Source organism: Gopherus flavomarginatus, chromosome 3 (assembly GCF_025201925.1).
Source record: "Gopherus flavomarginatus isolate rGopFla2 chromosome 3, rGopFla2.mat.asm, whole genome shotgun sequence".
In the NCBI taxonomy this organism is placed as follows: domain Eukaryota; kingdom Metazoa; phylum Chordata; order Testudines; family Testudinidae; genus Gopherus; species Gopherus flavomarginatus.
In genome coordinates, this window is record NC_066619.1 from 26,558,560 (window position 1) to 26,702,738 (window position 144,179).

The 144,179-nt window shown below is 40.7% G+C and overlaps 1 protein-coding gene across 1 annotated transcript; it reads left to right on the top strand.

The window, feature by feature from the left end:
• Positions 1-21,486: 21,486 nt before the first annotated feature.
• Positions 21,487-103,677, top strand: SLC1A3 (solute carrier family 1 member 3). The gene is made up of 10 exons (XM_050943795.1): positions 21,487-21,654; positions 23,400-23,679; positions 47,764-47,901; positions 83,664-83,868; positions 85,692-85,734; positions 93,684-93,979; positions 96,691-96,924; positions 97,334-97,528; positions 98,660-98,794; positions 101,015-103,677. The coding sequence occupies exons 2-10, from the start codon at positions 23,499-23,501 to the stop codon at positions 101,217-101,219; spliced, it is 1,632 nt and encodes a 543-aa protein (XP_050799752.1). The 5' UTR covers positions 21,487-21,654; positions 23,400-23,498; the 3' UTR covers positions 101,220-103,677.
• Positions 103,678-144,179: the final 40,502 nt, after the last annotated feature.

A 144,179-nucleotide genomic window follows, 5' to 3' on the forward strand; every position in this document is an offset into this window, starting at 1 on the left:
CTTAAAAACATGTTGCTGTTAGGGCACATTTTCACTGGCAACAGTAAAGTGCTGCCACAGCAGTGCTTTAACTTGGCTTTTGAAGTCATGGTACAGTGCTGAGAGAGAGAGCTCTCCCAGCGCTCTAAAAAAACCCCCCTCCCCAAGGGGCATAGCTCCCAGCACTGGTGCACTGTCTATACTGGCACATTACAGCACTGAAACTTCCAGTGCTCATGGGGCTGTTTTTTCACACCCTGAGTGAGAAAGTTGCAGCGCTGTAAAGTGCCAGTTTAGACAAGCCCTTGGTGTTTGTGTCTTTTGCTAGTTGCTCTTCAGATTCTTGTTTGGTCTGACTAATTATACTTTTACACTTGACTTGCCAGAGTTTGTGCTCCTTTTTATTTTCCTCAGTAGGATCTGACTTCCAATTTTTATAAGATGCCTTTTTGCCTCTAGACGCCTCTTTTACTCTGCTGTTTAGCCATGATGACCTTTTGTAGGGAAGGGAGCCTTTTATTCTTTTAACTTGCGATATACAATTTAATCTGAGCTTCTATTATGGTGTTTTTTAAAAGATACCATACAGCCTGAAGACATTTCACTCTTGTGACTGTTCCTTTTAACTTCTGTTTAACTAGCTTCCTCATTTTTGTGTAGTTCCCCTTTTTGACGTTAAATTCTACTGTGGTAGGCTTCTTTGGTATTTTCACCGAGACAAGGATGCTAAACATAATTACGTTATGGTCACTATCACCAAGCGGTTCAGCTATGTTCACCTCTTGAACCAGATCCTGTGCTCCACTTAAGACTAAATCAGAAATTGCCTTTCCTCTCGTGAGTTCCAGGATTAGCTGCTCCAAGAAGCAATCATTAATTGTGTCTAGAAAGTTTATGTCTGAATCCCATCCTGAGGTGCAAAGTACTCAGTCAATATGGGATAGCTGAAATCCTCCATTATTATTATTATTGTGTTTTCTATTTTTATAGTCTCTCTAATATCCCCGAGAATTTCACAATCCTCAGCAGGTGGCCAGAAGTATATTTCTACTGCTAGGGGTGGCTTTAGGCCGATTTGCCCGATTCCCCTGAATCGGGCCCCGCACTGGCACCTTTTTAATTTTTACTCACCCAGCAGCGCTCCAGGGGTCTTCGGCGGCATTTCGGTGGTAGGCCCTTCACTTGCTCCAGGCATTTGGGTGGCGGGTCCTTGAGTGCTGCGGAAGACCCAGAGTGAGTGAAGGACCCGCTGCTGAAGTACCGCTGAAGACCCGGAGCACCGCCGGGTGAGTACGAATCAGGCCCCGCACTTGTTAAAGCCAGCCCAGTCTACTGCTATACTCATTATTCAAGCATGGAATTTCTATTCATAGAGGTTACCTAGTATAGTTTTTTTTTTACTATATTTGACTCTATGCTTTCTTTCACATATAGTGCCATTTCCCCACCAGCATGACCTACTCTGTCATTCCTATATATTTTGCATCCTGTAGTTACAATGGAACATTCCACCAAGTGTCTGTGATGCCTATTATATCAATATCCTCATTTAATACCAGGCACTCAAGTTCATCCATCTTAGTATTTAGACTTCTAGCATTTGTATATAAGCACTTATAAAATTTGTCACTTTTTAGTTGTCTGCCTTCATGTGATATACTTGAATGGGACTCTTTTTCATTTGACTGTTTCTCTTCAATTCCTACCTGTACTTTATCAACTTCCATACTGTCCTCTTTACTAGAATATAGAGAATCCCTGTTTATAGATCCTCCCCATGGGATGTCCCTGTCAGCTTTCCTCCAGCCCTATGTCTAAAAACTCCTCTATAACCTTTTTAATTTTACATTCCGCCAACCTGTTTCTATTTTGGTTTAGGTGCAACCCATCCTTCCTGTATATGCTTCTCCTTTCCCAAAAGATTCTTCAATTCCTAATAAACCTAAAATCCTCCTCCCTACATGATCATCTCACCCACACATTGAGACCCTGCAGTGCTGCCTAACTGGCCCTGCATATGGAACTGGAAGTGTTTCAGAGAATGCTACCATGGAGGTTCTGGACCTTAATCTCTTACCTAGCAGCCTAAATTTGGCCTCCAGGACCTCTCTCCAACATTTCCGTATGTCACAAATACCTACAAGTACCATGACCACTGGCTACTCCCCAGTACTGCACACAGAATTATAGAAGATTAGAGTTGGCAGAGACCGCAGGAGGTCATCTAGTCCAACCCCCTGCTCAAAGCAGGACCAACCCCAACTAAATCATCCCAGCCAGGGCTTTGACAAGCTGGACCTTAAAAACCTCTAAGGATGGAGATGCCACCACCTCCCTAGGTAATCCATTCCAGTGCTTCATCACTCTCCTAGTGAAATAGTGTTTCCTAATATTCAACTAGACCTCCCCCACTGCAACTTGAGACCATTGCTTCTTGTTCTGTCATCTGCCACCACTGAGAACATCCTAGCTCCATCCCCTTTGGAACACCCAGTTCAGGTAGTGGAAGGCTGCTATCAAATCCCCCTCACTCTTCTCTTCTTCATACTAAATAACTCCATTTCCCTCAGCCTCTTCTCGTAAGGCATGTGCCCCAGTCTTCTAATCATTTTTGTTGCCTTCTGTTGGACTCTCTCCAATTTGTCCACATCCTTTCTGTAGTGGGGGGACCAAAACTGGATGCAATACTCCAGGTGTGGCCTGATCAGTGCTGAATAGAGGGGAATAATCACTTCCCTCTATCTGCTGGCAATGCTCCTACTAATATAGCCCAAAATGCTGTTGGCCTTCTTGACAAGAAGGGCACACTGCTGACTCGTATCCAGCTTCTTGTCCACTGTAATCCACAGGTTTTTTTCTGCAAAACTGCTGCTTAGCCAGTCAGTCCCCAGCCTGTAGCGGTGCATGGCATTCTTCCTTCCTAAGTGCAGACTCTGCACTTGTCCTTGTTGAACCTCATCAGATTTCTTTTTGCCCAATCCTCCAATCTGTCTAGGTCACTCTGGACCCTTCCCTACCCTCCAGCATATCTACCTCTCCCCACAGCTTAGTGTCATCTGCAAACTTGCTGAGGGTGCAATTCATCCCATCATCCAGATCAATAATAAAGATGTTGAACAAAATTGGCCCCAGGACCAACCCCTGGGGCACTCCACTTGATACCGGCTGCCAACTAGACATCAAGCCATTGATCACTATCCATTGAGCCCGACAATCTAGCCAGCTTTCTATCCACCTCATGGTCCATTCATCCAATCCATATTTCTTTAACTTGCTGGCAAGAATACTGTGGGAGACAGAGTCAAAAGCTTTGCTAAAGTCAAGATATATCATATCCACCACTTCCCCTTTCCACAGAGCCAGTTATCTCATCATAGAAAGCAATCAGGTTAGTTAGGTATAACTTGCTCTTGGTAAATCCATGCTGACTGTTCCTGATCACCTTCATCTCCTCCAAGTGCTTCAAAATGGATTCCTTGAGGACCTGCTCCATGATTTTTCCGGGGACTGAAGGGAGGCTGACCGGTCTGTAGTTCCCTAGGTTCTCGTTCTTCCCTTTTTAAAATATGGATGCTATATTTGCCTTTTTCCAGTCATCCGGGACCTCCCCCAATCACCACAAATTTTCAAAGATAATGGCCAATGACTCTGGAATCACATCAGCCAACTCCCTCAGTACCCTTGGATGCATTAGATCTGGACCCATGGACTTGTGCATGTCCAACTTTTCTAAATAGTAAGTCACCTTGTCCACACAAACAAAACTCTCTTCCAAACCCTCAGAATTTCTTATCTTGACAACTGTAACCTCATCTTTTCTGGCCTTTACTACAACCACCTTGTTCTCCTCAAGTCTATTCAGAATGCTATGTTTAAAATTATCATCTTGGCTTCTCATTCTGATCACGTCAACCTCAAAAGTCCCTACATTAGCACCCCATCACCTTCCAATCAAATACAAGATTCTTGTCTATGTCTTTAAGGTCCTTCATAACCTAGTTGATCTAGTAGTCTATCGTGATGTTGACCTTACCTTTGCTTTGCCAGCAGTCCCTGTTTTTCTTGCCTATCTATCGGTTTCTCCCTTAAGCACCTCCCTGCTTTGTCCCATGCTAAGTATTCTTGAAATGAATGTACAACAGAGGTTCTCAAACTTGGGGTCATGACCCCTCAAGGCATTGCAAAGTTATTAGATGGGGGTCATGAGCCTCTACCGCCAAACTCCACTTCATCTCCAGCATTTATAATAGTGTTAAATATGAAAAAAAAGTGTTTTTAATTTATAAGGGGAGGCTTGCTATGTGAAAGAGGTCACCAATACAAAAATTTGAGAACCATTGAATTGTACAATGACCTCATATAGTAAAAGCAATACATAAATGATACATAATGATACATAAACTTAACACAGTAAGATCTCCCAAAGATATTGCAGGAAATTGCCATATCTGTCACACGATATCCCGCAATGGTGTGCACAGACTGGTGTATACTGCTCAGGCAATGAGATGGCAGACAATGCAATTTGCACATTCAAATTTGAAGTTTTGTACATGTAAGAAAAATGCAGAGATCATGCTGAGCTCCCTTTGAGTATCTGACTCATAAATACATAGTTCTGTGCAGAATTACCACACCACCATGCAAATATAACTGGTATTTTCTAGACTGCTCATCACCCTAGGCTCAGACAGAACTAGCATGGAGACTGAATTACTTCTCACCCATGGAGAGAGTATTCCTCTCTGGTCAAGGGGTCCTTTCTTTTACGCTCTACACCAGTGTCTAGAAATTCCAGACTAAGGCAGGGAGAAGAGGAGGGCTGGAGCAGTACTGGGCTAGAGAGGCCCTGTTGCTCAGGCAGTGCTGAGCATGCTTCTGACAGAAGACCATGGTAAAGGGAGCTTCAGCAGCCCCAGAGGGAGAAAAAGGCCATTTCCTGGAGGAGAATTTCTCTGCAGCAAGAGAGGAGGATGCTTCTACTGAGGGGATCTGACTGTGAGTCTCCCCCCAACCCCCCACAAATGGATACCCTCCAACAGGGAGGGAAAGCCATGGGCAAGGGTTTGACAAGGCTGCAGGTGTCATCCCTAGACTATGGGCTTTGGAAGCAGACTCTCAGGTCATGTCTACACTTACAAGCTTACTGTGGCACAGCTGTACTGATACAGCTGTGCCGCTGTAAGAGCACTTATGTAGCTGCATTATTCCCACAGAAAAGAGCATTCCTGGCGACATAATAAAACCAGCTCAATGAGCAGTGGTAGCTGTGTCTGCAGGAGAGCATCTCCTATTGACATAGTGCTGTGCACATGAGCACTTACGCTGGCAAACCTTGTAGCTCAGGGATGAGTTTTTTCACACCCCAAATGACAAAAGTTTTGCCAACATGAGTGCTAGTGTAGACATGGCCTAAGTCTGCTGTGACCATGCCCTAAGCTGAGATGCAGTGGTAGTAGGAAGTGGCCATGGGGAAGGTGAGCAAGTGGCCTGGCCAAATTTTGGCCAATGCACACTGCTTCAGTTTCAGGGCCATGGACTGGAACCTGGTGGAGAGGGAGAGCCCAGGCCCCTCTACCCACCCTGGGGCTATGCCTCTGGCCCCAAGGAAGGGTTACAATCAAAGAGGCCAATGTAGCTAAGGCCTCATCCAGCGGGCAGGGACACCTTGAACTAACAGAGAGGCCAGAGTTGGAGGCCCAGGACAATAAGTCTGCTGAGCATCCAAAGTACTCTGCTACAGACTGATAGGACTGGAGTCAGAGGCCCAGACAGTAGGACTGCTGACCGGCTAAATCACCTTGTGACAAACTGATAGAGAGACTGGAGTCAGAGGCCCAAATCACTAGGCCTGCTGACTGAACAAACCATCCCACAACACCCATTCTCACCAGGGTCTGGATATAAAGTTGAAAATTCTACTCTTGCCGAGCTATGGCCGTGGAGTTCTTACTACTCTATTCCTGCTGCCGCTTGTATCTTTTAGCTGCAACCAGCAAGAGATGTGACTGACTCCCTCTGCCACACAGATCAGTGGAAAAGCAGCCATTGGTTATGCTTGTGTGTGAAGCACATAGTGCAGAATAATGGGAATAGTGGAGGTAGGTGGAAATCCCCTGGGATGATCAAACATGCCTGCAGTATATTGAAACTGAAACAATTTCCCATTTTCAGTAAACTAGCAAGGGACACAAGGTCTGTCCCTCAAAGCAGGGACATCCCATCAGCCTACAAACAGAGTATAAAAAAATCATCATTTTAATTGATTTGTTAAACTCAAATGACCTCAAGAGCAAACAGCCAGATATCTTGCAAAACAAAAATTTAAAGGCTGATATAAGGCCAAAAAAGTGAATTCATTTAAAATGCCAATTTGTGCAAGTCTTTCACATAACTCTACAAAATGCCTGTATTTCTTCCAGTTGTGTCTACCACCTACCGTTAACTTCAAAATAGTGATGTATTGGGTGTCTTACTTAGCTGCTCTGTGAATGGCCCCATTCAGCATTGCTCCTGACTCATTCCACATGCAGGCAGAGCTCCCACTAAAGACAATGGGAGTTCAACACTCCTGACCCACTCTTTACTCAGGCAGAACTCCCGTTGTCTTCACTGGGAGCTTTACTTGCATAAGGAGTGAGTCAGAAGTGCTGAATAGGGGCCTGAGTCAGCTGTGTCTTGATTTCCATTTCCTGATGATGATTCATTTAGCTTCTAAAATCACTATAGAAACCCTTTTTTGTACCATTAACTTGCACTTTCAATTCATTCCATGATCTTGAAACACATCTTCTGGGACAGGGCTTTATACTGGGTGTGTAATGTGATTAAGGCATGATCCCACAAGGGGGCTGCATGCTTCCTGAGAAGTGTTGGGTGCTCTCAGCTCCCAGTAACTTCAGTGCAAGCTGAGACCACTCAACACATTGCAGGCTCAGGTCCCTAATAAATTATCACAGACAGAACTCCAACAATTCCAAAACTCATGGTAGGAGAATCAAATGAGAGCTGTATACCATGAATTTATTAATATCGTCAGCATTGTTCTTGTGGCCTTCAAACAGCTTTAAACAAGATTCCAGGGGCTTCGTATCACTATGAGCTATTAAAGTTGTATGTAAAATTGTAATTAAAAACTGAAAAATAACTATTTATAATAACACATTTAGAAAAATTAAATATAAAATATTATCTGTACAGTTATTTAAACTAGCTTCAGTCATGATGACATCTGTGCAGGCCCCTTGATAGCAATTCCGGGCCCAGGGCAGAACAGTCAATGGGCCCCCTTGAAAGGGATGGCTGAGGTTCACGACACTACTTTTTTATCCTATTGATAACACATTAGAACCCAATATACGTAAGTTGTGGCTTTACTTGATGCAGTTCACATTTTTTTCCAGTTACAGCATCAGTATTAAACAAATCATGAGCCTACATATAAAATGTAGAATTTGTTATTTTGAATTGAATTAAATAAAAACATTATAGAATGAAATTGGAGAGAGTCTAGCGCAGGGCAATGAAAATGATTAGGGGCTGGGGCACATGACTTGGGAGGAGAGGCTGAGGGAACTGGGCTTATTTAGTGTGCAGAAGAAAAGAATGAGGTGGGGTTTGACAGCAGCCTTCAACTACCTGGTATGAAATTATTTCTTTATAGGATATGAAGGATCGCATACAGTACATATGCTATGGAAGAGGAAGTTGAAATAAAATATTCAATACAAATGTTCATTGCTAGGAAAATATTGGACTTTATCTGATCTTCAGAGGAAAAGTCATTTGTATGCATGTGCGGAATGTGGGGCTTTGGTCTCTGTCCAAAGATACAATCTTATTGATAGTGACATATTGAACTGCCTGAAAACATCATAGCCAAAGATGCCTTCCTGAATATTGCGAGATATTTTTTTAAGATACAAATATGTGAAGTGACAATGGCATTCACTGAATTTATGTGTGCGGTGCTGCGCCTGCATTGGCTGGTGCCCAGCGAGCTGGCGGCTGCACTGCTGGGCATGCTCTTCTGGCATAGTCAGGGCTTCCACATGCCTGCCCGGCTGCCTTCGCCACCGCCGGTACCACCCTGCATGCACGTAGGAGCCCTGCAACCCACCCAGGCAATTTAAAAGGGGTAACGTTACCACTCCTCATGCGTCTAGGAGCCCTGCAGCCCACTGGGGCAATATAAAAGAGCTCTGGGAAATTGCCCCCTTTTCTGCCCATGTCAGCGGGCCCGCATCTGTGTACAGAATGAAGGTAGACTATGGCTCAGTTTCTGTTAAAATATTAGTCTATTATTTTCCTTTCCCGATTCTTTTGCTGATTCATATACATGGGGCCTGATCTTTTCCTACCCTGAAGCCTATGTAGTCATTTGGACTAGTGTAAAGTGTAAAATGCTTATACTCTAATATGGTAGTGTTTTACACCCACTCTGCATTGGCGTATAGTGACTACACAAGGTATAGAGCAATGCTGAATTGGGCCCATAATCCTGAATAAGATTAGTGGATATTCTACATGTAAATGGAGTTACATTTGTACTTGCACATATGCTGTGCACTACAGAACAAACCACCAAATAACTATGAACCGTTCAATTTTATTTTAGTTTACATGTATCAATAGAAATATACGGCCACATTTATTGTGGCATAGTACTATTAAATGGAATTCAATTCCAGTGAAAGGCACCAAAAGCCTTCAGTTGCTTTAACCTAAATCAGTGCACCATTATGGTATAGGGTAAAACTCTGTGGCTATGGGCTGTTTTATTGAAAAGTGGAAGGGAAATAGCCCTTTGTTTGTGGTTGTTTATTGCCCAGCATGTGGCGTCTGTAGTCAGGAGTCAATTCCATGACTGCTTAGTTGAGGATGGGCATGAAGGAGACTTTATGGGGTGACCGTGTACTGTACAGGCCATGCTTAATTAGTATGGGAGCTATAGAACCAGGGGGAACTATAGAATCTGTGTCCAGAAGCATCAGTAAAGCCTACCACTTTATAGTCATTACAAATTCCATTGATTTCAATTAGAGCTGGATCAAGGCCTTTGATATTAGTTGGACATTAAATACTCTCCAATCTCTTATCAGATTATAACTACTTTTTTCCTGTGGTACACCAAAAACAAAAAAAAAGAGGTTGGAAAATTGTATCTAGCTTCAGACAACAGAAAAGAAGTATGAATTGATGGATCAGGCCTGTCTGTCCCCTTGGCAGATTGAGCAGAGAGTGGCTGTCTGGGTTTGGTGATTAAACTTCATCACAGAAATCATCTGGAAGCTGAAAGAGTTACATTTGTGGTGATGGAGACCATATAACTGGACTGAACCCAAAATGAATATAAAATATTCTCTAGTAGAAGCAACGAAGAGGGGTTTTTTTCCCTCTGCACAGGTGAAATTTACTGAACCATTTCCCTCTGAACTGATACTTGATGTAAGTAACAGTTTCTACCACTGCACTTTTCAGAAGCATGGAGTAGGTTCCAACCTTCAAATTTTCCCTTTTAGTGTGGCTACAAAGCTTACAATAATTCAGACTTGCTGTCTGAAGACCTTTTCAGTTTCCTCTTGATTTTTTTTTTTTAATTACTAACCTGTTTTCCCAGAAGAGGTCTGCTACTTTGGTCTTCCAAGCAGTGTTCGAACAATTCACTGTTCTATTCAGTTTCTATCTGAGTGCTCCAGATAAGAGCTCTGGAGAAGGGAACATATTCACTTCCCGCAGTAGGGTATTGGAACATTATAATAACCTCTCCCACAGTTCCAAAATCTCAGAGCTATTCACTTCATACAGGCATCTTTAACACAGTACAATAAAGGGGACATTCAAAATCTCCATGCATTACTTCCCACTGAGAACGCAGAGCTCAGGATGCACAGCAGTCTTCAAAAAGCAAGAACAATTCTATTATAATCTTCTGTTTTTTATAGCACACTTCTGTCCAAACTCAGCAGGACAGCTGTGCAAATAAAAATGTTTTCAAGACATTTTATGTTTGTTTGATTCTCTTGACACAGACATGCTCCCTGTACATAAACACAAATGTGTGTGAAAATTCATGTATAGTGTACACACAAAACAAGCTGTTGACTTCAATATAGCTATGCTGGTTCATCCCAGCTGATGGTTCAGACCATATTCTCCATAAACTTTATTATGTATTACAGTATTTGGAGTGTAGAAAATTGATCAACTATAATTGTTAACTTTGTAAGTTTCTCTTTTATTTTTATATCCTTTCATATAAGAATATTTTCTACCATTTGACAGTTATAATACATGATAAATTTATTCTAAAATAAAAACTAAAGTTGCAGTTTGTGGCACCACGGTGTCTTTTTTTCTTTAACAGGAGATTACGTACCCTTTATATTACTAAACAATTTTTTGTCAGTAAAACCATCTATAGAGAGAGTTAACTACACATTGTCCTTTATAGAATATGCTTGAAGAAAAATATCCAATTGCTTGATTGATTGAATTAACCAGTTCAGATAAAAAAAGAGTAACCTGAACTTGATCTGAATATTTCATCATGATGGAAAATGTTAACTATTTCCCTCCCAAACATGCTTCTACAATTCCTTCTTTCAAGTGGCACCAGAAATAAAAGAAGTGAAATTAGAAAGGTTTATTTCTGCAGTCTTTTTACGTCAGCTACTGCAAGGAAGTTTTTCAGAGAAGATGCTTCTGATTATATCTGCAGCTCAGTTTTTAGAACGAAGAGGTTCTGATGGTTCAGAAGAGTATCTAAACCTCGGAACTTTGTTCACCCATCACTAATTATTACACATACCTGAAATTTGGGGTCAAATTCTCTGAATTACACTAGTGTTACCTTGTTGACATCACTCTGCCTGAATGTTCCATCTGCTGCCTTGCAACTTCCCTTTGTGCACAAATATGATAATAAGTAAAATCATCTTGAAATGAATGTACAGTGACCTCCTATAATAAACACGAGATTGCAGTCTTCCTGAAAAATCGGTACTTTGTTCTCAAAGCTGTCCTTCCCCTGGCACAATACTCATTACAGTGGCACACATGGATTCCTTTTGACTGAAAAGTGAAATATAGACTTTCAGATCTTACATAAAACTTGGTGGTTCCAGCTCAAATGAGGTTCAAATAACTTTTTGTTCTAGTGATCTAAGCTTTGGTTTTAAATAAATGTGAAATCTCAAAGCAAATTGAGAAGAAACTACAGAATTTTGAATGGCTTAGAGTTTAAGCCCTGCACAAGTGGGAAGAGAGGAGGCGCATGTGAAACTTGGATTTAGGTTCATCCAAAACATGAAAGTGGGCCAAGCTGGTTAGCCCAATAGCTCTACTAAGCTAGTTTTTTGGTGTCCTTTCCAAAAATGCAAAAGTATTTTAGATTAGTGAATCAGTTTTATGATTCCCAAACTGTTTTAAATAATTACAGCTGTGAAAAGAAACACTGTTTTTTGATTAAAATATATCATTAGAGCAGTGTTATTTGAAATTCTATACCCAAGTTGCAAACTTTCCATAATGAGCATGAGTTTGAAAGTTGTGTAACCTTCTCCATGTCAGGAAGTTGGTAATTGAAAAGGCGAGTGGTGATATGCCTGACGAGACAGCACCAAAGAGCTGATTCCAAACTCCAGAAGAGGATGGCTGCCTTTTGACAAGAAGGACTCATACTCTGGGGTGAGTTACTTTTCATTATTATTTATTATTATTTTATTAATTTATTTAATCATAGACAGAGAACAGAGGATGCCAGGGAAAGAGGAAGGAAAAGGGACAGAGACATGGAGACATAGAGGGAGAAGGGAAAAATGAAGGAACAAAAACCAGAAGGACACAGGCACAGGTGTTAGAACTAGAGATACAGGGGGTGCTGCTGCACCCCCTGGTTTGAAGTGGTTTCCATCATATACAGGGTTTACAGTTTGGTACAATGGCTCTCAGCACCCCCACTAGACAAATTGTTCCAGCATCTCTGGACAAAGGATACATCCAGAAGGAGTACAAAATAAGGTATGACTGGGAGTCAGGGGGTCAAGGAGCAAGAATAAGCAAAGATCAGTGGAGAACAGGTTAAAAAGCCTGAAATCTTCTACTGAAGTCAGTGGTAAAACTCTCCGTTGCATTTCAATGAGAGTGAAGTTTGTCCCCCTCCAAATGGAGCTAAGAGAAAATAATGGGGGAACAAAGAGGTGGAGATGGAACTATAGTCAATGGGTGCACTTGGGAGAAGGCGATCACTGTACCAGGCTGACAGGAGAGAGTGAGGAATTGTGGCTCCACTGAAGAAGAAAGCGTAGGAGGAAGTGTGAGAGACCTACTTGCGAAAGAGAAAGCAACAGAAGTGAGAGAGGTAGCAGGAAGGATGGAATGGGTAAAAGGGTGAAAGAGCAGATCAGTGAGTGCACATATGAGTGACTGGACAACTGTGTGGGAGAGAGGGTGAGTGAAATACAGAACAGATGTAAGTGAGGGAAAATGAGCAAGTGGAAAAATGAAAGCAATACAGTGGGCATTTAGCTAAGGGAATAGGGTGGCTAACTTAGGAGAGGGAAGGGGTTTTCCACATTGAAAATCTGATCACAGTACACAAATAGGGGAGGAGCAGCATATGGCAATATGATCCCCGCCACATATTTTGGGTATCAGACACCATGCAATGTACTAAGGATCTTTTTGAAGTTTATAAATATTTAATATGGCTTTTTTTTCAGCTTTACAGAATGATCAGACCAAAACTTTATTATTTATTTTTCAAGCCATGTGTGACAAGGCAGTTACCTACCGAAACTGTGAGACTTGGACTTGGATATGCTTTAGAAAAAAAATCACCCTTGCTGCTCACCAAGCAGATTATGCACATTTCTGACAGATTTAACTAGTAGTACAATTTAAGACCTATGTGGGAAATGAGAACAAAAAAGTCAGACAAACATCCAGGCCTTGATCCTGTAAGTTTTTGCTCTGTGCAAACTTGTATACAACTTCAGAGCAACTATGATAAGGGTTGTATGTCAGCACAAGAGCATATGGAAACCATTTATGGATTATAGGGCAGAAATAACATCTAATTAGTACATAAAGTAAATAAAAAACAATTTGATCTCTGCTGCTCTATGCGCTTCACACAGAAGCATAACCAATGGCTGCTTCTCTGCTGATCTGTGTGAGAGAATCAGTCACATCTGTTGCTGGCTGTAGTAAATTTTTGGGTAGGACCCAGTACTGTTCAGGGTTTGATTTTCATTTCTTGGTAGGTTATTGTCTGCTCTGGAGTAAAATTATTGTCTGGTCTAGAGTGGTTTTATTCATTTCTACAATTGTGTTTATAACATATCAATAATGCCTTGTTTAGTAGTGAATGAATTTAAATAATATACAATGTTGCTGTCACAGTTGTTGATATGGTTGCCCTCTAAGCAAAATTTTAATTATACAAACACTTTGAAGATCTGTAATTTTTCTAAAATACCGTTTATCTGTTCCATGAATACTCACGTCACCTCTGACACTTGACATGAGTACTGAAAGAAAGAACCTAGTGCCACCCAACTGAGCAAGCTGAAACCACATTTCACATAAGTGACATGTCAGCTTTCCACTGTAAAGAGTGGGCCACTGTGCTATGTAGCTCTTCTACCAGCCTAATTTTCATATAGGGTCTGAAGGCTGCCCTCTGACCATCTTTTGAGATGGAGAAAGGGTAGTGGGCAGTAAAGGCCTGACCCAATGCCCTTTTAAGTCAATGAAAAGACTCCCACTGTCTTCCATGGGCATTGGATCAGGCCCCAGCAGAGGAGAGGCTTTCGGAGGGAAAAAAAGGATGACTACCACATAGCATGAATGGCAGATGCCAAGGATACTCTGAAGCACAATGGCATTTTGAGTTCTCTCCTGTGTTATATGAAACAGAGACCAACTAGCAGAACATAATGACTTGAAATCATCTCAGTCATTATGGATTGATTATATACACAGACAGTAACACAAAATACTTTTTGCCATTCAGTTTTCTAAACTTGAAACTGCATTTTCCCCTTGCTAAAAAATTTGCATATTTCCTCAGAGCTTGTTTCTTTCTCACAATAAACAATGCATAGCCCTCCTGCCAAAAAAGTCCAAATGCTAAACAGTTGCTATAATAGTCGTTATTATAACAGCACTTTGAGCTGTGTGTCTTAAATTATAATTATTTTTTCAAAAGATTTCTATGTGGTCTTGATTGCTATAATTATGATTCTATAACAGTAAACATGTATGAAAAAATTCACATTAACATAATGCTCCACATAAATGAGTTTCCTTAATTGAGCTTCATTTAAATGAGTGGTGTTCTTTGTATTTGTATTTTATTTGCTAATATAAAAACTACCCAGAATTCATTTAGTTTAGACAAAGTCATTTAATTATAGGTAAAATGCAGATGCATAAATGAGAGTGTGTGCACAATATAGGCTTCATACAGAGATGCTGTTGGAATGAGTCCATTTTAGAAATAATAATTTCCTTTAATCATGCCTCTTGTTTGTCTGTCCTGCTTTCATGGGGGCAGGATGTCTAGAAAACAGAGGGGAAGAGCAAGGGAGAAGGAGCCAGAGTGACCATGATCATTGTATGGGCCAGAATATGCCCGGTGATATTTCCATTCGTGAAAGAGAAGTCATCCACTATCTCCACAGCATCATATGCCTCCTGTCTCTTTGTATCCCATGGGTGGAGGGATATTCAAGGTGGGAGGGTGAGCAGCAGGATCCAGGAAATGCACATTGTCCCCTACTAATCCTGTGAGGAATCTGCAGAGAAGTTAGCACATCACCAAGCAGGTATTCTCACCCACAGTAAAGGGGGTGAGAAGCCTTGTGCCTTTGCACAGAGGTCTGCTATGAGGTAGCAAAGGAATACATGCACTGCGCTATGCTGGCTCCACCAGTAGCACTGGTGTCCCTGGAAGGGGCAGGAGTGGAACTATGGCTCTGTTGCCTTGCCATCTTGGCCAGCACTGACCTGGAAGGGTACAGCAGGCACTGCAGTGTGTATTTCCCAGGCATAATTTTTCCTGGGGACTCTCAATAGTTCAGTTAATTCACAAACTGGTTAAGGTTAGGATTGATTGGAGAGAAGCTTAAGAAAACAAGTGAGGGAAAACAGAATGGGGATTAAGTGACATAACAGGGAGGAGATTGCAGGATTCTGGCTTCAGTGCAGTCCCTCCCACCCCCTCTTTCCATAATTAGTCTTGAAGCTGCTTAGGAACCCCATTAAGAGGCAGAATGTTGCCAGAAGCTGTGGTGGAGACACTGCAAGGCAGCTTGGAACCAAAATCTTCAACAGCCATTGTGGAGTCCTCCAGTAGATCCCTAATATGTGGAGGCCAAACCCCCAGCTTGTTCTATGGGGCAAACTACCTCATTGTACATTGTGTATACACACACACACACACACACACACACACACTCCCTTGATGTAATGCTTTGGGAGGGGGGGAAGCCACAACTGTATTCTCTACCTGCGTAAATCCATTACGTTTTCCTCCCACATATCCTAGGAAGTGGTGATCTGTCTCCTTATATTTAAAGGAAACAAACAGTCAGAAATCTCAGTATAAAGTTACAACTTATATTCATGGCAAAAAACTTGTACATGTACTCTAATTAAAATGAAATGTGTTTTAGAGAAAAGAAGTAAAAACAAAATCAGAGGATTTGTACGCTGGCTACAGTCAGCAGAAACACAGTAATGCAGGGGAACGGCCACCACTGTAATTCGAAAATAAATACAAATTTATAGATTCATAGACTCTAGGACTGGAAGGGACCTCGAGAGTTCATCGAGTCCAGTCCCCTGCCCTCATGGCAGGACCAAATACTGTCTAGACCATCCCTGATAGACATTTATCTAACCTACTCTTAAATATCTCCAGAGATGGAGATTCCACAACTTCCCTAGGCAATCTATTCCAGTGTTTAACTACCCTGACAGCTGGGAACTTAGAAACAAATCACTGAAAATATGAGTCCTGCAGATCAGATAGCAACTGTTTTGCCGAATATCAGAGAAGATGTGCTTCCAAAAATCACACTTCGGGTGGCTCAGTAGGATTTTATAATAATCTTTTATACTCCATCATCAATAGAGTGGCCCCTTGGCATTCTCTTCCACAACTTCCCCATCATAAATCACATTGGCTTATCGACTATTTGCAACAGATGAAGTGAAAAGAAATGGCTGAAGTTGCCAGTAGATGAGGTTTCACATTGATGACCAATTATGAAATGAAGATCTTTTGCCATGGCTTAGCAAAGAAGAGGTTCTTTGCCTCCTCAAAGCATCTGCAAAATCTTGAGCACCAGAGTTATTCCATGTGCTTGATAAACTGCTGAATCCGTGCTTTCTCTCACAGGGAGCTGATAAGAATACCTTCTATTGGAAGGAAACTTCCTTTTATTTTACAAATAAAATTGTTCAGATCAGAACTGAATGAGGGCCCCATCCCCTCATTTCACACTGGCTCATAGTGCAGACTATAGCACCACAGGAACATGCTGCAGTATCTTAAAGCAGTGGTTCTCAAACTAGGGTCGCCGCTTGTTCAGGGAAAGCCCCTGGTGGGCCAAGCCGGTTTGTTTACCTGCCGTGACTGCAGGTTCGACCGATTGTGGCTCCCACTGGTCGCAGTTCGCTGCTCCAGGCCAATGGGGGCTGCAGGAAGGGCGGCCAGCATATCCCTCAGCCTGCGCTGCTTCCTGCATCCCTCGTGGCCTGGAGCGGCAAACCGCGGCCAGTGAGAGCCGCGATCGGCCGAACCTGCGGACATGGCAGATAAACAAACCGGCCCAGTCCACCAGGGGCTGTCTCTGAACAAGCAGCAGCCCTAGTTTGAGAATTACTGTCTTAAAAGAGCCTTACATTGACAAACAGGGCACAATCTAGCCCAGGGGTGGCCAACCTGTGGCTCGGGAGCCACAAGCGGCTCTTCAGAAGTTAATATGCAGCTTCTTGTATAAGCAACGACTCGGGCTGGAGCTACAGGCGCCAACTTTCCAATATGCCGGGGGCTGCTCACTGCTCAACCTCTGGCTCTGCCACAGGCCCTGCCCCTACTCCACCCTCTCCGGCCCCCTCCCCTGAGCCTGCAGTGCCCTCACTCCTCCACCCTCCCCCTCCAGAGCCTCCTGCACACCACAGCTGATTGGGAGGTGGGAGAGGGAGCGGGAGGCACTGATAGAAGGGGCAGACTGCTGGTGGGTGAGAGGCGCTGAGAGCATGGTGCGGGAGCTGATGATGGGCTGCTGACATATTACTGTGGCTCTTTGGCAATGTACATTGGTAAATTCTGGCTCCTTCTCAGGCTCAGGTTGGCCACCCCTAATCAAGCCCTTCATGATGATTTGAATGGAAGGGGAAATGCTGGATTTCAAACACATTCATACATTTGGTGAAAGGAGAGGCAGTTTGATAATGTAATTTTGCATTGGTGTTGATAAACATCCATTAAAATGCTACAACTACTAATTTGTTATTTATAACTGTACAGTATTGAGGAAAATATTGGATTTCCCTTTACCACATACAGCTAAGTAATAAGCACAGGACAGGGTTTGAAACCACTCCTGCAAGGAATGACAATGGCCACACATTCCTGTAAAAACGTGTACCTGGCAAGAGCCACAGACAGATGCAGGCATGTCTACTGCATGTCAGAATTGGAGCTCTAAAATAACCTGACATGCAATTGCCATTAAAAAGAGTCAGCATTTGCCAATACTTACCGCATAGCAGTATCTGAGCTATAGGGGAGATAGCTGCAATAACTGTGTGGTGAAAAGCTGGCAAATATCAGCCTTTTATGGCTTCCTCTCTATCTAGAAAATTAAAACAATTCTTATGTGAAACAAGACTGGCACTTGTCCATAACTCAACTTTCCCTGAAATCATGTGTGTTCAATTATAAGACACGGGATAGTTTAGGTAAACTTCATATAGTTTTATCTCTATGTACTTACACCTTGTTAGGGGACAACTTACATTTTCAAATATGATCATACTGAACCTCCTATCTAGGAAAGAAAGCCCAGAATGGTTCTACAGTAAGCTTAGCCTGTTTTTTTTTTTTCCTGTATGAATTTAAATTGTATTCCTTGTTTCATTCTTTCCTTGGCAATATTTAGAAAAGCAGCACTGAAGCATTTGTTTAGAAAAAGAATCAGTTATTACAAAGAATTAGGTGATCTTTGCTAATATATTCTTAGAGGTATGCAGAGCACATATGAATAAATGGAGTAAAGGGTCATCTTCATGTCCCACTGGCTTTAATAAGAATTTTGTCATTGGCCACCAGACCAAAATTTGGCCTTTAATCACCAGTACTGTACATTTTTCACATCTGGTCAACCAAAAATCAGATACATTAGAATCCACTGTGATAAGCAGAGATGGGTGAACTGGTTTGTAATAAAAGAAAAAAAAAAAGCAGCTCTAAATTTTCCAACCAAACCAAACCTTGACAAAAATCCTACCTTTTACATTAATTCAGCTAGACTGGAAGCAAAACTGCCAAAATATCACAAGAGAAACTATTTTCACAGCATGGGAGGGACCATGATTTAGTGGATAGGGGATGAGACTGGAAAATTAGAGGCCTTCGTCTGTCTCCTAGTTCTGCCATTTACTCACTATGTCACCTTGGGCAGGTTATGTAAACTCTCTGCACCTCAGTTTCTCTACCGGTACGGTAGGGCATAATGATACTTACACATTTCTAAAGTTGTCTGAGGCCTATGGATGAGTGCTAAGTGCATTCTGTCCCACTGGATCAAAGACAGGACATATCAAAAACCATATAGGAGAACAAGTTCTCATGAGATTTCCATACAATTTTTCTGATATAAGATAATTTGAGTAAGGCTTTAATAGGCCACTCATGAGTGTGTCTAAACCTCCAGAACTTTTGAGATTCACCCAGCATTAGCATACAGTGATCATTTGCTTAGAGGTAAGAAAGGTTAAAATGCATATTTCAGCTGGGATCAATGCACTCATCTGTGTTACACATATGATTATTGTTATTATCAATTGTCATCATCCAAAAAATGGTCATATTGAATTTTACTATATATTACTTAATTTCCACCTCTTACATTTTCTACAGCTGGATTGGCTTGGTTGCTGTTTAATAGTTTGATGCATCTACAGAGAGATATAACAAAACTTCACATTTATATTGACTCTCTCATAACATTGCTTCACAAAGGCACTCAGATACTGATGGATGCCAGTAAAACCCTACATAACCAAAGCAATAAGTATTATCTTTGTTTTAGAGCTACAGAAATTGAGGCATAAAGAAGTTAATATAATTTGGAAAAGATCATACAGTGAGTTAGTGGCATAGATTACCTGTCTCTTAATTCACATTCCCCTAATCTAGCCACAAGGCACACTGCTTTCTCTTTCTTATATTCTCTTTGTTGATTAACTTCAGTCTAACATTATCATGTTTTAAGTACCTTTCCCCAGAAACAATAAAAACCTCTAGCACTACTGGAACCATATGCTGAATTTAAAATACTAAACTTTGAGACAACTCAATGTTCATTTTCTCATTAGGTTTTAATTCATTTCCTTTCACAAGCAAATACTACACATTCTCACAATATCTACAAGTAGTTAAATGAAGAAATACTTGCAAATCACTTGATTTGGTACCTGATCCTCTCTCACTGAACTCAATGGGAGCTTTACCATTGATTTCAATGAGGACAGGATCAAATCCTTATTTGGGAAGTTCCACAGAAAGCTTGCCAGCCTCCAAGGGAAAAATCAAACAAGCAGATCACTAAGGCCCACAAGTCAGCTAAAAGGTCAAATCTCAGTTTCAGGCTACATGGCAAAAGCATTTGAAAACTGCATCATAAAAAATACCATTCTGTTGATTGATGGGATAAATAGGAACCCTTAGGCAGGAATTTAAAGTATAGCAAGTACTGTTAAAGAAAATAAATTGCTATTACATTTGCAACATTACAGTCTATAATCACTTGCTCATTTTATTAAAATAGTATATAAGGTAATTTTTAATTGAATAAATTATATATGCATTCATCCAATTCATAGGCAGTTCAAAATGAGTTCAATTTTGATGTTTGTTTTCTTTACTCAGCGTTAAATATCCAAGTACCAGATTCTTCAGTCTTTACTCAGAATTTGGACCTAAATTAACTACAAACGTTGTTCTTTAATCCAATATTCTTTGTGTCTAAAGGCAACATTGTTAAGCAGAGTAGATAGTAATTATCCATTGACTCTATCTGGTTTTTAAAGAGATCTTTTTAGATAGTCCTCATTTTATTTAGAATACAGCTGAAACCAGGCACAGTACATATGGTGAATATTGACTTACTCCCTAAATAAGAAAGCAGAAACATTGGGGTGATTTTTGGCAAATAATTCTAATACTATCAAATTTATTCTCAAAGTTTATCCTATTATGACTAGTTTGTATGATGATTGTGACATTTAATATTTTTTCTTTTTACAGAAACCTTATTAACTGAAAGTCCTGTCCTCTGAAGTAGTAATAATAATATTAGCACCTAATACATAGTATACTTAACATTTTTCATTTGTAATTCTCAATAGGGAGTCACCACTCAGGAATCTGATGAAAGATATGCTAAAAAGTAAGCCCCCAGTATTTAAACAACATGATTTATCACCCAGCACCTGTCAGTTACTCAACCAGCATTTAAAATCAAAATTCATATTCTGAAAAAGTAAAAGATGCTGCTTTTTATTTATTGCAAAATATTCTTCCAATGGTGCAAGCTTTTAAATGCAAAAAGGCCACTTATTTTTTAGGAAAAACTGGCTGTTTTCCTTTATTAGTCACACTGTGCTGTTGAGACAATCTTTTTTGAACTGGGTTGACTCTAAAAGAGTTTAAATTACTGAACTACAGGCAAGTTTCATCTTGCTTTTTGAGTAACAAGAAAATTACAAAGAACTAGATCTGATCATAATTTGATCGATTCTTGATAGCTTTACATTTCTCAGGAGTAACTGGAACACTGTTTCCCACCTTACAGAAAGATGCTTCCTTAAATAACTGTCATTAAGGATTAGAAAACACTTTGGAACCACCAATCAAAACACTTATAATAGAATAACATCCTCAGATATGTCACCATTTTTTTGAAAAAGTAGTGGAATAATGTTATATAATTATGTTTAATTTTTACAGACTCCTGGTTTGGAATCTCTAATCACAAAGACTTCCAGCCTTCTGTGTTGTGTGTCATTCTTCAATTCTTCCTGAGTCCTGATTTTGCATTTCTAATGAAGCTGAACTGACAAAGCGTGAAAGTGGTCTAAAGGGAAAAAACAAAGAAAGCAACCCTGTTTTTACTGTGCCAAGACTAATCAATATTCCAGAAGCTCAGCCTTTTATTCCTCCTTCAGTTGTGTTTATTTTTTTTCCAGAGTTGGATTAATAGTCTCCTCCCCTTTTCTTAAGTTGCAGTGATAGTAAGTTGTTGTATCCAGAGCACATGCATATTGTCAGTCTTCTACTTCTCTTGCTCACTGAATTTTTCCATCTCTATTGTACCTACTGGGAAATTTACCTTGTTGCTTGGCTTTTGTGCTGGGAACATTGCAGAATTTGAAAAGGTGAGCTTGTTTTCTTTATTGGTGTTTTTCGTTTTTCATTCTCTTCTTTTGTAAAATACTTTTCTAGGTCATTTGATATGATGATGCTTTGAGGTGTATACTGAATGTTCTTTCTTGATTTTAATCTTACTTAAAAAGAGCAGATTGGGGTGATATTGTGTTAACTGGTCTTGGAGGGAGAAGGGGGCTGGGTGAATTTATAAGCTTGTTACAAAATACTGCAAACTAATTTTCTGAAGAAAAATCTTTCAAACACACAGCAGTCATGCCTCCACGATCAAAAATACCATACACAATACATTTAGTTCAGCCTAAGAACTTATCCCCCCTCCCCGCTCTGCAGCCAATTAAAAAAAGACTAATTAAATATTATAGCTTTTCCCAATTTAAAATAGACATTTGTTAAACAAAAGGAGAGAGGGGAAGACAGGAAAGGGGGAATCGGACGTGTGTGTGTATATAGACAATCTTGTTAAAAAACCATATTACAATGTGTTAAAATGCAAGGAGAACAGTATATTAACATATTAGTTTTAAACATATATTAACTCCAAGAGCAAGACCAAATCCCATCAAAAACATTTTCTTACCTTTTTAAACAACATGATTAGCCCCTTCAAATATCCTTCTTCCAAAACCTGAACTTTCTAAATGCTTTCTGCAAAGCTAATTAGGCAATAGATGTAGGAAGGCAGAAAGATATAAATTACCTATATAATTGAGAATGGATTTCAGTGGTGCAGCCAGCTATATCCATTCATGAATTTGTGACTCTACTAGAGAAATACTAGAATAGATAGCAGGCATAAATGTGTTATCCAACATTATGGAAAAGCAGATTCTCACTTTGCAAAATAGTTTTGTGCAGATTTAATTACAGAATAAATTAATTTTAAGCAGTCAAAAAAATTACAGCATGTTTGAAAGGAAAAGTAGATTATCTTGCAAACATGTCCCAACTATTTTAAAGAAAACTTTAAAAAAAAATCTTAAAGGCAAATCTGTAGTGTGATTTTTATCAGATCATATCAATGCAAAGCATTATCTGTAGTGTGAACTTGTAACAAACATGAAGAAACAGGCTAACTGGGTTACATCTTCTGATGTTTTACAGATGTGTTCAGAGTAGCTTACACACTTCAAAGAGGAATGTTACTATCAAAGACATACCTCCTGAGTAGTAAGTAAAGAGAAACTATTCCTGCTGTGTTTTGCAATATAACAGAAGAGAAATCAATGCAGGACAAAGCATTAAAATTATCTAGAAACATCTGAAATACATAATATTCTGAATGCTATGATTTAAAAAGATATTTATCAGAAGTTTCATTGAAAGGTGGGATAGGCAGATTCTGTGCAGATAAATATGTGCCTGCTAAATACATGAAAATGAGGCTTGATCAATAGTTATAGATATACAGCAGCTGATTCTCCTGTGACATCCATTTTATAGTATTGTAACTCCATTGACTGCAGTGAAGTTACTCCTCATTTATACCAATGTGAAAGAAGAATCAGGCCCATTCCCTGCAGATGCAGAAATACAGATCTGAACAAAATCTGTACTTTCAAATCAGGGTTCCACCACCGGTTCACTTATTTACCACATACTGCAATCAACTAATTAATCTAAATAATCCAAGTCTGCTTGTTATATGATGAGTATTTGCCTGCATGTGTAGATATGACTAATCATTCCTCTGAAGTTTAACTTATTGTGACATTTGACATATCTTGTCTTCTAGCTTCCTCCTGCACTTCCCAAGGAAGAAGGTCTTCTGTCTTTCTGGAGAGATTTTAACAGCAGTAAATTATAAAAGAAGAAATCACATTTCAAAATATAGATGACTAAAAGTAACGGAGAAGATCCAAGATCTGGAAGTAGGATGGAGCGCTTTCAGCAAGGAGTACGGAAACGTACACTCCTGGCAAAAAAGAAGATGCAGAGCATAACTAAGGATGATGTTAAAGGTTACCTAGTGAGGAATGCCTTTGTGCTCCTCACCGTCACTGCTGTCATTGTTGGTGAGTAATTTGATCAATAGGGAGATTCTGTTTCTCCATTGCATTTGACAGCCTTAGAAAATGTCATTTGGCCTCAGCAATTAGCATTCTGAAAGAGATCCCAAATTCATCTCCACTGATAATAACTTGCTGGCTTGGAGCATTTTTGGCTATGAAAGTGCATGTTGAAGTTTTGGAAAAAGTATAATTTTAGTTATTCTAGTATTCAAAGCGGTGAATCATTTTGGTAAAGGACATTAATTCAGCTGTTTTATTAATTCCTCTGTTTAAGAATCAACCCTACTATAACAGAACAAAAGGACTGAATAATCAAACAAAATCTGTTTCTGCCAAAAAGCAGTTGCAATACAATGCCTCAGAATGTCACTTTCCACTAACCCATGCAATTAACATGTTGAAATGAGAGACAGAAGTCCCCAATATTAATTATAGGGTCATTTGCTTCTCAGACAAGCCAAATATCAGAGATCAGAACCCAGAGTCTAAACCTTTTGTGCTTTCCCTTGACGAATATAAAATAAAACACAAACCTAAATCCAAGGTCATGCTTTCTCAATTACTCTTATTCTTACACTTGCATCTTTCAGATACAATCTGAGAGGCAATAAGAGTTCTACCTGCTCAAGGACCGCAGGATGGTGACTAATCAGACATTGTTTCTATACATGGTGGAAATTCAGTAGATCAAATAGCATGCTCAAACTTTTCAGCTTCCATTAATTTAAATCGGAGAGGGTCTGGCCCGCGAAATGAGCACTGCTGGATTTAGAATGTGCCAAAATTTAAAAATCTTTTAAAATATTTTTAGCTACATAAAAGATTGATTTGATGGAAAGACTTTTATCTGAAGACAATGAATTTTCACCAAAAAGTGTTCTATACAGAAATATTTTATTATTCATAATTGTTATTTTTCTTAACTAGAATTTCGCTATCTAAACAATATCATTTTGCACTGAATAAAACAATTCCTTCTTTTGTGGAGCAAGTAGATTTTGGTTCTGTAATAAAAAAAAATTGTGATCAGATTAATTTCAAGCCTAAACATATTAATCCACTCACCCACATGCCAAATTTTAGAGTTTACAAATGAGGCCAAATCCTGCTTGGGTGAGCAGTCCCATTAATACCTTTAGAGACTGCTGTAATGATGCTTCCTTATGTAGATTTGATTGTTTCATTTCCTAAGCTTCCTTAGGAATCAGACATCATTGTTGCTGTTACTGTTTCTCATATCTGTAGGATTATTTGTAAGAATTTCCATTTTATTGGTGGTCTTTTGCTGACAGAAAATGCAGTCTGGGGGCCAAATACAGTACCTACTTTATACCCCTAACAGAAATAGCACCTTTTCACTTTTTATCAAGAGTAATTGGTTAACAGTGTTTTGATTCCTAAGTAAGAATTTGCCACAGTCAACAAAAAAATTAAATAATATCAGTAACATAAAACAAAGTATTTTAACTGGTTGTCCACTGAGGAAGGTGCATTATAGGATCTGAAGTTAAAAATATGATCTAATTCAAAAGCAATCTAATTCTTAGACTAATCTGCTCACAGCAAGGTATATCACTAAGTCTACAATGAGGCACTAGCAATTCTTCCAGCACTGGTCTAGCACTGGTGTAGTTCCCCCAGCACTAGCAATGGTGGGAACACTCATATAGGCTCTCATGTTCACAAGTGCATCCACCATTGCTAGCACTAGTGGAGCAGCAGTGATGCTAGAACTGTTGAAAATTTCCACTGTAGCAAAGGCCATTGTGACAAATTCTGACTACTCATACAGTGGTATATCTGGAGTACCTCTCACTCCAGCAGCTTCAGAAGCATTACTTTAGATATACTAGTGCAGTGGAGAGCAGAATTTGCCTATGTTTGTAAAATGATGTGTAAACTTACATTATATGCACAAATAAAGGGGAGGCATATCTATGGCTCTCAACAAAAGAGCAACTTCTTATAAATAAGTAGACCTCCTGTTACTGGTATGCTGAGGTAGAAATATATATTAATAGGGAACTGGATGGCTTAAGAGTATGAACACCTCTAAATTGTCACTCTGCATCAGGTTGGTAACGACTAAATTTTGTTACCATCTCTCAGTTGTTTGGGAATCTACATAAAACCAGATGGTGGGCATGGTGTAGTTCCTAGTGGACAGTAGTCCACATCACAAAACTAATCACCGTTAGCATGAATTGGCAACCTTGTTGGCTATCACAGTAAAAGGACCAGAGTTTGAATGAACATGAAAACTGAACTGTGTTTTTGTGCCATGGCAGGGTTGAAACATCACCAAGCGGTAGCAGGCAGAGCACATTTGAGGAAGCTTTCATTGCTGACAGCCCAGGCTCTAACAATTAGATAAATAAACCAAGGGCTTTAGTTTCCAGGGCTGTCAGTACAGCAACTTTAAAAAGGACTGAATTCACTAATTGTAAAATCAAATGTTACGTACCAACACTTTCCTGCTGGCCGTTTTGTCAAGGTGGGAAAACAGGTTTAATATGGCGCTTCCCACTTCATTTGTTAAGCAGGACTGAATCTGGTAGAGATTAAATTTGTAGGATCATAGGTCTTAGCCCACAATTACAGGACCATAGTTTCAAATGGGTATCTGAGTTCATGTAACAATTGTTATGAATGCATAGATACATATTTGCTCATAGAAAATGGATATACATTTATCTGATTTGTGCACATATATTTTGTTGACTTAACTGACATTACCTAGCACTCACCTATAAGCAAGAGCATAGTGAACAGGGAAATAGCATCGTGATCCTCACGAGATAAGGGAAAGTGTATCTATTACCTCTAACTTCAGGTGCTACTGCAATGAAAATTGAAGAGAATGAACAGAACTGATGAAAAAGGATGGGTGTATACATGCTATTGCAAAGCATGAAAGATGAAAGAAGGCACTGCAAAGTGCCAGTTATCTTTGAGGGGAAAGCACAGAATCAATTGCTAGGGTACAGATAAAAGGCTTCCTTGGCTGCTGCAATAAAAACAATTAAAGTAAAAAAATTAAGCTATTGATATGGAGATGTCAGAAGTTTCTCCAGAGCTAAAGCTGAGACTAACTTCTATAATATTCCTGGTTTTGGTACCTTTTCTGAAACCTTCAAGAAAGTTCCTTTTGGTGTCAAATTTTGCATCTATGGTCTGTGGCTCATTATTACTATTATTATAGTTTTATAAAATTGGAGCTGATTTCAAACAAGCTATCTTTGAGAAATATGATGTAGAAAAAAATAGGTCATTCTAAAGTTTTGAAAACTTCTGTAAGTTCTTTTGTCTGCAAAATGAGTTGTCTAGAAACTTTAAATGAGCTTTTCAGTGATCTTGGCAAGTTCTAGGGTACAGGACCTATTCTGAGCTGGAGAAAGGCATATTTGGGGAGTTGTTCACTAGTGAATTAAGTATAACAAAATGACCAGTAGCACTTCTAAGGTGTGCTGCAGGTCCTGATGACTTTTGGAAAGTTTGCAGGAGGTCTTACAGACTTTGAAATGTTCACCAAAAACTTTGGCATAATCTCAATGGCTGTTCCATTCCCCCATGCTTCCCTTCTTGTATAGTCTCTCCTGATTCCTGCTGCCCACCACCCAGTTTCCAAAACTCCCACAGGAGTCCAGATTTTTTCCAGAAGAACTCTGAAACTCCACAGGAACTCCAGTGGAGTTTGGTGGCTACCCAAGGGAAAAGCTCAAGTCACTTAGAGTTTATGAGTAGAACTCTTGTGAAGCTAGTCACAGAGAAGCACTACTAAAACTGAGAGGTCCAGTGGTGCTAAAGGAGAATGGGGAGTATATAAGATAAGCAATAGTTCCTGCATATTTTGTGAGGTGATCACGACCCTACTGAACTCTCTAGCTAAAATCTTTTCACAGTGATCAGTCTAACTAATCTAGCTGTGCACTGGGACACTCCATGGGGGAAAGGGAAGGAATGCCTTCCCCAGTCCATAGAGTTAAAGCGGTGCTGCTTTGTTACTGCTAATTGAGCCTAATGGCTGGAATAGGTGAAGGATCAGAGCATGTGCACAGCAGAAGATCCTCCTGCCTCATGCCACAAAAGCGTAGAACTCTGAGCCACACAGGTGATGTGCATGGTGTACCCACATTTTACCTCCCTGGTGTGGTGAAACTGCTCCTATGCTGCTGCTCAAGGGCCCTCTGTAGCTTGAGAAGAGAGGTATAATTTTCCCCATTTAAGATGCACATGATCTCAATATACACTTTGTAAGTGCACATGGCCACAGTGCCTGAGGTAGGGAGCTTAAAATTCAGATGGGATCAAGACGTCAGGCTACTAAGGTGTGGTTTTAGGTGAGCAAGCATGAGCACATCACACAGGGCACTGAGGGTTCACCTGGCAGCGAGCAAAAGGGACAGAGACACATAAGAACCTGTACAGTTCACAAGCTCCTCACTGACTCCTCTCATTGAATAATTCCAAACTTTTCAAAAATGCCTCAAGCGTATTCCCAGACAAACACTGAAATTGGAGTTAAGATTGAAAAAAAATCACTATGGGGAAAAAAATGTAAAAGATCACTTTAATTTTCTTACAACAGAACAAAACCTGAAAGTTCAAATGTACCAAGTTTTCTTTATCAGTTACTTCTTACAATGCTACCATACTTTTGATTTTACAGTTATTACACACTCATAGTTTGAAACTAAACAGCATCCAAAAATTCAAATGACTATTATTTTATTTAAAGCCACATACAGTACAGAGAAATCACATACTTGGTCAATGTGGGAATCGAAATGTACAGATCAACCAAGGTAGAAGTTCTTTTAGATAAATAACTATATGTACAAACTTCCTGTGCTCCAAACTCTGGAACTATCATAGGGTAGAATAGTGCTAAAAAATAACATTTTGGAGCAGTCATAAAATCTGTGTGCAGAAAGTACACATTTACTGCACTCTATATACAAATTGTACTAATATCATAACTTTTTCTAAATAGATGTCAGAGACCTTCTAAAAACTCATTCTGAGCTGCTTAAAGCTGATTTAAGACTACTTCTTACAGACTAGATTTGAAGGCTATGTTGCATGGAATGTGAGAAGTTGGCATGAGCATAGCATTAAAGATGTTTGTATGGCTTTAACTGTGATTTCAATTCTCTATGTAAAAAGATAACAGGACAGGGCAAAGGCTCTATGAAAAAAATATGTTACAATAGATAGAATGGGTGACCTGAACTTTGTCTGAAGGTCATTTTATGGGCTGTATATTTGCATGACACCCAGCATATGTCTAAAGGGGATAAAAAACACTATTTTAGCTGTAGGTATTGTAAAAACTATTGTTAAGGTTGCCTGACCCTTTCTAATCTATGATTCAGTTGCTTACAAATTTCTGAAACTTTCATCTTTCAGGCCGAAATTTTCACTATCCTTTCCTTAACATAATATAATCTTTTAGATTCCAGGTTAATATTTAAACCGTATTTCAGGGTAATTCCAAAGACAGCAAGATCTGGCAGATTAAGTAACATTTTATGTGTCACTATTATGTTTATAGATGAGTTGTGAGGAAAAGTATTTTGGAAAGTAAATAAAGGGCTCCTGGTTTTAAGGATTTTAGTATGAATCAAGAAAATTGTTAGATTTCTGTGACTATCTGGTATATCCTTGGCTACATACGGTAGGCTGAGTGACAGCCAGTGATAGCTAACTAAGAGTAAAAAGACATCCAAAATAATTGCATTTTGAGGAATTTTTTGAAAGAGGTGATTTGGGGAAAGGAAGAGGTGATAGTTGTAAGCAGAAGAAGAGACAAAGGGAATTGGAGGTAGTTCAAACAATTAATATTAAACCTTCATGTATAGAATAAGTAGGTGTGTTTTCTATGCATTTTCTTGTTTGTTTTTTTTTACAAATCTGGAGATTGGCCTTTGGGATGGGTTCTAGGTCATAAATAGAAATCAGTCAGATGGTCTTATACTTATTCTTACTAGATATTGGCATGGCTTCCACATTTCTTTGCAAATTAGCAGAACTGACACAATGTTTGTTCAAGAAAGGTGTAAGATTGAATAAGAGGTGTGTTGTGCACCCTGGCTGATCTGCCTTAGGTGAAACACTGTATACAGAGAAGGTTACATGTGTCTACTTATAGCCCTAACTGCGTCTAGTTCATTATAGCCATTCCTCAATTTCATGAGGACCAACTTTACAAATGAAACAAAAAATGCCACACACCTGTCTGGGTATCAATCTATCAAGACTCTACTTAATCAGATATTATTGGAAGTACCGAAAAGGCAACTCACAGATGACACTGTCTAGTGCACAGATTTTGGTGTTTCTTACAATTATTTTCACCTAGCCTTTTTTTTGCCATTAGTGTAGTCTTTAGGGTGAGTGAGTTGTAGCCCTTTCTGAAAAATGTTTAACAGACCAGGAGATTTATTTGTAGATGCCATATCTGCAGGTGATGTGAATATACATTCATTAATCCTGTATGCAACAGGATTACAGGATCATGCTTCATGGACCACCCTTCCTAGAGGTGTGATCCTTCAAGAGGTTGAGCACCAAAGAGAATGTTGGGAAGATACAGATGAGAGACGCTGAGGCTGAAGAGTTAACAGAAGTTCTGTAACAAATCAATACATTAAACAGACTGTTCCCTCAGTAATACTGGACAGTATTCATCCAAGAATTTTTAAGAAATTTAAGAATGAAGTGGCTTAGCAAATATATGCAATTTATTAAAAATCAGCTAGTATACCAGAGAGCTAGAGGATTGCAAGTGTTGTACAGGAACCTACCTATCTTTTAATAAGTTGCTAGAGGTGATCTTGTGAATTACAGATCAGAAAGTCTTACTTCAATACCAGGAGATATGATTGCAATGATCATTAAAAATTATAAAAACACTTAAATAAGCATGATATAATTAGGGACAAACCAGCCTGCCTGACTTTTGTGATGGGAAATCCTTGCTCTAACCTACTCAGATTATTTGTGTGTGTCAAGAAATGCTGGATAAAAGAGATCTTGGAAATATAATTGAACTGGATTTTCAAAATTCCTTTGACAATGTGCCTCACAAGAGTCTATGTTGCACGAAATGAAACATCTTTACCCCCTAGTGTTTACAGGCATAAGATACTTTTGGCACAAGCAGAGTTTGATTCAACAAACATTTGTTTAACACTATGACAGACACCTCAATTACACAATTAGACTACTCAAGTACTAGATTTCATACATTAATGGGTGGTCATTGCAGGAATCAGGAGTTATGATAGGTCTCTACAGAGATCGTGTATTCTGGATGTTAAAGTGCTATGCACATTGCAAGAGCAAACAGTTTCAGGAACTAATGAAAATAATGAGCATATTATTTATAAATGGGATTGTGACATGGTACCTATGACTCCCTCCCAATAGAGTTAGAGGGAATGAATGATAGGAGTTAGAATAGGATATGAAACTTTATGACATATGAGGTCTGATATGAAGCTAAAGCAATATTGGAACTCCTAGCAATTATCTTTGAAATAACTGAGCATTGGAGAAGGGCAAACATAGTACTGATCTTTAAAAAGTGGAACAAAGAGGACCTAGGGACTGGTAATCTAACTTTGATATCTAGAAAGATACTGGCATAAATTATTAAACAATCATTTTATAGGCACCTAGATGATAATAAGGTTATATGTAATAGCCAACATGGATTTGTCAAGGACCAATCTAAATTTCCTTCTTTAACAGAGTTACTGGCCTCATGAATTGAGGGAAGCTGTAAACATGATATATCTTGATTTTAGTAAGGCTTTTGACACAGTCCCTCTTGACATTCTCATAAGAAAAATAGGGAAATGTGGTTTAAATTACTATAAAGTGGGTGAAAAACTGGTTCACAGACCATATTCAAAAAGTAGTTACCAGTTGTCAAACTGGGAGAATGTATCTAGTGGGATCCCACACAGGTCTCTCCTAGTTCCAGTACCATACAATGATATAATACTTTTATTAAATATTTGAACCTGAGGTGAAGTTTGTTCTTATAAAATTTGCAGATACGAGATTAGTAGCACTTTGGAAGACAGGAATAGAATTCAAAATAATCTTGACAAATTGGAAATTTGTCTGAAATCAACAAGATTACATTCAGTAAAGACAAGTGCAAAGTACTACACTTAGGAAGGAAAAAATCAAATCCACAACTACAAAGTGAGGCATAATTGGCTAAGTGGTAATACTACTGAAAAGGATCCAGATATTAGAGTGGATCACAAATTGAATGAGAGTCAACAATGTGATACAGTTGTAAAAAAGGCAAATACAATTCTGGGGTTTGTTGAGAAGCGTCATATGAAAGACATGGTAGATAAGTGTCTCACTCTATTTGGAAGTAGTGAGGCCCTCGGCTGGAGTACCTAATCCAGTTCTGGGTACCACACTTTAAGATGCAGAGAAACTAGAGAGAATCCAGATGAGAACAATCAAAATTATAAAAGGTTTAGAAAACCTGACCTATGAGGAAAGATTGAAAAAGCTGGTCATGTTTAGTCTTGAGACATGGGAACCTGATAACAGTCTTCCAATATATTATAAAGAGGACAGTAATCAGTTGTTCTCCGTGTCCACTGAAGACAAGACAAGAAATAATGGGCTTGATCTGCAGTAAGGGAGATTTAGGTTAGGTATTAGGAAAAAAATTCTAACTATAAGGGTAGTTAAACTCCAGAATAGGCGTTCAAGAGCGATTATAAAATCCACATCACTGGAGGCCTTTAAGAACAGGTTGGGCAAACACCTGTCAGGGATGGTCTAGGTTTACTTGGTCCATCTGAGTGACAGGTGCTAGATTTGGTGACTTCTCAAGGTTTCTTCTGGCTATGATTTTATGAAAGTGGGCACTTTCCACAAAGTATCATGCACAACTGTACATCCAAGAAGTCAAAACTAAGATGTACTGATTAGGTAAAACAGATATAAGACAGAACCAAAAAAAGTGTATCTTTTGTGGAAAGGACTCCTACCTGTAGTTATGGATACATTGTAAATGTGTGAACACAAACTGATGTGGGATATTTTAACACAAATACAAGACACTGTAAAATCTTACATAAGACTATCTCTGAAATTAGATTGTTAACTCTTTAGGGAAAGGACAAAGTATGTTCCTGGGTGTTCATACAATGCCTGGCTCTATGAGACCTGGATCCTAACTTTGGCCTTTGGATGCCTCACCAATATAAAGGAAAGATTATAATGGATGTAGATATTTTGAAACTGTTGTACAGTAAATGGGAAAGAATCATAAGCTGTTAGAGAATATGTCAACTTCCAATCCAGGGAGAACTGGAAAAGAGAGAAATGTAAAGTTAATAAAGAAACTTTGTAAACTGACCAGTATATTAAAATCAGTATTCCATTCTGCTTAAGAGAGAATAACTTATCTGTTGGAAGCCATTATTTTAGGGACCAAAAATATGAGCACTTCTCAAGAGGATGCAGCAGGAGTGATATCCAGACAGAAAAGTATGTCAAGATAATTATAGTTATTATTATAATTTTTACAAAGTGGCTAACAGCACCTTAATTGTACATGAACCTTTGTAACACATATAATGGGATATAATCCATGAGCCAGATTCTGATCTTACTTACACCAGTAGTGATCTGGTGTGATTCCAGTGACTTCAGTAGAATTATTTAGGATTTACATCAGTGTAACTGACATTAAAAACTGTCCCTCTACTTCAAAACAGATTTTAAAAATAGGACAGTATTATTCTGCACTTCTAAATAACTTCCATCTGAGGATCTCAATGCATATTAATGAACTATGTTTCATAGCAGCCCTGAGAGTTCTGACAGAATTATTCAGTTCATCAAAATCGAAACATCCTGTGCAGATTGTTCTATTTCAACAAAGTTCCAATGGAACTCTGCCTGCCAGGCAACTTGTGAAACATGTCTGGTTTCCTGCCAGCTTGCTTCTCAGTCTCAGGGCTTCCAGGGTCCACAGCCTTGGGGTAGCCAGCCAGAAAACCTGCTCCAGAATTGGAGTCCCAGGATCCATGGCTCAGAAGAAGCCAGACAAGTGAACTGCCCCTGAGTCCGGGACCCCAGGTCTTCTAGGGTCTGTAGTTCTGAGGAAGCCAGCCAGGTGGACTGCCCTGGAGACACAGACTCCAGGACTTTCCTTTACAAAGAGATTTTCAAATTTTTTGGTTTTCATTCCTAATTGGAACAAAATCAAATTTCAAAATATGAAATCCCCTGTGACATGGAGACAGGTTTCAGAGTGGTAGCTGTGTTAATCTGTATCAGCAAAAACAACGAGGAATACTTGTGGCACCTTAGAGACTATCATTTATTTAGGCATAAACTTTCATGGGCTAAAACCCACTTCATCAGATGCATGAAGTAGAAAATACAGTAGGAAGAGATAGATAGATAGATAGATATACACACACAGACACACACACATAGTACATGAAAAAATGGGGATTACCACTGCAAAAGTGATTTTTCCTCCTGCTAATAATAACCCATTTTAATTGAATTGTCTTGTTAGAATTGGTAAGGCAACCCCCATCTGTTCATGTTATACATGAATATATATATACACACACACACACACACACACACACACCTCTTCCTACTGTATTTTCCACTCCATACAACTGATGAAGTGGGTTTTAGCCCACAAAAGCTTATGTCCAAATAAATTTGTTAGTCTCTAAGGTGCCACAAGTACTCCTCGTTGTTTTTTCTGTGAAATGGAATTACCTTTCTCCACACAAGTGTACTGGCTAGGTACAGTAGTTACAGCATTATTATCCCTATTTTGCATATGAGGAAACTGAGATACAAAGAAGTCATGTGACTCACAAGAAATCTGTGACAGTCCCAGGAATGGAAGCCACATCTGATGATTCCCAATCCTATGCTTTAGCCACATGACCCTCTTTCCTTGTAGTTCAAGTAAAGGAGAAATCATTGGTGAGAAACCAATGTAAGAAGGATTCATGGAAGAAGAGAGTTTTAAAGAGAAACTTGAAGACTGACAGAGAAAGCATTAGAAGCAAGAGAGTATATAAGTTCCAGGTATATAAGGTACCATAAAAGTAGTACTAGAGCCAAACAGTAAGGAGAGTGAGGTGGATGAGAGATCTGAGAGTAAACCATAATGTACAGCACAACTCAGTAAATAAGGAACATCTGAAGGTAGCGAAGGGTTGACAGTGATTGTTTTTAAAATGTTTATAGTTGCAGCTTGCAAGTAATTAGCCTTATCATGGCACTTGCAAGATCACCCAATACAAATAGAATTGGCCAAAACATGAGTTCAAGTTCACAGGAAATTTTGCTATTTTAAAATTTCATTAAAACCAAAATTCCAAAAATATTTTGTTTTAGAAACATCCAGACATGGTGTTTCTGAAACTAAATTTGCTCCCGAGGACCCTGACAGCCACTGAGTGAAATTGATGTCCTTGATAGTTTCACACAGCAGCTGCCTGGAGCTCCCAGGGTCTGTGGCTCTAGGGAAGCCTTGACATGTGGGCTGCCCTGGACTAAAGACACTAGGGCTTCCAGACTCCCAGGCCAGCTGGCAGCCTGAATCATCAGTAAGCCTGAGAGTCTTAGGCAGTCCATATGGCAGGGCTGCCTCAGAGCCACAGATCCAGGAATAGAAAGAATGAAATTTTGATAATTTGAGATCATCCATTTGATATTAGGGAAGATTTCAAATATATGTATATGTTATAAGAAAGCATCCAGGTGATTCTGGGAGCACAGAAATGCAGGAGGTCAAACAGTGTTAAGAGTAGAAGTGTTGGGAGGGGGTGTTTTTTTTGTTTTTGTTTTGGTTTATTTACTGTGGAAAGAGTCTCTGATCAAATCAGGAATTAAAGGTCATATCTGTGATAGCTGATGTCCCACCAGATAGTTTCATTTTTTGGAACCTGAACCTCTAATGATTTTTATGCCCTCATCATGGAGGAATCTGCAGAAGATGAGACATGCTCTTGATCTCAGATGAGACATGCTCACATGTAGTGGTTAGTAAAGGGGAAAGGAACAAGAAAGGGAAGTAAGGATGTCATACAAATGAGTAACCAAGCAATCCCACAGCAATAAACACTAAATGCCCACAAACTAAGTAAAAATAACAAAAATGCCCGCATAGTCTCCCCATAGGCCATGGTTGGTGGAGTTGGAGATCAATGAGAACTAAAACTGGTGGTTAGGTTGACCAGATGTCCCGATTTTATAGGGACAGTCCTGATTTTGGGGTCTTTTTCTTATATAGGCTCCTATTACCCCCAACCCCCTGTCCTGATTTTTCACACTTGCTGTCTGATCACCCTACTGGTGGTGTCCCAGCTCTTTCTTCTGGAAGAGAGGTCCTTGGTGGCCACAAGCCTTGGCCATCCCTGGTTTCTAGTTCAGGGGAAACAGCAGGCTTGGGTGGCAGGCAGTCCTTACAGGCACAGTGGAGTGAGAAGATTCAGTCTCTTCCCTGTGGAGCTGTAGGCTTTGGGTCAGTCTCAGGTCCCCTGGCTGAAAGAGACAAAACAGCATCTTACTTTCCACTGCACTGAGTAACCCTTGAGTTGCTTCCCCTCCAACTGCTGTAACTTGTCACTTTGCAGCCAGTTCTATCTGCACAAACTGTTCCTGCTTGTGCTCAGCTCACAGGTGGGGCAGTCCTAGCCATGTGCAGGCTATCTGGGGCCTGCAGTTGGGTGCCTGGCTTGTCCATAGAGTGGCTAGTTTGGCCCCAAGCTGTTTCTGTCTCTCAAGCAGAGGGGGAAGCAAGCAGTCCCTGTTTCAATTCCCCCAGTTTCTGCTCTGTAAGAAGTGCTGGGAGCCACTTCTATCAAGCCCCCAACTGGTAAGGGACTTCACCCAGAGAAATTAGGAGGATTATACTACCAAGAAAAATATATTGGGTGATATTCTGTGCTGCATCTTTAAAAGAAAACTCACAGATCTTTTAGCCTAAGAGAACGGGAATTAAAGTGGCTTTAAACTATCTTAACACTCTCCCAGTTCTGGGTCTGACATAAACCCCAACATAACTTAGTCCTTGGGGCTTGTGTGAATTACTGCAGTATGTCCCTGGCTGCCTATAGGCATCAATGCAGTCCAGAAACACTATGTGCTACAGCCCTACCCCAACAATCCCTGGCATGCCTCATACTCCAGAGCTTCCAGAAGACAGCTTGTAGAAGGAAGACAGCATCCTCCTGAACCAAGAGAATTCTCCCCTGGCTAGAAAAAGGACTTTTAGAACCTGTTTAGGTTATTTCAACTCTTTCACCTAAAATGAAGGGGCTGAAAATGGGGTTAGAATCTCCCCCACTGAGCACACATTGTTAAGGAAAATCAAAGAGCATAATAAAGCAGTAAAAATGGATGATTTCATACCCACATATAAAGTGGTCATATGTCACAGTGGAACAAGAGAATCAATTTCTCGACAATTTAAATGATTGCATGATGGAACAGTTAGTTCTCATGCACACAAGAGCAAGACTACACTCAACTGAATCCTAAGTAAAACTAGAGTTGCTTTAAGAAGTAAGAAGAGTAAGATTTGGTTTAAGACTAGAGACTTTAAGACTAAAACTAGAGTTGGTTTAAGTAGTAACTACTACTTTAAGAAGTAACTACTGAGCAGTACTGACAAGAATATGATCAAGTTCATCTGGAGGTGAGCATCTAGTCAAGAAGACCCTAATGTAAAGAGTATATTAAAATCCATAGGTTCGTCATGGCATTTACTTAAGTATATCATAATGGAGTCACAGAAAGTATGCTTACCCCTAAATAACAAAGGAAACAAGAAGGCAAGAAAAATATTAATGGGATTAAATGGCAAAGTACAGGAGGTCATTTTAGATGAAAAAATCAAACCCATATGAAGCCAATAGAAAGAAACATAAACTAGGGCAGATAACACATAAGATGGAAATAAAAAGGGTAAATTAATCAAAGTCTTAATATGCAGTGTTGTTGTAGCCATGTTGGTCCCGAGAACAAGGTGAATAAGGTAATATCTTTTATCGGACAAACTTCTGTTGGTGAGAGACACAAGCTTTTGAGCTTACACAGAGCTCTTCTTCAGGTCTAGGAAAGGTACTCAGAGAGAGTCACAACTAAATACAAGATGGAATAGATTCTTTAGCATAAATAGTTAATGCAAGGAACCATTCAAGTTGAAGTAGCCCATTAACACTTCTCCAGTCACAAGGAAGAAAAGTAGGGGGAAGCTAGGGGGAGGATTTAAGTGGGTCATAGGTTGTTTTAATAAGTCATAAATCTGTTCAGATCAGGATTTTTAGTATCTACTAAAGTTATGAATTTAAGCTCCCAGACTCATCTTTTGAAGGGGTTGCACAGGTTTCCTTTGAGGATAAGGACTGAGAGGAGTTCATTTGAGAGTATCGCAATCATCTTGTTTTACACACCTAGTTGTTACTGGGCTATTTAGTGGACAGGATGAGCTATACCACATGTGGTGATAGGCATGTGTAGGACCCATGGATCTTGAAAGGTGTGTTGTAGGGGGTGTTGGCTATCATAGCAGCAGAAATAGATCTACAAATTTTACATTCATTGTTTTGGCAGTGTCTGGTTCCATTTTGAGCTGATGTGTTCTGGTCTGTGGCTAACTAGCTTCTGATGATGAGCTTAGCAAGGTTGGGGGAGGTGGTATTTGGCATATTGTGGAACCATCCTAGTACCATGGCTGTTCCCATGGTTTGTTGTTGAATGTAAAATTTGTATGGGTAAAGATGAAATGGATGAGTTTGTCAATGTGTTTGGGGCAGAGGTCTGAAGGTTGTCCATTATCTTGTAAATATTTGAGGCAGGCAGCAATGCCATCACAGTGAGGCATGTTGATGACATCCATGGTGAGGTGACATCCATGGTGGCAAGGATGGTGTTCTGAGGGAGGCTGTTAATGTTGGAGTTTCTGGAGGAAATCAGTTGTGTCCTGGAGGAAGCTGGGCCTTTGTGCAGAGAGTGGTTTGTGTATGGTTTTAAGGACTCCTGATATTCCTTCAGTAAGAGTACTGTGGCCAGATGTGATGGGTCTGCCTGGGTCCTCTTGTCTGTGTATCTTGGGAAGCTGTAGTGGGGCGGACTGCTCCACTCCCTGGGAGGATAGGCTGTGGCAGGCCAGGGAGCCTGCGCAGCCCGGGAGCCAATCAGAAAAGGGCTTATGGGGAGCCAATCAGGGCCCAGATTGGAGGGAACCAATCAGGGCCAGGCTCACCCATATATAAAGGCTGCCCAGAGCAGGAGTGGTCAGTCTGTCCCTGGCCTTTGAGAGGGGAAGGTCAGTTTCCAAGGGGGGAGACTGGCACCGCGGACAGTGCAGTGCTGGGCAGGCTCAGGGAGGCTAGAAGGCTCTAGCCCATAGCCACCAGGCTGCAGGCCCTGAGAGGAAGAGCCTAGCTGGTGCAAGGGACCGTAGGGGAAGTGGCCCAGGGAAACAGACAGAGGAGGGGAAGAAAGAGGACAGCGAGGCTGATGCCAGAGGGTCCCTGGGCCGGGACCCAGAGTAGAGGGCGGGCCTGGGTCCCCCCCTTCCTCCTTGCAGTACATCCAGCCATTGGCCGTAGGGAGCGGCCATTATAGGCCATACCAGATCCCTGCCAAGAGGGATTAGACGGTAGGGCGTGTGGTGCACATGATGGCTGGAATGGAGGACTGCTGATGATCGATCCCCGGAAGGGGGTGCAGATGGACTAGGGAGCACTGCCAGAGGGCAGTGGCCTCGAAGAGGACGCCAACGAGCAGGGAGCAACGTTGGTCCAGAAATGTCAATTGAGGGCAGAAAAATGGACGGGACACCACCAGGAGGGGGCGCTCCACTGGAATCGAGCTAATTCCCAGAGTTACCAGCAGGAGGCGCCAGGTGGTGAGTCCCAACCCGTTTACAGAAGCATATAGGAGGTCCTTAGGATGGGTTCATAGGGAATGAGGTTGTAGAGCTTTCCTGAACATTGCATGGAAAGTAAAGTTAAGTGGGTGCATTGACCTGAAAGATGCCCACACATATGACATTGTGTATCACATTGAATCCTACACCAAGAATGTATGTAATGGGTTGTGTCAATAGGTAAAAAGCAACCTATGTCCATTTTTCTACAGCACCACAGCTGGAATTCATTAATTGCTTTGCAAAGGTTGAAATGGATGGGGAAGAAGTGTCAATAGCTGATGCAGAAGCTAAGTACAGAAAAGTATGTGCTTTGACTAGCACTGAAGACAAACAAATGCTTACAAGAAAGGCTCTTAGAGCATTTATTGAAGATGAACTGTGGGATATTGATGTTCTTTTTAGCAATCCTATCTGCAGAATTGAATCACAATGCATATCCTTAAAAGCTACAAAAGATGTGGCTCTATCAAAAGTGGAAGAAAGCACCAATGTCAACAGTAATATGAAGACTGTTTGCAGCTGCTAAATTTTTGTGGAAAAGCTTTTTGTCCTGCAGTATGTGGGAGTTTCAGGGATCCAAAGCCGATGCCAAACCTGAAAAATAATACCATATGACATGTACTACTTCTTTAAGTGGTGCATTAGTGATTGCAGTGACGTCAGCACCAATGAGAAGGAAAATAAGCAAGTGGAGAAGAAGGCTGCCATTTTATCAGAAAGCCTTATATACACACGTATATAAGTGCTTCAATGCAAGGCAGGTTTCCAATACATACATAACTGCGGAGCATATGTGTAGTTTACCATGACAAGTCGCTATTGGTTTAACAAGGGGGAGGGCGGGAAGAGAGAGAGATCAGTGTTACATATGCACAGCATTGGCTTCTCCATAGATTGTAACAAAGTATTCTACCAGGAGATTTCAATTGCAAACAAAGTTCTTTGCTGCATGGAACTGAATAAAGGGTTGTCCATTCCCCCAGACCTCATCAAGGGTAAGTTGATATTTTGTGCTGTCGATAACTTAGACTTCCTTGAAGATACAGCTGATGGCAATGGTACTCTTTATGCTACTGTTATGGTCAGGAGTATTTTAATGGGAATCAGTCTCAACCTCAAGTGCTATCTGGACCAACAAAGAACCATTCCTTGAAGGAGCTTCCTGACTTAATGACTCACTATCCTACCAAGGTCCAAAACATCTGAAGCCAAGAAGTCCAGTTTTCAATGAAGCAGCAGTTAAATTGACTGTAATAGAGTTTTCTATATTTGCTATCTTTGACCTCACTTGGTTATTGTGCAAAACTGGGATGCACTCCGGAGGTTAAAAATAATTGAGTATGGCTTCAGCTGAAGAGACAGAAAACATATCCTCAAATGATCTAGACACCTAGGACATACCATACCAAACCATTTCAGGAGAAAGATACATTCCAACTTGGTCAGCCTTTAATTCAGCACTCTACAAGGTACCAGAGCAAATGACCTGTGTACATCCTGCCAATCATACCTGCTAGTCCCACTGATCGCTCAGTTCACTCAGCAAAATTGCCACCAACAAGGGATGCATTTATATCTGCTTCAAGGGGGCAAGTTATCAAGCAATGGAATGGCTCCAGGATTATCGAGTTCACCCAAAACTATCCTCCCCTATCAAGCATGGATGGGTCTTGGAAGATGGAACAATGACACCAGTTATGTGTGAAATACCACGTGCTTCTGAATCAATCCTACAGCTAATCAAATCCAAATCCTCTCCATGCAGCAAACGTTTACCTTGTATGGACCTGTGTGAGTGTAGTACAGACAAGGATTAGTGTGACAATGTGTCTAGCAGTGATGCACTAGACAGAGATGACACTGATGATGATGTTCATGAATAAATGTTTTCAGTCCTACTTGTCAAGGCTTACTTCTCCGGGATTACCAAAGATCTTTTTTTTTCTTTAAGTAAGCAATGTTAAAGTACAATTTAAAAAAGTTGATTTTTAAATATTTTCTCAAATATATATCTACATAATTGTTTTAGGTTTGTCATGTTTGGTACTACTGTGTTCATACGAGAAAGGGCTTTCAAATGATACCGAATTCAACCCATTTCCAATTACTGTATTATCAAAATTTCTATGAACTGGAGGACCTGGAGCTGGGAGCCAGAGGTGCAGGGTAGGGGGAGGCAGCAAGTCCTCCCTGCCATGCCCTAGACAGTGACACCATTGAAATTATGATTCTGTAGATGCTTACAAATCAAATGACATCTCCCTTACCCTTCTGTTAATACTTGCCCATAGAATGAGATTTTACTACACTATACTCCCAGACTACGAACATGACAGGACAGGGACAAACTAGCATGGCTTTAGTAAAGGAAAATCAACTAGAAAACCTCACACATGCTAAAAGAGAGGAAATAGCACATATAATTCATCTGAACTTTCAAAAGCCTTTGAGTAGGAATAATTGGTCAGTTTTCAGTAAAGTAACAGATTAAACAGCAGGGTGCTGCAACATCTTGTACTGGGACTGGTGTTGTTTACTATACTTTTTAATTCTCTGGAAAAGGGAGTGAACTACAATATATCAGATAGACAGACCTAGAGAAAACTGTGAGGATTTCAAAAAGACTTAACAAAATCTTGGTGAATGGACAATATGGTGGCATATGAAATTTAGCTGCTGACAAATGCAAAGTAATTGAAAAGAATAATGTGAACTACTCATTGCTAATTCTAAATTCAGTGTAAGCCCCAAGGGAAAAGGTCTAGCGGTGAATGTGGACAGCTAACGTGAAATCTTTGCTCAGGTCACAGAAATATGTACAGAAAGGGTCTATAAAAATTATTTAGAGGCATGGAGATTTTCAAACACTAGTGTACAGTTCAGAGAGGAAATGAGTAAGAAGGACAGGGTAGAGATATAATGAATGGTGTAGGGAAAATAATCAAAGCTTCTAGTGGTGTTGAGATAGTAAACCAAGTGCTCCTTACAAAAGAACAAGGGAATATTCAATAAAAATGAAAGACATGTTAAAATTATTAATAGAAACACTTTTTATGAAATACATAATCTGCCTATAGAGCTTACTGCTACAAGATATCATTAGATCCATGAGGTTAGTGGGATTCAAAAAATTACACTTTTATATGGATTATGGGAACATCCACAGTCATATAAAAGATATAAACTCTCAAGCTTCAGGGCATAAGCCAACCACTAACTTTTCAGAGTGAGAAAGAAGCTTATTGCATTCCATATATGTCTCTAATTGAGAACTTGCACCATCCTCAGAAGAAACTGTTTCTGGTCATTGTGAGGAACCAAGTACTGGACAAGTGCTCAGATCTGACCTGGCAGGTTCCATTGCTACCTATGTAAATCAGTGGCATCCAGTTATTCATTATGTCTTATTGAAAACAGAACATTATTCCCAGTATTGGTGCAGGACTGGTGCTGAATCAGCATTAATAGCTTGGTGCAGGACTGGTGCTGAATCAGCATTAATAGCTTGGTGCATTATTTTTACCTAGTGGAAGAGTAAGAACTTCTATCTCAGTTAGGTGACAGGTTTTGATGTCTTCTGTTTGCACTAGTAAAGAAAATTTGGATCTTGTACCTTGTAATGGAAGCACGGTCTAGTAATTTTCTTGTGGAATACATGTTGATGTTTTCAGTTTGAAACAGCTGTGTCTGGCTTTTGATCATGTCAACAATACAAATAATTTATTTTTATATATTTGTTCTGAAAAGTTCTGCAAATAAAGTTTATTTAAGAAATATGCACTGTAAATAAATCTGCAGTCCTTTATGTCCATAACTGCATGCTTCTGAAATAGAGAAACAGGTTAGGAATTCACGATTAGTTTTAAAAACTGGAAACTCAATGGTTTTACAAAACAGAGTTCCTGTTACTGTTCATTTCAAAATTGTTTGTCTTTTTATCTTTGAGAATTTCTGTTCTAGTTTCAATATTTCAGTTATTTCAGGGGAAGAAATCTGTTGAAGCTACAAGACTTAATGAAAGATCCAGCCACAAAGTTCAGATATCAAGGTGATGAGCTCAGGAAAAAAAATCATCATTAGAGAGGAGATTAGATTTAAATTTCCCTAGAATTCAGAAGTGATTGGTTCTTTGTTAGAGTCCACCGCTAATTTTCTAACTGTGACCAGATGGTTCTATTGATGTAGAAACTAAATCCTATTTGAAGGTGTGTGGCCTGCCATCCATCCCATCTATACAACACAATGAGCCAGGTCCTGGAACAGTTTTCTACCATTTCAAGACCAAGCCCACATTGTAGTATAGACGGGATTAAGAAGTTCTTTATGTGCTCGATAAGGGGATTTTTATGTTCATTTTAAAATTCATTTTACAAAATGAAGCATATTTTATCTTTCAAAATAAACTGCTGGTGCTTAGATTCCTCTTGTAGAATCTCAAAAGACACCTTTTGTTATGCCCACATAGAAAAATACATCATTTATATTCACTATTACTCAAAAAGAATAAGAATCATCTTCATAAATAAATTATTCTCAAAAATTAGTTGAAATGTATTAATTTTGGTCTCCCTTCTTGCAGAAAGTTTAGTTATAGCATACTAAATTACTTTCCACCTGGTGTTTATACCTTTCCAATAATTATAGACAATTATCATGTTTCCTAGCCATTAGAGAAACAGGTATATTTTCTAAGATATGAATAGGGAGAAATGGGCACTCTAAATTTGTTACATCTTCTTGGTGCGAAAGTGTCTAGAACTGAATGCAATATTCCAGTTTTAGTTTCACCAGAGTCATGCTTCTCCCTGTCCTATAATATCATGGCTCAGTATAAATAATCCCAAAGCACATTTGCCTTTTTTTTATGCCATATCTATTATAAGATCACATCTAACTTATTTACCCATTTTCATCCCTATGCTACTGCCAGCCTTATTAATTTCTTCTTTCTATGAATAATAATTCTAATAATAATGGTTTGGACCATTTTGTCCATTGTGTTTAAATATGCTGAATCTCATTTGAATATAATCACTAAAAAATCTGCAATAAAATATTCCCAAGGCTGGGTCTAGGATTTTGGAAGCCCCACGTTCTTCATGGCAGATTTCCTCTCTTTCCTCCTCTCCCAACTATGTTTTCACCTTGTGTCTCCTTTCTTCAAATTTACCCTTCCTCATGTGTCCCAGGGGAAATTGGGGCACAACATCAAAATTCCCTCCATCCCCACATTCTAGTCAAATAAAGGAAGAAGTTCTAGCAGCTGGGTGTTTTCTCACAGTTGGCCAACAGAGATCACACTGTCCTCTGCACTTTTAGGACTGTCTATTGTGAGTTCGTTAGTAAAATGTCAATCGATGCATGAAAGACAACAAAAGACTCCACCATTGGGACTGTCCCACAAGCTGGGAGTTTTCCAGGAATTCAGTTGCATCTGTGATGGGTACATCCTAAAACCAGTCTTTGATTATTTCCAATCTCAGTTCTTTCTGTTTACAAGAATAACTGTACAATTCAACCAAGGCTCTGGTTTTGTTACAGTACCACAGTTATCTTTTAAAATTCCACTCACTGACTTTAACAAACAGTATTGATTTTTGTCTTGAAGAAACCAAAAGATTGTTATAAAATGGTTCTCCACTACAGTGCAGAAGTAGTGCACTATTTTACCATTCAGAAAGTTGGGCTTCTGATATCATAGATTGCTTGCGCTTTACTTGTAGAGAGGAAAAACCTGTGCAACAGGTTGTGGGAACATTTAACGTGAGGCTTTGTTTCAGTACAATGTTCAGACTGAATCAGAAACCTGAAACTCTTACTGAAAAAGGCCAGCTCCAGCATTCAGCTTCTTCAAGCCTGATCTTGCAGGGTACTAGCAACTGCTAAGAGATGTTAAGCACCCTGTTTCACAGCAACATTAGATCAGGCCCTGCTTCCTGATTTATTTTGATAGATAACCTTATCGCTGTACTTTATCTGTAAAGGTCCACTACATCAATAAGCTGATTTGTCTCATTGTTTAAGACTTTTAAAAGCTAGCACTACAGACTGAATTGAAACAAGTTAAGAAAGTTTGCCATATCTTCTTCAGACTCATTAGTCACTTAAAAAAATTGTAAATATGTTCTATAGCAAGGATATAAAATGTGGTATTTAAATATTTAAAATCTCTACTAAAGTTGTGTTAAATATCTTTTTTATTTTTCATAAATTTTAAGGTCAGATGGGATTATTATGATCATCCTGGCCTGACTTACACAGCACAGTCCATAAAATTTCACCTAGTGACTCCTGCACTGGAGGGAATTATTCTTTTAAATCCTTTCCTGCACTGCTAATAACATTATCTGACCATAATTAATCCTCAAAACACCTCTTTGAGGCAGGTACATTATGTATCATTATACCAGTTTTACAAGAGGGAAAACTGAGATCCAGCGAGGTTAAATGACTTGCCCCAACCATACATGATGTCATTTGCAAAGCAAAGATTAAGCTCAGCCCTCTAGATCATTCTCTGCATCTCAGAAGTTCTGATTCCTTCCACTATAGAATGCTAGACAACCACTGTAATATGACATACAGTGGTTTACTGAACAGCATATTGAATAAACCAGAAAAATCTGCAGAAATTCTTGGCATCTCAAGTTTCAGAAGCTGCAGTAACTTGCTTTCACATTCAGATAATATTCATAGAACTATCCACTGAATCAGACACATAGTGGGGCCCCAATTCTCCACTATGTGCAAAAAAGACCTGACTGGACCAGAAAATGTAGCCCTTATAACACAGTATAAGGTCTGGATCCTGACATACTCACAGACCCTTATTGATTTCAGTGGGGCAACAGGATGCATCCATCTGAAGATAATTACAGGATCAGAGCCTAAGTAAGAAGCCTGTCTATTCTACTTGCTTATTATTCAGCATAGTGCTTATTAAGTGCAGAAATGAAGTGTCCATATACGTTACTCCAATGGATTCTTTATGCACAAGAATTGTGTTTCCCATACAAAGAAAAGAACCATAGACAACAGATGCCTCTCTATACTAGGGTGAGGGACACAGAATCTAAAGGGGAGGACACATAACAGCCCCATGTATCTCCTCTGTACAGTGACACTGCCCGCCACCCTGAGCCCAGCCCAGGCCGCCGTGTTCTCCCCGCCCCACATTACTTGCGGGAGAGAGGGCTCTGTCCTTCTCTCCCTGCACTTCCCCCGGCACATTTGGCCACTCTCCCTGGCAACTGGGCAGGGAGCAGGATATGGAGCTGCTTCTGCCTGAGAGAACATGGCTGGGAGGCAGCGGGGAACCACCTCCCGGCTGGGCCTTGCTGTCAGGGGACAGGGGCGAAGCAAGCTGGAGCCACCCGTCCCCCCCATGCCCTGGCATGCTTGTCCCTTGTCCCTGGCAGATGAGCCTGGGTAGGGAGCAGGCTGCCGCTGCCTCCCAGCCAGACTCTCTCAGGCAGAAGCAGCTCCATCCCACCCCACACGCAGCTGCCAGGGAGTGTGGCCAAACGTGCCAGGGAGGGAGGCACAGAGAGAGAACGACTGAGACCTCTTCCTCTCCACCTCCAGCAGGCCAATCTGAGGGAGCGCTTGACCCGCACATGCCCCCCTACACATTGCCTCTGAAGAGAACAATCACAATCATACTGAAGTAGAATTTAAGGACAGCTCCATCCACAGAGCAATGTGCTGGCTCTATAACTTGCTTTGTGACCTGGTAACTCACAGATTCCTTCTCTCCCCAGGCTGTATGACCAGTGCATTACTGGTTTTTATTTGAAATTGTGTATTTTAATATTATAAAAGGACCTGGAGCATTAACTGGGCACCTAATGATTGAAAAATCTTTTCTATAAATCCAATAAATAAATAAAATTATAGTGCAAACAATAAACCACCTTCTTATACTCTTACTCATGTTCAGAAGCAATTTCCATTGACCTCAATGGGACTACTCAATGTGAGTAAGGATATGAGAATCTGGTCCATAAAAACACTGTATGTTCCACTGAGACACCTAATGGCAACTACTGCACACACATTTATGGTCATATTATGTTACTAGTGCTTAAGCTAGAAAAGTAAGTCATGCTTTTTGTTTCCTTCAGGCACAATCCTTGGATTTTCTCTCCGACAATACAAAATGAGCTACCGGGAAGTCAAGTACTTTTCCTTTCCAGGAGAACTACTGATGAGAATGTTGCAGATGTTGGTCCTACCACTCATCGTATCCAGTTTAGTTACAGGTACAAAAGCCTAATCAACTTTTTAAAAAGTTTTCTCTCCTCTCCATGAATGTTAAAGATAAAAGAATGTGCACTCCATAATCTAGACAGACATGGCATTGCAAAGCTATACAACAAATTATACTAACCTACATCATGAGGCATTGCTCACAAAAAAGTAGATCCACACTCAAAAAACAGCCAAATGATCCAAAAAACTGGATTTTTCAAATGCCAAAGTCATTGTAACTACACAAAACAACATATCTACTATAAAGTTGCAGTTGACTGTACTCTTCTTCCTTGCCCTTACATCCTACCCAGAAACTGTCTTCCACAATGTCCTACTGCCATCAAGGGTAAGAGAATAGTCTGTATTCCACTGTTGTGCCAAGACTCACTGGAGATTTAAATTACTCTGTGCTGAGCTTGGGCAGGTACCTCTGCCACTCCTCTGTCACATACTTGTCTACTTCCAGTCTGTTCAGTGGCAGGATGGAGGCCAGGAAAATATGTATCTGTTGTGCAAGAGACTTCAACCTCCATTCCACCACTTGTGGAACTTCTCCCTCATTTCTGGTTTCCCTTTTCCACCCAATAGGCTCTTCTAAGCCTCAAGATCTCATTATTGACTAATACCAGGAGCAAGTTAAGCTAGTGATGATGAAGTTGCGGATGAGGAGGAGAATAATAAAAATAAATAACGTGCTGTCCTTTTCTAGTGACTTTCTTACAAGGATGAACATTAATTAATTAAGGCTCACAACACACCTGTGTGGTAGGGAAGTATTGTTATCCCTATTTAATAGATCGAGAAACTGGGGAATAGAGAGGTTTAAGTTTTCCAAATTTACACCACAACTCAGTTGCACAGCTAGGAATAGAACCCAGAACATATGACTCCATTTTATAAGCTAAGCACTAGGCCACACTAGCTTTATTGGTATAAGATCCATACACAGAGTGACCATATTTCCCTATGCTAAATACGGGACATCTGGTAAAATTACTCATATTCAAGCGAGTTCAATGGCAATGCAGTACAAATGTTCAAATTAACATCAAGTTGATTGAGACCTTGTTAAAAAGAAATACTGCACAGATGGATTCTTTTTATTTATCTTCTTATCTTTAAGATTCACACGGGGAGAGGTAACAAACACACACTCCCATACATCTCTCTCACACAGGGTAGGTAACTGACCAACTTGATCCTCCCTACCCTGCCCTGTGCTCCCTGCCCTGTGCTCTCTAGTGGTTCTTAAACTTTTTACCATGAGGACCAACTTTTCTGAAAGCAAATGAGCACAGACTCCACCTTCACAAGTGCTAGAGAATTATGGGCACTTTTTGCTATGGAGCAAAGGCGGAGTGGTCCCCCTTCCTGACTTTGCATAGCTCCTCACCAGCTGGCACAGTGATGTCTCCCCCCCAGACCCGTGAGAGCTGCTGTGGGACAGGCTGGACCAGAGGCCAAATCTCCATGATGTCAGCATCACCCCACTGTCCCCATTAGCCGGACAGGAAACAGCAGCGGTGGCCTGGCCTGGAGTTGAGCAGAGGGACCCAGGCCCCAATCCCTGCCATGGAACGGCCATCAATGAGACGCCCTCCAGGATGGGAATATTTTGCTAACTCCCTACAATAAGCCACAGCTTGAGCAAGGAGGTAGAGGTAGGGACGTGGACACAACTTTGCCCTCCTTTTATTTTTCTGAAATAATGCCCAGGAGACAATATTCATATATATCAGCTATTAATGAAAAATTAGATTACTAAAGTATGTACTGTTAGGATAGTATTTATTTTGACAAACTTTAGTGAGGTAGAGGAGTTTGTTTCTATGTACGTAGCTTATACAGATGTGGAAAGTCTGACCCAAAGTGAAACAAGAAACTGAGCTGTACATCTCCCTAGGGAACAGAACTGTTTCCTTTGACTCCCTTTCCTCCCAACCTGCCCTCCATCCTTCCGCTGCCCCTCAAACTCTGGTCCTTTCACCTCCCTGTCGCCTCCTCCCATCTCCTTCTCCCCATCAGCACCAAGCTTGTTGTGCACCAGCATGGGAAGGCACTGAAAGCAGAAGAGGAGAGTCAATCTCCCTCTGCCCTCAGTGTTAACATCACTGCCATTCCCAGTGACTTGGATGAATCACTGCAGGGATAAAAACCCTGCTCAGTCCCTGTGTCCCTACATCCCTGCTGGGTGCATGAGCGTGACTCTAGTTGGAGCTGGAACAGCAGGGCAAGACATTTGCAAATCACTACATGGGATTTCTTCCAATGTCTTATTTTCAAATGTGTAAATAAAAAAATAAAAACGATAGACTGATAGAGCCTGCTCTGCTCAACATCCATGGCCTCAGTAGAGGCTTTTGTGAAACAACAGTCTTTAAATGGGTCCTCAGCCCAGGGTCTTCTGAAAAAACCTTACATCACCTGATATGAGCAACTCTTAGTTTTATAGATCTTCATGGCTGATATTTTTTCTGTTACACTCCTCTGAGCTTTGTACTTTTTTTTTAGTCTTCTCCTTTTCATGAGAGGCATTAATATTACCATATTTAAAGGTTTTGGCTAAAACTGACAAGCTATCCACCCATCTAAAGTACTTATATGGTCACTATCACTATAGGAGCTGAGTGCCTCAATATATTTATCCTCACAGCCCTCCTGTGAGGTAGGGCTAATCCATGCTCTACACTTTGAATATAAATGAAATATGTAATAAATAATATAATTATAATTAATTTAATATAAAAACTCCACTGTACCTCAACCTGGCTCAGGAGAAGAGCAGAATACAGACCACAAGGGAAAGATTTTATTCTCCAAGGAAGTGCTTATATCTAGACTTGGCACAATTAATTTTTTATAATTTCATTGGATAATATCAATGTTTATTTTTACACATTTTTTTCAATTTTTATCAATTTAAACCAGTGGTTCTCAACCTATTTACCATTGTGGGCCACATAGGCAGCTCTCTATGTGTTATGCAGGCTGCATCCACACAATATATATACTACCTGTATGGCTCTGAGAATGTCAAATAGGCTGCAGCTGTGTGCTGACTGGGCCGCATGCAGTCCCTGGATTGAGAACCACTGATTTAAACTTTCGCAGTGATACTACTTGGTGCTCTATTGTTACAAATAACTATAAACATAGATATTTGGTGCAACATTATCTAAACAGATAGTTCTGCAAATTGTTGGCATAGAGGTTTTATAAACATATACGCATGGGGGTTTGGTGCCAAGTTATACTCAGGTAAGTATGCAGTAAGTATTTAATTTATAAATGACAGATTATCATCTTTCTAGGTATAGTATGATGTAATTTTTAATTAAATTCAGATTGTGTATTATAAGTAACTCACTAGCTAAAAGCCTAATGCTTTTCAAACCAGTCTTGGTACCACATAATCGAAGCTGTTATTGTTAATATTTTGAATCTATACCTTTGTTCTTTGTAGATTTGGGAGGGTCTCACAAAACATAATGTGGGTTTCTGCAAGCTTTTATCTCTGTGTGACCAAAATATTTGGATGTGTGGACAATCCCAGAAGGTGTATGTGGTGACCTATTTGCCCATATACACTCTAGAATACATTGGGGCTGTTTAATTTTGTTGAGGATTACTTAGGTGTGGAAGAAGTTACAAGAGTGTAAAACTAAGTCATAATTATGCAATAGTTGCTGGCTATTACACAGGTAATAGATGAATTCAGAAAGTGAAGGGTTCTAATCATCTGTCAATACATAATTCTGAAAGTTAATCATGTACATTCATGGGAGAATAAACTTCAAAGGTTGAAGACAACATATTGGGTGCACATTCACATCCTGAGACTGTTTTGGTCTTTTTCCAAAAGAAACAATTCAGAGCCTTCTGTTCTTTGGCTATTATAATATTTAATAGAAATGAGCATATATGGATTTATTAGAAGCAATTTTATTGACCATATACTTTGCAAGGTTCATTAGTCTTGCATTACTTTTTGAGGATTATGTACCAACATTTGAAACATTACATCAGGATCACCATGCAATTAAAATGCAAACATTGACATATCAAGCTTTAAACTTTGCCCTACAAGATTTGTCTGAGTATTTCAAAGAAAGAGACAATTATTCAATGTGCAATGGTGTCATAGTGAGGTATGGTTTCACTGTAGTCATTTGCCCTTAATGAGCCATGTACAGTTTCTTATAATTACATATAAAGGCTCTGCTAACAAGCATTTCCAAATTGTAGATTGTGATGGTCAGAACAGTCTCCTTCCATTCCTCACCCTCCCAAGACACTTTAAGTGTATCTTGACCTCTCTTCTATTTGCCCCACAAAATCACAGCATGAGGAAAGAACTAGACAAAATGAACATGTACAAACTTTGTTTTTCCTTTCTTCAACTGTGAAAGAACAGCCAACAAGAAGCAATCAAGACAAACCAGGTTACGACTCTTTGGCTGTTTGGTAACTTCAAGGCAAGATCACAAACAGTATTTTGGGAACTGGTCCTCTGCTACCATTGGCTTCCAAGCATCTTCTTCATAGATTTCCCTTTCCTCTCATGTTGAAGTATCCTATCCTGGACACACGGGTGGCAATGAGTGGGCCTAGTAAGGTAACCAGATGTTCCGATTTTATAGAGACAATCCTAATATTCAGGGCTTTGTCTTATATAGGCACCTATTATCCCCAATTCCCTGTCCCAATTTTTCACACTTGCTATCTGGTCACCCTAGTGTCCAGATACCAGGAGACATGCAATAGCAATATGACTATCTAAAGAAGGAATGACACTTGTAGATTTAAACAGCATGCCTAACTCTTCACAATCTTTCACTAACACTTAGTATTATTTATTGTTTATGTTATAGCAGAGCTTAGGGGCTCCAACCAAAACCTGGGCCTCATCGTGCTAGGCATTGCACAAGCAAGTACTGAAGGCCAGTCCTGCCCCAAAAGAACTTACCATCTAAGTACATAAGACAAACAAATGCGGAGTGGTAACAGACGTACAGAGAGGTGAAGAGACTGCCTGACATTACACAGCAGGTCAATGGCAAAACTGAAAATAGAACCAAATCTCCTGATTCCCAGTCCCACTGCCCTCTCCACAAGATCAAAATGTCTCTCCAAATGCTGTTGAATTCTCTTAACCCAAAGATACTTATGTAACAATGCAGTGTAGAAGATTGGGTATGGAAAGGTTACACAAGCATACGTAAATCATCTTGATTGCTGTTAGCAGTACCCAAATTCCAAAACAAATTGACTACCTGAACAAATGTGATGAGCAAACAGGTAGAATGCTCTCAAATGGTTTGGCACATAAGTTTTTATGTTCATATTATTCAAGTAAAGAAAAGGAAGCATTCACATTTCACTCTGTACAGTAGACAACAATTCATATATCAGTATGTGGTGTGGTTTTGGTTTTGCAGTTTATTGTTATAATTTCATGATGCTCAGGAGCTCTCATTTTGCATTACTCAAATTATCTAAAGTTGATGGGCTATTTTCTGTGTCGTGTAAAGAAACAAAACTCCATGGACATCAATGGAGTTATACCTATTTATGACAGAGAATTTGTCCTGGTGTATCTTAGTACTAGGTCTGCTGCATCTCTGTCCAAATTGGTTTCTTTTATTAATTCCTTTTGTCTAAAGACATTATTCTAGAAAGGAGCCATTAGACAATCACGCATCATATGTAATAATTTAGTTTTGATAACATTACCTTTGGCATCAGGCAGTAAATATGCCTATAAAGTGTAACTGGATTAAACTCCACTCCAGTAGGTCCTATGGATGATACCTGTCCTGGGCACTATCAGCAGCACCCTGATCACTGACATTGCCTAAAGAAAGCTGCAGGCCCAGCTGGAGGCAATTATGCACTTTCTGTTGGGGGATTGTGAGCACCTGGATGGCAATCACCTAACTGGCAGAATATAAGTGGAAGAAACAGGAAGCAAGAGGCAGCTCAGAAGGAGGCTCAGAGGGTCAGCCTGGACTGAGGGCTATAGGGAAGCCTACCCTTGCTGTAAGCCTGCTGAGGGGACCTGCGCGAAGGCAGGAGATCCAGGCACCATGGACAAGATACTGCACTGGCTAGTGGAACAATAAAAGGAGATGCAGCAGACCCAGCAGGCGGAGAGGCAAGCACTTCTGAGTTAGCAGGCAGAGCAGCTGTGAATGTTGCAAGAATTCATCAAGGAGCAGCTGAGGTACAGCAACTGCTCCTGCAGGGGACTGGAGACTGAATGGTGATTATGGCCCCAATGCCTTTTTATTAACCTTTGAGTGGGTAGCTACTAGCACCAGAGTGGACAAGGGTATATGTGCACTTTGGCTAGCCTCTCATTTGGCCAGTGAGGCTCAGGAAGCCTATGTGGCCCTGAGCGACTACCAGGCCAAAGACTATGATACACTGAAGGCTGCTATTTTGAACAGGATTGGCCTGTCAGCTGAGAAATACCACCAAAAATTCAGGACAGCCAGATGGAACAGCAGGATGTGTCCCAGGGCCTTTGTGCAGAAATTGTCAGCGGGGGCCACTTGGTGGTTGCAGCTGGATAGACAGGACACTGAGGCCCTAATTGACTCCATTATTTTGGAGCAGCTTATACAGAGCCTCCTTGAGATGACAAGGGTTTGGGTTCAGGCATCAGCCAGAATCATTAGAGGCAGAGGTGACATTAACAGAAGAGATTATGGAAGTGGATTTTGCACAAAAAGGGCTGTGTACCCCAATGACCAAAGGTGGGGAAAGGAAGGCGGAAGAATCTCATACAGCGAAGCACAAGAAGGGAATGCGGGGAGCAAGCAATGGTACCTCAGATGTCCGCGCAGTAGTCTGCTACCAGTGTGGGGGCGAAGGACACAAAGAGTGACTGTCCCTACATGGACTGTAGGTTCTGAGAGTGGACAGGTGTAAAAATGGGACTTGGGATAAGAACAATTTCTATCAAAGTAGGCAGAAGAACGACAAGGGGTGGTGTTGATTCAGCGGCAGCATGTTCCCTTGTATGGAGTGCCCTGGTAAGACAGCAGTGGCACAGGTGGGGGCAATGGTAATGATCTATTGTATACATGGGGAAAAGAGTATTTATCCCATGGCCTTTATCCCCTTGGAAGTGGCAGGGAAGTTTAGATGGTAATGAGTAGGGATAGTAACACTAGGAACTGATTGGACCCCATTCCTTTTATGTAGAAAGTGGGAGAAGGGACCCCAGCTGGTGGGTCAGCATGAAAAGTTCGTGAGTGTACACCCTCCAGGAGTCCTCCAGGTCCAGTGTGTGATAACCCTAGACATAAGAAAACAGGCTCAGAAAGAGGTGATACACTGGAGGACTTGGGGGGGGGGGGGGGGATGAGAAAAATGTGAGGACAGTGAAGCCAAGGTGACAAAGCAGTGACATCTAGAGGTCAAAGAGGGAGGCTCAGCTGACCTTCCCCCTGCCCCCAAAGAACAAGCTGAATTGAGGGGGGTTGGGTTCCTGACAAGGAAGCCTTGGTGGGCCAACCTACCCTGGCATTCCCAAACCAAGGGAAAGATAAGGCAGGGGAAGAGAGGGATCCCAAAATGATGGCCCTAGAGGAACAGTCCATGTGGATAGATATAAACCCAGAGCCAAGTAAACTGGAGCAAAGATTTGGGGGATGTAACTGGTGTGATGACCTATGGGCTGAGGCAGAGCTGTAGGGATAATCTCCATTGTCAAAGTGTACTTCTTGTGGATGGAAGGCGGAGACCCTCACCGGTAGTCCATGAAGGGCTATCCTCAAAGGACACTGACACTCTGAGTAGAATCCCAACCCCAAAAAGAGGGAAATGCATGCAGTGAAGAAGACCTCTTTCAGAGGCAAGAAAAGGCCTCAGTGAAAGAAGGGGAGGTATGTAACAGGGCACTATCAGCAGCACCTTGACACTGACATTGCTGAAGTCTGAAGAAGGCTGCAGACCCAGCTGGAATTAATTATAGGCTTTCTGTTGGGGGATTGAAAGCACTTGGGTAGCAATCACTGAGCTAACAAGGTAATTGAGAGAATATAAATGGATGAAACAGGAAGCAAGGGGTAGCTCAGAAGGAGGCTCAGAGAATGAGCAAGGGCTGAGGCGTGAGGTCTGCAGAGAAGCCTACCCTTGCTGTAAATCTGCATTGTACCACGTTACTGTGTAAGAAAAAAAACCTCAGTGTGTGTTTGTAACTGTGAAACTACCTGAACTGGTTAGGAAGTGTGGTTCACCAGGTAGTGATGGAGGTGCCCTGTGACAGTCCTCTAGTAATTTTTTAATAATTCTGACAGTCATAAATATCCTTTTCTAACACATGGACATGAGTATTAGTAGACAACATAAAAGAACAAATTCCCCCCTCCCTAAGTGGTAACATCCTTGCTAGAGGAGGCAGAAAACTCCAGGATGTTCACCTTGTGAAGTTTTCTAGGAATCATTCCATCAAACAAGGAAGGCAACGAATCTTCCCTCTACCCCAAATCTGTGGAGACAGGAGCTATGCTGCATGAATTTCTACCCTTTTATAGAGCTCTGATGGTTCTCTCTCTACCTGGCAACAAGTCTCCTTGGAGAAATCATGCTAACATTTGCTAAGGGCCCCTGCGTCTACTTAGTCTCAGCAAAAACAGTTAATAATGCTTTAAAACAGATTTTAACTCCCTCCTTGATTTCCATATATAAATCCACAGATTGAACAGAAAATAGTGCCTGCTGCAAAACTCCATAAACATTCAGTTCCAGGAGCATCAGTGGAATGGCATCCACAGAGTTTCAGGGAGGGAGATCAAGGGCCATGCAGCCAACATTCCTCCTCTTACATGAAGGAATAAAGTTCCTTCCATGCATCTTTGTGGAGGAGACCATTGGCTCTGTATACTGCATGTGCAACAGTTCGGGTACTGAGAGCAGAGATGGAATTTAAAAGTATTGGAGCACCAGCCTGTCCTGGCCTTCTATGTCTCAGGTTAAGAGAAGCTAACATTCCTGCTCCAGTTCATATAGTACATATACGAAAAGTGAGAAACACCTGGGCAATATTTTGCCCTATACAGTAGGTCATAAGAGTGATATATGTTTCACAGAGTTCTCACATTTCTTTTGTAGGCTCTAAAAAAGCTCTAATATCTAAGTACAGAGTCAACTGAGAAATAAAATACCTGGGAGAGAAATCCAATTGTTTACTTATCAGAATATTATAAGAGCTGTTTATTTTGTCTATTTTGCTTCAGCATGTGGAATGTTTGCAAGTTCTACTGAAATGAATTATCTCTTTGAAACTAATATGGTTTTATGATCTACATGCTGGTCCCATCTAGGAAGAGGAAGGACAAAAATCGCATCATTTAGAGCCTTCTGGAATGTCATAGGTTTTAGAATTTAAAATATTGGGTCAGATTCTGACCCCAGTGAAAACTCCTTGTACTGTGCTGCTCATGTAAAAAGTTGGCTTGATCAGCCAGCTGAGAATTTCCTGGGTGTAGGAATTCCTGAGCTGTGTAGAATCTCCCCCAATATGTACCCCTATCAATATCCAGTTGGAAAGTATTCTGGACATCTGAATCTTGGTGCTAATCTATACACTTAAGATTATTCAAATAATTTGATTTCTTGCATTTGGAATCAGAGAATACAAAACATAATTTTCTCTCCTACAAAGCCCTTCAAAACTCAACCTCTGCCTACATCTCTACTCTCATTCATCAGCAACCCCAGCTGCCAAACTGCTGCCTCAGAAGTCCCAATTACAGTCATTCCACTAGTGAATCCTGTCTCACTCCTCACTGTTTCGTCGTTTCACTCCTAACTTTGGTATTTTAGCATGCCATCCCTGGTGCTCTTCCAGTCTTCTTTAACATCCTTCCACAAAGCCCCTTAATGCTAATCTTGTGACCCACTATTGCTAAGAAGGGAGTGAGAGCAGAAAAAAATCCCTTTATGAGTCAAATTCTGATTTTAATTAATGCCTTTACCAGATCTACTCCAGATTTACAGTGGTGTCTTAGGGCCTGAAACTCATAGGCTTTCTGCAGGGTTTTTAACCCAGCTCTAAGAGCAGGATCTGACCCTACAACTAACCCTTCCTTTGGGTGTCCCAATATGTTTTGTGTTTTCTGCCTACTTTATAAAGTAAGCTTAATCAGCCCACTGACACCACAAGTAATCAATGACATAAGGTCTGAGACTATAGCAGACACCCAAGCCTACAGTCTATTCAGCCACACTAGATCTCCCCCAATACAACACTAGATGTCAGTTTCCACAAAAATTGTCCAATTTAGGGGAGATTCATTTTTTAAACACATTGTAAATTAATATAATTGTTTTAAAATGTGTTAAGAAAACAAACATAGGATATTTATACTTTTAACTTCCACCTACCCCACCGCTGCAATATCAGTATATTCCCAAGTATTCCACAGTTGTAGAAACCAAGTTGTCAGGCAGCTTCTGTTTTGTGCTCTTGTATATTTTAGGGGCATATACATTTCTGTATGTGCACAAGCATTTACTCATGCAGTTTGCATAACTGGACAATTGTACTACTTGATCTGACTAGCCAAATGCTCATTTGTGCACAAAGAGAAATGCCTGCATTTGCACAAAATTGAAGCCAAGTAAAAGTCTGGCAATACAAATCTTTTTGTTTGTAAAGGACCCACTCCCAATCTATATTTAAATGGGACTATTTGTGGGACTAAGAACAACCCATGTGAAGTAAGCTTGCTAGGACTGGGTCCATGCTCTGTAGCAATTTCTTTGCAAACTGGCACTTCTACAGCAGCTTTGAGTTGACAATCAGCAGCTGAGATCTACCAAGAAGACTTCTTACACTCAGCTGCTAGACTGCCTGCTGGGTATAAGCAACCCTTTGGACCTCATTTCCATGGAAACAGAAGTCAGAAGGATGAAACTCCATGGGCAAAATTACATGAGAACACGAGGTTTGCAATACCTGTTCAGATCAATAGTTGCATCAAGTCTGGTAATCTGTCTTCAGCAGAGACAGGCAAAACCCCCAAAATCCTACAATGCACCTCTTGACTTGTGCAGTACTGTGCATGGTGTTGGGGTGCTGAACTTTAATGATGATGTAATGAAAATCCCAAGATGACCCTAATTTGTCACAAGTGTTTCACTCAGAGTGGTGCTTGACAATGGTAGAAAATGGCAAGATAAAAGCTTTGGGGAATTAAAAAAGGAATCCAAAAAGCACTAGTACTGAAATATTTGGAAATTAACAAACGGCCCAAGATCTCAGTCAAAGCAAGCTGGCATGAGTGGGGGTGCTGTCCCATCACTCAGTGGCCATATACTTCCAAAGCACTGACTTTAAATACAAACAGAATTATAGGCAGATTGAAAGAAATACTGGAAATTTATTTGCTTATGGGCAGTTTCTTGAATATGTTTAAGTGGCAAAATTGACGAAGGTAGAAAAAGTATATACCACTGAAAGCCATATTACAGAAATCATTGTGTCCTAGTGATGAGCGGAGAAGAAAGGAAGGAGAAAAGGAGATGATCGGGTCAGCGACACCTGAACTTCTTCAAAAAAAAAAAAAAAAAAAAAAAAGAAGGGATGAGATTTGATGGAATTTGAAATGTACTCTAGGGGCAGCAGCATTTGGGATTTGAATGGGATTTGAAAGACTTCCAAAATGGGCAGGGAGGAGTAGGATAGGGCATAACTTTAGCTATGGCTAGAATTATGTGTAAGAATTCTACTGAGGAACATAAAACCCCAGAATGATGGAGGGATTTGACAATATTTTGCCAGAATTTCTGAAACATCTTGGCATCAACGCCCATCAATGGTTATGCAAATTCCTGACACGGGTTGTTAATGCAGGTAGCCTGCCAAGCCTAGGCCGTGTGTGACTCCATTTGGGGAGGCTGCGTGTTCCTGAGCATGGCCCCACCCATGCTCTGCCTCCTCCCTCCAAAGCTGCACCCATGCTCCATCCCCAGCCCTGTTTGGCCCCTTCCCCTGAGGCCCCTTGGCCCACTGCTCATGCCTCTTCACCCCCTCCATCTTTGCCCCCTCCTCTAAGCTCCTGCCTGCCTGCCAGTCAGCGGCTGCTCACCATTCACATGCGCCTCTTCACCCGCTCCTACAAGGCCCCCATGTGGGTGGAGTGGGGACGGAAAGATGCAAAGAGGGCAGGGTCTCAGTGGATACAGGGGCGGCTCCAGGACCCAGCACACCAAGCACGTGCTTGGGGTGGCAAGCCACTGGGGGTGCTCTGCTGGTCGCCGCGAGGGCACTAGGCAGGCTGCCTTCGTCAGCTTCCCTGTGGAGGGTCCGCTGGTCCCGCGGCTTCCCAGGACCTCCTGCAGGCGTGCCTGCAGAGGGTCCACTGGTCCTGTGGCTTCCCAGGACCAGTGGACCCTCCGCAGGCAAGCCGCTGAAGGCAGCCTGCCTGCTGTGCTTGGGGCGGCAAAATGCCTAGAGCCTCCCCTGAGTGGAAAGAGGACAAGTGGGAACAGGGCCTCAGGGCAGAGCCCAGGCAATACTGCAGCCAGAGCTCCCTTTCACCAGCAGTGCATTCCAAAGGTGGTGGGCCAGCTGTTTGGGGAGCCTCTCCTGGCCTCTTATACCCACTGCCCATGCTTCCAAGCCTCTGGAAGATGTCAAAAGTGAGCGCTCTTCTAAAACTCGACGAGTCCCCACACAATGCGGTAAGCTACCTATCACTATCTGTCATCTTTAAAGTCCTTATATCTCCAGAGGTGGGGACAATTCTCAGTGTCAATCAAGCTGGCTTCCAGAAGGGTCCAAGCCCTCACTACATATATAGTAAATGGATTTCAACAGAACTTGAAGACAGGAGCTGTTTTCTTGGATCTGACAGAGGCCTATGATATAGTATGACACACTGGTCTTCTGGTAAAAGTGTCAAGAGCTCTCCCAGCATACATGATGGACATAGTTGAACTTCTACTTATGACAGGCATTTTCATGTATATATGGGTGCTAGAACAAGTGCATGGAGAACACAATCCAATTCCTTACCCCAAGGCTCTGTGCTTGTGCCCATCTGTTCAATCTGTACACAAATGACCTGCCACTGACTCAGTCATGCAAGTTTATCTATGCAGATGACACCTGCTACAATATTCAGTGGCACTCTTTCACCAAATTGGAGAACATCTTGAATGCCAACCTGACCAAGGTGGCAACCTACTATAGCAGTTGGCACCTTCAACCAAGTGGGACCAAGACAGTTTCAGGCATCGTCCACCTCCACAATACAAGCATGAGTTAGACATCTTCCTCAACAGAAAATAACTGAAACATAAGGCAAAACCGGTCTACCTTGGTGTCACATTTGCTCTTTGACTTTCCACTATCATCTAAAAAAGACTGTTACCAAAGTCAGGACCAGGAATAATCTAATCAGCAAATTAGCCAGTTCAACATGGGGTGCAAGCACATAGACACTTCACACAGCAGCTCTAGCACTGTGCTATTCCTCAGTGGAAGACTGTGCCCCTGTGTGGCATCATTCACCTTACACTAAATTGGTAGATGTTGAATTGAACTCGATCATGCATGTTATTGAAGGCACCCACGCGCCACTCCTATCCCATGGCTACCAATTCTGAGTGACAAAGCTCCTCCACACATTCATCACAGAGTGTCTACAGTCAGAGTGGTAGAAAAGTTATGTGCCAATCCAGGTCTCTCACTGTACATGGACATTTTCAGTCACCCCCGAGCATGACTTACATTAAGGTGTCCATTGTGGTCTCAACTGCCAAACATGAATCTGTCAGCAGCAACCCTATGGCATGATGAGTGGTCAGCTAAAGACCTTTGGAATGTTTCCTTGCCACTGATCCAACCATTTGACCACCAGGATTCGACCTGCCACGTCACCTTTGGACTCTGCTGAACAGGTTCCGAACTGGCCAAGGAATATGCACAGCTAACCTCTATGTATATGGTCCATGCAACAACCCACTTTGTCAATGCAGGTTCCATTAGTCAATGTTGCATGTTGTCAACAAGTGTCAAGATGTTATGGTGGCCTTAGGGCCCTTCATTCTGCTGATGAAGGTGCTATCAGGTGACTTGGCAAGCATTGCAAATGCTAGAAGAAAAAGAATGCCAGTTTTGCACCACCATTACCCCATTTACATCAGTAGAGTTATTCTTCAGCTAAATGGTTGTGACTGAGTACAGGAAGAGGCTCAGTATGTTTCTTATTCTGCTTGATCTCAAGCAGAGTGAAAGAAGCCCAAACAAATGTGGATTTGACAAGAGCTGCATGTGGTACATGAAAAAGCCACATACATGAGCCTCTAGGAGGATCACTGGTTAAATAAATACTTAAAGAGTCACCAAACTAAATGCTAATTATCTGGAAAAAAAATGTTCCGGTGATTTTTTTTTTTTTTGGGACACTTGAATTCAGCAACAGTAAAGATGATTTCAAAGGTCTGTTCTCATTGATATATGAAACAGGGTGTGTGATTATAGTGTACTATATATGTTTGTTTGTTTTAAATTTTATGGACTATCCCAGGCCATGATCCTGAAAACACTTAGGGTATGTCTGGATGGGTGGCAGTGATCGATTCAGCAGGGATCGACTTATCGCGTCTAGTCTAGACACAATAAATCGATCCCCGAGTGCTCTCCCGTCAACTCCTGTGCTCCAGCTCAGTGAGAGGCACAGGCAGAGTCGACAGGAGCGGCAGGAGTTGACTCACTGTAGTGAAGACGGTAAATAGATCTAAGTACGTTGACTTCAGCTACATTATTCACATAGCTGAAATTGCATAATTTGGATCGATTTCCCCCCCCCCCCAGTGTAAATTAGGCCTTACAGGCATGTTAAATTGAAGCATGTGAGTAAACATTTGCAGGTTCAGGGCCCTATTTTATAGTAATCCCGCAGACAACTGTGGTCACACTTAATCAGTACTCAGATTTCTGCAGAGTGGGAGGTAATAGTTGGTTATCCAATATCACCACTTTTCACTGGTGGTAGTTTAAAAAAAGGCTGTGAAGCCATCACGTTGGGCACCAATACTTATCTTTCCCCTATCGAAACACCACAATAAATAAAGCAAAATTCAATAATTACATTAAGGCCATTTCACCCACCCACTCCTGGTGTACATGCAAATATTTTGATAGTATCAGGGATACTCCAATGAAAAGAGACTCTTTTCAGAGCTAGAATAAAGTAGGTTTTGGTCAAAAGTTCACTTAATGAATGGCCATTTTATTAACAAAATGTTCTTACTCCAGTAGTCTACTTTATTTCATATTCACAACTGCAGTGAGTTTAACCCTTAAATTACTCAAAATGTCTGATTTGGAGAAGTCTAAACTGACTAAATGTAGCCCATGTCTGCCCCTTTGCACTATTCAAGTGATACAAAGGGGGGTGGATTTGGGGAGAGAATCAGGCCCTCAAAATCAAGATAGGATATATAAATATTGCTTTTTAATGTTCAACAGCTTGAAATATGTGAAATGCATTATCCTCTGCATAACTTCAGAATCTAATAATATATTCTTAAAATATCTTCTTTCATCTATTTTCCTCAAAAATCACCAACTTTTTGGGAGGACCTCAGACCTCCTAGAACTTCTGATCCTTTACCCTGGCCTTAACTGGGTCCTGCACGCATGGCAACTGTGTACCACATGAACTGTGTAAGCCAAAACATATTTTTCAGCCCTATTTAGCAACATCAGGACCTGGAAAGGAGCTGAATAATACCATTAAAAAGCACTGAATGCTACTGTCATGCATTCTGGTGGAAGTCTCATTTCTTTCCATTGCTCCTACAAGCATGTGCAGAAAGATAAAGCAAAAATTTAGGTCTTTGATCATGTAAGGCTTTGACTGCATTAGTGACCTGAAGTTCAAGGGTCACTAGAACAATCAATAGGGGAAAAATGAAAACAAAAGCCCATTCACAGAAATGTCAAGTGTGCACTTTTGTCATGAGTTCTGCTAACAGTACAAACATTACTGAGTTACAAAATAACTGAAATACAAGTGCTGTTAGAAAAGTAATGAGTTAATTGCAGCTAAAACAATGTGACACCTTAGTCTTACTGTGGCACATTGTCAGAAGATCCTAGCCACTGAAATAAGAAACAATTTTCTTCTAAATCCCATTTGATCATTATCAGTTGAAAATACCTTGGGGTTGTATTTGTAATTTACTTATGTGAGCTGGCGGGGGAAGGGAAAAAGAAAAAATGAGTTAGGTGCAGGACCTCTTGGTTATTTACTACCAAGAACAGCCACTCAGGGAACTGAACTAGTGTTTAGTTATCCGACTGTCTTTGGTAATAAACGTTAAAGTACATAAGTCTTCTCTGTAGTACATTTTTCTTCAAATTTCACACCATTTTACTGAGTACTAGGGCAACTTGAAGCTTAGAGTTTTATAACTTGACACATGGACTTTAACCAATGCACCAGGCAAATGAAGTAAAAGAAAAGCTGGAACCCTTAAAGATAGGGTGCTGGAACATTCTTACCATGACAATTGGATTATCTGAGGACCTCCAACAAATCATGATGCATGTAAAACTGCGTGATCAATGATGAGCTGAAATGACTCAATGTGGATATCGCATCCCTCCAAGAAATGTGGCTAGTATCAATTGGATCTCTCAGGGGAAAAGACTACACATTTTTCTGACAGGAGAAAATTGCTGAAAAAACACAAGATCACGGAGTCAGATTTGCCATCAAGAACTCACTTCTGGGGATGACTTAGCCACCTACAAATGGATCAGAGAGAATTTTGGCACTATGCTTGTTTACATCTGAGGGCCCAGTCAACCTTGTGACTGTGTATCCCCCAACACTCTCCTCGTCTTCTGACATCAAGGACCAGTTTTACAACCAGTTGAATACCACCATCAGCATGATTCCGAAACATAAATATGTTTTCCTGCTAGGGGACTTCAATGCAAGGGTGGGAGCTGATCATGAAGCATGGACTAACCGTCTTGGTCAACATGGAACTGGTAAGATTAATGTAATCAGACTGCTAGAATTTCTTATGACCTCTGTGTAACAAACTCATTCTTCCAGACAAAGCCACAACACAAAGTGTCTTGGAAATATCCCAGATCTGGCCACTGGCATCAACTGGATCTTATCATCACGAGGCATAACAACCTTAACAGCATCCTCATTATCCACAGTTATCAAAATGCCGATTGCAACAAAGACCACTCTCTGGTATGCAGCAAGGTTAGACTTAAACCAAAGAAAATACACAAATCTAAAGCAAAAGGATGTCCTCATATTAATATCAGTAACACAGCAGACCAAGAAAAGTCACAGCAGTATAAGAACATGCTACAACAAGCCCTTGATTCCAGTGATTGTGCCACAAGTGCTTAGCAGAAATGGGAGCAACAAAAAAAACACAATCTAAGATGCAGCTCTTGGGAACAAGGAAAACATTACTAATGATTGGTTTGATGCATATTCGAGTGAGATGACACCAGTTATAGAGGCCAAACACACTGCCCAGACCAACTCCAAGAGATACCCAAATGAAAAAACCTTACAACCATTGAGAATGGCAAGAACCAAGGTACAACAAACAGCTTGATGTTGCACAAATGACTATTGGGTGCACTTATGCAAAAGCATCCAAGTAGCAACCGATACAGGCAACATCAGAAACATATATGCTGGGATCAAGAAAACCTTGGGTCCACTTCAAAGAAGACAGCCCCATTGCAATCAACAACAGGGGAAACAATGACTGCACCAAGCAGATGGATCACTGGGTAGAACACTACTGTGAGCTTTACTCTCGTGAAAATATCGTTACAGATGCAGACATCAACACCATCGAAAGCCTGCCTGTTATGAACCAACTTGATGATGAACCAACAGTCAAGGAGCTTAGCCTTACCATAGATGGTCTCTCCAATGGAAAGAACCCCAAGAAAAGACTGCATACCATCAGAGGTCATAAAATGCAGAAAACTTATCCTACTGCAGCACCTTCATGAGTTGTTCTACCTGTGCTAGAAAGAAGATGAAGTGCCACAAGAAATGGGAGACACTCTATTAAAAAAAAAAGTGATAGGAGCAATTGTAACAACTATCATGGCATTTCCCTTCTTAGTATCATGGGAAAAGCCTTTGCCCAAGTCATGCTGAACAGACTTCAGGCCCCTGCAGACAGAATCTATCCTAAATCACAGCACAGAAAGATTTGAAAGTGAGAATGGGAAGAAGAAACAAAGGGAATAACAGGATATAAGGAGTGGGCAGAGTACAGGAGGTAACATGGGGAGAAGCAGCATAAGAGAGTTGAGATGTACTCAGATGCTGAGCTGTGCATAGACTTAATAAGGATAAGGAATTTGTATAGAATTTAGAAAAAAATCACAGAAAGTCAGTGCAGAGACTTGAAGTGGGCAGGATGACATGCTCAGAGCAGCACGAAAGGAACTTTATTCTGATTGCTGAATGCTGAAGAGTAGAAAGTTAGCCAGGTCAGAGAGTTATAAATGTCCAAGAGAGAGAGAACCAGGTTGTAAACCAGGGTTTCAGAAGAAGGCCTGATGAGGAAGAGGTGGATTTTTAAAGTTAGAGAGGGAGAGGCAACAAGACTTCGTGAAAGCCTAGGGCTGAGGACAGAATGAAAGAGGAGACTAATATATTCCTAAGAATTTACATAACATAACATGAGGTCAAGTTAACAAAACCCAAGGAATGGTATAGCATACGTTCATATATTAACAAATCCTCTACTGATGAGAAAATATAATTACACCATTAAAAATCTTTATATTATATTTGATTCCTCACTGAGTAGCAATTATTAGAATCCTCAAGGCTGTTGGATTTAATAAAGACATTTGCACAAGAAAACATGGGTTAGTAATTCACTACACAATAATTAAACACATCCTTGGGAGAAAATGTAATTGGAGCACACTTCTTTTTTCAGGTCATCTTAATATTGTTAAATTACAGAAGAAAGATGACATCTCAGAGCTTTATTAGTTGTGTCAAGAATTAAACTCTGGAAGAAGAAATCCTATGGTCAAATTGTAATCACAGTTACATCAACACATATTAGATCATTTGTGGATTTATGCCTGATTTACAGCAGGATAAGTGACATCAGAATCTGATCCTATATAGAAGATCCAGAATTACTTAGCTTCTGGGTGAAGTGTCTACTTTTTGGATGCTAAAATTGTCCTTTGTGTAACTCAGAACCAATTTCATGATTATTAATTAGCTTAAAAGACAAAAATGGCTCTGCATTTGATGATATACAGAACCTTCCTGCTCGACTTGTTCAAATCCTGATTAAGTCACTTATGACTGAGCTAAAGATCCAATCTATGGCTGTTCCGTGAACTATGTAAAATGAGTTTTAGTGGTGTCAATCCAGTTCCCAGTGGACAAGCACCTTCACCAAGGAAACTATCACTACAACTGGAAGATTCAGCAAAGAAGACTAAGACTGACTTGACCAAGAGACTGAACTACCTTCTCAACCCTAAAGTGGTCCCTCAGGTCAGAGCTGAGGCAAATTAGGATAGAGTATAGGAAATCTTGTACGCCTGTACACCATATATTTTTTCTTTAGAAAGAGAATCTCAGTTTCCTTTCAACCAGCACCTTTCTGAGAAGCATTGAATTTGTTTCATTTTTAAAGTAATTTAACATAAATATATGCTAATATATGTATCACAAAATAAAGATCTAAAAGCAAATATACTTTTATACTATAAACATACAGTAAGTACTATTAAAATAGGAATACGTTAAACTCACAATTGTATTCAAAATGTATGTCACATTTTGTGATTTTATCATGATTTATCCAGTCAGATAACATATGCACTGTCTATTCCTAGAATATCATGCTTCATATGTACAGACTGTATTGTTGTATCATAAGTGTTTAATTTTCCTTGCAACGTAAGTTTTTTCTTCATACTTTCAGGTTCAGCTGTTGAAACTTAAATTCAATGGGACTACATGCATGTTTAAAGTTAAGCTCATGCATATGTCTTCGAAGGACAGGGCCTTAATTTGTCAGAATCCAGATCAAAGTCTTAATAGATTAAATCCAATACCTGGAACTGCATTTAGAAGCCAGTGGAGCCTGTGGAACACAGGTGAAATATTTTTAACACAGCTGGGAAAGCAAGTTGCCTACTTCTTCTTGAACAGTAGTATCTTTCCAGAATATCAATGCATTATTTTTGGAAATGATTTACAGAATAAATGGAAGGCAATATTTTTCATTTGGTTATTTTTCATACTTTAGATCCTGGCATATTTATTTTTGTCTTATAACTACAAACTTTGTGGGTTTCAGATTATATTAATGTGCTTTGCCTCGCCAGTTACTACTATGAACTTACTTCTAATTAAACTGAAGTAATTTACCATGTTACATCATGCTTATTTAACATTAGTAGAGCCAACCAAACCATCAACCGGCAATCATTTTTCTTAAGGAAATGTTCTCTGGTTGATTTTTTGCCACTGTTCTAGTGAATGGGAAGCTTTAAACCTAAACAGAAAAATCACATTTCTAGGAGAACATGCTAGTCTTGTCTTTAATGCTTTTTAGAACTGCACTACGCAGGTAGCAGCAGTGTTTTGTTAACAACAAACATTTTGAGCAGCTATTTTCTGTGTTCCTGGGTTTCTAATTCTTGGCATTGGGACAGTCAGTCCTTTGTACTCTGCTATTACAATGAAGTAACCAAAGAAAAAAAGAGTCTTGGTCTGAGATTGTCAGCTGTTACTAATCACTGCTTCATGGCTTGCTGTGAATCCCCGCTTGCTTCTCCCTCCTGCTCTGCTTAGCACACATAAAGAAGATAAATTACTCCCTAGTTTCCCTTCAAAAACCATATTGTTTAGCACATTCCAATACTGTGAGGAAAGGATGGAATAATGCGAAGAGTTAAATGGGTATCTAAACAGCCCCACAGCAGGGCCCTGCTCTGGCAGATGTGGATTTCAGGAAATTTACTTTGGCATTTGGTTATCCAAAAGTTTCCTGTTACCTTGCAGCACTTCAAAGTAAATCATTTATGGTCTGCAGAACACTACACTATATTCCTGCAACAGTTGCACTGCAATTTCCTGCAGTAACAGGAACATCAGTAACATACAATGAGATGCAGCATTAGAGAGTACTGTATATACAGTATACCTTTCATTTAACTGTGAAGTACAGTACTCTAGTTTCAGATTAATTACTTAGTAATACCTGTCATATCTTGGAGACTTTTATTTAACTTTCCCCTGCCTTCATTAATAGACTCTGTCCTGATGAACTTATAACAAAGGACTTCAAAAAATAGCTCCTTATTTATTTTATGTAAGGCATGCACAACTCATGCAGGGAAAATAGAAAGAATAATTAAGAAGCTGCAATATTCAAACTGAAACCATTTTCAAGCAAATCACACACTACTGTCATTGTAAATTACTATATTACATGACAAATTGGTGGTTTTATTGAATTGGCACCAAACATGGTTTTATAAGATTTACAGTCTAAAAGGAAAGCAACAACAATAAAAGATACTTTATACCACACCAAAGTTAAATGCTATAAAAGTATCAAAATGTAAAAAGCAGCATAAAACCACTTGAGATTTTTATTAGTGCCTACAGTGTCCATTCAGTCACTGAGGTCTCAATATTTTAAGAGGCTACCACAAAAGTGTCCCTTCCCATGATAAAATTCTGTGTAACCAGGAGTGCAAGTGTTTGCAGACAGGAGAGATGGAGGACTGGGAAATCTATTCAGATGTTTATCCATTTAAACATTTTCTCATAGCAATAACCAAGGAGGGATGGATGAAACACCACTTGGCAAACCAGCCTATATTAGGCATACTTGCTACTGTAGCAGTACTTTTACTTTCTGACAAAAAATACTGAACCTCTTGATAGCAAAGCAAATGTTCTTCCTACTTGTGTCATGTGAAATGGTGTGTGTACATGCGTGCATACGCTTTGCAGAAATATCCAGAGGTATCCATTGCTGGCAAAAATATCTGGCATTTAGTGCAATCTGGTGCATTTAAAACGAATTATTCAAAAGTACTTTGTGGCAGAGCTCCAACCTTGTCCCTGTGGGTCCCACGCTTCTAGGCGGTTTATGCTAGCCTCAGTGGCTCACTGCGACCCTCCACTTCTCTCTCTAGGGCCAGGGTTACAGTCTACTGAGTCCTTTTCATCAAAAGCCAGCAAGGAGGGTGGTGAGAAAACTCCCACAGTCTCTGTTGTCCCTAGGGCTTATTTCAGAACAGTTTAGCCTCCTGTCCTGATAGGGGCCTGTCTTCCCTTCCCAGGCGGTGTTTCTGTAGTGGCAGGCTGTTGGTGGAACTCGGGCCTGCCCTCTACTCCGGGTTCCGGCCCAGGGACTCTAATGGTAGCGGCTGTTGGCAGCCAACCATTCACTGCCAGAGTTGCTACATTTCCCTGGGCCACTTCCCCACAGCTCTCCTGCATCTCCCTTCTTCACCGTTACCTTAGGGCTCCCTTACCAATGGTGTCTTTATTAACCAGCCCTTCAGCTGCACTTCCTCTCCTCTGCCTGACTGGAGTGAGCCTTTTTATAGTATCAAAAGAGCCTTAATTAGAGTCAGGTGTTCACATTACTCTAATGGACTCACCTGACTCTTTGCAGGTTAATTGAAGTCAGGTGTTCTCATTAGTCTGGAGCAGCCCCTGCTCTGGTCACTCAGGGAACAGAAAACTGCTAATCCAGTGGCCAGTATATCTGCCTTCTACTACTTTGTTGTACCCAACTGGCCTGGGTCTATCACAACTTGTACAATCATCAGGGATTAGTCATCTCTGGGAGGGATGAGTTAGCAGCCTCCGGAGAGGGGGTCACTCCATCATATGCAGGGTATCATCCCTATGATCCCTTTAGTTTGGTGGTGGAAGGTTAACAAAGGTCTCAGAGAGTCACTTAGACCATCTTAGAGCACATCACTCTACTCGGCTGCTCATCTGGGCTTTTCCATGCCTTGTCAATTCCCATGGTTTTCTTATGGTCTTTTCTTTCTTTGTCTCATACAACGAGACTTCTTCTTACATGTAGTGGGGTTTTCACTGGCAACCCTGCACACAGTTATTAGATGAGAAGCTGAATTAGTCACAACCATGTAAGTGTGGATTGAACTTACTTACATTACTTTAATACTATTTTTTCGTGAGGTTTTTTTCTTGTCCAGTGTTTGCATAAAGCTGGCAAAAACCTATTAAAATGTGTAATCTGATTATTAAACTTCTAGCTACATAAAAATAATGGGAATTGAATTCAAGGGTCCTGTCTTCATCTCTCATCATGAAATAGATCCACACAGCAAAACATCACACAATGCTGCATTTTAGACACATCTTTTATGTGAAATTCAGGTTGTCATCAACTGTATTAATTTTCGCATTGCTGAGTTAACGTGAAGCTACAGTGTTAAGTATCTGCAAATGTTAACAACATTGTACTTCTTTGCTATTGCATTATCTCCTTCTATGTTGATTAATTTTTTTTTTAAGTCTAGAGTTTAGTTGTGTCTAACTCTGTATTAATTTAGGGCCTGATCCTGCAAGGTGCTCAGCACCCTCCACTCCCATTGGCATCAGAGGCAGTGGAGGGTGGTCAGTATCTCCTAGGAGACACTCAGTGCCCCTGAGGATCAGGATTTCTGAGCTCAAGCATGTTGACTACAGTCAGACAAAAATTCCCACTGGTTTCAGCTAACTAATGACTTTTCTTTAGAACTTTTCCAGACAGATACTTGCTCTGATCATGTTATTCATTCCACATATCCTCATCATCACCCACAGTGGGAATCATTCTTATAGTCTGAAGATGTCAGTTTACTCATCCTGAAGTGCTCAAAAGGATGTGGGGGGTAGAGAGTGGTCTACATGTAACATTTAAGCTGACATAGCTACGGCATTTAGGAGTGTGAAAAATCCACACCCCTCGGTGCTCTACGTATGACAAACTAACCCCTAGTGTAGAGGCAATTAAGTCAACATGAGAAATGTTTCTGTCAACCTACCTTCCGCCACTCAAGAGGTTGTGTTCCTACAACAACAGAAAAACCAGATGACACTGACAATATCCTGTAATAACCTGAACAAACCATACAGAATTCAGATAACCTTTACTGAACTAAATTAAATCTTATTGAATTAGGGTTAATACTTTTGGAGTATATTTCATTAAACATCGAGGAGTCCAGCAGCACCTTAAAGACTAACAGATTTATTTGGGCATAAGCTTTCATGGGTAAAAAAACCCACTTCTTCAGATACGTGGAGTGAAAATTACAGACACAGGCATAAATATACTGGCACATGAAGAGAAGGGAGTTACCTTACAAGTGGAGAACTAGTGTTGACAGGGCCAGTTCAGTCAGGGTGGATGTGGTTCACTCCCAATAATTGATGAGGAGGTGTCAATACCAGGAGAGGGAAAATTGCTGTTGTAGTGAACCAGGCACTCCTAGTCCCTATTCAAACCCAAATTAATGGTGTTAAGTTTGCAAATTAATTGTAGCTCTGCAGTTTCTCTTTGGAGTCTGTTTTTGAAGTGTTTTTGTTGCAGGATGGCTACTTCTAAATCTGTTATTGAATGTCCAAGGAGATTGACGTGTTCTCCTACTGACTTTTAAATGTTACCATTCCTGATGATAAACATGTAGTTGTGTGTGTTATTGTGGGATTGTATGTATGCACCTTCTGTAAGAGACTGACTAATGCAATGTCTGGAAGGTATTAGGAATTTCAAAGGACTTTGGAACAGTATCTGTGGATTTCCTAGGAAGTACCTGGGGAATGCAAATGACCCATTTTGAATCCACCCTTTGAAGCTAAGCTCTGGGAAGGAAAATGTGTTTTCTAATGACCTGCTCCTGACAACTTTAAATAACCACAACCCCCCCCCAAACTGTATAAAGGGAAAACTAAACCTATTATGAGGGTGCTGTGATGAACTTGTAACCACAAGGAATCATCTGGGGTGGGGATTTGAAGGACTGCTTCTCCCAGAATCCGTCTTAGAATTGAGGTGTGAGGGAGAATTTCTCTGGTAAGTGCATTAGCATGTGAATTTCTCTGGTAAGTGCATTAGCATGTGTGTAGGTTCTTTCATTCCTTTTGGTATGTTTTCTCTGTTAATGTTTAGTATCTTTTCTCTTTTTACCTCAAGACTACAGTAGGCTTGCTCAAAAAGACCTGTGTGGTAACTATAATTGTGGGCAGTCACACTCTTACCCATTTCTGAAGAGGAAGCAAGCAGGTGCCCTTCAGCAACCTATCTGTGCTGTGAATAACATAGTGAAGGCAGAGAATTGTGCAGCCTGGAAATAACCCAGTCACAAGGGAGAGAGATACATGTCTCCATTCTGGGGAGCTGGAAGCCTGTGAGTGGGTGCCCTTGCTAGCACTGAGGGGAAATATAGGAGCAGTTGCCTTGAAGTGTGAAAAACCCCTTCTGTCACTGTCTACTATGTCTACATTAGGAGGTTAAGCTGGCATAGCTATGGTGCTACAGCTTTGCTGATACAGTCCCTGCACAGTAGACGAAGCCTAAGACTGTTTCTTTAGGGAGTGAAAGACAACATTAAAAAAAAACCTACTAAATTAAGACCACATTCTTAAATCAACAGTTGGCATTACCACTGTTCTACCATGAGACACTTCACCTAGCAACTACAGCTTCATAATGAAGAGTCTGTAAAAGGATAAATAGGAAAATAATTAGCAAAAATTCTGTTTTCTATGTCATGTTTTGAAAAACTGAGACTGAAACCTTCAGGGGAAGTGTATGTAAAAAAAGTATTTTGGAAAGAACTTGTTGCCAATTTTGTTGCCAAAATGTGGAGCTAGCATTAATTTAAAATCACTTTCTATTTATCCACCATATTAAATATTCATGAAAACATAAACCACTTTGCTCTATAACCACTCATCAGTTGGATATTAGTTTATAATTTAAAAAATTAAACACAGATCCTGTCAAGTGCTTTATAATTATACTTTAAAACTATGTTATTACAACAGCTTTGTTTTTTTAAAGCAGCAAAAAGTTTTAAAGAGTTTGAGGCAAAATCTTTGCTGAGTTCTGTCTCAGATAATATTTATTTATTGTAGAAGAGCAAAGTAGTAAGTCTCCTATTTTCACCAATAGGTACTGTTAGAGAGAGGTAGAAAAACGCTGAAAGTGTGATTTAACAGGTGAAATCAGGAGCTGAAGATTACCCCAAATTAAAGAAGAAAAGTAATGATATCAAGGGCACAATGCTGCTTTCACTAACATCATATGGCAAACCTCAAGTAGGGAAGCTACCTACATAAGAACATAAGACTGGTCATCCTGGACCAGATCAATGGTCCATCTAGCCCAGTATCCTGTATTCTGACAGTGGTCAATGCCAGATGCGTCACAGGGAATGAACAGAACAGGACAGTTATCAAGTAATCTATCCCCTATTGTCCAAATACAACATGAGGCAGTCAGAGGCCTAGGGACACCCAGAACATGGGCTTGCATCTCTGACCATCTTGGCTGAGAGCCATTGATGGACCTATCCTAAATGAACTTATCTAATTCTTTTTTTTAATCCAGTTATAGTTTTGGTCTTCATAATATCCCTGTGTGATGGGGCAATGACTCACCAGTGCAGCGCCTCCTGCTGGTCATCCAGGGAATTAGCTCTTCCAGCCCAGAGCACCCTCTGTGGGCTGGTGTCTTGCCTGCCGCTGGCCCCGTGTCCTTCCCAGATCCTGGTGCCCTTTGCCCAGGGGTCTTGCCCACCGCAATACTCCCTCACTCTGGGTCTCCCCTCCCAGGGGAACCTCCAACCCCCTATCCTTACCTTGCCTCAGTGGCTACTGCCAGTCTCCATTTAGCCCCTGCTCAATGGGACAGACAGCAGTCTGTAAACCACTCATCATTGGCAAGGGGGCCTGGACCAGCTGCCTCTGCTTATTCCTGGGCTGCCCCTCTGCAGCCTTCATATCCTTTTGTGGGCCCTTAACTCAGCCTGCAGCCTGGGGCTTTGCTAGGCTGGAGCTCCCCAGCTCCCTCTACCCTGCCCCAGCACTGTTCCACCGTAGGTACCCTCCTCAGCTTCCTAGACAGCCAGGTCCTTCTCTCTCTAGAAGCTAGAGTCTCTAGCTCTCAGCCCTCTTATAGGGCCAACTGTGGTCTGATTGGGGTGTGGCCCCACCTGTGGCTGCTTCCCCCAATCAGCCGAGCTTTTCCCCTGCCACAGACCTCTCCCACAGAGGTTTTAAGCCCTTCAGGACCAGAGCAGGGTGACCATCCTGCTACACCCCAGCAATGAGTTCCACAGGTTGACCATGCGTTGTGTGAAAAAGTACTTCCTTTTATTTGTTTTAAACCTGATGCCTATTAATTTCATCAGATGACCTCTGATTCTTGTATTACGTGAAAGGGTAAATAACACTTCCTTGTTCACTTTCTATACACCATTCATGATTTTATAGACCTCTACCATATCCCCCTTACTCGTCTCTTTTCCAAGTTTAATAGTCCCCATCTTTTTAACCTCTCCTCATATGGAAGCTGTTGCATAATCTCAATCATTTTTGTTTCCCTTCTCTGTACCTTTTCCATTTCTAATATATATTTTAAGATAGGGTGACCAGAATTGCATGACATATTCCGGTGCAGGCAAATCAAGAATTTATATAGTGGCATTACGATATTTTCAGTCTTACAATCTTTCCCTTTCCTAAGAGTTCTTAACTTTCTGATAGCTTTTTGACTGCTGCTGCACATTGACCGGATGTTTTCAGAGAACTATCCACAATGACTCCAAGATCTCTTTCTTAAGAGGTAACAGCTAATTTAGACCTCATCATTTTGTACATATAGTTGGGATTATGTTTTCAAATGTGCATTACTTTGCATTTATCAACACTGAATTTTATCTGCCATTTTGTTGCCTAGTCACCTAGTTTTGTGAGATCCCCAACTCTCTGTAGTCTGCTTTGGAGCTTACTATTTTGAGTAATTTAGTATCATCTGCAAACTTTACCCCTTTTTCCCAGATCGTTTATGAATATGTTGAAGAGCACTTGTTCCAATACAGATCCCTGGGGGACACCACTATTTATCTCTCTCCATTCTGAAATCTGACCATTTATTCCTACCCTTTGTTTCCTGTCTTTTAACCAATTACTAATCCACAAAGGGACCTCCCCTCTTATCCCATGACTGCTTATTTTGCTTAAGAGCCTTTGGACTGCTTTGAGCCTTAAGAAGGATCTTATCAAAGGCTTTCTGCAAATCTAGATACACTACATCTACAAGATCATCCTTCTCCATATGCTTGTTAACTACCTCAAAAAATTCTTATGGATTGGCAGGGCATGATTTCCCTTTACAAAAGTTGTGTTGACTCTTTCAACAAATCATTTGCATCTATGTGTCTAATAATTCTGTTCTTTAGTATAGTTTTAACCAATTTACCTGGCACTGAAGTTAGGCTTATTAGCCGTAATTGATAGGCTTGCCTCTGCAGTCTTTTTATGTAAAATCGGTGTCACATTAGCTGTCCTCCAGTCATCTGGTACAGAAACTGATTTAAGTGATAGGTTATATACTACACTTACTAGTTCTGCAATTTCATATCTGAGTTCCTCAAAACGTCCTCTACTGACACCTCAATCTGGGATTGTTCCTCAAGTTTGTCATCTAAGAAGAATGGGTCAAGTGTGGCTATCTCCCTCACATCCTCTGCAGTGAAGACCAAACTAAACATTAATTTAACTTCTCTGTAATATCTTCTTTCAGTGCTCCTTGAGCACCTCAGTCATCCTTTGTTTGAAAGGCTTCCTAATTCTCAAGTACTTAAAAAAAAATCTGTTCGTTTTTGAGTCTTTTGCTAGTTGCTCTTCAAATTCTTTTTTGACCTGCCTAATTATACCATTACATTTGACTCGCCTCAGCGTATGCTCCTTTCCCCTCCTCAGTAGGATCTGACTTCCAATTTTTAAAGGATGATTTTTTTCTGTCTAACCACTTCTTTTACTCTGTTTAACAGAGGTGGGGGGGGGGGTTGGCCCTCTTCTATTGTTTTAAATTTGGGGTGTACATTTAATTTGATCCTCTATTATGGTATTTTTTTAAAGTTTCCATGCAGCTTGCAGGCATTTCATTCTTGTGGCTGTTCCTATTAATTTCCATTTAACTAGCTTTCCCTTTTTTGTGTAGTTCATCTTTCTGAAGTTAAATGCTGCTGTGGTGGGTTTCTTTGGTATTTTCCCACCCAAAAGAATGCTAATTTAATTACATTATGGTCGCTATTACTGATATTCATCTCTTGGACCAGATCCCTTGGTTCACTTAGGACTAAATCAAGAATTCCCTGTCCCCCTGTGCATTCCAGGACTAGATGCTCCAAAAAGCAATCATTATTGGTGTCTAGAAACTTTATTTCTGCATCCATGTATCCAGTCAATATGGAGATAGTTGAAATCCACCATTATTATTGAGTTTTCTATAACAGAGTTCAAAAAAGAACTAGATAAATTCATGGAGGATAGGTCCATCAATGGCTATTAGCCAGGATGGGCAGGGATGGTGTCCCTAGTTCCTAATAAACCTAAGAAGCCTCCTCTCTACACCACTATCTCATCCACACATTGAGACCCTGCAGTTCTGCTTGTCTAATTGGCTCTGTGCATGGAACTGGAAGCATTTGAGAGACTGCTACCATAGAGGTCCTGGACCTTAATCTCTTATCTAGCAGCATGAATTTGGCCTCCAGAACCTCTCTCCTACCTTCACCTATGTTATCTACATATACTATGACCACCTCCTTCCCAGCACTGCACATAAGTCTGTCAAGATTTCTCAAGAGATCTGCAACCTTTGCACATGGCAGACAATTCACCATGCGGATCTCCCAGTCATCACAAATCCAGCTATCTATATTTTTAATAGTCAAATCCTCCATTACTATTACCTGTTGCTTCCTAATAACTGGGTTCCCTCCCCTGGTGAAGTATCCTCAGTGTGAGACGATACCACGACATCATCTGAAAGGAGGGTCTCAACTATGGGATTATTTCCCTCCACTCCAGTTTGATGTTTTCCTTGCCCGAGATTTCATCCTCCTCAGCGGCACAGAGGCTGGGGTAGGACTGCTCTACTGTGTCCCAGAAAGTCTCATCTGTGTATCTCTCTGTCTCCTTAGCTTCTCCGGTTCAGCCACTCTGTTCTCAAGAGCCCATATTCGGTCTCTGAGGGCCTGTTCTCCTTGCACCAAATACAACACATATGCCATCTGCTCACAAGGCAGGTAATCGTACAAGCTGCATTCAGCGCAATAAACCAAATAACCCTCACTCTGCTGCTGGACTTCTGCCTGCATTATTTTTAACTCCTGCAGGTTTTTGGGCGGGGGGGCTGGGGGCAGGCTTCAAGGCAGTGTTTATTGGACTAAGTTTAGAGACTCTTAGGTGTATCTGGCTCTCTCGCTCCCTCTCTAAACTACCTCATAAAACTTCTGTTTGCTGCTCCCCATCCCTAGCTGGTCACTTAGGAACTGGCTTTTAAACCCCTGTTTTCCCTAAGTTAGCCCCCACCCCCGGTTAATAGTTCCTAAAGAGATTAGGGATCAAAGCATTGTTAAGAAGCTCTTAGCTTTGGCTAGCAGGTCGCTAGGCTCAGCACACAGTCCCCCAAACAGACCACACTATATACTACAGTCAAGCAGCAAGAACACAAATAGACAACAAACTCCCTCCCCTACACCCCCAAGGGTCATCTAGTTGCTCCTCCTTCACCTGGAAAACTCCCTCACAATACCCCGCTGTTTGTTGATCCTGGTCTCTAGCAGCTGATCAGCAATGTGCCATTAGCTGTGTAATCTTTTCCGTTCAGCTGTTTTAGTAAATTCTGCTCATGTATGTAGAAAAGCTAAAAGGTCAAGGGCAGAAATATATCCTTGAGGGACTATGATGTACTGGCATATTAAAAGTAGATGTGGGCTTGAACCAGATTTGAAAAGTTCACTACTCCTTTGGGGTGTTTAAAACCCATCATTTGATCAGGATGCCCATTTTTCAGCTTGACCCCAACTCTAATCAAAGGGAAGCGCATTCCAAAGTTGCAGGACTGGATGGAGAAGGCTTGCCTCTTAAGATTATAGCCTGGAGCAGTCAGCAGCTCCAAAGCCACTGACTTTAAGTGCTATGATGAAAATGTCTATGTATTATATTCCTGGTGTTAGTGAGGAGCACAAAAAAAATCACATATTTTATCATCAGTCTCTGGTTAGTTCTTTACCTTATCACAACACAAAACTACAAATTAGCTTACACCCATCTCAGAACAACTTTACTGAGCCCTGTTTGGAATCATTAAGAAAATAAAATATAATAATAATAATTAATAATCCAACTGGGTTCAAGAAAATCACCATATCACAGCCCTTGGCTAATTTGTATGGCTATGCTCTGGTTGGGAAGGAATAAAATAGTGGCTGGTAGTCAATCATTTTTGGTAAGATGCAGTCTGTAATTACTGTATGCCCATAATTAACTACAACTCTTTGCACTCTCTCTCAATTACCATACTTGTTGCTACCTTTCCTAGTTCTCAAAACATTTTGTTCAATTTCCTCTCTAGCACCTTTGTTAGAGAGCGATTTACTGATTTGCCCTTTGTCCCAAACACTTTGGAGAACTGCTTGTTATGTCTTTATTTCAGCCACAGTATGAATGATTCACACTCATTTCAGGAGAAGAGGGGCAGAGACTATGTGAAGAGGGGGGCGGAATTTGGGTGTGTTTTGAATCTTAGAAACCTCTTTTCCCCCAAACATGATTCCCATTCAGCCTGTGTGTGTGTGGATACAAAAATTACAGGCACTCTGCTCACAGTTGCCTTGACAACAGCAAGGCAGTCTTGTTTATGGTGACCAGTGGGCCTGCAAGTTTCCCAGGCCCATGGGGAAGGGGAGGGCATATGAAGAAGAAGAAGATGGAGCAGAGATGAATGAGATGGCAGAGTAGTTGAGAGCCAGCAGCCATGTGGGAGAGCAAGCTGCAAGCAGGATTAAAGGGGTACATACATCTCCACAGAACAATGGGAGCTTTTGCTGGCTTTCTATGGAAGAAAAAAATGTGTACACAATGGCCTGTGACACATAAAAGCCTCGGAGCTAACTTTATTGCTTCTCCATTAAGGACTTTGCCAGAGACCCATTCAGCCCCAAGAAGCCTCATCAACCCTTAAAAATAATTACGAAAATAAAACCTTTCATTCCTTCTTGTTTTAAAAAATCTGGATTTTTTTGGATTATTTTTTTAGTGTTGACACGATGAAAGCTGTTGAAAGCTTTGGGCTCAATCCTGCATAGTGCCAACAGCTTCTCGTGAAGCACTAAGTGCCCTTTGCTCCCAATGACTTCAGCAGGAGGTGAGGATACTCAGTACCTCCCAGGAGCAGTCTCTGTGAGGTGGAAACTTGCCTCCTCATATAGCTATACATGATCTTTTGTTAATATTTGGCTCTCAACACGCCATCTTGAATATTTATTTTAGCACTCTTAATCGTCAAGAAAAAGAGCAGAGCAGTCAGCCCCTCCTTCCCTCAAACTAGAAAATCCTTTGTCTGAAGAAGAAGAGCAGGAATAAGACCAGAGCAACTGATCGCAGAATAGGAAGCCAAGTTGGAAAGCAGCTTAGTAAGAAAAGAGTATGACTCCTGGTACCTACTCAGGGTCTCATCCAAAACCCACTGAAGCCAGTGGAAAAAAACTCCCATTGACTTCACTGGGTTCTGGATCAGCCCCTTAGGGTATGTTTATACTAATAAAAGACCCAGGGCTGACCTAGGTCAGCTGACTCAGGTTCACAGGACTTGGACTAAAGGGCTACAAAATTGCAATGTAGACATTCAGGCTTGAGTTGGAACCCAGGATCTGAGTACCTGCAAGGGGAACATTCCAGAACTCAGGCTCCAGCCCAAGCCCAAATGTCTACACTGCAATTTTATAGCCCGGCAGCCCAAATGCCATGAGCCAGAGTCAGCTGACGTGATCAAGCTACAGCTGAGCCACAGGTCTCTTATTGTACAGTGCAGACGTACTATAAGACAACAAATTCAGCTCATCACACTAGCCCCATGCCAGTCCAACAATGAAATAGGATTATAGGGTCTGATTCTGCAAAAGTGCTGATCACCTCCAGAGAGGTGTTGAGCAGCCCAATTCCCACAGACTTTGGGAGCTGTGGCCATTCCATCCGTGGCTATCTGGCCAGTGGTACAAGGAGATGGTAAAACCTAAAAAAGCATCAAGAGGCCAAACCAACAAAATCTCCGGAAGTTGAGAGCACTCAGCATTAGCCCCCAAATCACCTGGCAAGAGCAGGACAGTGTCTCCTGACAGAGGACATAACAGAGATTATACCTGATCTTAGTTAAAATGCAGAGGAAAAAATGCACAGCATATTGCTACTTGTTTAGCAATATAGTACAAGGGGAATAAGAACATATGTTCATTTAAACTCAAAATTCATAAGCAAAGTTTTGAACAAATTGACTTGAAAAGTGAATATAAATTTAGTCTTGATTTTGTTAATCTCACATGTTCTTTCTATCTTTGTTAATTATACATTTTTTATCATGCTGAAGGACTAAAAATAATATAATCCTAACAAATCCCATCTGGTATAAAAATTGAACATGTTCATTAGGGAACCAGAAAGGGCCAACAATTACTAAGTTTGTGTTTAGACGTATTAGTAAAGTAGGGTGAATATTTGAGTTCTTTTGTGAAACTTTGAAAAAAAAAGATAAACAGGTTTTTATGATTTACTTCCTGTTTAAAAAATACTACTACTTTGCTCTCATTAGTATATAACATTCAAGGATCACAAACATGGAATTAGATTTCACAACATCACAGTGAGCTACCGTATGCAAGTATTATTATCTCATTTTGCAGATGAATGATCTGAGGCACAGAGGAGTTACAGGCCATATATTCCAAAGGTCGGATTCCCATTTGACAATACAATTTGTGCCTGTAAAATTTTGCCCTTGCATTAGAAGTAGATGTTTAAAACAGGCAGTTAAAGATGTCAGTATAGCAATCTCCTTCTGCATCATTTTGTGGGTGCAATTTTTACACAAAAACAGAGTGCAAATGAAAGATTAGGCCTAAGTGGCATGATCACATTCACACCAGAAGTCTGTGGCACAGCCAGGAATGGAACCCAGCTGTCTCTTTTGAGCTTAGTTACATCAGTGTACATCTAGGGTAACATCCTTGTAACTCCAAACAGTGCATATTTACAGCAATTACCATGTATAATAAATTTTACAAAAACAAATCAGTTTAACTAGGCCATGGTTCTTGTTTTAGGTTTGCATATTATTTATGTTCACTTTATATTCATGACAGTCCTTTTTTATATGCTGCATGTTTTACCTATGAGATAGATTCTCAAAATGGGTGCCTTTCACTGTACTTCATAAATTCAAAGACAGCTATAAATGAAAAGACAATGCTCAGATACTATGGTGATTGGTATCAATGTAAGAACCTAGCAAGACAGACAGATAGAAACAGGAGATACCCTAGGTTAGACAGTGCCCAACACTATGTGAGTCCACACAGAGAAGATGGAGAGAGTATAGGGATCCTTTCCCATCCCTTGCATCATTCCACAGGTGGTAGGTACAATTTCAGTGGGAGCATTATTACTTATTTTAAATAGCTGTGTTAGCATCCCAAATGCATGCTGGGAAGGTGTTTCACCCCTTAAAGTGGTAACAAGAGGAACACTAACCGTATCTGTTTAAATAGTGATGGATCAACCACCCCAACTGTGCATTTCCTAGGATCCTTGGGAAATTCTTACTTAGGGAGCCAGAGTTCCTCTTGGGTCTCCCACTACGGAAAGGCTCCTCCACTTGAAAACCACAATCTGACCCTGTTTGTGCAACCTAGTGAAAAAATGATTAAGTAGATGCCACATTGGGTACCCTGATATCCACATTAAATCAGAATTGCACTAAGATCAGCCAAGTGTTAGGATTAATGTCTCAAACTTTAGGATGTCTACAAAAGATTCCAAATGTTTAATTTGTACAATCTCAAGGATTTTCTGAATTCAACTAATGTCACTTAATCTAGTTGAAACTCCCATGGCTTGGGCCAGAGGTAAACCCAGGTCATTGTATTAAACTTTTAAGAAAGGCACTCCATGCACATACACTTCTATAAACACATCAGGTAGTCAATATTGTCTGAAGGTACTCTGTGATTTCTTCCCTGACATTCCAGATTAAATGCAGCAGATTTCTATGAAGCATTTTTGGATTATGCTTAATCTGTCAACTAAAACTCAATGTATTATCTCTGTGGTACAAAGGAATTGCCACATTGGAGCAAACCAATGGTCACTCTAGTTCCGTATCCTGATTCCAACAGTTGCTAACACCAGATAATTCAGAGGAGAGTTAAGCCCTCCTGACAGACAATTATGTAATAACAAGCATGGGGGGCAGGGATGCAACAATAGCAGCACTACCTGTGAAGAGGAACAGAGTAGTTTTACTAGGCCAGTATAACTTGGGTTATTTTAAATGTACTTATCAGAACTCCTCTCACAAAGCCATACTTAGGTTGCTGAGTTTACAGTCTTTACTCACAGTTTTATGAGGTGAATGTCCTTGTGCTTAAATTTATTAGGAACGGCTGCCCTGGATAGTAAAGCATCAGGAAAAATGGGAATACGAGCAATAGTCTACTACATGAGTACTACGATCATTGCTGTAATTATTGGTATAATCGTTGTGGTCATCATCCACCCTGGGAAAGGTACAAAGGAAAATATGCACAGAGAAGGCAAAATTATGAAAGTGACAGCAGCAGATGCCTTTCTTGATTTAATCAGGTATGGCTATTATACTGTACATCTTCTGTAACAATGGCAACAGCGGCAATATTTAGATGTACATCACAAGGAAAATTAACATAGAAAATCTGGGACAGTGACTAGCTAAACTAGCCAAACTTCACTTGAAGCTGGTGATGCCAACAGTGTCATTACAATATACAGAACTAGCACAGTAAGTACTTTCAAATAAGCAGCTGAACAAAATGGCAAGGAAAGAAACTGCTTTTAAAATTCAAAGCAATGTTGTGTTCAGAAACCTGCTTTACTGCCTCCACATGTTCCTCTCCTCCTTCCAATACTACAACATCTAACACCAAGTTCCTCTCCTCTCCTTTACCCCCTACTCCAAAAAGAATCTCATTCCACCTGAATCCATTCATTTAGTCATTCATCTTATTTTACATGGCAGCCCCTGCTTTGGGGCCATATGGTTACCTTTGCTCAATTTGCATGGAGAAGAGAGAGAAACCAGGGAAAAGTAGATAAGCAGCATGGAGCAGAAGCAATGTAGCCTGTTCCTCCAAGCTAAAAGAAACTCTGCAGTGCCATTTCTATCCAACTGATGTTCCACAGGGGTATGCCAGGAAGTGGGGAAACAGATAATGAATGTGAACCCAATGGCTTTACCACCAAGAAATTCAGAAGAAGTTCAGGCTTTGTTAACTCCAGCGGAGGGGGTCATAGAGCACAGACATGGAGGGACGCCTCCAAGAGCCATGCTGCCAGGAAGGTGGTCTCCAGATTGGAGTAAGAAGAGGCTTTCACTCAAGATAATTTTTCAAGATAAGCTAGGTGCAGACTGGCATTTATTCCTTGTAGAATTTCAGCATTGCAGAAAAAACACTTGTAATACATATAAAATATTACTCTAAAAATACTTTATGCTATGTCAAATGTACTTTAAACATTAGAAAGAGAGCTGGATGAACAGATTTTTTCAATCTGATGGCAATTTCCAAAAAAAATTAAAAAATTGTTTTCGATCAAATGAAAAATATTTTTTTCAAAATTTTAGGCAAACTGATCAATCAAAAAACTTTTGCTTCAGGTCAAACAAAATGAAACATTTTTGTTCAATTTTGAGCATTAATGTTTTTTAATTTAAAAAAAGGAAAATAAAAGGAACCCTCAAAACAAAAAGTCATTTCAAATCAAAAAATTGAAACACTTTGATTTGAAAATGTCAAAACAAAATGTTTTGATATTTTGGGGAAAAAAAATTTTTAATTGAAACAATTTGGCAAAATTGACGTGAGTGTGTGAAATGTTTAAGTGTCACTGAATCTGCATCATTTGCTGAAAAAAATATTTTGGTTGAAGAATTTCATCCAGCTCTAATTAGGAAAACTTACTGACTATTCCCTTTTAGTAATCACAGTAAGATACACTAGATTGTGTGACTGTCAAAATGTCAGCAGTTTTCATTTGAAAAGAAGTGGTGCTGCATTATATATTGAGCAAAGTTAATCTGTATCCAGATCATTTTAATAAATACCTATACCAAAAAAAAGTCAGTACAGACCTTCTAATCATGTTCATTTGGCAAACCAACCAACATTCTGTTTCATGGCCATGCCTGTTATATAGGATAAGAAACACAGTTCTTTACTCGCTGGCCCAAACCATCCCACTTAAATTTTGTCCTGAAAAGATAATAAAGTCATACTATAAGTGAGGTCCTATTCACTGTAACATATATGCATGTATTTTTTCATCTTAGTGATCCTTTAGTAATCAGTTTATCCCCATCAGCTGAGCTACTGGTTAATATGTTGCTAGAATGTGATTAATATTTCTGACATTTTATCTCTTTTTCACAGAAACATGTTCCCTCCAAACTTGGTGGAAGCCTGTTTTAAACAGGTAAAACTGTGCTGTTATTTCTAACTGAAACTCCAATATGGTATCTTTCATATAGTAAATTAAAGACTGAAATGTTATTAATGTTTTTTAAGGAATGGCCAATGATTTTGCTTGCCCTTACAGCAATCATGGACCTTACATGTACTGTTATTTTTCAGCTAAAGAAAATGAACTAAAATGGATGTTTTCATTCATTCATTCATTTGTACAGTGGTAATTGCTATGAGAACTTGGGAAAACCCACTTAGGCCAGCAAGTTCAAAAATTAAAACTTCTCCAGATTGCCTGATTCATGAGCCTAAGGCAAGCTTAATGAAAATCAATGGAGAATTTTCTTTTCAAAGACAATATTGGGCTCAGGGGGACGAGGAGATGGTGAATAATCAATGTACTATTGGTACAAAGGCTGGAAAACATCTAGGAATATCACATGGGAAATCTGCAAAGAACATAAGTTGGAAGTAGAGAATCCAACTCTGCACACGTCAAAGGCAAGGCGTAGAGATCAAATTAATATAAAGCATTGCTTGCATTTCTCACTTACTGCCTCATGATAAGGCAGGAATGCCTCTTAACTGTTATTTATCATGTTCCTCCACCTGTATTCTAGCCTAACCAACATTCCCGTTAAAAGGGAAAAACAAAAGACAATAATGAGATTTTTAAATTGCTCTAAAAAATTTTGGAGAGCAATATATGAATATAGTGAGCCTTCTAACTATATGTATGTTAGTATGAATATAGTTATTTCTTTCTGATACTATAGTTTCTCATCTTTAACTGATGCTATACACCATTAATTAGTGTCTGTATCAGAAACTTTGCCTGGGGTCATAACTGTATCTTGAGGCTTCTCTATGCCTTACAGTATCTTTAAAATGTCTCACCTTCATGTGCTCAGTACTGAGGGGGTCTAGTCTTTTAAATAGTCTTAGTAACACTCCAAGCTACCATGGAAAAAAGTTCTGAACAAACACCTGAATGAGGCCAGTTTAAATGACTGATAGTAGCGAACAGCAAAGTAGTTCATACTAGTTGTTTTCAACCCAGTATATGCAAGGAGATTTTACCTTAGTAAGAGAGTTAAATTTTTATTTAAATGTGCAATTTTCACTCTATACAATGCAAGAACTGTTATGCAAATAAAAATGTTCTGTAGGTTTTGTTGACAAACATACTGTGCTCCTCAATTTACCTTACAGTACTGAAGAATTGCCAGAAGTAGCTGAAAAAATAGGAGATATTTAAGGACAATTCTTTCTTGCTGGTCCCTTTCATCATTAAACTGTGCTTTCTGAGAAAGCATTTCTTTAAATCTGTCCATTTCAGCATTATTAATGTTTAAATCATACCTTGAACTTAGAATTAAGTAAGATAAATAAAATACAATGGGATTTTTAAAAACTAGAAATTATTTTATCATCAGATCTGTAATATAAAATATTAATCCATTTCACAGCAGAAGTCATTATGGGCCAGATTTACAAAGGTATTTAGACATCAAAATACCCTGGCCCTGTAGCCTTCTTTTCAAAAACTTACTTTAAGGTTTTCAGTGTGTTTCTCAGAAGACTTGTGAAGAAGATATTATTTAACTGGCATAGTCTGGTTCACTAACATCCTAAGTATTAGCATAAAAACTGAAAATTCTGACACGCATATTTCATAATCCTTTGTTCCCAAGAGATTACAATGATGTGTGGCTGCAGAAAGATGGAAATCACAATTGCCATCAGCTCTATATCCAAATTGCCATCAAATCTGCATCAAAATCAAGCAGTTCTGATAATCTTTTGAAAAACAAGATTATGTGGTGAGTTCTGCGGTGGCATGGTTCTTTGCTCTGTTGTCTCCTTCAAAAACGAATGTATTTGCTTGAAGAGATTGGCGGAATATGCACTTAAGCCTTTTCTTTCTTTATCCTGCTAGCCCACACAGGAAATAAGGTAGTGAAATATATTGAGGTTTTATTCTCCTGCCCTTACATACAAGTATAATGATTCTGTTTGAATCATTGGGGTTTGAATCTGTGACCTTCAGCACTGGAAACATGACCCTTTACCTTTGAATTAAAAGAGTAGCTCTATTAAGCAGCGGCTAGAGCAGACCAGTTATTTCCAAATTTTGTACTCCATCCTCCCATGTGCTACAGCCCATGCTCATATATATCAGCTATAATGGTATGCTACAGTACTGTGGTTTATGACATTATATTGTCCTTACCATGAGTCGTTTCCTTGAGGCAGACACTTGTTTTCCATTTGCATGACTGAGGAAAGCAGGAGAAAGGGGAGCGGAATGCAGGAGCCAGCGGAGTTGGGGGAGCAGGAGTAACTGTGGGTAGTAAGGTAGTGGAAGGAGTCAGGGCAGACTGGGGGCAGGAGGGAGACCCTGGGATAGCCTGGAGCGGGTTACTGGGGGAGGGGAGAGAGCCTGGAAGCCTGGGGATTGTTCAGGCAGGATCTTGGAGAAGTCTTCCCCATTCTGCCCTTGCTTCCGCTTCCCTTTCAGTCCTTTGACACCCCCACCTCCAGTTCTGTCCCCCTCCATTCTCTATCAGCAAAACCCTGAGGCAACAAGCTGGTCCCTCCTCTCCCTGACCCTCCCTGTCTCTGCTGGCAAGTAGGAGGAATCTCCACAAGGGCTGCACCAGCAAAGAGGAGCACTGAGAGTGGTGGAGCAGACAGTCTCTCCACACTCAACAACAGCAGCCGCTGGTGAGAAGGGGGAGTCACTACAAGGTAAAAAGGCCCTGCTCAGTCCCCACTGCATGCGAGGGACATTTGTCAGAGCTAGGAAAACCCGGCCAATAAATTCCCAGCAAAAAAGTAGCACAACGTTGTTAGGCCCCCACAACTGGGGTCTAGCCCCATAGTCTGAGGGAGCCTATAGTGGACTTTTATTTGGACCAGGCACTAGAGAGGGACAAAGACCCACACTGCCACGGTGTGTCAAGCTGGAAAGAAAGGTGCTGACTCATAGATTTTGCCAGGAAAGTTGAAGTGCTTCTGCCCCAATAAATCAGTTTTACCACCTCTAGTCCCCTGTTTTTCCTCAGGCCATCACTACCAATGTCCCATTCTAATCTAGGCAGTACACTTCCCTAGATGTTTGGGAATTGCCTGGGAATTTTTGTGTTACTCTCTTCTCCCACTATGGAAGAACACATATACTACTACCTCCCTGTCTCCCTCAGATCTCTTCCAGTGCATCAGTAACAGGTTCGGATCACTGCTAGCCTAAGAGCCTTAAACTAGATTGTGTGAGTCTTTACACCAGTTATCAGAGGGGTAGCCGTGTTAGTCTGGATCTGTAAAAGCAGCAAAGAATCCTGTGGCACCTTATAGACTAACAGACGTTTTGGAGCATGAGCTTTCGTGGGTGAATACCCACTTCCTCAGATGTTGTGTCCATCCATGTGATAAGTGTCAAAGTCTTCACTCCACTGTACATTGACAATTGTTTTTGTGGTTTCTATTAGCAGTGGATGAAACTAAATGATTCAGTGCCAGTAAGTATCCAGATAACTCTGGTGCCTATCTGACGCTTAGATAAATTTATTCAAACACTTCTCTCTTCATAATCCCCATATTCTCTCTCACTCATGACATTCTAATAGATCCCTGGCACAGTCTTCTATCTCCGACCCTGATCCCTTCATTTCTTTGCCTCCCCTAAATTTGAAGAGCCTATGGTATGACCCAGAAGAATTAGCAACCTGTCTAGTAACCTGCAAATGCTATTCAGTTCTAATTCTTCATTTTCTGAGGCTATGTCACAGGGGCGAGAGAGCTCAGGATGAACTGGACAGCCCTGGGGAAGGAAAGGCAGCACAAGAGCCTGTGGGATGGTCAGCATTTTGGCGGTTTTCACTTGAAAATAAGTGGAATCTGAAGCCTATTGAAGTATCACAAAATGGAATTTGTGGCACCTAATGTTGGAAATTAAGAAGGTCTGACATAAGAGAATGGCAAGGTTCATCCTGCTAACTGTATTTTTTTCTGAACCTGTTCATCCATTCACTATTATTCTTTCCTGCAAGTCCCTGCACAATCGAACAGAAGTGTTAAGCATACAAGAAGACACATTAAGTATATCAACATAATGCTAGCTATTGCCTGCACTTATAATAGCTGGTTGAGATATATTGCAGCTACTGTTAAGATGCCTGATTCATTAATGCTTCCATAAATAATTTAGTATGATTAAAATCTGCATCACACTTTTGCATGAAATTAAGAGAAATGCTGAATCACAAATCTGAGGTACCATTTTTCTTATGATCCTCATTTTTGCTCTTATGGTGTATTTCACATTGGCAGTGGCAGGTGGGAGGTTTGAGCTGGTATAATGATCAACATTAAAATATATTTCACCAAAAGTTACACCACAGTATCTGAGTCACCAAATTTACATTATATTCTAATTGCATTGTCTCACATATCATGGTGTTATCTCTGTTGGTAAATACTGAATTTTAATAGTAACCATTTGATGTCACTATGCAAATTAATTACTGAAGCGTTCAACTACACTAGTATGAGGTTGCTAATTTAAATGTCATACAGTAAATTAAAATCAAATTGCTTTCAATGGTTTGTATCACCAAATATAGTGATAATTCATTTTAGTATGTAAGACAATCAATACTGTTTGTTTTCATACTAGAATAATTTAATTAAAATTCATCTTGAAATATATTATTGATTACTGAAATAACACCACAGCTTACAAAAGTCCAGTAATGCCATTCTTTTAATTTCTATAATTTTATCAAGGAAAAAAAGTCTCTGCCTTGAAACGAAGGGGCCATATCCTCAGCTGGTATAAATCAGCATAGCTCCATTGACTTGTGAGGATCTCTGGCCTGTCATGTACTGGTAACTTGGACATGGTGTATTACTGCCAAAAATATAACAACCTAGTTTTCCTGATCCCCCAGTCCTGCACAGCCTTTCTTAACTCTCATGAGTAGTCCCACTGAAGAAATAGTCAAAAGAATACAGACTTGCAGTGTCAGGAAGTAAGATATTAAAATGTCACTTTGATCTAACTGAACTCTACTAAAGTTCAGTTTAACCCCGTAATTCATAGAAATATCCTCACCTAGCCCCCATATATAGATGTGCCTTTTCCTTCACATAAGGGCCCACACAGAGAACCTAGCTCTCCTCCCACTGAGATGCTGTAGCTGCCTACTTAAAAGTGACCGTCTTCTGGTTCCCATCTTGGACTGATAAGGGCCGGGATTTATTAGCAGTTCAGGCACTGCATCTCAAACTGTGATTCAGTATATAAACCCCACACTGGAACTAAAGGGGTTAAGGAGCAACTCAGAGCCTAGGTGACCTTACCCAGCCCCACCTGCAAAGCATGGGCCAGCTGAAGGTGGAGCAGAAGGGACCTATTAGGGCAGGGAGAAAGAGATATCTTGAGAGCTCCTGAAGAAGGGAGCTGCAGAAGCCTTTTCTCTGAGGGAAAGAGCCTGCCTACTGAGCCTAGAGGGGCTGAAGGTTCAATTATTCTCTTCTTCTTTCACTACTTTGAGGCAAACTGTAAGACTTTAGTGAGAGAGTGGGTGGTAGGAAGTGGTCTGGGGAGACAGCTTTAAGGCAGTTCTGGTGTTGGACATTGGTGCCTCTTACAAGACCCTGGGCTACAGACTAGTGGAGTGGAGGTCCTGGGTTCCCTTACTAATCCCACTTGTTAAGAAGGGCATGAAAATTCTCACTTCCAAACTGTCCTTTGGGGAAGGAAACAGAGGGTGAAGACCTTTAGAATCCTGCAGCGGGGATTGGACACCCACAGGGATCAATAGACAGACTAAAGGTTCCCCACCACCACCCCAATCCTGAGGGTGGGGAACGCCATATCTTCCTTAAGGGGCTGTCACCCTGCAGATAGATAAAACTGATGGGTGACTTGACTGGAGGATCGGAACAGTAGCCAAGGGGAAATATTGGAGGTGGGGCAAGCAGAGGCCTAGCCCTCAAACCACTAGGTGATGCCACCAACTAACACTGTCCATCACAGAGACTTCAAAGCAGTTGCTCCTGGAAATGTTTCTGCTATTGTTACTCCTTCATAAATTGCAGCAAGACTTGTTCAACAGCAGCCTGGAGTTGATGTTGTTGACTCAGCAATTCAATCATCAATTTCAAGACCTCCTACATTTACTCCCTTTGTGAAGAAGCTGTTTCATCTTGCCCGGTAAGCAGGTGGAGTTCCCACCCTGCTCCTAACACAATACACTCACTGGCTGCAGGCCAAACTTAACCCCTTCTTGGGATTTCCTTTATTGCAACCTAAAAAGCAAAAACAAAATATAAACCTCAGCCTATATTTTCTCCTGAGACTAACTAGAATTCTTCCCTGCACTAATACTGTGCCCTAGGCCCTAGTTTTCTATGCCTTGGAATGACACCCGTTATCAACTCAGACCCTTTAATATCCTGGTTTGGCATTAAAAGGATGCCATAATCTGTCAACAGGGTGAGTCAGCAGAAAAGCTCTACATCTGTGCAGAGTTCTATTGCCTGACATCAGGATCAATGAGCAGAAAAGTTCTGAATCTCTCTGTAAGGTCCTTGAACTTGATACTCTATTTCATGCCCTTAAAGATAATATTAACTAATAAATGATCAAATGTTTCCCTATATTGAAATGGAATTTGAGAAATGATACTTCCACTGGGAGTTAAGGACTGAATCCAGCTTTATGCCTTTAATGGTTAAGCAAATACTCTTGAGCAGTGATTCAAGACTGTGTGTCTGATGTATGGAATCTAACCACACCTCAGACCAATTGAACTCTTTTCTTCCCCTATACTCAGGTTGCTGTTCTTAGTCACAAGAATGCCAACTGTGCATTCTTTTCACTTAAAAACTTCCAAAGTCTTGCAATAGTTTTGAACTATTAGTAATAGTACTGAGCTCCTTGGGCCTGATCCTCATTATCAGTGGGTAGGTGTAATGGGGTAAAATTATTAACATCACCTAAGTGACTTAGATGCCTAAGTACCATTGGGTGCAATGAGAAAAAAGTTCCTGAGTCACTTAGGTGCTTTTAAAAAATTTTACCCAGAGGTGTAAAGGTTGCCATTATGTAAATGAGAATTAGGTTCCTTGTGTTTAGACAGGATAGGCTGTGATTTGTTTTTCGGTACAGATATAAATATGCAGGATATGAAATTATCATGGGAAAAATAGAAATAAATGCATTGTGGAATATTGTTTTCAAAGCAAAGATTTGGAGAATGCTGAGAACGTGAATCTGATTTGTCCACTTGATAGCGGTCACAAGACACAGAATTCTTTTGTAAACAAAGAGGAAAATCAATAACAAATGGTTAAAAGAGAAAAAATCATGGTTTTGTCATGGAAAAAATATGTAGAAGTCCTAATTTCAGTATTTAAAAATGGAAAAGTCATTATACATGATACTTGTATTACCCTTACATTTATTTTTCCAGTAGAAAAGTGTGAAATATCTGTAATCAATAGTTTAAAAGCATATAAAGAGCCAAAAAAGGACAATTCATGGAAAAGTCTTGCTGAATAGTAGCCAAACTCAGTGAAAAAATCATGACTCATTATAAAAACACAAACTAAAAGACACAGTTTTGTCACAAAAATCGTATGTCTGACAAACATACAGCTTTGATCATGACTATGAGAAATATTAATCTGAGCACATGAATTCTTGAAAATAAAGATGAAATGCTGGCCCCACTGAAGCCAATGCAAGGTTTTCCATTTACTTCAGGGGATCCAGAATTTCACCCTAAAACTTTATTTTACCCCTAAATATGACACAAACTAATAACTCAAAAGACATTTTAAAGTGGGGAGGTAATAATGCTAGAATCACAAGAGTGATTAATGATGAGTGTACTTGTTTGTTTTTGTAGTAAGTCACTCCATTTTCTGTCTTTTCTTCTTTTTTTTAAGTTCAAAACGAACTATGACAAGAGAATGTTTAGAGTACCAATTCCACCCAATGAAACATCCGTTGTGGCTTCCGTAATAAACAATGTATCAGAGGCAATGGAAACCCTAACTCGAATGAAAGAGGAGGTGATCCCTGTTCCAGGTGCCGTCAATGGAGTGAATGCATTGGGACTGGTGGTCTTCTCAATAAGCTTTGGATTGGTGATTGGGAACATGAAGGAGCAAGGGCAGCCATTAAGACACTTCTTTGATAGCCTTAATGAAGCTATCATGAGATTGGTAGCTCTAATCATGTGGTAAGTGCCTCTGTTAAATGCTATGTTAAATTATTATGTCAAAATGTTTTGAACATTCAGCACCAGTATGTGCTGGATACTGAGGATCTGTGTTTTGTAGGTCAGATTAGAAGTTCATTGTTCAGCTTTGCCGGAAGGAGAACAGGAAAGACTGGCTGTGATTTAGTTAGGCCACAAGTTTATTCCTAAATGTCAGTGAGTACCTGGCAAATAAAAGTGTACAATGCAGATAATTCCATAATCCTTTACATATACCTGGGGGGGGGGCTGATAGCAGCCCCTCCCACCCCTTACTCATCCTGGTCTCCAGCCAACCCGCTGCTGGGATCTCACTACCTCCCTCCCTCAAATGTGGGTTAAGGGGGCTATACAAGAGGTGGGGTTGACTCCCTGCTGTGTCAGTCACAGGAGCCCTGAAGCCCCCTTTCTCTTCATTTAAAGAATATCTCCTTTAAATCCTTTACCAATCTATTTTATGTGATCACTGTATCCATTCCCTATGGAGTACCTGCACTAGACATCCACCCACATTGACATAATGAGTCGCAACATAGTAACCTAACCATCATTTCATGTTTGCCCCAACTAAGCCCCCAACCCACTGTAGGGAAGGTGAAAAAACCCACCTTGCCTTGGCCAATCTGGTGATATGGGGAAAATGCCTTCCCAGACCCCTGTGAAAGGAGCAACTAGCGTAATCCCCACAGCAGATCATGAAAAACTTGGTATTTAACTATTTCTTATGGGTGGGAGGATTGGTGATGCTCTGCCTGATCCAGGTAAAAAGAGGGCTTTTCCTGCACCAGTGCAGACCTAAATAGTCTCCCCAATTCCAGTCACCAGGGGTGGGGGATAGATCAGCATCCCCACACTGACCTGGTCTGAAGCTGCGTCAATTAGTCACTGTCACACTCAGAGGTCTTTCCAGGGAGGCAGCCTTTCCATCCTAAAAAGGGCCACACACCTTTTCTTTCAAGCCAGACAATGCCCCCACAGCATAATGTACAGTGAAGTCATCATGGTCTCTTCTGGCCTTAAAAATCTATGACTCTAAGAATCTTCTGCTGCCGAAAATTGGTATAGCTCCATTGACTTCACTAGACCTACCCCAATTTACAGCTGCTGAGGATCCAGTCCTGAATATAATATCCATTTAGCTATTTATAACTAAACATGATGTTTTAAAATTGAGTTCTGCACAGTGATAATCTGAAAAGGATCTAAATATTTTAATGTATATTCATCACTTGATGTATGTGAGTGGTTCCTATTGTCATTACCATTAAGAGGTAAATATACTCTTTAGAGTCCATGACAAAGTTTGCTTGACATATAAAGATCCTCTTATCATACGCTAACTCTTATCACTCCTTCCCTCTAACTCTATAGGGAGGGAGAGAGAGGTACCATGTCAATGTCCCATTTATCAACAATATGCCCGCTATTTTCATTAGTTCAGAATACTATTTGCTTTTGCAATGTGCATGGCATATTAATATGTCATTGCTATTCACAAATGTTCATTCTCCTATGAATTGTTGTTAGTTTTTATATGGTATTCTACAGACAAATAACAATGAAATCACTGCTCAGAAGGGTTACCATAAAATCTTTACAAAGTCTAAGATGCAACATTTCTCAGTCAGAGGCCAAATACAACAATTCATTTATGAAATGAAATCTTCCCCCCATGCTACACCTGATCTTTTTACACAAACACATATACATCTCCAATGTCATGGAAACTCCTTAAGTAATGGATGAAAAGCTGTAAAGAAGTTTATTTTTTCTAATAATTTCTAATATTTTTTCAAACATTTTGTCCTTTACAATCACATTTCTAAACATTATTAATTATTATTATACTGGAAATGTTTGAGAATTTAAAAAATGGAATGAGAATTATTACATTGGGAAACTTCAGGGTGGGTTTGATGGCTGCTGAGTGTAATGTTACAATCAATGTAATAATCAAGTTATGTTATTTTACATGAGTGTAGTAAAATGACAAGTAACAACTTTGTAAATAAGACCCTGTGAAAAGTCCAGCTGCAATTAAGATTCTCTTTTATATACCTTAACTAGCAGGTTGGCGTACTGAGCGCTAGATCCCGACCTCAGCTCTGTCTGAGTAGTATTTGGCACAGCTGAGGAAAGTGGTTTAAGCTACTTTTGCAAAGCCCCAGCCCTGTGCACAGTCTCCATCATAAAAGTAGTCTAGGCTCTGCCTATCCTATGCCCATCTGCCTATGGCCTGAAGCAGCCTGGCATCAGCCAAACCTAATAGCTTTCTGGTTGTACCCCTTTCCCCAACCATTTTCAGAACTGGGAACCAGGATGCAGGTGCAAAAGGAGCCACTATGCCAGCCCTACACAACCCAGGCATTCCCCTACACAGGGGTTGTCCTCAGGTAATTGTTTAAAGTAGCTTTTAAATGGCAGTCAGAAGTCCACAGGAGTCCATCAGCTGTAGATGGCTGGGAGATGGACTGGCTGCATTCGGTTCCTGACCTCCTTTTTGCTGAACCTGACCCCAGCAAAGCCACGCAAGTGTTGCAGCCACTTTCACTGCTGCAGCCTCCACTAGGTTGACTTGCCACTGCCCAGGACCTTGAAATGGGTCCAGGATGTTTATGGTCATTATATCAGTATAACTCTGTAAACAAACATCTATTTGTTCAGCACATATTGATTTGCTTACTTATTTGTAGGTATGCCCCACTTGGTATCATGTTCTTGATTGCTGGGAAAATTGTTGAGATGGAAGATATGGGTGTGATTGGTGGACAGCTTGCCATGTACACTATAACAGTTATCATTGGTTTGCTCATTCATGCTATTATTGTTCTACCACTACTCTACTTCCTGGTTGTTCGTAAGAACCCTTGGGTATTTATTGGAGGACTTCTGCAGGCATTGATCACAGCTTTGGGAACATCTTCAAGGTAGGCTATGAAATTTTAAGTCCCAATTATAAATAAAATCTGACCAGAATGTTTCCAGTCCTGCAGTCCATATGCAAATTTCCAACAGATGTCAATGGGAGGGCCTTCGTCTACACAAATACATGAAGCATTAGAAAAGGTGGTTTTCTGCCATGAAGAAATTTACAAATGTCACTGGAGGTACTGCTGTAATTACTATGGCCAAAAATTTAAAACAATACCTAAACCTGAAATCTATGCTATAATATAATTGGTATGATAAACAACATAGGCTGATGTAACTGAATAAATTCATTGTCATAGACTAATTTTTTATGCTTTTGGACACATTTCAGGCCTATTCCTCTCTTGTATAGGAGATTATTATATAAATGAGTATGTAACTATATTATCTTTTTTCTTGTTTTAGTTCTGCCACCCTGCCCATAACATTTAAATGTCTAGAAGACATTAATGGAGTGGACAAGCGTATTACAAGATTTGTGCTCCCAGTGGGTGCTACAATTAACATGGATGGGACTGCTTTATATGAGGCTTTGGCTGCAATTTTCATCGCACAGGTTAACAACTTTGAACTGAACTTTGGGCAGATTATCACAATCAGGTACAGAAGCCATTATCTATATACTTTGATTCAAGGTGCCTTTAAGTAACAATGATGTGAACAACTGATCGTTGCATATAAGAGGGTCAGCAACAGCCATCATTTTAAAAGTATTTTACTTTAGATAGCTTGAGTATCTATGCAGAACTTAAGAGCTGTAGATTTATATTCTGCTGTCCAGTGAGTGCATATTCCAGTTGCAACTTATGTTAGAGTAATTTATTGCTATGAAGAATGCTAGGAGCAGAAATGGTGTTACTGAGACATAGCAAAGCACCTGATGTTGTCTAATTGTCTGTTTCTATTTGTGATTCCTCTGCATGTGAATTACGCACCATAAACAATCAGCACAGTAACATGCTACAATACTAATACTAAAGGAATACAAATTAATTCGAGAAATCTCAAATTTTGTTCATTATGAACTTTGTGCTGTAAGAAGCATTTTTAGTTTTAAAAACAGTCATTCTAGTTCAATATTCAATCAAGACAAGGGAAAATTCTGCTTTTCAAAATTCAAAAGCCTCATAACTCATTTTGATTCTGGATATCCGCTCTCCAGTACATATATGAAATTTGCCATGGATTATATGGATTATATGGATACTGTCTTTTAGATTAAGTTCTCCAGTATTACATAGGGATGATAAATGATGTGTTATCATTAGATCTGTGCTTTAAATCTTGATTCATCCAAACTATGGATCCAGATCCACACTTTCATAAAGTTTGTATGTGTTCAGATTGGCGATTTAGATCAGACCCATCTCTAAAATAGGCATTTCTACTTAAAGAACCCTTAGGTCTCTGCATCACATGTTTCTCCACCAATGTGAAATCATATGAAAAATCAGCAGGAAAACTACCCACTCGAATGCCTGCCTTGATTCAGATTTTTCTCTAGAGCCTTTATACAATTGGGACAATTGTCTTTTCCTCTTTTGTTTGTACAGTACCTAATGCAATGGTGTGCTGCTCCATCCCTGGGACTGCTAGTTGGTATAACAATTATAACATGTATTCATCCTAAAATCAGTAATTTTCTTCATAACTTTTAAAATGTTTACTAAATAGTAAGGAGTATTCTTTTTGGAAATTGACTTATTTCTTCACTGTCATCTCTCTGCATAGCATCACAGCTACAGCTGCCAGTATTGGCGCTGCAGGTATTCCTCAGGCTGGACTGGTCACCATGGTCATTGTGTTGACATCTGTTGGTTTGCCTACAGAGGACATCACTCTTATCATTGCAGTGGACTGGTTCTTGTGAGTATTTCTTACAGAGTCCTTAAAGGACTATAGCATATTATAAAATACATTGGACAAAGACATTCTGATAATTTCTGAACCTGCAAGTCATGTGATCAGTTGGCTTATTCCTTTACTAAAAATAGTTGAAAATTGTGGTTACTTTGAAGAATAAAGTTTTACCCTACCTGAAGGAGGCTCGAAGTCTCAAAATTCAGTGGTTCAGTTCAGAGTTGATTTATCTCAACCCTTCTGGCTGTACAGACCAGTGAAGGTTTGTGTGCTTTCCCTAAGGAGGGGTGAATTGAATAATTAGTCTTCTGAATAATATGCATATTAGCCTTATCAGCCATCTGAATATGGCCAGACATTTGGCTAATGTGGCTGACTCATTTGTTTCCCCACCTCTGTGTCTGCTAAAGCGGGGGCTCTCGACATTTTCTTTCTGAGGTCCTCCCAATATGCCATGAAAACTCCAGGGCCAGAGAAAGGGAGTGGGGGGCTGGCTCAGGGCTCCAGGCTTCAGCTGCCATGGACTCTGAGTTGAGAACCACTGTGCTAGAGGAGGAGAACACTGAGCAGCATTCCTACATCTGTAAGTACTTGTGAAATCCCCTTAGGCCCAACTGCATTTGTCTGTGCACGGTTATAGGGATAGAACAGCATCACTGTCAGCAGCAGAAGCCAGGAACCTTTCCATGTCTTCCAGTGCAAATAAGGGTGACAGACAGGCTGCTCCACTTACCTGGAGATGCCTTTGTGGGGCTTGGGTAACTGAAGAGGTAGGTGTTCCTTCAGTCCACGTCAATATCTGTCAAGGAAGGATAGCAGCCATTTTCCCCTTTTCTCCATCCCAGTTCTTCAGAGAGTATTTATTTGGATCACTTGATGATTACCTTTTCTGTTCATTCCCTCTGGGGCACTGGGCATTGGCCGCTGTTGGACGACAGGATACTGGGCTAGATGGACCTTTGGTCTGACCCAGTATGGCCATTCTTATATACTGTTATGTCCTTTTCACAGTCCTGCGTCTTATCTGGGTAGGGTAAAGGGGGATGCTGCTAAAAGTGAGAAGGCAGAGGAAAGATGAAATGGCTGTTGTTATCCCATGGAAGACATTCAGACAGGGATGAGAGATCACCTAGCTGTTCATTCCTACCACCACCCCACTTCCTTATAGCAGCTCAAAGTAAGTGTAGCGAAGTGTTTGAGCCCATTGAGAGGGAGTACAAGGGAATTCAGATGAGATAGATGGGGGTTTAAACAGTTCCCCAATACTAGGGTCATTTGCCATACCCTATGCGTTACACTGTTCCTCACAGGGTTGCCTATGGATGGTGCTACTTCTAGGACTGAAAATACAGCAGCACCATGGCTCATGTTGTGATTCAGTGCGTACCAGAAAGAAAAATGTGCTTTACCCCAACAGTAGTGTTACTTATGGCAACAATGTTCAGTTTTTAAGGGTATCACAAACTCTGTGAAATTCTCACCATGTGCATAGATCCCAAACATTTAAGGTCTAGGCAGGTGGATGTGATGAGAAGGTGAAATCCAGCTCCAGTCTGCCTCCAGAATTGTTGTGCATTCTTCCTCTCCAGCTGTTATTCCAGCCTATGGACTGTGTTAGGAGTCACTAAGTTTACATAAATATGTCTCAGTTGCTCCTCTGTGGACCTTCCTCCAGCCCTTTACCATTGGGGCCTTCTGTGCAACTCTTTCACAGCATGTAGCGGTTATATTTACACTGCCATTTGGAGACTTAAGTGGTACAAAGGCCCTTGCTCTGGGCCTTTGCACCACGCATGAATCTCACCCTGGATTATTTACAATAGTTTATTTTCATTCTGGGAATGACAGCTAAGAAGGCAACATTCACTCAATTCAGATATTAGGAGGTCATTACAGCTGACTTATTGTAACATACTCTCAAGCCCCCAAACATGAACTGCCACAAGCCCACTGTGCTCGGATCACCTCATAACACAGCAATCATATCCTCCTGTGAAATGGCTAGTACCATTATGTCTCAGGTCACTGCATTAGACTTAGAATTCTGGTACAATTGTTAGTTTCTGCAAAGATGAAATAATGCCATTAGCATTTCTGATAAATTAATACACATAGAAGTATTGGATCATTGCATGGTTATTTCCAAAAGCTATTTTAACACAGAGACTCTGAATGTTTCACTTAACCAAGTGGGGAAAATAAGACTAACTCAACTATTTTCCACAGGGACCGTCTCCGTACCACTACAAATGTCTTGGGTGACTCGATTGGTGCAGGGATCATTGAACATTTGTCACGGAATGAGCTGAAGAACAGCGATGCTGAGATGGGTAATTCTGTGATAGAGGAGAATGAAATGAAAAAACCATACCAATTGATCTCACAGGAAAATGAGAGCATAAAACCATTAGACAGTGAAACCAAGATGTAGGATAGACCAGGCATGAGTCCAACACTAGAAGTGTGAGAAATATACTTTCTACAAGCATTTATATCTTGTTTTCAAGGAGTCCATTTATATCTTGCTTTCTCCCATATGATAGCATTGGAACAGAGTTAATCAAAAACATTCTGAATTAGCAGTGACCAAGGTATGTGTTTGCGTCCCACTTAAAAAAAAAATTAACGAGTTATCATACTGGTCCTGCTAGAGATGTGCTAACTGTGAGGAGACGGGGACAGGAAGAGAGAGAGTGTCTATTAAATCATTAAAAAACATACCAGTGTATATGTTACTCAACCCTGTAAATGTGATCTTGTTTTTATAAGCTGGAAAGTCACAATAGATAATACAGCCTGAAAAGGGTTTTATTTTTTTAAATACCTATTGCCCATTTCTTAACATCAGTAAGCACACAAATCAACATTTTTAACTTGACAACTGCACCCAAACAAGGAAATTAACAGGATTGCTTTTTTTCCCTTCTGGTGATATGTTATTTCTTTATCCTATTACTAGTAGGACAATGAAAAGGAGGACTTTTAAATTTAAAAAAAAAAGTTGAGATGTTCAGGTAAAAAAAATACCCACGATCAGCACTTTTATCAGCTGAGCTGAAAGGTCATTTCTGAGGAGGTGATTTCATCTTAATAGGACACTTTAAGGTCAGTGAGGGCCAGTTCTTGACAAGTGCTTAGCACTTTCAGCTCCCACTGACCAGCACACACTTATACATATGTGTATTTTCACTCACCTGAGTAGTCCCCTTAACTTCAGTGCCACTACTCACATGAGCAATGTTACACATATGCAGAAAAATGCTTGAAGAATCAAGTCCCTAGATTTTATGCTCTTTGGGGTGGGAGGTGTACTTCATCTGTGCTCAGAAGGCACATAACACACTGTGGGTGCATTCACAATCTAAATAATCTGTAATAAAAATAGCAGAGAGGGCCAGCACTTTCCAAGAGATACTTCATACCTGGCAAGAGATGCTCAGAACCTAACTGGATAGGGCTCTAAATCTGTCTTTGTGTTGCTAAAATTGCATTACTGGAAGTCCTATGACCAAGACGTCACTTTCAAAAAATGGAAATCTTGTCATCAATTAGCCTGGTGTCATTCCATGATTAAGTAGTAAAACTATTAGCCAAATGTACCTTGTTTTACATAGGTGAGAGAACTCCTCATCCCACTGGGAGGTTCCAATATCTTTGTGAGTTTACCAGCAGCATCTCAAATATAAAAAATAATTCTTTAGAAAGCAAAACTAATGGGTGCTCTATTACTTACTAGGAAAAAATATATATAAGCTGCAGAATAGTAAATACATTTAATAAATGTTAAAAAGATAATAAGAAAAGATTTTTAAGAGTAATATTGTAGATCTCCTTCAAGTCACAGAGAAGGAAAGAAAAAAAGGGGGGGAAAATACTCTCCGAATCCTAAGGCTTTTTTTTGTTCATTTCAAGATTATTCCCTGAAGAAACCCTTTTATGAAAAATATTACTTGTACATATTTTCCTTTTCCACTCCTTGTATTACTGTAGGAGTCAAACTGGAAAGATTTATGGTGCAGTTAGAGATAGGTAGCTGAGGAATATGAATTCACAAGCACAAAACTGGTTGAGTGGTCTATTTTATTTGAAAATATTTGGTTTTGTTCTGAACTAAAAAGAGAGACAGACAGACAGACAGAGAACTGAGACATTCCCATGTCATATCACAACTGCCACTTGCCAAACATCCAAGAACATCTGTAGCTTTTGGCTCTAGAAGAGCATAAGAATTGATGTGTAAATGTCAATGTAACTGGTGAAAATATGAGTGTGATTTTTGAAGGCAGTCTTTTCCCATTTTTTAAGCAACAAGGCAGGCTTCTTTTTCCAAGAGTGACAAGTACTACTCATTTTTAGCAGCCCAGTCAATGTGAGCAGGAACAACTCATGAGTGAAGTGAGCAGAATTTAGCCGAGAGTATTCAGCAGTCAGTGCTTTAATCACCTCAAAGCTCTAGATGAATCTCTGACTGAAAGTGATAAAGTGTGAACTTTTTTTGCTAACAGAATGAAGACCTAGAATGCAGACAGGCATCTTCGGATATGTAATTAGAGATATTTTTATATAGATCCTGTATTCAATGTGAGTTTATAAAAGTTAACTTTAGGATGTCTGGAGTAACAGTTTAATTTTTGTTGAGACTCTATTTGGAAATACCCTGCAAAGACTTAATGTAAATGGTTGTCTTTCTATGACACAAGTTGAGAAAAATGAATTGTGTCACAAAGTTTGTGATTTTTTTTTTTACTAACTTTGTTTCTTATGGAAATCAATTACTATAGAAAGATTCCATTTCCCATCTCTCATTGGCTCTGCATTTGATTGCACCCAATGTGGATTGAGTAACATTACTTTGTAGATGTATTTTCAATAAAAATAGTTTTACATTATTTTCATATTGTGTGATTTCTTTCTTTGTAATGGGGAAATCTTCAAACGCATTCCAAATATCTGAACTCGTATTGTAGGGTTTCGGAAAATCCTGTACTTCTTACCCAGCAGGAGTTTATTAATGCATCAGTACTTCTCAAGAATTCAAATACCCATTTCTTAAACTCTCACGTGAATAAAAGGTGAATAATAGAATGCAAAAGGTGATTAAAGGAAGAAAAATGTGACAAAGGGAAAAAAATATGTAAAAAAACCCAGAAAGAAATGTTAATTCAAGTTAAGTTTATTTTGGTTCAAATTCATATAGATATTTGAATCTGAAGATACAGTATAATAAGAGCTTTCATAGAACTTGTAAATTACATATATCAATGCAGGGAAATCATTTAGTCACAGAGCAGCTGCACTCTGAGCACTGTTTCTGGTCCTGTGAAACAAACACCGACTGGAGGGACTGCATCATTTTGCAGGTATGGGATGATGAGCAGTGGCTGCAGAACTTTTGAATGCGGAAGCCACCTTCCAGGAACTTTGTGCAGAGCTTTCCCCTGCCCTGCAGTTCAGCAACACAAAAATGAGAGCCGATTCCACCGCAGCCTAGACGTTTAATTAGGGTATCACCACAACTGAGCAAAGAAAAATAAAATCTGAAGAAAAAGAGTATGATGTGATGGTTAGAACTCAGTTCTGCCTTACAATCCCATCGAATTACAACATAATTGAGAAGTGGCTCAATTAAATTGTCACTGATGGGTGCATTAGCTTTATTTCAACAATTCTACTGTCTAGTGATTGAGTTTAGTTTTCATGCCCTAAAATAAAAAAATAGTAACTTCTTTTGGTGGGTCAAAGTAGGGAGTTTTTCTAGATGTAATGCCACATGACTGGTCATTAGAACTATAACTAGAATTGTGCATGGAAAGTGTTTCAAAGACATTTTCTTAACTGGTGAATTCATCCACAGCCAAGGAGCTTCCATCATCCACTGTCTTAACTTATAACTGTTCAGAGCAGAATGGAAACTCCCTAGTCTCTCATGTATTGGTTGAAACATGACCAGATGTCAAGGGTAGATCAAATTTAGCTACTTATTTGCAGAACTGAACAAGCAACAACTCATTAACAAGAAAAAACTGAAACTAATATTTAATACGCAAAACTGCAAACGTATCCCTAACACAGTCTAAAGGACTACAACAGGCGAGAGTAAAAGAAAAAGGAAGTCCACTCTACACTTTGTCCATAACAAGGCTCCCATTGACTTTAATAATGCAGGATCAGGGTCTTTGACACCACTGAGTGGGCATTGGGATGCTCTTGTCCTTCCACCCAGATATCAAATTTTAGATAATTCCTCCTTTATGCCTCTTTAGGAGTGATGAATGGCTGAACACCACTCCTTCTCCATGAAATTTGTTTGGGTCTGATGTGTCTTTTACCTGTAAAGGGTTAACAAACAGGGAACCAAACACCTGACCAGAGGACCAATCAGGAAACAAGATACTTTCAAATCTCCATGAAGGGAAGCCTTTGTTTGTGTTTTTTGGGTTTGGCTTTGTTCTCTCTGGGTCCTGGAAGGGACTAGATGTGCAACCAGGTTTCTTGCCAATCTCCCTGCTACAGTCTCTTATATATTCAGAATAGTGAGTATTAAGTAGAACAGGCAGTTATAGTCTTTTTAATTGGTTTTCTTTATTTGCAAATGTGTATCTGGCTGGTAGAGTTTTAATGTGTATTTGGCTGAAAGTATTTTAAATTGTATTTCTGCTGGAGGAGGCTTTTTCTCCAGTTTCTATAAGCTGACAGACCCTGTAACTTTTACCATCTAAATTACAGAGATAACTTTTACTTTTTTTTCTTTCTTTTTATTAAAAGTTTTCCTTTTTAAGACCTGTTTGATTTTTTCCCCTTGTTGAGGCTCAAGGGAATTGAGTCTGTACTTAACAGGGAAGAAGGGGAAGGGAGGGGAGAGGGGTGGAATCCCTTTGTTTTAGATTCACGGAGCTTGAATCTGTATTGCCTCTGGGTGAGGGAGAAAGGGGAGGCGGGAAGGTACATTCCTCCCTGTTTTAAGATTCAAGGGGTTTGAATCACAGTAATCTTCCAGGGTAACCCAGGGAGGGAAAGCCTAGGAGAGGCACTGGTGAGGGAAAGAGTTTACTTTCCTGGTGTTAAGATCCAGGGGGTCTGGGTCTTGGGGGTCCCCAGGGAAGGTTTGAGGGGGACCAGAGTTTATCAGGCACTCCAAGTCCTGACTGGTGGCAGCGCTACAGGTTCTAAGCTGGTAATTGAGCTTAGAGGAATTCATGCTGGTACCTCAACTTTTGGACTCTAAGGTTCAGATTGGGGAAAGATACCATGACAGCTACGCTGAATGTTAACATGGTGAGATGCACTTGTCACTACGATAAGCTGTAAAATGGGTTTGAAATTTTAATTAAAATTTTAACTTCTGTGTTTGCTTCTGGGGAAGACAGTCTTGATGAAAAGTAACATAGCATCTGACATTATTAACTGTAGAGTATCTAATAGACAAGACTGCAAACCAACATCCATACTCCTCTCATGCTGTTTAACAGATATAAGGTGAATTCTTGCATGTGAACTTGAAAAACTGCTTCAGACATTTCAAACACTGATGCCTAGTTTGTAGTGGCAATAAATGCAGTGGCTCAAGTTGTCTCCTGTGCAGAGATCCGCTGGTACAGGAGAGGAGGTGGGGGCATTAAGGAGCTGGTAACAGCTTTCTCATTCTCCTGGTGCACATGTGCTGGCCTCACCACAGGTTAGAGCAGCACTGAGGCTGCTCCAACTACACCAGCTCAAAATAGTCCCCAATGGACAGAGGTAAACTGCACCAATGCAAGCAACTTTTTACACCATTGCAGCAAGTGTACGCTAGAAGTTTGCACCAGTGCAGCTGTATGATTTGCTAGTGAAAAAAACACAGTAGTCAAACTCTCCCAACTTTTCCCTGCTTTCATACTCTGCTGCAAACTTTTCCCCAGATCCCATTGGCATTAGCATATTACTGTCTAACAATGTAGCCCTGCCTATGCCCCTAGTCACACCCCCTGCTTAAGGAGCCAGGAATAGATTGGTATAAGAGTTGCTGTGCCATGTAGGTACTCCCCTACGTAGGGTGAATTCTCAGCAAGCCTTCTAACTTAAGTTTGAGGCTGTTTGTAGCTCTGGAACATCACAAAGAAGCTGTAGCAGGGCCAGGGATCTGACCCAATGATGCTGACCAAAGCACACGCAGTGGGGCTAGAAAACAAAGTTTCTCAGACTATGTTAGTGCGGGGTTTCTCAACCTGTGGGTCAGGACAAAAAACTGGGTCACCAGAATGTTTCAAAGGGTCATGTGGCAGCTCCTGTCCCACAGGGCTGGCTGGGCTCACCTCCCCGCTCCAGGCACTGCAACCTCTGGGGTCCCACCACCACTCAGGTTTGGCACAGCTATCATGATGATGGGAGTCTGAGTAAGCCAGATTTGAGTGAGTGACACTGCAACCCCATGAGCCAGGTCACAACTCCACCCATACAAATTTGGTCCAGTCAGAGGGGCAGGGCCAAATCTGAGTGGCTCTGCAGCCCCAGAGGTTGCAACGCCTGGAGCGGAGAGCCAAGCCCAGCCAGTCCCACAGCACAGGAGCCATCACTGTGGGGTGAGTACCAGGCAGGATCCAGTCCCCTCCAGGGGGCAGAATCTGACCAAAACCACAGCTGGGCCCTCACCCCTAGACTATTTACTGGGGTGCAACAGGCCATAAACATTTACAAATGGTCCTGAGCCCAAAAAAGTTCAGAACCGCTGTGGTAGAGCACACTGGATTCATCCCAAATATAGCTTGCTCCTCCAGAAGACCCCTTGAGGACTGCATGCCTGAATTCCAATAGAGAGGGAACGAGAGGATTTTCTACCTAAAACTATAATTGTGCCTCTTCCCTTTTTTGCTAAGAACCTTTTCTGTTACTGAAGGAATCATATGCACATAGATATTCTGGATACATTACTCATGGGAATGGCTTTCCTGTTGGAATGCTATTAGAAGAAGGATTGAGAGTCTGGGATCATCCAATTTCTATTCCCAGCCCTGCCACTGACTCATTGCGTGACACTGTCCAAATCACTTACTCTCTCTGTACTTACTAAAGTTTATCCATTGGTAAAATAGGTAGTGTTAATAGTAATAAATAATAATTATCTCGTGGAGGGGTGTAGAACTTAATTTGACTGTAAAATATGTTCACTTTGGCTGAAAGGTGTTAGGAAGCGCAAAATGTTTTGTATGAAATTTTGCAGAGCGATCATGTACATAAACTGAACCAGTGAGATTTCTCCCACTTTATGTAATAAACCATTATATTCATGTTTACAGATTGATTAAAGGGCCTGTTATTTCTGGCATTACTACCACCATTGGCACAGCTAAAGATAAGGGTTTAGTTTATCACTTGGTGATCCTACCCACACAATTGCTCTACCTGTTAAACAGTGTCCCGTTCACTGCAAAGGGCCCTGACATTCTACAGTTTTTCAATAGCTCTTTTATTTGGGAGTTGGGGTACATAATGAACACCCTATTTGAAGACAAGAGCTTATGTCTGTGAAGCAGTATGTGGGCAACATAAAGGAAAATGATCATTCATGTAGAAAATCAATTATGGGCACAGCAAAGTGCTTCTGTCTCCTTGTTTGAAGTACTGTACTCGCACAAATTCCGCAGTGAAGTTTGTACTCCATTATGAGAAATGCCATTTTGTTTAACTAACACAATACCACATCCTTCATAAAATAGCAAGTTACACTGTGCCTGGTGCTAATCATCTATTCAGCAGCACACTTTACTTCCAGTGTGATTGAACTGCACTTAGAGCTGGGTGGCTAAGCACCTTGCAGCACTTAGCGGCATCACTGTATTGAAAGATTAGCATACAGTGCAGCTATGGAGTAACAAATGGAGAGAAAGAGAAAGCAGGATACACAGTGTGTAGCGCCATGCCACATCAGAAACACAGACTTGCAACAAAAAATAGGACATCAGCAAAGATGGCAAGATTCACAGTCCTAATGAAGGAAACATTAATCCCAATACACACTGTTGGTGGACTGAGCCCTTACAAAGAAATCTCCCAGCTGCATCCACCAGAACTCACTCCCAAAACTCACTGCAGGAACATTTGCCTCTGAAAACGGGCAATATGCCTCATTATACAACCTCTTTTCTTCAGGCACCTTGTATTTCTGATTTCCCCATAGCTACTAGTTCTCATTTCCTTTCTCTGTGTTGTCATTTGGTTGTTCAGTAGTTTCTCAAGACTCCTTTAAGAAATGGCAATAAATAACTTCCTGTTTCCCTGATAGTCTCCCTGTAGTTAGCCAGCTATTATTTATATGGCTTCAAAAACTTATGTCCATTCCTCCATCATTTCCTTCTTCTCACTCCCTCCTTTATTTTCCATGCCTCTCCATTACTCATATTCCCCTTTCCTTTTCCTGCTTTCTCTCTCTGCTCTTCTCTTCAATTTCTCCAATTTCCCTCTCTTTCAAACTTCCTCACTGTTGCCTCTCTTTTCTCGTCAGAATAGCTCTAAGTCTTTGTTTCCCCAAGGGAAACATCTCATTTCAATTTAGTTTCTCCCTTAATTCTCAAAATTCCTCTGATATCCAAAAAAAATGAAGTTACTCTGAATTTACGTGCATGATACCAGAGCTACTTCTGATTTTAAAAAGTTTGGCCATATTGTGTTTCTTTGTGAAATTGGAGAAAGATACAAAATGCAATTCTTCCTTCTTTAAAGATATGAACTTTCAAATGTACAAAGACCCTTTAAAGTGTGCAGGGAACATCTCCAGCTAAGGGTATGCATTCTCATAGACTGGTAACACAAATCCTCTTCAGGAATGACAAGTTCTGCTGATTTATGGCTGTCTGGAGAGAGACATAACAGTCCTAGAAGAAGATGAAGTAAGATGGAGACAGGAAGAAGCATACTGTTGCTGGAGAGCATTCATTTTTTCTGTGACAAATTCTGGATTACATATGTAACTCTTCATGGTACATACCATACAAGATAGAGTCTGACTTATAACTTTTTAATGACATACAAATTATTGTAATTAATGTCCTGGATTGAGTAGCCAAAGATTTACTGTGACATGGAAGCAAGACGATCCACTGGGTATGCCACTCGAGTGTGACTTGGTAAACCCATGTTCAAATCTCTTCACCACAAATTGCCTGTGTGACCTTGAGCAAGTCACTTAGCCTCTCTGTGGCTCAGTTTCCCATCTGTAAAATGAGGATAATAGCAGTGCCCTGCCTCACAGGGATGTTGTGAGGATAAATACACTAAAGCTTGTGTGGAACTCAGCTACTATGGTAATGAAGGAGATATAAATACCTACTTCAAGGCTTGACTACTCTCTAAACCCCCCAGAGACGTGGTGCCTCCAGTGTAGATGTTTAGGGGGGCTGACCTGCCATTGACTGTGCTATTGGTTCTCTATGTATGAACAGCTAAACTAAGTTCACTTTAAAATAAATTTTAAATTAATTTGTTCCTTGCTGCTATGCATGAAAACAGAGCCAAATCCTGCATTCCTTACTCAGATAAAACTCGCATTAATGTCAACTGGGATGACAACAAACCCAAGACCATGGGAGTTGGCTCATAGACGATAAACCAAAATGAAAATGTTTTTAAAACTGAGTGTGAACTTAGGACCAATGACAAAATGTGCCTATCATTAGCTCAGCGTAAACAGGTGCTGTACAAGTTTCCCCATGCAGTTATGCCAGTTCACCTTGCTCTTAAGCTGTGGCACCCTGGCTATTCTAATCCTATTCCTCTCCCAAGCAGAGACTGGCAGTCGTGCCAAACTGTGTGGCAGATTTTGTGATATGCACACATGGGAACTAGGATGAGACCACCCAACTTGCTTTCATTTATGAGCTAAGTCAGGATGTAAGCCCAGGTCTCCAGAAGAAAAAGACTATGGCACTAACCCACTGTGCCACTTAGCCCCCACAATGAGAAAAAGCTATTCAAATGCTGCCAGTGCTTCATTTTTTGATGTACTGTGGCTCTTTATCAATCAGCTTGCTAAAAGCTGTAAATGTTTCCCAGCAATGACAGCCAAATTTGGTCAGGGTGGATTCTGCTGCCACCATGTGGCAACGATTATTTTTACAGTAAACATGTTCCTTTCTCTCCACCCCCATTTGCAAAACTAATCAATCAAATGAACAACTTTGCATACCCTTTAATGTACTAGCTTCAAATATAGCAAAATCAAGGGAGAGCACTTAATTTGCATTACTATTAATTATTAATTCTGGGGTAGTTCTCAGAACCCCTGATCAGGATGTGTTGTGATACACTTTGTGGAAACACATTCTGGTTTTGTTAAAACATAAACAAAAACACTTTCTTTCTCCATGTTGGCTTTCAATGCTATTACATATAGCAATCCTGTCATATGCAATCTTTCTTCAGGAGTATCTGACTCAGTGTTTCTCAGACTGTCACCTCAAGGCCTTGTTCACTTCTGAGAGAGGCTCAAAGGAAACTAAAATGGACACATACATACACAGAGAAAGAGGTGCTGGAACAATTTGTATTGGGGGGGGCAGAACCACTTCAAGCTAGGAGATGCGACAGCACCTATGGAAGCATCATTCAAAGTCTCAGTTTTACTTTAGAATGATCAAACAAGCTTGCTTTTGTCAGTCCATTGTTACTAAAGAGCCTAAATCAAAAATTTTAGCACTGAAAACTTTCTGCATTTGGAATCCTGGTATTTTAGAGACTGGGCCCAATCCTATTCCTTTAGAATGGAAAAAACACCATTTGCTTTGCTTTCAAACACACAAGCGTTTCCATATACTTTTAGACAGAACAAACTTTATTTATATAAAGAGAACAAGATAAGACTGAACGAGGTGATGTCTCCATTAGCAAGCATAGAGTGCATCTTTCTTCCAGAACAGGTTGAAATACACAAAGCAGAAGTTTGTGGGAGGCAGGGCAGTCCTAACAGATGGAAAGGGGCAGAACACTGAAAACAAGGTGTAACAATTACACACTGCCTCCACAAGGAGCAGGAGCAAACAAGCAGAGGCTTGTGCTTGACCAACTGTAAAGATTTTTCACAGAAATCCTCACATTAGTAATGAATCAATAAACTAAGATTCAGTTCTTTAGCTGTGGGCCAAGGACCACTTAGTGCATCTGAGGAAGAGAAGTACAAAGGCCTTTTTCATTCCCCCTGTCCTGGGCCCCAGTGCCTAAAGTAGTCTGAAAAAAAAAATGGAGGTTTGTTTTTTTAAAACACAGAAATGAAAACATCACCACATCTGTTGCACTCCCCCCCCCCCCACACACACACACACAGTTCTGCCCTCTACTCTCAACTCTGTTCCTGAAGCTATAGGGTCCTCTTCTCCCCCTTCCCAGGCTGAGTGTTGCAGGGAAGGAGGAGCAGTCCTTTGCTTTCAGGAGGGGAGGGAAGAGGGAGCAGTACTGCCCTGCACTGCTGAGCTCTTTAGCTCCCAAAGCCCTCCCCCCACCCCACCTCATGAGAGTAGTTCTCCTGAGGGAAGGGAAGTGGGGGAGAGCACTGCCTGCTTATAACCCTAACAGGTGGGAAAAAGGGAAGCAGGCAATCAGAGGGGCTGAAACCTGCTTCCCTCACCTACCTGGCTTCAACTGTAGACATGTTATTTGCTCAGTCTTCGACTCTTTTCAATCAGCTCTGTCAGGCCAGTCCCCAAACACAGCTGCTCTAGCCTCCACCAGCTGCCAAGGGTGCCTGAAGGCAGCCAGGTATCCCCAGGGCATACAGAAGGCCCTGATCACCACCGCTTCTCTCCATCCGCATCCCTCATGCTGGAAGCCAGGAGAGAGGTGGCAAAGAAACTTAGGCCCACCTGAGAATTCCCCTGGACAGGGGAGCTGTTCTAGTGCTAGATCCACTGCCTATAGCTTTGTGCTGGTGCAAAGTGGCTACTGCATAGTACAGGATCAAAGCCTGTGTTGCCTCCTCTTTCAGTGCTGCCTACTCTTATGGAAGTAGGCGTTCGTACTTCAAACTCCCAGACTCGAGTGACTGCATGAGAATCTGTTTATTTTTTTTTAAAAGTTAGTTTCTAGCCCTTATAGTTGCAGAGGAGAGCCTGAAAATATAACTCAAGTGTAAGGTAAAGGCTCAGAAATCACAAGGTAAAGAAACAACAGCTCAAATTTACTATTTTTAAGCAAGTCTCAGGATTCTGGAGGCCCGTCTTATGAGTTTTGAACACTTGTGGCTGGTGATACTGAACCATAGTAGATGGCCCATCAAAACCTGCTCAAGCAAACAAAAAACTCTTTAATGTTTCTGAGGAAATACTACTGCATTTGGACAGGTTTCAGAATAGCAGCCGTGTTAGTCTGTATCCACAAAAAGAACAGGAGTACTTGTGGCACCTTAGAGACTAACAAATTTATTTCAGCATAAGTTTTTGTGGGCTACAGGTTAACCAGTTCTGCAGAGACCTCCCTCCAGCTGTGAAAGAGGCATGTGCTCCCAACTGTTCTTCAGCGACCCCTTCTTTCATGCCAGAGATATGCACTTAAAGTGTGGTGACTGCTCCTTTAAAACCATCAAACTATATTAATTTTAAAAGAACCGTTAAAAATAATTGAAATGTTTGCACAAAATCTGTGTTTATGGAAATTTTTAAACTGATTTTACCACCTTTGGTTCTTAATGCAGCCAAATTAAAGGAAACATTCTAAAACTAGTTACCTAGAAAACTAAGTGGTGGGTCATATTAAAGTAAGTGGTACACTAAGATCTCTAAGATATCCTCTGACCAAAACTATCTCCTACAAGGTGTTGAGTGCTCTGCACTACCATCAACTTCTGTGGAAGTTGAATGCTAAATTGCAAAACAGGCCTATAAGTTTGATTTGAATCTATATGTATTTTGGGGGAATACATGATGGCAATAAAGATCTTGAGCAGTAAAGCTCTGGATACTACAGATTAGAGTACCCCTGTGACAGGGATATGTGTTTTCACCATTAGGCAGCAACACCTTCTGACTGTTCTAGGAATTAGCTCTGCCAGGCCAACACCCCTTCCTGCAGTTGCACTCAGTATCACCCTCTCTCACTCACTCACTCTACAGCCCTTCTCTCACTCTAGGAGCTGCAGCTTCTTCTTCATGACTCAGCCCTCCACCCAGGTCACTAAGTGGTTTCCCCTTCAGGCTATAGAGTCTCACTGGAGCTAATGTCAAGGCAATGCCAAGTGGCTGGTAGAGGAACCCAGACCCATGCACTATCCTGGGTTCAAACCTAGGGACCCTACAACAGGCTGCTCAGTCCCCAGCCTTGCTGCTCTCTCCCTGGCCTGCTTCCTACTCACCTCCCCACAAACTCTCTTCTCCACCCTTGTCTCTTCAGGGTACTGCCTTTCCTCAGGGCCAGGCTCCTGGGGTCCTATTCTTTTCCTAAGCTCCCTCTTTCCCTCTCTAATACACAGAGGATAGCTGCAGACTTCTTCACTACAGCCATTTCTGTTGCCAGCTCTCTGGCTTTATACTATACCAAAACCTGCTCAGCTGAGCTCTATCTTCCAATCAGGGTTGCTTCCCCAGCCTAAACCCCTCATGTGTAACTGTCTCACTAACTGGCCCTTTCTCAGCTTCCTTAACCCTTTCAGGGCTGGTGTGAGAGTGCTCGCCCCATCACAATGACAATCAAATAAGGCTATGACACACACAAGCACCCACTCACCTTATGTGGGTTACAAAAGGCTAATGCTCTGGTTACAAGGCAGAGATCAACATGCAATGACTCCAGTGGCTATTATTTCACCCACAAGCATTCTTTTGGCTGGCCGAACAGAATAATGTATATATTGCAAATTGTAAAGGGTAGCAACCAAGTGTGTTTAAAGCTAAGGAATTAATTCATTCATTATATCACTCACAAGCTGTGGTGACAGTTACTGTCTTGGTGGGCGGAAGACTTATGTAGAGACCTCCCTTTTGCATTAACAGAAGTTATATATATAAGTCCCTCGAGTATCAAGGAGAAAATAGACTCTCTATTCCCTTCAGTGAATTCCTAGAATAAATTAGATTAGAAACATAGCATTTCCCACACTACATCAGACCATTAGTCCCTCACCAACATCACACCTGTGGCTAATTTCCTAGTCCCTACACCAAGCCTGAGTAAAGAGGGTTGGTGCAGGAAGGTTCTGTGTTCAGCTGGGAGAATGGAATCCTTCTTCTAAGCCTCTTTGAGGACAATAGTACAGCCTCAGGGTTGCAATAGCCTCCATGATAGACTGCTGCTTCTGTGAGTGTAGAAACACATCCCTCAGTGATCATGCCTGCCCTAGCTTCACGCTATCCTGACCAGCCTGCTCTAACCCATCCTAAAACCATCCTATAGTAATATAGATGAACTCCTGTAAAGCAAAACTCTGACATATAGAGGGATTTTGGACCTGCTGCAGGGGCTCCCCTCATCTCCTTCTTGCCCGTACACAGTGAATACATGTTGATTTTGCTGCCTATAAAGCCATCTGTGCTCTTGGAGGGATGGACAGGACTTGTCTGTTCTGATGGTTGAATAGAAAATAAAACATTTTCATGCTGCACCTAGCCAATACTGTACATGGGGGAAGGAGGAGATTCCTTCACAGTTCCTGCTGTGACCAGTCTCCATGACCTGTTTATATCCGGAAGCACGAGATATTTTTGTTGTTCATTTAGACTTGTTACAGTGATGTCTTTCCAAAATACATTTGAAGTGTTTGTAATAAATGTGACAGGATGTGAAAAGTTCTGAGGGTGGGCTGTATGACATGTAAAGTATGACACCAGCGTAAGTCAAGATATAGTTGAACCTCCTGTTTTCTATGGTCACAAAATAATTCTGCCCTGTGATGAAGACTTTACACAATCATTTGTAGTGTTATCAACTCTTGTGATCTATCCCAAGTCTCTCAATATTTAGTGATGTTCTGAAAGCCTCTGCTCCTGGAGTCCTGTGAACATGAGACTCTCAGTTTTCATTTAAAAAATAGGTTTCTAACTCTCCTGGTTACAGAGAAAAGCTTCAGAATTTGACCCAAATGAACCCCAATGGCTTAGAGGACAGTCTGGAAAGAAAGAAAGAAAGAACCACAAATCTTCCCCCCCACACCCCATCCAACCAGTCTCATAATTTTTTGACTCAGACATGGCATCATTTGATAGGGTGCAGATTAGAAAGACTCACTACTGGGCACAATGGGATTCTGATCTTTGATGGAGGTTCCTAAGATTACCTGTAAAACAAATATAAAAATTATTACTGTTATCATTAATAATAAAGTAGAACTCCATATTGACCACTGAAATATTGGATGTGTTTGGGGGAGATGTGGCATTTGTGCCTTATAAGTGAATTGGATCCCTGTGCAGAAAGCCAATCGAATGATTTAAGGTCTATACTCTGGGTGCTACAGTAGCACAATTACAGCTCTATAGCTATGCCACTGTAGTGGTATAGTATAGACAATTATTTCCTACAGTGATAGAAAGGGTTTCTCCATCACTGTAGGAACTGCATCTTCCCAAGCAATGGGAGCTAGCTCAACAGAAACATTCTTCCATCTATCTAGCTGTGTCTACACCGGGAATTAGGTCCACACACCCCTGAACACTAGAGTTATGTTGACCTAACTTTTAAGTGAAGACCATGCCCTTATCTCCCTCTTTATGTTTAAGAGGGTTCACAGGCCTTGCACCAACCCAGTAAGTAGGGATTAAGTCCACCCTAACTCATGAAGTGTGAATTCTTTGTTTTCACTGACATCTAGTGGACATGAGTAGAAAGCTGTTTTAAACAAATTATTTTTGTTCCAAGTTTTACCCATTTTTAAAGTATAGGTTTATAGGAAAGTTTCCTACAGATTTCATTAAATTGTACATAGGGAATAAGGATTAATCAAGTGAGGAAATTCAGTGATGTGGTGAATGGATGCAGATCTGTGCAAAACCTTCATAATTAAACTTAGAAATCAGAAGACATTGGACTTGCACTGAGTTTCACATAAACCTGTGTTGATTTATAGTTTTAGTCTGAAACCATGTGAAACTTGGTGGTTTTTTAGATTTTTGCTCCCCACTCAGGCAAAACAGCATTTTGGTCTGAATTTCACTTAGAATTCAAAGGAAGCCAAAAACTTAGACTAAAACTCAGGGGAATCCAAATCCATGCAAAACAGAAACACAAGGTACACATGCACATGAATGAAAACCAAAGCAGCTTTGGATACATGAAAAGTGAAATAATATCTATCCTTACTGTATTGTCACAAAGTCAGACGTGACAGCTCTGGAAGGGTGCTTGAAACCAGTACAGGCAAGTCGCACCTTAGGCGCATTTAACATGCACGAATTCAGCTTTGCACAGTAGGCAAAAACAGGGGAAAAAAAGAAAAATAACAACATAAAAAGTCTATCTGTAGTGCGGGTGATTCTGCCCGCCATTCAACTCAATGAGTGTTTCACTATAAGTGTTTTTCGCTTTACGTTCTAACCGCGGAACAGAACCCCCGCGTAAGATGAGACTTGCCTGTATATCAGTCTTAGAATGGTTAAAGCTCTTTTTCCTATGAACTGAAAGAGGTTACTTCAAGTTAATTATGGACACCTATATCTAATCAAGGGCAGCCTGTAACCTTTAAAAACCTCTTCAGTGAGAGAGAAAAGAGAGGAGGGATGGGAAGCAAGTGTAGAAGGGTTGTGCGAAGTGAGAAAAGGCTGCTTCTAGCTAAAGAGCTGTTCTTCCCTGTAAGGAGAAATATTGTGTTTATTTCTCTTTGGGGAGAGGCCCAGCATGGGTTAGAGAGAATGGCTGGGGACTGGTAGCCAGCATAAGCAGAGGCAGTACTCTAGTGGGAGTTAGGAAATGTAATTTCTTGTTTTTTCTTTAAAGAAGCCCTCGAGCCACCCCTAAGGCTTACCCTGTAAAACACGATAAATAAACCAATATGAAATACTAAACCTCTGGAGTGGGACTGATTTACCCCAGACCTCCTCAACACCCATAGAAGAAAAACTGAGTCCGGACACGATGAAAGAGATGCATTGTCACAGAACCCGTATTTAAAAACAAGTCAGGATATTGATTTTCTTGTATAGCAATACTATCTTATACCATTTTAACACACATAAAATGTACAACTTTTTATCTTGGCATTTCCTGGCTTTTATGTGTCTAACCACCTCAAAAAAGAGACAGAGGCATCATTGCGGATTCCAAAAACAGTTGCTGAATGTGCCAGATCAGTCAAAAAGGCAAACAGGTCAAGATACATAAGTAATAGATGGATGATGCCAGAGAAAATAGTGAAAAGCTGTTAAACAGCTAAATGGTATCCCATCACCTGCAATATTGTGTTCATATCTGGTCACCCATAAAGGACATAGGGGCATTCAAAGAGAGATAACAGAAGTGATTGGAGGTATGAAAAGAGATTTAAAAGACTGTTTATAAAGGAGATAAATAAGAAATGTGATAGAGGTATAGACAGTAAACGGTAAGGAGAAGGCAAATTGGGCACTCCTATTTACCCCCTCACAATACGAACACAAGGGTGCATTCGATGAAACAGAAAGTCATCACATTTCCATAATGCATAATTAGCCTGTGGAAATCATTGCCACAGTATCATTAAGTTCAGCAGATTTAAAAACAAAGACTGGATGTTTATATGGATAATAAAAACATCCATAGGTATATTAGATAGGCTTATTTACAAAAAGGACTTGGAAAAAGGTATAAATCCTTGTGTCTCAGAGCATAAGCCAACCTCTAACTGAAGAAGGTTGGAAGAAACTTTCCTTTTGGGTGTGTTCTTCCCTGACTGCCTACTCTGGTACTGGCCAGAGACAAGAAACAGAACTAAATGGATCACTGATCTGATCCAGTCTGGTAATTCCTATGTTCCTAAGATCCCCAGCTGCATATAAAAGAGTGCTAAGGAACAGAAAATATGAATGCACACTGCATTCATCTCAAATGCACCTGTGCAATTATGTATCAAGTTACATTTTAATGGCAACTTTTAAAATATTTAAGCTGTTTGTCCTAACCTATTAATTATTATTATTTACAGTATATTCTTGACAGTCCTGTTATTCCTGTTAAAAGCACGAATAATTCCGTGGTACCCCATATAGCCATTGTTTCATTGAGAAATACACACACACTGTGCCTACTTGAGATATTTATAATGTTCATATCACCTTAGTATCTAAAGCTCTGATCCTACTGAGCACATAAGCAACTTTACTCACATAAGTAGACTATTTGAATTCACTGAGACCACCCAAGTGAATAAGGTTACTCACATGCATAAATCTATACTGGAATAAGGAATATATGGAGCTGGACAAATCATTTATTAAGTAAATTTAGCATTTTATCCTCTTCCACATTTGTCTATGAATGGGCTGAATTTTTTATCAATATATTCACTGTTTAGAATTGTTCAGTGAATGTTTATGTGAAAAAATTCCAGCCAATAAACTGTGCATAACTGTTCACTAGAAGGTTTGGGTTTTGTTGTTGTTGGGTTTTTTTGAGAATTCAATATGCATCATTTATAGACCTCTGTTATATCCCCCTTAGTCGTCTCTTTTCCAAAGTGAACAGTCCCAGTTCTTTTTAATTTCTCTTCATATGGAAGCTATTTCATACCCCTCATCATTTTTGTTGCCCTTGTCTGTACCTTTTCCAATTCTAATATTTCTTTCTTGAGATGGGGTGATCAGAACTGCACACTGTACTCCAGGTGGGCGCATACCATGGATTTATATAGTGGTATTATGATATTTACTCTATTATCTATCCCTTTCCTAATGGCTCCTAACATTGTTAGTTTTTTTGAACGTGACATTAGTTTTTTTTTTAAATACAGACCCAGCTCCTGGCATCAAGTGAGAATCTCAGCTTTCATTTTAAAAAAGTTTCTAGACCTCATGGCTGCAAATAAAAAATTTGAAAATGTGACCAGAGTGCACCAATAAAGCCAATAAAAAGAACCTCACATTTATAAATTTTTTTTTAAAAAACCCTCAGGATTTTTAAGCAAATATCATGATTTTTTGAGACCAGATCCATGATTTTTAAGTGCTTGGGAGTTGGCCATATTGTCCTTTGTATGATTAATATTTGAAAATATATATTCATTTGATTTAATATCTCTTAATAACTGCCAATTGGGAACTGGTTGCAATACAGTAGGCACCAAATGTCCCTTAAAATACAGCAAAGGTGGTCACCCTACATACAGTGGAGCAACTCCCTTTTCTTAGGGAAAGGAAGATAATTTCTGAGGAGTTGCACAGATGTCAGCAAAAGCAGAGCGTGAGCACTTATGGGCTCAACACAAACCACCACCAGGCCCCCAGTCGGGTTTAAGAACAAGATATTTTAGCTAGGGGTTGCCCCCTTCAGGCAGGGTACCACCTCCATGCAGCAGAGTTACTCAGCATGAGCTGATAGGTCACTGGTAACAAATCAAGCTGTAATCCCACTCAGGCCTACTTTTCCTCAGGGAGGCTATGGCAATAAGCAGTCTCTCAAGTTGTTCTAAGCCATAGCCAGGCCTCCTTCACAAGTGAGAGTTAGAAATATGGCCCCCTTCTCAGTCAGACCCAATGAAGCTGGACTCTCTCTTTATAAGCCATCCCTCCAAGCCTGATACCAACTGCAGGTTTAGCAGAGCCGGGCAGATTGAGCCTACATCAGCTCATTAACACTTTCCTGGACAGTGTGGAGTTTGCATACCCCATCATGCACCCTCCCCCTCAAGACAGTACCCAGGGTACTGTCAGCAGATGTCAACTTCCCCCCCTTTTCCCACACTGTGTTGTACTTTGAGTATGATTGGAGGGATAAGATAAGATATGAGATTCCATGTATGGATAGTCTCCGCAAAGATGATTAGGGTGCCCCTGAAAAGCAGATGGTGGATGAGAACAGAGTCTGGCCCAATGCTTTGGGCTGATCTTTCCCCAGGAGACAAACCCCTCTCTTCTTCCTGAGATCTTCTGGAGGATTTTGATGGTGGCAGATTCATGCCTCTGGTGCTGAGATGCCAGTCTCCCTGCTGGTCATCCCTTTCACTTGAGCTGGCCTCTTGGCCTCAAGCAGGCTCTCCCTAGCTTTGGTGGCTGTGACACTTCCCAGGAGTACCCAAGGTTGTGAGGCACCTTGCTACCTACCACCTGCCCTTACTGTGAGAAAGTCTTGTCTGTGCCTGCTACGGATTATCTCCCTGATTCCACCAGCCTCTGGCAACACAAGCACTATCTTCCAGGCCTCTGCAGGCCTCGCTCTCTCTGTACAGATTAGAGATAAGCATGCATCAACCTCCAAGTCCTCCGAGCATCCTCCGAGTACCCAGTCCCTGTTCCCCTGAACACTCACAGACCTTTCAGATTCACTACTCCTAAATGAATCTTACACACCAGTTTATCAGAGTCAGCTCAGAAACACCACTCTACTTAACACAAGTACTTATCTATCAAGTGAAAACAAGAATATGTTTATTATCAAAGAACAGATTCAAGTAATAGAAAGTAAGAATATTGGAAACAAATGTTTAAATATAAAACAAAATTATAACATGTTTCTAGATCCCGAACTTAACTCACAAGGCATTCCCCTATCTCTACAACAGTGGTTCTCAAACTAGGGCCGCCACTTGTTCAGGGAAAGCCCCTGGCAGGCTGGGCTGGGGCGGTTTGTTTACCTGCGGCATCCACAGGTTCGGCTGATCGTGGCTTCCACTGGCAGCAGTTTACTGCTCCAGGCCAATGAGGGCTGAAGGAAGGGCGGCCAGCACATCCCTCCGCCTGCACCGCTTCCTGTAGCCCCCATTGGCCTGGAGCAGCGAACCGCAGCCAGTGGGAGCCACGATCGGCCGAACCTGCGGACTCAGCAGATAAACAAACCGGCCCAGCCCAGCCTGCCAGGGGCTTTCCCTGAACAAGCGGCAGCCCTAGTTTGAGAACCACTGACCTACAAGATAGCTTACCCCAAGTCCTTGTCCCAGCATTTTCAACCAGATTCAGAACACAGAAATACATATAGATATTTCTAAGTATACAGACTCACTAAAACTTTTCATGGGAACTTGTGCCCTATTCCAATATCTCACTTGTTGTTTAACTAAAGATCCATGGACAGGCTTTTCCTGGGTAGATGCTTTAATAAAGTAGCCAGACTCTCTAGATATTATTGTACTCGTTTTAAAGATCAATTAGTGTATCATTTTGACAGCAGACATTGCACAATTCTATCATTTTATCTCAAATTTACTTTGAAGTATTAGCTGATTTATATCAGGAGATCTGCTTCTTCATTTTTTATTTCAGGATATTTTGTTTATAAATTTTCCTTTCGGTCCTTTCTGACACAGGGGTAACTAACTAACTCCCTTGCTACCAGCTCCATAAGTACTATTGCATCAGTTTGCAAGCTTGGATTCCAATCTTATTGTCAGAACAGTGTGATGAAAGAGCCTAACTATCTGATGCAAGAGCTTAGTCCTCTAGTGGCTGATCAAGTTGATTCACCATGTTTTAGTGCAAACCTGTTTGTAGCAGAGCATGCTGCAGTCTCTTCAGGATACACATTATTCTGAGTTTGGCACTAGTATTTTCATTGACCTGTTATAATCTTACCTTCCTTCTGCTGCATGGTACAGCAAAATAATGTGCTGGAAAAGCACATGTGTTGCATCCACAGGGTCTGCGTCCAGTGGCAATCACAGACTACACAGTGGATGCATTCAGTCCAAGATACCTTTCTGAATTTCTGGCTCCTTGCTACATGATGCTTCATGCTAACCTGCTATATGACATCTCGAGGGAATGGGGCTGCAGGAGGGATACTTTCTCTATCTTTGCCTCTGCAGCTAAAGGGCTGTGAAATCCCCTCCTTTTTGTCATGAGATGAGTCCTGCTTAAAAATGTCTTATTTCCAGCTCAGCACCCAGTTCTGGCCTGGTTTTATTCATTCATGATTTTATTGAATTTAACTGCTATTTTAATCATGATGATTAATGTCAATTAGTGCCAAATTCTACTCTCGGTTACACCTGTGCGGCCACATTGACTGTAATAGGATTGTACAGGTATAATGGGGAGCCCAGTTTGCACTTTAATCCATGTTTGTTTTCCAGGCAAGTATCTCTTTTATGGATAGATTTGCGCTGCTCACAGGGAACTAACTAGGTGGAACTGGAGAGGAGGGGTATGTCTACACTACGGGATTATTCTGATTTTGCATAAACTGGTTTTGTAAAACAGATTGTATAAAGTCGAGTGCATGCGGCCACACTAAGCACATTAATTCGGTGGTGTGCGTCCATGGTCCAAGGCTAGCGTCAATTTCTGGAGTGTTGCACGGTGGGTAGCTATCCCGTAGCTATCCCGTAGTTCCCGCAGTCTCCCTCCCCCATTAGAATTCTGGGTTGAGACCCCAAAGCATGATGGTGCAAAAACAGTGTCGCAGGTGATTCTGGGTAAATGTCGTCACTCATTCCTTCCTCCGGGAAAGCAACGGCAGACAATCATTTCGAGCCCTTTTTCCCTGGATTGCCCTGGGAGATGCCATAGCATGGCAACCATGGAGCCTGTTCAGCTTTTTTTTTACTGTCACTGTATGTCTACTGGATGTTGCTAACGAAGACGGTACTGCAGCGCAACACAGCAGCATTCATTTGCCTTTGCAAGACAGCGGAGACGGTTATCAGTTGTTCTGTACCGTCTGTCATGCCATTGTAAATTGGCGATGAGATGAAGGTTATCGGTCGTTCTGTACCGTCTGCTGCTGTCATGGGTGCCCCTGGCTGAGGTCGGTCGGGGGCGCAAAGACAAAAATGGGAATGACTCCCCGAGTCAATTCCTCCTTTATGGTATCTAAAAATAGAGTCAGTCCTGCCTAGAATATGGGGCAAGTGTACTACAGAACCAGTGTATCAGAGAACCAGAGAGCACAGCTGCTCCATGTCAGATCCCACAGAAATGGTAAGCTACATGCCATTCCAGGGGTGCCCCTGCAACAACCCCACCCGTTGCTTCCCTGCTCCCCCAACCCTCCTGGGCTACCGTTGCAGTGTCCCCCCATTTGTGTGATGAAGTAATAAAGAATGCAGGAATAAGAAACACTGACTTGTTAGTGAAATAAAATGAGGGGGAGGCAGCCTCCAGCTGCTATGATAGTCCAGGCAGAACATTAAATGGTGTAGGGGAGAGGAGCCCAGCATCCCACTGCTATGATAGTCCAGGCAGTACAGAATCTTTTCTTTACACATGAAAGGGAGGGGGCTGATGTAGCTCAGCCCCCAGTTGCTATGATGAAGACAGTTACCAGTCGTTCTGTACCATCAACAGGGAATGACCGGGAGTCATTCCTATTTTTACCCAAGCGCCCCTGGCCGACCTCACCTGAGGCCAGCCAGGAGCACTCACGGGCTGATGATGACAACGGATAGCAGTCATATTGTACCATCTGCCACGGGGGAAGAGAGGGGAGAGGATACTGCTGTTCACTGCAGCAGCATCGCGTCTACCAGCAGCATGCAGTAGACAAAGTGATATTGAAAAAAGTCAAGAAATGATTTTTTTTTCCCTTTTCTTTCACGGGAGGGAGGGGGTACATTGAAGAGCTATACCCTGAATCACCCGGACAATGTGTTTGACCCTACAGGCTTTGGGAGCTCAGCCAAGAATGCAAATACTTTTCGGAGACTGCTGGGGACTGTGGGATAGCTGGAGTCCTCAGTCCTCCCTCCCTCCCTCCATGAGCGTCCATTTGATTCTTTGGCTTTCCGTTACGCTTGTCACGCAGCACTGTGCTGTGGACTCTGTATCATAGCCTGGAGATTTTTTTCAAATGCTTTGGCATTTCATCTTCTGGAACGGAGCTCTGATAGAACAGATTTGTCTCCCCATACAGCGGTCAGATCCAGTATCTCCCGCATGGTCCATGCTGGAGCTCTTTTTGGATTTGGGACTGCATCACCACCCATGCTGATCAGAGCTCCACGCTGGGCAAACAGGAAATGAAATTCAAAAGTTCGCGGGGCTTTTCCTGTCTACCTGGCCACTGCATCCGAGTTCAGATTGCTGTCCAGAGTGGTCACAATGGTGCACTGTGGGATACCGCCCGGAGGCCAATACTGTCGATTTGAGGCCACACTAACCCTAATCCGATATGGTAATACCGATTTCAGCGCTACTCCTCTCGTCGGGGAGGAGTACAGAAACCAGTTTAAAAGAGCCCTTTGTATCGATATAAAGGGCCTTGTTGTGTGGACAGGTGCAGCGTTAAATCAGTTTAATGCTCCTAAAATCAGTTTAAACGCGTAGTGTAGACCAGGCCAAGGCTGCAGAATGGAAACAGTTATCAAGTGCCTGTCCAACCCTGAGCAAGTCCCTGTGTGTGCTGTGTAGGACAGAGCCATACTAAGGTGGTGAGGGAGCCATGCTAAAGGAGTGAGACTTATTCTCTGCTCTACAGCTCCCGTATCCATGGGATTTCAGCACATTTTCTCCGTGGAACCTAAGGCTGTGATGGAGTCCTTGGTCACCTCTCTCCAGGGTAGGGTGACCAGATGTCTCAATTTTATAGGGACAGTCCTGATTTTTGAGTCTTTTTCTTATATAGGCACCTATTACCCCCCACCATAGTGCCGATTTTTCACACTTGCTGTCTGGTCACCCTACCCCAGGGGCCACGTTATGCATCCTTCCCTCATGCAAGGAAGACATGAAAGAAATTCCAAGAGGTGAACCTCACATAATGTTCTATGGGCCTTTCCCCTACAGGAAGGGAAGACCATCCTCCAGATCAGGGCCGGCTGCAGGCCACAGCACGCCAAGCACGTGCTTGGGGTGGCACGCCGCGGGGGGCGCTCTGCCGTTTGCTGGGAGGGCGGCAGGCGGCTCCAGTGGACCTCCTGCAGATACGCCTGCGGCAGCTCCACCAGAGCCACGGGACTATCGGACCCTCCGCAGGAACACCTGCGGGAGGTCCACCGGAGCCACAGGACCAGTGGACCCTCTGCAGCCAAGTCTGTGGGAGATCCACTGGAGCTGTGGGACCAGCGAGCGGCAGAGCGCCCCCCGCAGCGTGCTGCTGTGCTTGGGGCGGCGAAATTGCTAGAGCAGGCCCTGCTCCAGATAAACAACATTACATTAGTAGATATTAATTAATCTTATTTATCATTTCAATACATGGATTTTGCTACCCAAATATATTGTCTTAAAAATTATTATTCTCACAAACGTCCAAGCACCGACCTCCCCTGTAACATCTCCCTTAACTGTCTCCTTTATTCCTTGTTTCTGCTTCATTCAAACAATGCATTTTAGGTTTTTCCTACTGGGAAGCAAACAGTTAAAATTCAATTTGAAATAATAGTTCCCAGAAGTTTCATTAACCTCTAGTAATTACTGCTCATGGGGGAAAAAAGCAATTCTTAAGTCCCCATAGTTTGCCTGTTAGTTCCTCTTTGAAACTGACATCATATTTACTGATATATTTTAAGTCAAGCATGAAAAATTAGTCAAATACCAATAACTTTGTTATCCAGAGTGCTGACAAAGGAAATAATGCAACAATTAAACACCATATTGGGTTCATTAAACAAATATAGCTGCCATTCTACTGGCAGCAGCATATTCATTAAAGCTGGGTCCAGAATCAAGCAAAGAGGGGTGGTAGAAGAGAGATGGGGTATAGAACTATTTTCAGGACACTCTGCAGCCTGGGAAAATCATAAAAGATTGAAATACTTTTTATTCAGGCTTTTACAGTAAGGCCATCTCCAAAAATGGACTACACAGAATTCCCTTCACATAATCAAATGCTTGGTCACAATTCAAAAAGTGAGTAGTATTTACAGGGAACAAATAAGCTTGATTCTGCAATGAGCTGAGCTCCTCCTCCAAGGTGCTCAGTGTCCTTCTCTCCTTCTGACATTCCTAGCGGTTCAAGGAGCTCAGCCCCTCACAGGATTGGCCTGTTAGTCCCCACTGAAGTCAGTGGGATAACTCACCTGCTTAAGTTGGACGTGATCTTAAGTATCTTACTAAAATGGGGTATAAATGCAACATGCCCTCATAATTCCTCATATTTATTCTGGAGATCAGAAATACCTGTTTCTGTCAAGTGAGTGTTATGCAGCATTACAACTGTGATTTATTTTTTTAAGTAGATTTCTGAGGTCCTCAGTGAAGTATTTGTTGGCCTACCCGGCAATAACTGTCTGGCTGTTTGAACAGGTTGTTTGATCATTTCAGAGATTTTCCATTTTTTCCCCTTGAAGTAAGTGGCATTCATTATAGAAGATGTCAAGTGAAGTATATCCTCTGTCTGACTCCACAAATAGGTGTCTCAGAATGACTGGATACTTCTGGGTAATCTATTTTTGCAAGCAATGGAAAACCTCTTAGAGTCCTAGCCTACAGACCTCACACAGATAAATATCTAATTGGCTTTAAAGGAAAGGGAATTAAAACCAATAGTAAAAGGTTCTATAGCCATATAAATAAGAAGAAAACAAAGAAAGAAGAAGTGGGAGCGCTAAACACTGAGGATGGAATGGAGGTTAAGGATAACCTAGGCATGGCCCAATATCTAAATAAGTACTTTGCCTCAGTCTTTAATAAGGCTAATGAGGAGCTTAGGGATAATGGAAGGATGACAAACGGGAATGAGGATATGGAGGTGGATATTACCATATCTGAGGTAGAAGCCAAACTTGAACAGCTTAATGGGACAAAATCGGAGGGCCTAGATAATCTTCATCCAAGAATATTAAAGGAACTGGAGCATGAAATTGCAAGCCCATTAGCAAGAATTTTTAATGAATCGGTAAACTCAGGGCTTGTACCGTACGACTGGAGAATTGCTAACATAGTTCCTATCTTTAAGAAAAGGGAAAAAAGTGATCCGAGTAACTATAGGCCTGTTAGTTTGACATCTATAGTATTTAAGGTCTTGGAAAAAATTTTGAAGGAGAAAGTAATTAAGGACATTGAGGTCAATGGTAATTGGGACAAGTTACAACATGGTTTTACTAAAGGTAGATCGTGCCAAACCAACCTGATCTCCTTCTTTGAGAAGGTGACAGATTATTTAGACAAAGGAAATGCAATGGATCTAATTTATCTTGATTTCAGTATGGCATTTGACATGGTTCCACATGGGGAATTATTAGTTAAATTGAAAAAGATGGGGATCAATATGAAAATTGAAAGGTGGATAAGGAACTGGTTAAAGGGGAGACTCCAACGGGTCATACTGAAGGATGAACTGTCAGGCTGGAAGCAGGTTACTAGCGGAGTTCCTCAAGGATCAGTTTTGGGACCAATCTTATTTAGCCTTTTTATTACTGACCTTGGCACAAAAAGCGGGAATGTGCTAATAAAGTTTGCAGATGACACAAAGCTGGGGGGTATTGCTAACACAGAGAAGGACCGGGATATCATACAGGAAGATCTGGATGACCTTGTAAACTGGAGTAATAGTAATAGGATGAAATTTAATAGTGAAAAGTGCAAGGTCATGAACTTAGGGATTAATAATAAGAATTTTAGATATACATTGGGGACACATCAGTTGGCAGCAACAGAGGAGGAGAAGGACCTTGGAGTATTGGTTGATCACAGGATGACTATGAGCCACCAATGTGATATGGCCGTTAAAAAAGCTAATGCAGTTTTAGGATGCATCAGGTGAGTTATTTCCAGCAAAGATAAGGAGGTGTTAGTACCATTATATAAGGCACTGGTGAGACCTCATCTGGAATACTGTGTGCAGTTCTGGTCTCCCATGTTTAAGAAGGATGAATTCAAACTGGAACAGGTTCAGAGACAGGCTACTAGGATGATCCGAGGAATGGAAAACCTGCCTTATGAAAGGAGACTCAAAGAGCTTGGCTTGTTTAGCCTAGCCAAAAGAAGGCTGAGGGGGGATATGCTTGCTCTTTATAAATATATCAGAGGGATTAATATTAGAGAGGGAGAGGAATTATTTAAGCTTAGTATCAATGTAGACACAAGAACAAATGGGTATAAACTGGACACTAGAAAGTTTAGACTTGAAATTAGATGAAGGTTTCTAACCATTAGAGGAGTGAAGTTCTGAAACAGTCTTCCAAGGGGAGTAGTGGGGGCAAAGGACATATCTGGCTTTAAGACTAAGCTTGATAAGTTTATGGAAGGGATGGTATGATGGGATAGCTTAATTTTGGCAATTGATCTTTGATTATCAGCAGATAAGTATGCCCAGTGGTCTGTGATGGGATGTTGGATGGGATGGGATCTGAGTTACTGCAGAGAATTCTTTCCTGAGTGCTGGCTGGTGAGTCTTGCCCACATGCTCAGGGTTTAGCTGATCGCCATATTTGGGGCCGGGAAGGAATTTTCCTCCGGGGCAGATTGGCAGAGGCCCTGGAGGTTTTTCGCCTTCCTCTGCAGCGTGGGGCCTGGGTCACTTGCTGGTGGATTCTCTGCAGCTTGAGGTCTTCAAACCACAATTTGAAGACTTCAATAACTTGGACATAGGTTAGGGGTTTGTTATAGAAGTGGATGGGTGGAGTTCTGTGGCCTGCTTTGTGCAGGAGGTCAGACTAGATGATAATGTTGGTCCCTTCTGGCCCTAAAGTCTATGAGTCTATGAGATATTGTGCCTGAGTAAGGACACCAGAAGTGAGCTCTTTCCATGGATGTTTTCAAGCCAGATACTTCCATTGCTGGCCTGGGAAATCCTGCCAAGAATCCAGCTCCTGACACCAAGAAATTTATTATTGTCATATCATATGATGTGGGGATCACATGAGACAAAGTAACCTCCCTCCTGCCCACCCTTCCCTGCACACTCACAGCATCTGATGCTAATTTAAAGAAAGAAAGCTCTGCTACACACTGTTTGGCACAATTTTAATATCAATGGAACTGGGATAAATATTCAACTAGTATAAAAATGCATGAGTTGGAATTTAAAAAGCAGTGGTTCAGTAAGCAGGCCCAACAGGGCAGCATCAGCTCTGTGCACTGTGATTCAGGAGGGCCAGGCTCTGGGGAGGGGTTGAGATTTCTACTCCTAAACAGGTGGGTGCTGAACATGTCATGCCTGAGAGGGAGCAATTAAAGTTGTACACATATACTAGCAATAATACTTACTGGTGTTCATCTTTGAAAAGCTTTACAAACATTGACTAAGACTGTTCTGCTCCCTTTTGCTGTGAGAAGTGAATGGGAGTAAATAAAAATCAAATAAGGCAGGAAAGCAGCAGTGAAGCAGAGCAGAGACAATGCAGCATACTTCTCCACTGAAATCACTTCTGGGATTACTTTGGCAGATTCAGGGCCAGGGGAGCAGCTGGGAGTGAGAGAGGTCTTTGGGTAAGGGAACAGCCACATTCCTCAGCATGCTTCGCTGGCACCCAAGGGATACAAATTATCCTAGTACCATTTACTTCTACTCCCCAGTGACAAGGGGTCAGTTGTTTGCTAGAAAATTAAATGTTAAGAAACTGTAAATGAACATGTCTCTGGAAACAGCACAGTTCATATTATTCAGTTGTCCTGCATCCTACTGCTCTCCAGCTGTGAGATCCTAGTTATCCCCACAGTCTAAATCTCTAATTCATAAATATACACAGAGACAAATTCATCCCTGGGAGAACTCCACTCAGTTCAATAAACCTCACGGTATAGCACACCAGGTTCCCCAGTGCACGAGGAGTTCTCAGGTGGTGTAGAGCTAATACAGTTACTCTGGATCACCACGTTTTGGACCCTCCAGTGCAGTGGGTGTGCCCTGGGGGAAAGGAGGATTGGCCGGAGTTCAGAGGGGTAGTGACTACGTCTGACTGTCAGAACATCCCTTGGGGCCATAAGCCAAGCAACGTGATGGGCCATGAAAAAGGCTAATGTGATACTAGAATTTATCAGGCAAGGTATTTGTGTTAGAGACAGGAAAGTATGGTTGTCAGAGAGGTACAGAAGTCTTCAAGGCATCAGCAGATTGAAGAAGAAGGGGTCACATAATAAGAGACAAAAGCAAGTAATTAGAGAGGTGATGAGTTGCAAAGGGTGTTGAATGTGATGACCGGAAGCTTAAAGTCTTTGTGGAGGACAACAGGAAACAAGTGAATAGATTCACAGGGAGGGGAGGGTGTGATGTGACCTGAAACCCAGGCAAGAAAGGTGACCCTAGTAGTTGTATTTTTGAATAGATTGCAGATGGCCAACATGGATGTAGGGGAGGCCACATACAAGGCAATTGCAGTAATTAAGACAGGAGATGATGAGGGCCTGTGTGAGAGTTTTAGTTTGGACATAAAGAAAAGGACAGCACTTTGAGACATTATGAAGGAAGAAACTGCGAGATTTGGACACAGCATGGACGTACGGGGCAAGGGAAAGAAAGGAGCCAGAGATGATTGAGGTGAGAGGATGGTGGGGTTGTTAATGACAGAAAATATGAAGAGTGGAGAGGGCCTGAGAGGAAAGATAAAGAGTTCAGATTTGGCCATGTTACATTTAAGTTCATGGCAAAACATAAAATAAATAAACAGATATGGGATTGCCTGGAGGCAGATGGATTGGGAGTGGGCAGGTAGATTTGGAAGCCATCGGAATGAAGATGGGAATTGAAGCCCTATCAGCAGATGAGGCAGGCAAGTTGAAATTATGGAGTCTAAAGTTAAAAGAGCTCCTTGTAATTGAATCATTAGAATATTGCAGGTATAGAATGTTAAATTAATTGGGAGGGTATAGTACTCTAAATCAGCATTTATGGCCAGTAGAATTTCATTGGGATTGCAGTATATATTCTGCCTGTTGAGAGGTGTTTGAAGTACCTCTCTGGTTTAAATAATGAGATAAGAACCTTTCTGCACTCTAAGCCCTGAACAGGACTCTGGAAGCAGGTGGAGTTCCCAATGTGCTCCTAACAGAATGGACACAGTATATGTCACTCAAATATACACTCTATCTGGGGTTTGGCTTTGCTGGTCACTCAGATAATAATAATCAAATATAACCCTCCAGCTTTCCTGTACCCAGCATAAATCTGCCATAATTACTCTACATTTTTTGTCTATCTAGTTATCTATATGCCCCCATACACACACCAAAAATATACCTTGCCTAAAGGCCTTTGCTTTGGCATTGTGTAGGGGAACAGAGTTCACCCCTTGATACCTAAATGAGTGCTATAATAGAGTGGCCTTTAAGTAGGTGACAACTACTAGATGCAATAGAGTTCAAGCACATTAGAAAAGATAGATTACAAGGTTTGCAAATTACTGAACTTAAAAGATGACATAAAATAGGATGAATAAACCCTACCACCCTAAAGGATCCCCAATTCTGCTCCAAAGGAGAGTCTAATGGCTTTGTATTGTTGCTACTTGTATACACTGTCCCCCTACTCTCCAAAGCAGTGACCAAGAAGTGATTTATGGTGAGTGCAACTTCCAGAAGAATCTCATTTAACGCAGCAAGATGCAAGTTGCCTGGCAGCAGCAGGAGTGTTAATGTCGAGACCAGGGCCAGCACTACCATTTAGGCAGCCTAGGCAATCGCCTAGGGCACCAGAATAATTGGTGGGCGGCATTTTGCCGGAGGGGGCGGAAGGTGGCTCCAGTGGAGCTGCCGCAGTGGTGCCTGCGGAGGGTCCGTTGGTCCGCGGCTCCGGTGGAGCTACCGCAGTCGTGCCTGCGGACGGTCGGCTCCTCGTGGGGCTCCAGTGGACCTCCCGCAGGCACAACTGCGGCAGCTCCACCGGAGCCGCGGGACCAGCATGCGGGGCAGCGAAACTGCTGTCCACCTAGGGCGCTCAAACCCCTAGCGCTGGTCCTGGTCGAAACTGCTCTTCCTCAAAGAGACAAACGCATAGTGGGCGCCTGCTGCTCTGCATTGGTCACTGCACGTTGCTTCTTCCAAAAATAAGCATTTTTAGGAGATCAAAACTTAAATTATTGTTTGCACAATAGCAAGTTACTTGAAAAATACTTGTTCACTTTGAAAGGTTGCACCTGGAACTGAAACAGTAATATGTAGCTGTAATATTCTCTTTCCTTTGGGGATAGTATGTTCTCACTTCACCCCTCTCTCCCCTCTACCCCACACCTTTGTTTTTCCATTTTCAAGAAAACACAAAACAAACCAGTAGGAACCTCAGTTTGAGCATGTACAAGGAACACTACAAGCAGAGCGAATTGTAACTCTTTGGGGAGTGGGAGTTGACTTTTTGTTCTGTGTCTGCACTGCCCTGACTGCAGTGGGGTCCTGGACCATGACTGGGGTTCCTAGGCATTTCCACAAATACTAATAGCAGTACAACATGTAAAGAGAGCTCCATAAATTACATATGCAACATAGAGTCAAAGGGTCTGATTCTCGTTTATAATAACTCTAGCAATGTAAAAGGAGGATAAGTTCCCAGGTGTACTTTAGATCAAAATAAAGGATTTATACATGTCATGTCTCATTATTTTTGTTGTCTCATTCTGATTAAATTCCAGGAACAGCTGTTTTTCCTTGATTTTGTTTATAGTGTGCCCTACATCAGCTTGTTCAGTTATGTCTGAGATTCTCTGTTTCCAGTATAAAGCCAGACCCTGATGCTGCAAGGTGCTGAGAACTCCCAGGTGAAACTAAAGTCAGCAGGAATTGTAAGCAATCAGCATTCACAAGATCCAGAATCCATTCCATCACTGATCTCTTTCATGGAGATTTCTGAATGCTCTTTCATCTGTGCACCTAGAAAAAGGAATCAAGGTGCTCTCCAGTGACTCCGGACTCCATCATGCCTTACTTTGACATAGAATAGTTGTGGATTGTTGTGGGGGTAAAGGCCTGTTTATCTGAATCTTGTGTGAGTACCTACTCCAAAAGCCCCAATAATTTAGAAAATCGCCCATTTAGTTTTTTGATCCTTCCAGTTCCAGGCAGTTAGCCAAATAACTATTACACTGATTTTGGACATCCAACTGCCTAAAATCCTTCCACTCGTTAAGAAAATCAGTTTTATGCTGTAGTAAATGGTGGTTCTCTCCAGTGCTGTCTAGCCACAGGGTTATTTTAACTGTTAATATTACAAGGGTCAGAATCAGGTCAGCTTGTACTAGGAGTGCTTTAGGAACTGTTGTCTTGCAGGCCAGGCCAGGGTCATCCTCTGCAGCTCTGTAGTCAGTGAAGCTTAGAGTGTTCTGTAAGCAAAGCAAAACTCATTAAAAATAAAGGGGAGGCAAGTTGGAAGAATGTAGCCAATTCCAGTACAACAGAAGTTTCATCCTGGCTTCAAGCCCAATAACAGTCAGGGTGGTGAGGTTACAGAGTGGAGCGGACAGAGGTGGGATAGGGAAGTGGGGGGCTTGTTAGACAAAACATAACAAACAGAAACATTTATTTTGGTCTATTTTGTGCCCATATTTCCTCTAAAAAATACACTTATTTGCAAGCTACGTCTTTCTGCTGTTTGGCACGCTCTCCTTTTCCAGTAGAAGGAGTCAGATATCTTGCCTGAAGAGCTGACCCTTCAAGGTTCTGAGTGAGAACAGAGCCCAATATTCTGGTTACAGAGCTTCTCCTCCAAAACAATCAGCTTCATGGAAAATATTGCACCAAATTCTAGTCCAGTTAGACCTGTGGCAACCCCACTGTATTTCTCTTCCTGCCTCAGGCCCTTAAATCTGCAATGTAATTTCTAACCAACCTCCCTAGGTGAAACCCGTAAGGGGGAGAAGGGAGACAAGTCCAGATCTCATATTTTCACTCCTGGCTGTGCCACTGTCATATTCAACTTCACACTCATGCCTATCAACTGTACAGCAACAGATAGAAGGAAATGCATTTGCGGACATGAAACAATTACAAGAGATGTAAATATATGGCCCCACCAAATGACTGGAAAGTATGTTGTGGCTATTTTAGTATCTTTATTGTTTTAGTATTTTGCTAGCTGTTTTTCAATAAGAATGCTGGAAATATTTAGTACTAGATCCTGGCCCCTAGTCCTGCTTCTTTGCACTGCTATAAAACCAGCAGATCCAGCATCCTGAAGATTCTTCCTGTGCGGGAAAATTCTTGGTCCATGACAAGCATCTGTAATAGCTCCTATGTCCTCCACTTTCCCCCAGCATAGAATGTGTGACAAGGAGCAAAGTAGCACGATTAGGGCAACTCTATAAAATCCCTGGAATGGCCATCAGGGCCTATTGACCGCCACACACAAAGTAAGGCAACCAGAGGCAGCTCTGCTTGACACCCAGCTAGCTAGCTCCGCAATCAGGGAGAGGAGTGCAAGTGTGGCTTAAAGTCATCTTAAAGTCACTATGAAGTAGGCCTTGGATTCTTTTTGTTAAGTGCCACATACTAAAAGGCCTTATCTATATGATCACAAAAGAAGAAATGACTAAAAGATATTCTGGTACAATTTACCAAATAAAAAAATACTTTGTGTTACCAGAGCAGATGTTTTCACCTTCTGTGAGAACACAGACATTTTTATTTCATTTAGGAGGAAAAAATTACTTGTTGAGTTCTGTAATACGATATTCTGAATACATACAACTTATATAAAGTTTGATCAGACATAGATCAATGTCAGCTCTGTCAGGTTCCTTTGAGGGTTTCACTTTCACTCCTAACTAACCAGGGGTTTTTTGGTTGAGTTTTTTGTTTTGTTTCTTTTTTAAATTCTAGATGTCTTGAAACAGTTCCACATTCATTATACAGTTCATGGATCATCTTGTTGAAGAAAAAGATTAAACCATTGCCAATAGCAACAAAAGTCTCAAAATGCCCTACAAATGTCCAGTTTGTTTTAAGTTCTATAAAGGTTCAGGGTAGTGTAACAGTGTTAAGATGTAGTAAAATTGGCTGAATATTGTTATATATTTTAGAAGACTGAATATTTTTTTTAAAATGTAGACCAGATTGTCAATGACATCAGTCACAACTACATCTGGTGTAACTGGAAGAGGAAGGGGAAGTGCAGGGGAAGAACAAAGATGGCAATAATGCCATCTTTATGTTCTCAGTGATACTGAGGCTAGCTGGGTGCCAGTTCAGACCCACGTCCAACTTAGAGCAGCCTTATGTGGCTACAACAGCTCTCAACAGGCCATTTTAACTGTCAGGGATAGCCAGAGTGCATCAGTGGTCAAGCCATGCCTCCTTTCTCATGACCACACTCTCAATACCTCTTATGGCAAGGCCAGCTGGGGCTTTTCCTATATTGGGGGAAATCACCATATAGCTGGCTAAGGTGACATTCTGGAGCACCACAAAGGAGGAATGGGGCCAAGATCTGGCCTACTGTGTGTATACTCTATATATTCATCTCCACAGAAATACACATATAAAGATAAATATATATATTATATAAACCTATAATATAGACAGACCAGTAGTGACCCCTATATTTGAGACTGCCTAACGCTCTCCTAGCTATCATGTTAAGCAAGTGCATGAAGTTAAATACTTGCATAAGGGATTGGAAGTTCATGGATTATATTGACTAGTTACTTGTTTTCATTCCAGCAATGTCATTCCACTGTATAGAATGAGAATGATTCTTTTCTCCCATATGCTGGTGTATATTATAGGTAACTGCACAGAAGTCAGTTCATTAACACTGATACAAAAGCAGTGTAAGTGAGAGAAGAATCATGCCTAGTAATTGAAAATATATTTGTACAATAAAACATGTTTAATTTTGAACAATATCAAATGTTAGCAAATAATTCTCTTTCAATATGATCATCAGATAAGGAATTTGATAATAGTCTATACAAACTTCTTAATTATAAACTCTTTGAGGCAGGGACTGTGTCTTCCTATACATCTGTGCACCAACTAACACATTTTGGGCACTACTGCAGCATAATTAATAAAATAGTATTGGGGGAAATATGAAAGATTATCATTGGTTATTTATTATTTCTTGTGTGGACATGATTTTTTTCCACGTGTGCATTTAAAAAACTCCTTATAATACCGGTTCTGTAAACATAAAGCTGAAAGCTGATTAACCGTACAGTATTACAACCTAGTCCCACAATCAGTTCTGCATGAGTGGAGATATTTGCCTTCATAAGATTCACTTTAGAATCAGGGCCTTTGTACCTACTACTTAAATCTCTTCTATTTAAGTTTAATAACATTTCATGACAAGGATGCATTTTGTAATATTCTGCCCTAGAGCATAAGAACTCTTCTGAAACAATTACTTTGGTCTTTTAAATAAAATCATGCCCTTAAAATCATCATCATATTACAAAAGTAAAATTAGGGCATTACCAAAATGGTAAACAATTTATCACATTTTTTTAAAATTATTTTTGTAATAGAGTTCAGCTGAACAGAATCTTGATTTAACTGCATGGTTATTTTCTTCAGCGAAAGAGCAGCAAATCTTGATTAGCTAATCTCATACTGAAGGGGAACTGTAATATCCTTGACTGATTAAGGAATTCATAAGAGAAAATTCAGTTACTCTGCTTTACAAGCAAATATTTTCCAGTTACATTGAAACTATTTAAAATTACCTAGAAACACCACCAGAGGGCAATGAAATAAGGTTGATTTACAAAACTTCCTATAACATGATCAAGTTTACTTGAGGAGAAAAAAATCTTGCCTATTTAAAAATACTTTTTCTTCAAGAATATCCAACATGCTATGACCAAAGAGGACAAGAAATAAGCTTGACAGGGCATTTTAGAAGGTGATTATACAACACACAAAAGTAAAATACAAAGGACTGAGAGGAATATTTTAAAATGACAATCATGGCTCTCCTTACCCCTTTTGCTTTCAGATAAGTTTCTTCCTGTTTATATATTTCTTTTATTTCTGTTATGGCTCTTTTGTGTATTTTAAATATGCACTCCCTTCAGTGTGCTTAACTTTCCACAGGGTCTGTGACGATATTTAGAGAGCTCAATGACTGCCCCCTCCCCAGGCGATGCTCCCACTAGACATAAGATATGCTTTTTCAGGGCCAAATCTGCCCTCAGTTATAAAACAAGAGTACCTCTATTGATCTCAGTGGATTTACTCTGGATTGACACCAGTGTAACTGATGGAAAAATGTAATATTTAATTTCTAACTTTTATTGATCTGCAACAATCAAACACAGAAGCACTTGATGCCTTTGCTGCCTCTGTAAAGATACTTATACCCAGAGATAATCTCAACCAATGTGCACCTAAACACTATCTTGCAGAACAAATCTGGGAGCAATATGTTGATTGCAAAGATGACTGTTCAGTTCGGAGCAGGGAAATTGATGCTGTGTATGGAAAGAAAAGGATGGAATAGAAATGGGAAACTTGGGGCCTAAAAAAGTGCAGTGAATTTTTTGGATTTTGTTTATTTTTACAAAAAAATAGAAAAATATGCATTGGCCATTGCTGCTGTTTTAAATCATCACTTTATTTCTCTTGTAAGCAGTGACTAGTTTGATTTCCATTTTAGGCCCTAGAAAGACTGAGGGCTTATCTACACAGTGGGGTAATGTATTCTACTGGGGTGTGATTCTAAAGCAAGCTAACATATTGTGCATTAATTAGTCTGTGCAGACCTTGCTGGTGGGCACTAAGTATTCTCTAGTGTGCTTTAATTAAGTACTGTTTCAAACAGCGCTATGTATTAGGATGTCAGCAAGGTCTACATGGACCAATTAATGTACAACATGGTTAGCGCATTTTAGAAATAACTCCCCAGTAGAGTACATCACCTCACTGTGAAGATAAGCCCTGAGACTGCATTATCAAGAAATGCCATTTAGAGAGGGCTGAAAAGATGGCACTCAGATTCTTCCTTAAAAAGAATGCCGGGGTTATAGGAAGGTGCCCGTCACCTTAATCAAGAAAGCAGGATGGGCTGCAAAACTAGTATTTACATCGATTTGATATTTGTCATGCAGCTCAACTGGGGCCAGAAATTCACTTAAGCCTCATCACTCTGATAGGCCCAGGCTACAGTATCAAGTTCTAGATCCACACTTCAAAATCTCCAAAATTTGGGAGTGTTTGGAGCCCATAGGATCTGATTCAGCTCTTACTTACACCAGTTTAATAGAAGTATAATTTATCTTCAGTAGAGTTACTCCTGATTTACACTAGTGTAAATGAGGAGAATTAGGCCCAAGGATTTAGTTGAAGTTTATGTGAGACATGAGAGTTGTATTAAGGGAATGATGTTGGAGGGGGGCAATGTGAGACATAGATAAGATATTCCTATCAGAATGGAATACATTCTCTATTCATGGATATGCAGGGTTCCCAATGCCTGATTTAATCAACTAAATTTTATAAACATCAGATATAATGACTGCTTATTCTGTGCAGATATGTAGTATCTGTATTAGTACAAATATATGTATGAGTATTATAAAATGGCTTGTCAACCAAGGAGAAAGAGAGAAAAATAATCATTGCAGGCTTTGCACAGCAGAAATAACGCAGACTGAGGTCATCAGTGAGAATCAAAAGAGAAATATCTCAGAATACATTAGAACTGCAGTAATGTAATAATGCGGGCTGTCGATTAATTGCAGTTAACTCAAAAATTTAATCATGATTAATCACACTGTTAAACAATAGAATACCGACTGAAATTTATTAAATATTTTGGGGTGTTTTACTACATTTTCAAATATATCAATTTCAATTACAACACAGAATACAAAGTGTAGAGTTCTCACTTTATATTATTTTTTATTACAAATATTCGCACTGTAAAAATGATAAAAGAAATAGGTGAATTGAAAAATACTCATACAAGTACTGTAGTGCAATCTCTTTATCATGAAATTTGAACTTGCAAATGTAGAATTATGTACAAAAATAAAAGAATGTAAAACTTTAGAGCCTAAGTCCAATCAGTCATACTTCTTGTTCAGCCAATCATTCAGGCAAACAAGATTTTTTACATTTTCGGAAGATAATGATGCCTGCTTCTTGTTTACAATGTTATCTGAAAGTGAGAACAGGCATTTGCATGACACTGTTGTAGCCGGCATCACAACATATTTATATGCCAGATGCACTAAAGATTTATATGTCCCTTCATGCTTCAACCACTATTCCAGAGGACATGCGTCTATGCTGATGACAGGTTCTGCTCAGTAACAATCCAATGCAGTGTGGATTTTCATCATCTGAGTCAGATGCCACCAACAGAAGGTTGATTTTCTTTTTTGGTGATTTGGGTTCTGCAGTTTATGCATCAGTGTGTTGCTCTTTTAAGACTTCTGAAAGCATGCTCTACACTTCATCCCTCTCAGATTTTGAAAGGCACTTCAAATTCTTAAAGCTTGGGTGGAGTGCTGTAGCTATCTTTAGAAATCTCACATTGGTACCTTCTTTGCATTTTGTCAGATTTGCAGTGAAAGTGTTCTTAAAATGAGCAACATGTGCTAGGTCATCATCTGAGACTACTATAACATGAAATATATGGCAGAATTGCTGGTAAAACAGAGCAGGAGACATACCATTCTTCCCCAAGGAGTTCAATCACAAATAATGTTTTCATGTGATGCTTTCATTTTGCTATCAATAATGGAGGCTGCATTGTACTCAAATCATAGCCTGTGGAGCACAATTTGCTCTCATTTACACTGACTTAAACAAAAGTAGAATTTAGCCCTGTGTTCAGAACCAGAAGTTTAGTGTTCTGCAAACCCTACTGAGGTTATCATTTACAAAAAGAACAGGAGTACTTGTGGCACTTTAGAGACTAACAAATTTATTTGAGCATGAGCTTTCGTGGGCTACAGCCCACTAGTCTCTAAGGTGCCATAAGTACTCCTGTTCTTTTTGCGGATACAGACTAACACGGCTGCTACTCTGAAACTTATCATTTACAGTAATTACATGCTTGCAATTCTTCATTTGTATAGCGTGTGTGCAATATTATGGGGACAGCTGCACTCAGGAGCGTTAATCACCTGGGAAGGACACTACACTAAATTCCACACCATCTATAGAAGCCCAAAAGCAGACACACTGTGAGATGTACTGAGTTGACTCAGCACAACTGTGAGCCTAAAACCTCACCGCCTCACACCAGCCATCACATCGACTGTGTAAGTTGTACCGGCAGGCCCTGCACCCCTGTTAAAGCAAGGATTGTGGCACTGCATCCTCACTCTGGTGGACTTTCCATCACTGGAGGTCAAAGCCTGGATACCACTGGCAAAACTTGCTGTGACTCAGTGATGAATTTGGTCTATATTCTTTATGCCACTTTTCTCTTGCATCTGTTTTCAATTCAGAAGAATAAAATGCAATGGAAGTAGGCATGTAGAGATACCCACTAAAGACAGAACTTGCCTAAATACTAAAACAAATAATGCCAACAGTCAAAATAGAGCTGAGGCACCCTCAGGTAGAGAGGTTAGTGAGTGGCCTTTCACACCTCCAAAGCATTTCCTTACTTTTAGTTATCTAGTACCATCTGATGATGGTCTTCCTGCTGGTGAAATGGATTTGTCTTTTCAATGTTAAAATACAAGTTCTTCAAATAAATATCCTATCCATAATAGCTATGCAAAATGCTTCATGATAATACAATGACTGTAAGATGAAAAATGTCTTATGCTGTTATTAAACCTTAGTGTATACTGAAGGCCCAAAATGCATTGGTTACACTTTAGTTTCTTTCAAAATAGAAAGCTGGCAATACTGTCTAGCCTCTTGGGTGCACTGTTGAACAGTTTAAACAGAGCGGTAGTCCTCTCATGGTGTACACACACACATCCTTCAAATGTTGTTGATTTAGGGTTCCCCAAATCTGACAGAGACCCAGTTTTTAAAGTCTCTTTTGGAAGAACAAGCGATAATATTAAAGATCCTATAAGAAGTAATAGTTTTTAGAAACATTGCCTTCATGGAAAGGTATGGATAAATAAAGATATGCATTGTAGGCAATTCATTATCAGAAAGAATCTCGATATTTAGAACAGATGATGATTTAGGGCCCAATTTTGCCATCCTTAATCATGCTGAGTAGTGTGTGACTATGCTTCACTTGAATAGACAACTTGCTGAGCAAGTTATTAAATGTAAGATGGGTGACAGAATTGAATACCCATAACTACAATTATTTATAAAAATGACACAGGAGTCAAAATTTAAAAATTTTTACCAGTTTGAGCAGATGTTTTTAATTCTTATAATGCTGCTGGAACTGGTAACATCTTACATCATAGAAAAAGAGAAGAAAAAATTTAATTGTGCCCATTCTAAAATCATAATTTTACATAGCACTTTACAAAAGTACAGTTTATATTTCCTGCCCCAAGAAGCTTATGACATATGTACCCGTAATGAAAAAATCTCTAGCAAATTAAGCAACTGATGTCCACAAGGGAATGAGGTATTTATATTGGTCCATCGGACACACATGCCTAACTGCATTCCCATTGCAGTCAATATGAAAACTCTGGTGCTTTAGAGTTAGGTTTTTGTTTAAGCACCTTGCAGAACCAAGGCTTAAAATCACAATAATAATCCAGAAACACAAAAGGAAAGACCTCAATAACACAAATACTTAGCACACAAAATCTCAGGTTGTTTTTCATCCAGAATCCTCCTACTCAGAAAGAAACTGAGTCTCATTTTTCTATGAACTATCTAGTTTCTGAATTACTTGTCATCATTAAATTCCTAATTTTGTGTTTATTCTTTCGGAGGAGCCTTCTTAGTAAATGTCCCTTTAAATTGAGAAGAGACAATCACCTGCAACCCTAAGGGGGTTTGTTTTTCTTTGAGCTTGTGCAGGTGGTTGTCTCTCCCAGCTTTAAAGGGCATTTGCTGGGAGGGTCTACACACGTCAGTTAGTGCACGACTCAATGGTGAGGATTAAAATTTACAACATTCTGGTGCTTAGTCCTCACTAATGAGTCCATGCACTAACTAACCTGTGTGGACCCTGCTGGTGCACATTAAAAGTTCCCTAGTGTGCATTTCCATAGTACTATTTTAAATGGGACTACATTAGCATACACTAGGGAACTCTTTGTGTGCATCAGCAGCGCCCACATGGGACATTCAGTGCACAACACACTAGTACAGACTAAAATGTACACCCTGGTGGTGCAGACTAATGAATCATGTAGACAAGCCCTTTGACTCAGGTTGCAAATCCTTCATTTGCAACAACAATAAGTATTTGGCTCCTTTAACATTGCTTTTTCCTAGCATTCACTTTTTCTAAATCCTGTGGTAACAGCCCCTCCTCACAGAGGACTGATCTTTAAGAGTAAGAATATGCTGGATTGCTCCTCAAGGGCTGACCTACACTTTCAATGTAGTTTAATTAGGCACTAAAAATCTCACCAGAAATATTCTCTTCTTCCCAAAATTCCTCCCAATGCAGATTATTCCTGTTGGGAGCCTGAATCATCTGCCAGGGCTAAAGAGTATATAATTTAAATTGGAGATAACACATCTTGATCCTTAGGCCCTGAATCAAAGTGTCCCTTCGTGGATCCTGAGATAACAGGGTCTCCCTATGCCAGTCATCTATGCAGAATTTTAGGAAAAGCAAAAATTGGAGAAGAAACATCCATCTATCCTGTGCTCCTCTTTGGCCCATATTATTTTCTGTCAGTTCCTTATCTTCCCCACTAGCTAGAATTTGGCCTCTAACGTGCGATAATAAATAAGATGCTTATTACTTTCAATTAGCTATTAGAGTGCAGCTTTGGAGTTCATTGTTTCGATTGTATTGCTCACGGCACTACTATGAGCTCTTTGGAATTCTTGTTTTATTATATTTTTCTTTTATTGTTCTAGAGCCTAGGAGCTCCAAGCCTGAATCAAGACCCCATAGTCCCAGATGCTGTACAAACACAGAACAAAAAGACAGCCCTGCCCCAAAGACATAGGCAACATATAACGGGGACATGTGGGGTCAAACGCCCCTCCCCCCCACAGATTTCTGCTTGGCCGGGGGGGGGGAGGGAGGGATGAGAGGTGCTGTGTCCTTCTCCCACTTCGCCTGCCCACTGGCACACTCAGCCCCTATTCCTGGCAATCAGGCCTGGGAAGGGAGCAGAAACGGCAGGACCAGCCACTTCTTACAACAGCCACTTAGAGTCATTGCTCTGTACAATGCCTGAAAGAGCCTGACTAGGGAAGTGGTGGCAGGCCACACCCACCCCCCACCTGGCGCTGAGCTGCTGGGGACAGGGGCCGAGCAAGCCGATATCCCCTCTCCTCTCCTGCCCCATCCCCCCTGCACTTTTCCAGCTAATGTCCCATGAAGTGCTAAGTAACTTTTTTATTTCAGTTTTCACCAAAAAGGTTGGTAACGATTGGACATCTCACACAGTGAATGCCAGTGAAAAAGAGGTACGATCAGAGGATGAAATAAGGAAAGAACAAGTTTA

What these genes read in the sequence shown, in the direction of transcription:
- SLC1A3 (XM_050943795.1), top strand. Translation starts at nt 23,499, where the DNA reads ATGACTAAAAGTAACGGAGAAGATCCAAGATCTGGAAGTAGGATGGAG. An exon ending in CGTCACTGCTGTCATTGTTG is followed by an intron (nt 23,680 to 47,763) that starts GTGAGTAATTTG and finishes TGTTTCCTTCAG; the next exon opens with GCACAATCCTTGGATTTTCT. An exon ending in GGGCAGATTATCACAATCAG is followed by an intron (nt 97,529 to 98,659) that starts GTACAGAAGCCA and finishes CTCTCTGCATAG; the next exon opens with CATCACAGCTACAGCTGCCA.